Below are 144,179 nucleotides of genomic sequence, written 5' to 3'. Positions count from 1 at the left end.
GGAGACCAAAAACAGAGCTAAAAGAAAGCTGCTATTGCATAGGCGGTCAGAAACAACAGAGGAATAATGTGTTTCTTGTTATGGCTAATTGTGAATAACCTAATAAATCTGCACATATCTCAAAGAGTTATTTGCTGCTACATGCAATGTTCCAGATACCATTTTTATGTCTTCTCTCCAATATTACATTAAATCTACTACAGAGACTACACTGCAAAGGAAGCACTGCATTTTATAAACCAATATTTTTAATCTGCATATTAATTAAAGCTGAATAAGCATAGCAGCTTAAAAGTACATTTTCCTCAGTAATGTAGTGGTGTAGATGAATTCAGGAACATGAAATTGAAATACTTCAATTTATGCATCTCAAAATTGACTTTCAGCACAATACAAAGTACTCCTATATACTTGTATATTCCACGTCTGCACGTTTTCATTTGCAGGCAACAGCCTTGACTTCTTTTGTACACATGAGAAGGTGAAGTTAATCCTGGATGTAAACACTGCCGACATTGCGGACTGCTGTGTGTGCTCGGGCATTTGGGAATGGTGTATGTCTTTAAATGCTGTTTGCCTTCACAGTCAGCTGAGATTGTTTATCTCTATGGTGATGACTTGCTTGTGAGGCTTGTTTGCTAGGGAAATGCGTGGGAATATTATTCACCCAAGCCCTGCTGTAAACCGGCTGTTCCCTCATGCTGCATAGGAGTCATTACACAAACACACAGCACACACACACACACCTTCCTGTGTACACCAAACAAAAGGAAAACTGGAAAAACCGAACTCTAATGAGAAGAGCAGGTTGGATCTTGATTTGAGAGGCTCTAACGGCAGTTGTATTGCCAGCTGTAGGTCGGCTGCCTTTCAATTGTCTTTTTTTAAAGGACAGCGCTTCAAAGTAGGGACAAAGGCCAAGGCTGAAAAGCTTTACTGAATTGTAGCTAAAACAGAAGCCCTTGCTATTCATGTTTAACCATCCAGGACTCAAATAGCCTCCAAACAAACATACAATCTCCCACTCCATTCTAGAAATCCAGTGGCAGTGTAACACACTCTCATGGGAGTTACACTGGTACACAATGTTCCAAAGATTTTTTTTCCCCTCTCAGACTCTCTGGAGCGACGCCCGCCTATGTTCTAATCCTCATTCCTTCCATTCCTCCCAAACAGAGCAGCAACAAACAGCTCTTTTCTTTATACTTTGTGTTAAAGTTTTGCAGCGCACTTAGTGATCAGAAAAACAAGCAAAAAAGCATTCAAAAAAGTATTGTTTTTAGCGAGAAAAGATGAAACAGATGAAATGAAAGGCTGAGCTGTGGGCTGACGTGCGTTTCCAGGTATATGACTTTGACAAAGACAAGCCTGCTCTTGTGAGTTGGCTTTCAAATGCGCCACAGAGTAAATTTGCTTTAGGAGGAAGCAAACACAGTCAGCTGATAGAGAAGCTGGAGAGGGATAAAAAAAAAAAAAAAAAAACCCTAGAGGAAGAATAAAGCTGCACTGGAAGACATCCTTGTTGAAGACTTACATGCTGTGCATAACATCCTGTTTTAGACAGTTGGTGAAAGAGGAATGTAATGGCTTAAAAGCAGTCAGCACTAATGTGGTCCAAAGTTTATGAAGCTGTCGGTGCAGAAAAACAGCTGATTATGACAGAAGGGAAGAGATATCTGGAAACAGGAAGCAGACCTCACTTAACTAGACGTCCATTCATTTGTTCCTGAGAGCAGGAACGAGGGGGAGAAACGAAACTCAGCATATGAGTCAGATTTTCATTGGTTAAGATCTAAAACAGCAGAAAAAGCAGACCGCACAGCTGACAAAGTGGAAAGATAGGAGCGAAAATCATACATCTGTCCATTTCTTTGACTAGACAGGACGTCTGAATGCATAACTTGGACAGACTAACCATCACTAGCTAATCTTATATAAAGACAGGGAAGTCTGGACAATGTTCAATGCCACGAGCATCAGACTAATCCAACCAGATAACCTGACCACAAAACAGAGCACTGAAGATTTTAATTACTTGACGGAAGTTACAGTTCACATGGTCCCCACCTGACTCATCAAAAGCAGTGAGAAAGTGATGAATCACGAGAGTCTGTTAAAGGGACACTGAAAATGTCATTCATAACCATTGAAAAAAAGATTTTAGTTTCAGGTATGAAGACTGTGCACCAGTTAAAATCAACTGCTGTGAGACATAAAGCCATAAAACTTTGAAACCATGAAACCACTGTTGCAAAGAAAAGCTGCTTCAAGACAAGAAAAACACAAAAATGGAATTAACATGGTCTAGCTTACTCATTAGCTATGTTGACATCAAACTGTCAAGCGAATTGTGAAGTGAATGAAGTGCACTTTTTGTAGTGCCAAAAAAACTTACAGAAAATAAAAAATATATAAATTTGGTTTCTTAGTATGAACTGCTTTGAAGCAACTACAGTCATCTGTGTGGCGCTGTAGGCTACGTCACCCATAGATGTAATAAAAATGACAAAATACGTTGTGTTTTTCAACTGCTAAAAAGCCCCAATGATGAAAAAAAAAAACTTTAACAATTTATAACAAATAACTGGAGGAAAGTCTTCAGGAATTGTTTTCAGTTCGGCAAGTTGTAGTTTCTATTATGTCAGCTGGTATTAAACACGTTCTATGCTGTTTGAAACTGAGCTTATTCAGAAAATGTCTTTTTAATCCCATTATGTGCATGAACTTTTATTTAAAAAAGTCTTAAACCACATAAAAATACATCATGGAACACGGCTTAGTGACTCTTTGATGCAGCAAATAAAACAGAGCAAATAAACATGTTTTAGGGAGAGTTTGTGGCTGCTGTTTATGCGGTGTACTACCATGCTCATTCTTCTCAACATGCTAAAATTTAATGTTTTTCTTTAAAGGTATGTGCATGTACTTTTTTTAAATAATGAATGCTGATTGATGAGTAAGAAAGCACTGTCATTTCCATGATTTTATCAATGAAAACTCTAAACTTTGTGATCACTTGCTAACAAGTAGCAGCGTAGAGTCTGATATGTTGTTGACAGAGAAGAAAACTATTTAAAATGCAAATTTACAGTAATCAATGGGCCAGAATTAGTCTCATCAGGCAAGCCAATGAGTCCAGTGATGATTTAAACAAAGAATGAGCCAGAGGCGTTCCACGTGCTGCTCGTGAGCTTGATGGCTTCATGTATTGGAAATGTGACAACACCAACAAATTTAGCAAGAAGTCCTGCACCTTGAACAAACATAGTTGTCTCTAACCTCTAATATATCATCACAAAAACAACATGAAAAGAGCTTGCATGAATTTCAGAATTTCAATTTACAATAATAAACCCATGGGTTTCAACAGGGTCTTCGCACCATTCAGTGCTCGGATCCTACTTGACAGTGTAGTTAACAAAACCCAGCAAGGTGCTTCAAAAGGAGAAGCATTACATAGTCAGACTGCTGAATTTATGACCATTTTCATGCATGTTTTGTGTCAAATTTGTCTGCTGACATTTGTGAGACCTTTATTTTGAAAGATACCAGTCAGACCTGTTGTTATTGCTGCAAGCATTTCTGCTCACACTCCGTCTTCTATGATGAAACTCAAGCTAAACTTTTCACAGTGACTTTCCAAGTCCAAAGGGGCCTGTCTTTCATTTTAAAAAGATTGATTTAGGGTGGAATATCATTTTAACACAGCCGCTCTTATCACCAAAGGCAAACCTGAAACTTGTGTAGGAGTGTCGCTCTATAGAGCTGCAATATGAAACTGTGAGGCACTGTTTTGCTGAGAGCGTGGGCGAGCACAGTGAAAGAATGCGGGGAGAGACTGCCTCACATTTTCTAAACAGAGGCGTGTATTTCCCCCGTCCGCAGACTCCAGTGTCGGGACCTTTAATTAAATCAGATATGTGTGTGGGATGTAAAAGTTGGCCGGTGTTTCATTCAAAACACTGAAGGTGTTGAGTTGTTTTTTTAAGGTGAAGCAGGGAAATTTTTCTGTGGGGGCAGCTGTGTACAATCTTACAGAAAAGCTGTCAAAAAAACATGCTTTTCTGGATATGGCTTAAAACCATGACAAGGAAATGACTGTGACCTGTGAAAACATGGGACCACAGAGACTAAATGTGTTCAGGCAGGTAAACAAATCATCCTAAATCGGTTGCATTTACATGTTGGCAGCCCGAGGCACATGCCGTATGCTTGAGACACGGCTTGGATGCAGTCTCTGATATTTGATGGGCGTAATCTATACAGCCACAAAAATGAGGTTTAAAAAACAGCCAATGCCAGAGGGGGAGAATGTTCTTTGAGACAGGAATGGAGGTTCTTTCTGATTCCTGTGCTGGTTTAAATGCAGGGAAATGATTGCTTTTCCTTAATTTTGGTTCAAAATGTTATATATAATGGTACATTCAGGCTGTGTACTTGTGGCTTTCTAGATTTAAATCTGTTTCATGATGTTTGTTCAGGATTGCGTGCTTTTCTCTCTTCCTCTTATTCCACTAGAAAGTATCAAGTGAATTCTAAAGTTCTTCAACAAAAGATACAGTGGCAAACCAGAGAGCTTCAGACGAGGAGGATTGCAAGCTGAAACTCAGCCAGGGAAACACAACACTGCTCCTGCTCTCTTTATATAAGCTGTGGAGCCCCTTCAAGGCCCACTGAAGGACTCTTTGCATTCCTTTGCGCTAAGCTCTTGTTTTCCTGGGCTGGAAGAGGACGGGCTGGACTTTAGTGAACCCTGGAAATACTTTGGATCACTGAGCTAATGTGTTGTAGTTTATCTGCACTTAAGGCAGCCTGCATGTGACCACCTGGACTTGTCAGGTTCCAAGTCCAGGGTACAGAGACTTTGGGTTTGTCAGTAGATCTGCAAGACCAGGCTTTCTGCAGAAGAAAAGAGTGTGCAAGGACCTGCAATAAGTGCAGCAAGGTTTGAGTTGTGCACCATGTGCCAACTCACAGTCGAGTCAAATGAGGGAATGCAAAGCTGAAAAAGTAGATGGAACAAACTAATGCTAGCAGTGACAGCACGCTAACATGCTCTTTGCCCATGATGCAAATGTCTTTCCTCTGCTGACTTTTACATGCATTTAAATGTCACCATTGCATAGTCACTGACTTTGTGCGTTTTCTCTCCCTGGCGTTTGTGGTGCTTTGTCCTCTCTTGGCCTGTACCTTTCTGCAGGTATCTCTACCTTTAGAGCTGCATGTTTCTAATCAGCATTGACTGGCCTCCCCAGTGTTTATTGCTATATTGTATGTTTTATCTTACTGCTCATACATTATCTCTCTGCACTCCCCTCACTGAGGCAGATGGTCGCCCACGCTAAATCTGATCCTGCCAGGGGTTTCTTGATTTAAAAGGGGAATTTTTCCTCCTCACTGTTGCCAAGTACTTCTTCAGCTGGGAAATTCTTGGGTTTCTCCCTCTAAATTTTTAACCTTACTATGTCAAGTGCTGCGAGGTGACTTTTACTGTTATTTGGTGCTACATAAGTAACACTAAAAAGACAAAAGAACCAAGCCCCTCTTTCTCCAAAAAGTTAGACACGGACATTTCTTGTACATGTTAAAATGAAGCTGGATTACCACCCATGCATGACAGCACAACAGCTTCCTTCAGAGAGCACAGGATGATGATTGCAAACACCTGAGCAGAAAGCTAATGAACTCACAGGTGACTTTCTGCTCAGGTGTTTGGAGTCTTCCTGCAACCTCTGATGGGAAATACTGTGATCACACCCTAAAGGCTGTTGCAACCCAGCTCTATTTAAACATGCACAAGCACTGTCTGTGTGTTTAGAATTTCATCATGAAATAGCCATCCAAAAAAAGCTTTCAAACCTTTTGCCAGAAGAGAGCCTTGGATCTTTCTTCTTTTTAAATGTTTGTGCCCTCTACCTCTTTCTACCTGTTTGAATTTCCAAGCACTCCCACAGCTGATGTTTAGCAGGCTTGATGCCGTCTACACAGAAGCGTTTCAGGTGCATTTTTGAGTCATCTGTGCCAAGCCGGGATTATAATCCCTTGTGGAGACGCACATGTACAGCTGCAGACGCTATGAATGTGCAGTTGTTCTAAAGCCATTGTTAAGCCAATGTGTGCAAGTATGCAAGTTATAAAGTCTGTAATCTCCCTTCACGGACTCTCATGGACCCCTAAATGTGTGGGATCTAATTTAATTACACTACAAGGGCAACAGTTTGCATGCTTGGCAATAGTATGCATGCATGGATTATGTAGATGTGATCTACTGTGCATGTATGGAACCGAGTCTTCCAAGTGGACTACTGCAAACTACAAAAGTAGTATATTAGCAACAACCACGCATCCATAGCCTCTGCGGCTATCCATGTACATGTGCACTAGAGTATATTTATGGCTTTATACTTTCTGCAACCGCGAGTGCCCAGGGGTCCGCATGTGTTCTGTAAATTTCACCATCTGCTCGAATCTGAGAGAGTGCACAAGATAGTATCCATCATGGCACTTTCTAATCTGCTCTGTAGGACCATTCCATTGGCATCTACATATTCCACATTTGCATACTGTGCACAAGAATGTGCGCTACTTTTTGTCTAGTGGACTGACTGTACAGACAAATTTTGGACCAAGACTTGGACTGATGGCACAACATATGCCACTCAGACCCTATCAGATCTCAGATACCGGCAGATGTGGAGAGAAGAACAATGGCCTCATACACGTCTGACAGAACAATAAGCTTCAGTGTTAAACAATACACAATATAGTTGACACACAGACGCACAAACAAAGCACGACTGCTGCCAAGACGACGCTCGCTTTGTGCTGTGTTCACAGTCTTTGTGTTAGCATGCTAACAAGCTAACAAGCCCTTAACATAGGAAGAAATTGCAGCAAAGTTTCACACGATTATAGTGCAAATTTAAATTCAAAGTTCATATCAATCCATCTAGTACTTGCTACTTAAAACAACAAATATCAACTCCACAAAGCATCGTGTGTACATTTACTGAGGTCGTTGCGTTTTTTTTGTGTAAATAAAGACGGAGAATTTTGTCGGTTCTCACGATTCCTTCTCCTTGACCTCGTGTGGATGTCCTTCATCACGCGCTGCCATTGGCCTGACAACACTATCTCTATTATTAATCACTGTATGCAACACCAAGACTGTTTTCTCAGGAGTGCATCCTCCTTGTCTCACGCCTATCATGTTTCCAAAACGTGATGCGGTGTCAGTCAACACCTATTTCCCCAAGTCATACTGTTCAACCTGGATGCTTTAGTTGCAGGCTCACGGGGCTTGTTGACCTGCTCGATTACAACCACCAACACAGACAGAGATATTCAAAGTAGGGGATTTGGGGGATGCTTAATGTGTTCTGCATCTTACATTTTGCAAGATGGAAAAGGAATCGACCACAAAAAAAGCTTTCTGGAAGAGAATTGGATCATATTTTGTTACTTTTTAGAACTGATAAAGGTTAGGGGCCTTCACTGTTTGGTTAGTTTATGTTTTCAAAACAGAGCGCATTTGAGACATATGGTTTGAATGCTACAAACCCTCAGCCCATATTGCTGCAACCATAGAGTAACGTATGCTGATGTATGCCAATACTGTGACTGCTTCTAACAAAGACACATCAGATCACCTAGGAATTACTTTTTGAGCGTAATGCCATCCATCTGAAGTTATAATGAAGACTAATTATTCTTTTAGTACCCTTTGTTTTCCTTCAATTGCCCATTAGACGATGCATTTCAGCTGTGTCTGCCACTAATTTTGATTGCTTATCCAAAAATGAAGGCAGCATCAACAACTTTTCTGCAGGGGAGAAGGTTCCATTGGGGTCAGTGAAAGTGTGGTGTTAATTCAGAGAAACATAAAATGCTGCATGCAGCACATTCAAGATCAAACACACTCAGAACAGCAATTTGTTTCCACAGAGGACAGATAACCTATCACAGATTTATCAGAGGAATCTGCTCAGCGTCAGCAGCAATATAAGAACAAAATACAGCTTAGTAGTGGCATAAATTGAAAAATTATAAAACATTAGGGCTTTAATCACTTCTTTCTGTCATAAATTTTGAAACGAGGTGAGCTGAAAGGAGGAATGACATCATTTTCTACTAAGGAGGTCGGACATGCAGCACAAAGGCGAGCAGGTCTGTTTGCTCACATGCCGACATGAGTGGGAGGCTGTTGTTCATAGCCTATTCCTGACAACACGCACTTCTAAGTAAATATTCTGACAGTTTCCTGTGTGACTGTCATGTAGGAGTTTATTTTCTATGTGATAGCCTCTAGGCACATAATCCACAGTTCCAGTGGGAACATTAGCAACATTTTCAGCAAAATTGTTATGATGGTACTTTAGTTTGCATTACTAGCGGAAACCCTGGTGGCTTTGCTTTTCACAGCTTATTTTTGCTGTCAAACATAAAGGCAATAAAGCCAACAAGTAGTATTTGTGAAGTACTTGAACTCCTCTTTGAAAATGCATCTGTCGTGGTTATCGTGTTTGTCATAAAGCGATAGCTATATTTTGCCCTTCAGTGTCTCAGTTTTCATGCTTGTGAAGTGAAGATGGAGATGGGGTTAGTAAAAAGACATAAAAATAGGGTAAAACTGCGGCCGTAGTTTTGTCCAAAGGTAGGAAGCATCATAAATAAGTGCTGTTAAAGCTCGCCAACATGTTACATCTCCAAAATGTTGAAAAGTCATGATTAGGGGAATTTTTCATATAACAATTCCAATAGTTCTTTTAATCAAGCAGGTTAATATAACCTATAGTCAAGTGATACAGTGACAGGAGCCTTTAAGTTGCCATAGCAATAAAGTTGTGCATAAAGTTTGCATAAGGAGGAGGTCGGGGTGGATGGATCGGCTGATGAAACACTGGATTTCAACAGAGGACACGGCAACTTTTTTCTTTATTATACAGTCTATGGGCTACACCGTTTGCCGGTACCAGGATTGTCGTAGCTAACGTTAGCTCTGGTGCTAACAGCAACATTTTACATTGAGGTGATACCGTCAGCTTCAAGTGTTGTGGTGATAAGTAAACACTTTGCTGCGAAAATTTGCACACAACCAGGCTTTTATCCAAGCTGTCATTGAGAAGAAAACTTTCCGTCCAACAAGCTCAACGTGGTCTTGTCTTCCTTCACTGTTCACCAAACTTTCTTGTGCGCTGAAATCAGTGCGTCCTGTGCATCTTCTTCACGGCTGGCAAACAGACTTTAGGTTCATTACCACCACTTGTTGTGCACCAGTGTTACCGGTGTGCCAGAAATTAGGGAACTGAGAAAGGTGCAACGCGTTCTTTTTTCTGTAATTAATTAATCAAAATTAACGCATTAAAGTCCCAGCCCTAATAAATATTTTCTCTGGCGGAGAGCATTGATTTCATAAATGCAACACACTAGAGTTTTTGTATACATAGCATAAAGGTGAAAACAAAAAAACAAAAACAATAGATGCAGTGTTATTTTAAAAGTCAAAAGGGTTTTGTGGCTCCCAATGTTTTCTTTTCTGTGGGAAATGGATCCAAGTGGCCTTTTGAGTGTTTAAAGTTGCTGACCCCTGCACTAGAGGAACAGACATTTTGAGGATCCTAGTATTCATTTGTAGAGTGTGGATTTACATGGACTGCACATAATGGCTACCTGGTTTTTGAAGTATCCTGCTTTTGTGTTTTTGCACATAAACACGATATCCTGATTTCCTAAAACGGGATATGTCTTTATCCTGGTTTTGAGAAACCCACCTCTGCTTCAAAAGAAACTGGAATAATGTTACATGTGTGCATCTTATCCTCATTTACGACCACTGCTGACTACCTGAGCAGGTGTGGCACATAGCAGAACTCATACTGCAGTTTCCTGTAGTCTCATGAATAGCTCAACTATGTCGCATGCCAGATAAAAGGATTCCTTAGATTCTCTCTCCACTCCACTCTCCATTCCAAAGATCTTATCTCACCAGTCACCTCCACCTGTCCCTTCTCTTAAGTGGTTGTAGAGGTAAATTAGTTCAAAGCGGAGCCACCAGTTACAGGAATGTCAGATGAAATTGCTAGTTTGTGTTGTCAACATCAAAGATGCCTGCATAAACAGCACACAGTAATTAATAACTGGCATACAAGTATTTATCATGTATATGGCAACGTTTATGAGCAGATTTCTCTGTGTTCCATTTAAATACCAAATCCTGAATATGATTAAAACCAGGATAAGCCTCATAAATGGGATCCTGGTAAACAAGTAAACACGATCAACGAACAGTGAAAACTACAGCAGATCCGGACAGAAAATGGAAAATCAAATGCATACACCAGTTTAATCTGCGGTGGCTTTTCCATTGCTGCAACTTGTGACTGCTGTGAGAAAAGGGGACTTATTATTAGATGTGGTGTCATGCGGAAACACATTCCACTCATGGAATTAAATGTAACCTCATCCAGGCAACTCAATTTTCTTTTGATTTCCTAGTACCTCGGACCAGGAGATACAAACTCAGAGAACATCAAATAAGTGAATTAGCAGTGAGGGCATGTCAACTCCGTGCACAAACCAGAAGTTGTTGTTTTTTTTTTTTTTTTTTTAAAGCTAAACTAGTAAATAGCAATCCTCTAGTTAACAGGTTGGGGGAAAAAAACATCTGCATGTGCCTCAAAATACATGGAAATATGAAAATCAGTCTTGGCTCATTGTTGAAGCAGGCAAATACAGACGCACAAACAACAGCTCCTGCACAAACACAGTGATCAGATGACACAGTGAATAGCCCATGGCAAACATGCTCCATGCATATGTACACATTTCATGCTACAGTACACCAGATAGCACCTGCTAGTTCGGTGTTTTTACACGACTTTTCAGTGTTGTCAAACTGAGCACACAGCAAAATGAACTGGTCAGGTGTTGCCTTGCCTTTGAAAACACAGAAAGCAGCACACAGGTGCTGTTGTGTTGGTGACACAGCCATTCATATATGCAATTAGAGAGCTAAACATTAATTAACCAAGACAAACATGAGTATAAAGCAGCATGTCAGTGATCATATTAGTCAACTGCTACTGATCCATTCTAATTGCTTTACATTCACCCACGCAGTAATTACTCAGTTTGATCCCACGTTCACACTATTGATCAGATTCACAGTCTTGATAAGCTTCTGCTTCATTTACCAGAATACTTCATGATAGATTTGAGCCAACAATTTCCTTCTAAACCCACATATTTGGCTTCTGGGTAAGGCACACACGTGTATTTATCGCTTATGCACTAATGCAAATGTAAATGCACCTTAAGCCAGTTTGTTTACCTCGAAAGCTAATTTGGAGAATAAATGATAATTCAGAGTAAAAATAAATGGAACTCAGGTTGCTTTTTCTTCACGCCCACACACAATATGCTGCAGTTGAATCTATTAATCTCTCCCATTGACAGAATGGGGAAATGAGCAGCATACTTAATCATTAACTGTTTCTGTTCAGTTAAAATGTCACAGTAAAGTAGCAATAAAAACATCAAACTGTCCATGTTATTTTTGTAAAACTGCAGTCAGTGTTCACATAATCGGTTAAAATTATAACAGACTGATAATTTTTCAGCAACTTCAATCACACTGGTTCATTATTATTATTATTATTAGCATTTTTTGATTTGAGGCATTAAACTGAGATGTTAAAGAATAAAGCTGACTTTGCTTGACATACTTTTTTCTATATTGTTTTTTGTTCTGTTGCCAACAAATCCTATAAAAAGAACAAAGGCAACAGTGTGTTAGCCTGTTTCTCAGTGCTCTAACTTCCCCTGTGTGTGACCATCAACCCTACAGCCCTCGAGCCCATTGGTTCCTACTAAAAGGGGGAGATTTTAAAAGCTAACCTGTGGTATAGTTTCTCTCTCTTTTTTGCTTTTTTCGTTTGTAATTTCCTTGAACTGCTGTAGTTCCTAGCAAATGTGAGTCAAACAGATGTAAACAATCTATTTGTTGAGGACTATTTTCACTTGTGGATTAACACTATTCTAATGCTCTCAGCTGGCACTGAGTCAAAATGAACTACAATGTGTGTACATGGTAATGAATGACCATGTTAGCCAGGGCAGCAATGGGTCTCACTAAGTTTTAATATTTTTTGGACAACAATGAAAGTGAGTGTTTTAGATATTTTCAAGGGATTGCTTAATATTAAGAAAAATATCTCAAGCTTTATTCCTTTAAATTACTCAAAGGAACCTCACACAAGACTCATGACTGTTTATGGGCACATTTGATCTTTTGCTAAACCTCTTTTCTGGCAGAAAGGACCTTTGATTGAATGCTATCAGTGTAGGATTAAGACACTAACACACTGGATTAAACCGCTGGCAGACAGACGAAAATATCACAAATATGTGTAATTCTAAAAATCCATCAGATGAGCATTCACGGTAGAATTTGAGTGGATCATCTTTTCACGTCGTGTTTTCTAAAACACAATGAGCAACCTTTCTTTGTCTCCATGAAATGACAGACTAAGAACACAGGGATCAACACTTTACCAAACAGCTCTCTTTCTGGTAATGTGAAGGCGACAGGCCAGAGCTGGCAGGCCTTCTTTGTGTCTTTGGTTATCAGCTCTGCTCTTATTTTGTCTGTGCACTAATCCCTCATATCGTCATCTATGGGGGAGGATGAAAGACTGCAGCCATGACCCAAATTCACAGAAAGGCCTTGAGACAAAACAATAGCAAAGCTTATTGTAAAGCCCCTAATTATCGTTTTCATAGGTGTGTAGGTACACTAGATGGCATCTAGCAGAGAAACCACGTGCTGAAAACAGTCATTTAAATTTAATCGCCTGGTGAAACATTGATCAGAACCTGGACAGCACCTAAAATTCTGATACAGGGCGATTATTATTGTCTAATGATTATACATCAGCTGGACAAAGTTTGCACCAAGCCTGAAGAAAGAGAAATGTGCCATGGTCTAGAGCGGCAGGATAGAAGTGACCTGCTGAGGTGTCCCAAAGCAAAACAATTAGTTCAAAGTGGTTAAACTGTATGACATTACAGAACTCTCTGTTATAAGGAGAAGTGTACTGATGCCTTACGGGTGAGATAATAGTTTCATGGTAACACTACCAAACTGATCTCTGGGAAATCCACAATTTAGACTGATTCTCAGGTTGCATTTCTTTTAACAGACTAAACAGGGATTTATTGTAATTACTTCTGCTTTTGTTAGTTGTTCTTTCGCCACAAAACAACTGGGGGCATGAAAGGTGACCTCTATTCAATACACAAGCTTCTAAAGTTACATTTGTACTTTCAATGAAACTTCACTCATATCCTGAAGTACCTCACACCGAAGTCTTTATGCAGGATGGAGAGTACTTCTGTAATTATGTGAAAAACATTGAATAAAGCACATTGAAGCTTCAAAGGGAGCTGCTCAAATTGAGAGAAAGTGCCGCAAATGACTTGAGCAGACATCAGATGGGTCTAAAGATTTGAACTAAAATACATTTTGGTGGATTTAGACACACATGAGCCTACCAGACCTTTCATCAGCTCTGCTTGAGGGCAGCATAACATTCTCCGACTGAACAGTTGGTGGTCAGATCTTCAAGAGCAAGTTGTTTTGTGGCTATTTAGGTGTCAGATTTTGCTAAGAAGGAAGAATGTGTAGAGTCAGGAAAGATTTGTGATTGTGCTCCATCAATTTCTATGCCTTTTTTATATTTAAGAGAACTGGCAATGACACACAGTGCTAGTGTACTTTAGAGCAATGTCAAGTCTTGTGATCTTATAAAATCTTACAGTTGTCAAACTGGTAAATGCACAACTATTGTTGCAAAGCATGCGTGCAACAAGAATTATGTAGTTTATTGGTTCTGTGAAATATTTGTCCTCTCTCACTGGTGTCTTTCTTGATCTGTCATTTCATATTGGAAAGGTAGGATTAAATCATCTGCAATTTTGAAATCTATGAATGACTGACCTCAATATTAGTGTAGACAGCCAGAAGGGCTTGATTAAATGGACTGAGAAACCAATAAATGAGCAAAATCTGCATAGACCTGTGGAGCAAATGTAGACTTCAGTGAGAACAGCATTAGTGCAAAGTATTACACCTTGCACACAGGCGTCAGATTTCATGTTGAAATACACATAAAGCAGCTGTAATGTACCCCTACATGTAAAAGAGTCATATTTTTGCATTGCTGTCTGATTTTGGGGCTGCACAGTGGGGTAGTGGTTAGCATTTTCGCCTTGCAGCAAGAGTTTGCATGGAGTTTGCATGTTCTCCCTGTGCATGCGTGGGTTTTCTCCGGGTATTCCGGCTTCCTCCCACAGTCCAAAAATATGCTGAGGTTAATTGATCACACTAAATTGCCCGTAGGTGTGAATGCGAGTGTGATTGTTTGTCTGTATATGTAGCCCTGTGACAGACTGGTGACCTGTCCAGGGTGTCCCCTGCCTTCGCCCGAGTCAGCTGGGATAGGCTCCAGCACCCCCTGCGACCCTAGTGAGGATAAAGCGGTGTATAGAGAATGGATGGATGGGTGGATGTCTGATTTTTCAAAACTATACATCGAGTTCATCAGCCTGAAACTCTGGTTCTAACTGCTGTAGCCACAGACATATGCACAATACAATGCCAGCAGAAAGAAAGCATCAAAAGAATGCAGGAAAAAGGCATTTTTGACACCAAGTATTTGGTTCACAAAGAGGCTTGTAAGTATGAACCTCTTAAACGTAAATCAATATAAATGGACAAACTCCACAACTCTAAAAAAAACAAACTGCAGGTGTGATCTGAAATACGTTATTTTCCATTACCACTATCTCTCATGCGGGTTGACAGCTAGTTCATTAGAATTAGGTAAAACCCTGATAAACATCTACATTTTTTCTCTTTGATGAAAAGAGGTCATGCACTATGTGCTAAAAACAAGTGACACCCAACATGAGAATCCTTTCAACGTCAACATGTGACTGTGATTGGGTCAGGTTAACGAGATTAAGTTAATCTTTTAACAAAGTTTGTCTCACTTAAACGTGATGAATACAGCAGTTGGACGAACATTTTAATGGTCAGGCAACAGCCAAAGAAGATGGGCTTAAATTGAGTTTTTTCCCTGGCGTACAGCACAGACACCATCTGAATAATTCATATGTGATCAGTTGGAGTTGGTTTTTATATAGATTTGTTGGATTTTTCTGCTATAGTCTTGCATTTTCTTCAGAGATGTTCTGAACTGTATCATCTCACACACTGCAGCCACATACTCACAAAAATTAGCCTACATTAGCTTTTAGCATGCATGCAATAACAGGGTCTTATAGATCTGAAATGTATTACCAGTTTCAGTAATTGATGAATTACATTCCGCTGTTGTCACATTTTATATGGCTATGTTGAAAAATAAAGATAAAAAGGGAAAATTTGGATTTCATTTAAGTCGCGCTTAATAAATGGTAAATTGTATTTATAGTGTCTTTCTGCATTAGCAATACCCATAGCGCTTCAAAATGTGTTTTTCTTTTACCCATTTACACGCCATGACAGAGCTACCAAGCATGCTGCCATTGGGAGCAACTTCAGGTTCAGTGTCTTTCCCAATGACACTTCGATGTGCAGGGGCAGGCGATTGAAACGCTAACCTTGCGATTAAGGGACAATCCACTCTGCCGCCTGAACCACAGCTGCCACACTTCATTTTAGATGATCTGACCTTGAGGCTAAATGTGACGTCAGTAAGTAGTTTCTTTTCTTTGCTTTGAGTTTTTTGTTTTTATTAAGTTTTGGTTTCCTTCGCAGTGGTTCTAGGAAATCCCCGACAACCCCTCAGGGCACACCAATTCTCGTATGTGACTCTAGAAAGAAAAAAAAACCCACATAGCAATAAATTGCCGTTGGTAATTTCCACTGCTATCAGTCCAATAATGGTTGCCTCAGTAACTGCAAAAATTTTGAAATATCAACCAGGTCGGCAAAACTAGAAGATCCTTAAGGTTGGAGACTAATCAGAAGCCAAAAATGTCCACACAGTCCAGGAGTTGATTCAGAGACAGTGACAAATATTTCATCTATCATAGCAAAAATTGTGAAGCAAACATAGTAAATAATCTTCATGTTGCCCACTAATCCACCAAGAACGCACGCTTCCATGCACATGTTTGGCCACCACAGCCTCTTAACAGATGACAATGTGTTATGCTGCGGGAAAACTGACCAACTGTTTGGTCAGTGCCGTCTGTGTGGACAGCCATGCTGGGCCACTGGATTTGGATGATTCATGCTAAAGACCAACTATCACATTTTTAGAGTATGATTCAGCATGTTTGTCCCCTTTGCAGTACTGATAATTGCCTATGCAGTCAAATATTTGCGGTTCTGCTTGCATTGTAACTTTTGATCCCAGACACTGGAGATGCACGGCCGTGATTCATTTTCCGAGGGCAAGTGCTCATTTTCTGCTGACCGACTGCTCATCACAGCCTCAGCTGGGGGAAGGAGGGGGTGCAAAATCATCCTGCTGACAATGAAGTCATCTATTGAACTTCTCCTGTAGTCATCCTCCAGCTCAAACAAGGATTTTGAAACACTCATCTATTCAGCAAGTGCCATGGCATGTGATCGAAAAAAGCATGATTCCACGTTTGCCGTGGCGAAATGGTAATCGGTCATATGAATTACGGATGGCTGCTTGCTGAGCTTCTCCAAATGACCGCATAAACGGATGACTATCAGCATCACTGTTGGTTTTTTTTTAAAACACAATGCCATCCATTCATGTGAGTTCAATGGCTTTTGAACCACTGAACTCCACAGAATGTTGGAGGCTACAGACATCAGCAAACAGCCATCAAAGCTTGGCAAACACGCGGTTTCTGGACAAAAGGCACAAACTCCAGTGGTGGGGAGAGGGGCGACATGCTGTAACTGACACTGAACACCTGATGGTTTACCGAGACATAACATCACACCTTGGAACATTCGGGTTAAACAAGCCCAGACCTGTCGCAGTTTGACCCTGAAATACCACAAGTCAACGGAGAGAGACATCTTCTAGCCAGGTCCTGATGCTTCTGCAAACACAATGCAGGGGGGCTCCGGAGCGCACGCATGTTCTGTCACGGTTCATGTGGGTTCAGTGACTAAAAAAGGAAATGGATGACCTACTTCTCATATGTTTGTCACCCAGTTTTGTTGTTTCATAGTTCCCTAACAACTGTGTCATAAACACAAGAGGACCATATATGATAAACACTGGCACCCCTGCATTCATACATGTTTTAGATGTGCATTTACAGGAGAATTTCAAAATTTGAATGATTTTGAAACTAGATTAAAGTGGAAAATCACACGTAAAACTGCAATGACCTGGTCACGGTAAAAGTTGTGGTTAAAAACAGTTGATCAGGAATCATGTTTTAAAGAAACCACAGTTTGAAACTAAAGTGGGGAACTTTAACAGGTATATAGTTCAACTTTGAAACTGTTTGTGTTTTTTTTCTCTTTATGGTTGGTGCATTTGGCCTGAGATAGAGTAGCAGATCAGGATTTGTACTTAGACTTACTAGTTTTTCTTTACTGCGTGAATGTGTCTGAATCATATCAAAACTGTTAGACTGATTTAGACTTAAGTTAGTTTTGGTTTCATTTTCATTCTGACTTTATCATTTTCTACGGATGCACAGCTCCTGCTGGCCATCATAGTGCTGCCGCTGTGACTTCCCTACCAAGACTGGATTACCAACAAGACGAGACGGGCACTTGATCTGGAGCCAAGACAAGCTGCAGGTTCACTGCACGCCAGTATTTTGTTTTTTAGTAATTTGACTATTTGCAAATTTGTTGGCAAATTTGCATCACTAGAATACAGTGTCAGCGAAGATGGACCATGGAGTTTGACATCTCAATAAAACTGTGTTCCATAAAGAACCATAAGCAAAGGCAGCATTCCAGTATAATGTTGGGTGTGCTGACAGCAGGGTACAGTACACCGCACAAAAAAAGTGGGATCAGTACAGGTCAATTCTGATCTGTTGCCTCAGGGGCTCCTAACAGGTTGATCCAGCCATATTTCTTTATCTTATTAACACAGCTTATTCCTAAGAAATGAGGTTACTGCAGAAACCCAACTGTATTTCTGTTACTTCAGAACATAGTCACCCACTGGGTTGCTGAACTATGACGAACACATTGAAAAAACTCTTCTACTTAAGTCTTTTTCAGTCACATTTCACATGTTAAACATTTAAACACATTGCATTGTGCCAACTGAAGTGTATGCAAAGTAAAAGAAGGCGTTGTTTGCTCTGGAATAAGGAGAATACGGAAGAACAGAAACAAAAAAATGAAGGAGGAAAGCACTGGCATGTTAAGTCTTGATGATAAAGGCAAGCTGAACATGTGCCAGCTGAGGAGTGCCATGTAAACACGGCTCAGACTCCGTATTTATTCTTAGACCAAATGTCCTGCTATTTCCTTCCTGTTGGTAACAAGCTGGGAGTTTTGCTGGGAACATCCTGCCCCCCCTCACAGACAGAATGCAAGCCTTGATATTGAACTGCTCTTTCCTCTGTGAATTAAACAAAACATGGAAAGCCTCTGATGACTTCATGCGGGGTCATCGACCTGCTGTAGAGAACACCATGTTCTGAGAGAGAGAGCAGTTACAACAGCTTCTGCTTCAGCAAAGAAGTGGCACGTAGCTGGCGTCTCACGGCAGCCTGAGTGATATGACGAGTGTAAACATACTCAGACATATGAATATTCATTCATGAAGTCATATCACAGGAGAGGAAAACAACCCCCAGATGAAGTGGCATAGCAAATTTGACGTCTCCAACATTCTAAGCATAGTTTCTCTAGCTCTATAGTTTGAAACCCTTAGGCTAAAACATTGTTTCGTCAATGGTATTTTCACAGATAACACAAGAATCTGGCTAGAAACATCCTTTGTTTCAAAATTGTAGTGTTACACAATGGAAAATACGAGAATCTATGCAATCTGTGACATATCTGCAGAGTCTTTTGTAGAACTGAAGCAATTAGTTGGATAATTAGTCTTGTAATTGAGGAAACAAATTAGATTAGCAAAAGTGTGCAAGTGCTTGAATTTTTTTTAAACCTAAAACATGATCTGTAGAGCACTATGGTTCATCTCTTCCATTATCTTTTGCACCTTTTCCCCCATTTCTTTTCCCATTTTTTCATGTCTTCACTGTTACTCTTTTTTTTTTTTTTTTTGCTCTTATCCCACATATCGGTATTTTTTCTTACCTTTAGTGTGCAGTTTTGGTGTTTTTATTATTTCCTTTGCATCATTTGATGTTTGTTATGTGGATTTACTTACATTCAAATTCTGCATTACTATAATTAACTCAATCTTTCCACCTTTTCCCTTTTGTTTATCCTGTTTTGTAATACTGTCTTCATGAGTATCCTACTTGGTAAACTCAGCATTTAAAAGTTGCTACAGAAATAGTGTTATTTTGAATCCTGAACCTGCTCAGCTACTCATCTTGAAAACAAACACCCTGCTGTCTTCATGATTTGCATATCTTTCGATACTTGACCATGATAGAGCCAGCCTATCTATAATGTCAAAAATAGTGCTCACATGTCCATGTCAAGACCACAGATAAGCTACTTATGCAACAAAATATGGTGCAAAAGTGAAATAATCTGTGTTAGAATCAAACATCATTTTAGAGTTAAGCGATGACACCAAGAGTTTCCATCATAGCACACCATTAAACCAGAGAATTGGTGAATATAGTTAAGCAGACAGCCTGAACAAAGAAAAGATCTTCTGAGGTGAGCTGTGAGAAATGATAGCTGCCAGGCTTCACGTCACAAATGCCAACATGGACAAGTCATCTATTAATACTGCACTATGGTCAAGAGTAAAGTTTCAGAAGACGGGATGACTCCGCTCAGAAAGGAACATGACACATCATCCAGCGGATTGGATGGTCTGTGGTCAGTATCGTCTCACCAAGAGGAGCTGTTCAGGCTGAACCGCTGATGAATGGGAGCCAACTGACCTCTGATCTCCCAACTATTTTTAAACTTCTGGTAAAAGCTATTTTCCAACTCTGTATTCCATAACAACACACAACATTGTTCGACAACAGTGTGCTCATGAAAGCGCGGAAAATGCATGAAGAAACGCCACACAACAGTATGACCAATCACCAACAGAGAACACAAAGTCGGACAACCATGGACAAAATGCATTTACCCCAAAGATGATGATCACGTAAAAATTAAGACCGTGACAAAGACTAGTGAAAATTCCTCAAAATGTAACTAGCAGCTGGTTTATAATTCAACTGCTTTTAATAAAAGGTGTTTAAAGACACAATTCTTTTTAAAATCCCAGATCAGAATCTCGGTGATTTCCATATTTGAACATTTACAGACATGCGTAAGCATCAACCCATATTTTTTTTAGAGCAAGCAAAAACATTTACATACTTCCACCCAAAGCGTACAGCAGAATGTGCAGTTAGTGCACATTGGATCGTCAATCCAACCTCCCTAATGTGCCATCAATCAATAGGCTCAGCACATACCAAGTTTATCTGCTGAAATGCTGCTTTGGTGCTGCTGAAGGACATTACCAAGCCAAAAGACAAAACGAATGTTGTCTGCTTTGGTTTCCAAACAAGATTACACAGCAGAATGTGTTGACATCCATTTGCAACTATAAAAATGAGTTGGAAGGCTGGTGTGGAATTCAAACTAGCAGCCGCAGCAAAGAGCAACGTGTTTGTAATGGATTTTATTTTTTTTTATTTTTTTTGTTTGCATTTATTCTCATTGTTTAACTCCACAGAAGGGGTGTCAACATTTTATGAGATCAATGCATTTTTTTTCTTGCAGCCAAATATTTTAATATTTATAGCGTGTGTGACCATCACCAGCCCTCCCTGAAAGCTAAGCTGATAGTCTTTATTAGAATTCCCTATTATGAGCCAGGGAGGGCAGTGCTACACTAATGGATTTTATCAGAGAGGCTGTGTTTGCACATTTCTGCTTTTTTGCATGAACTATAATGGATACAGCTGCTGGCATTCAACAGGTGTTTCCAGGGAAAGAGAAATCGTGGTTGCTAATCGCAGCTTCCAAAGAACTGAGGAGTTGCTGTTGGCAGAGATAAAACAGGGTGGATGGGGCCTCAGTGACTCAAACTAAGAGGAAAAATATCAAAGCAGGAAGAAAAAAACCAAAACAAAAACCCAAACACCTGACAATTTAGGTCACAGTGTGGAAGCACCACAGCAGTGAAGGCTCATCACCGACCAGAGAGACAATATAGCACTAAACAGAGGATCTAGATGCTTATTTACACCAATGCCCAGAGACACATTGAAACATGTTTTGCTCAAAGGCGCTTCTGCAAGTGAGAGAGAAGAAAGACTTGAGCATACACCCTCAGGGTACTCTGCACAATTATATAAACATATTGAAATAGCAGAGCCCAGACTGTAAGCTAAGATTTAATTAGAGACTAGTTCTGAAGCTCAAAGTAAGACAAGTCTCTAATTCTTAGCCAGTGAAGCAGCTCTGGAAATTCTTGTGATGTTTGAATGCTGTGGCTCTTGTTTTTCTAGTGCAAGATGTGCAAACCCTTTTTAAGTTAGCAGATCTGTTTCCCCTTTTACAGTGTTACTGCAAACTGCGCACTCTTGGCCTATCTCTGCATCTCAGCCTCAGAATTCTCAGTATTTGCAGCGTCTAACAAGTAACTGCTGCTGAGCGCTGTAAAAGATTAACTTGTGCGTCAGCTGACTTCCCAGAAACTGTTGCTTTTTTTTAAACCAGTGGGCGGGGTGTTGCTATGGGGAAGTGAAGAGGCGTACAACCAATACCCTGTTCCTCAAAGCTCAGATTACCAAACTGTAAAAGGCCAGTTTATGTTGGCTGCTTCCGTAAAGAGAAACATTTGAGCAATGCAAAATGATGAAATGGGTTTAATTCTGAAACTTATCTCAACTGTTTTGTGAAGTTTTCTGTAGATTGTGTCAACTCAGACTTCCAAAGTCCACATCCCCCTGACCTACAGAGAACCACTAGTCCAAGGAATTTACCTTTAGAAATGCTTAATGCAGAGAAACTTAAATTGTTTGAGCATAGGTAAGACAATTTAGTGCTGAAAAATTCTTCTGGACTGGGCAGTACCTAGGAAATGATTGTAGCTGAATGTAATCAATACTCCACACAGTATCTGAAAGTGCATGTACAGACAGTAGTTTCAATACCACACCTCAAACTATCCCACGATAGGAATTTGTTCACAAGCTTTCGTTTTGCAACTTCTTCTACATGTCTTTGCTGGTGTAGAAGCTGCACTACTACACTCAAAGCAAACAACTGCAGCTGGAAATTGTGAAAGCAGCAGTAAATGGAAAAAAAAAAGCTGTCTAGTTTTCTTGAAAGAACAACGTTTGCTGCAGCTTCCTCAAAAGTGTTTGTTTGCTGCATTAGATAACTGACCACCAAGCCACTTGTGGGGCCAAACCGCAATAAGAACTTCGCAAACTCTTCCATGTAAATGCCCTGTTCAAAATTGTCCTATTTTCACTTTCACATACATTATTTAGGCCTGGGAACAAAGATCATTTTTCGGCATACAAATTTGACTTTAAGTCTGCAAATATAAAGCTCGGTGATGATTTGCCCTCCAACACTGTACTGCTAAATTTCTTTTGTTTACTTTCTCACATCTGAAGTTTCTATATGAGCACTTCAGCTATTACACCATTCTACTGTTTTTGCATGTTATCAGCCACTGATGAATGACCTAAAAACACTTCAGACACACGTATATAACATTACAGCAAATAAAAAACATTTTTCAGCATTAATACTCTAGGCAGAAGAGGAAATGGTGAGTGTAAAAATAACATAAATAATACAGTGCTCTTAAAACCTGATTTCCAACAAGAAGGTTGTTACAAGATTGTGCACTTTGCACATTCACCCCCAAGACACTGCAGTGGTGTCTGTTTTCTGCATCTCCAATCCACTTGTGGATGGCGCAAACTGCTCTACAAAATTGCCTCAGCCTCAAATCCCCGCTGTGTACGGGCTGTTCTTCACACTGAACTGTATGGAGGTAACCAGGGTGGTGGCTAACACCCCTAGCCGCAGGAGACAACTAGGAGAGCTCTGCTGTGGATCATCACCATGGAGAGGCTCGACTCCATTTCCTCCTAAGACCTCGATGAGTGTTTGTTCTGTAACCCAAGACAACGGGAGGATCTGAACAAACAAGGGCGAAGCCACACATCACCAAGGATTCCCCTACTCAAGGCTCGATGTAGTCTTCAAAGATTTAAGGTTTCAGATGACAGCGAGTGCAAAAATATTATTGTATTCAAAGATAAATATACAAACAGCAAGACAGCAGAACAAAGTGGAACTACAATTGAGCGCAATCCTGAGAAATTTCTGGACTACAAACTTGTCAAAAATGTGTGTGGGTTAAAGACAAAACACCAAAACAAACAAAATCACATCACAGCTATCAAACATTCAAATATCCAATCAAATATATCATGGTGATCAGTCACCAGTTTCTGGGTAGCTTGTAGCCCCGAAAGAAAACCATGTTATGCAATTCTGAGGATGTTATGAACTGGTTTTACCCTAGTTTCTCAGTCCTAGCTAGTGCATTCAGCTGTTTTGCACCAGCTCTGTGCAGATATAAGCAAGCAACCACTGCAATTTGCAAAACTGCGGATGCAGCTGAGTGCTCAGTGCGATGAAGGTGCTGCCACAGCCTCATCAGATTTCTAGGAAACAGCAGTCATTGCTCTGCCTTTGGGTTGTGGTGTGAATAAACATCAAAGCCTAACAAGTGTGGAGGTGTTAAACTTAGTTTAGTGCACAGCTACATTTCAACCTAACAGAATGAGTGAAGATGTAACTCATCTTCTGTTTTTGCAAAATTCCCTCAACACAAAGACAGTATCAAAAGGTCAAACCACTTGAATTAGATTTCACTTTTTATTATTCTATACAGATTTGTAGCTTACACGCGGATGTTTACTGTTAATTATGATCTGCTTTCTCTGAGGGAAAAAAAATTAATCTTCCCCAGTGACTGTCGCCTCTGGTGCAGCTAATCTGCATCTTCATCTTGCCAACTCACAGTCTCTGTCATTTCTTGTTCAAAAATAAAAACTCAAAATGTCCAGGATCTTGTGCACTCAAAAGTCCAGTATGTGGTTGCATGTGGTTGGTCTTGAACTCTGGTGCTGATCCAAACATTTTCATAACAAGGAAGCGCAGCTGCACTCATGCAAATCCACCCTTTCTGCCCCTCACTTGAATGAGATGTCCATACAAAGAATCCAGGAGTTCTAAATGGGCTGAATGGAAATGGGCTTCATGGCTGCACGATCAAAAAAAATAATAAAATAAAAGCAGCTTTCCCTTCCTGGTTTGGCCTGGGGCTTTCTAACAAACCATTCTCACCAAGGAATTGTGATACAATTTTAAACCAAATAGTAAACATAATTAGAAGAAAAATATAGCACAAATCAAGTCAACTGACTCCCCATAACCATTTCAATTTGCATAGAAACATATTTTACATTTATTAGAAAAATAAATTTCTTTGTAAATTAAATAAAACCTAATTGTTTAAACATTGAATGATGGTGAAGTCCAATCCTTCATAGCAAAATGACTTATTTTGCAGGTGCAGGCGGAAGGGGGCCCAACAAACAGACGAAAGGAACTACTTGTGTGACCATCTTATCTGTAGTTTAGTCTTTCATTTCCATCTTCTTTAGTCCAAACCCAAGCAGAGAAAGTTGGTAAAAAAAACAAGCCTCTTGAGTGTCCAACAAATTCACCTGATCAGCAGGGCCAGTGTTGCCCCAATACCAGCAAATCCAGCAAAGGCCATGAGTGTGTTTCTGACCGTCAACTCAGGGTCTGCTACTCGAAAAAACTCCACAAAACCGTCCTGGGGAAGCAAAAAAAATAAATAGAAAAACACATTAGAATCTGAGGGTGACACAGGGGCAAAGATGGACACACAAGCTTTTGTTGCACAATGAGAGCAGTTATGCAACCAACATTTTTGCTACTTCCTGTCTTTCAGACATTAGTCAGAACTTACCCATGAGTTGTTTTTGACCAGCCAGTCTCGCTGTTCAGAAAGCAGGTATGTGGAAATCTCCTGGCTGACCAGGTCCACGCAGTTCTCCCTGCCCCTCTCCTTTAAGTACTGACAAACCACCGCCCCGAAGGCCACCAGGCTCGTAATACGACCCCAGTTGGTTGTCCTGTCTGCAAACAGGCTCTTAGCTACTGCACTGACAAACGACACATCATCCCCTCTGTCATCCAGCGACAGTTTGTTGATCATACCTATAAAATAAAAGTGATGGTCAGAAGTGCATCTTGTTTATACATTTGAGTTAGTATTTTTGTACAGCCATCAGCTCCATTTACGACTTACTTTCAATGAAATGAGTTACAAGTGGATGTCTGATGAGTTACATTGAACTAAGGCCTACATATCACTTCCTTGTAAATCTTGTGTGAGTAAAATGGCTCCTACTGGTCAAAACAGCACTTCCAAACATGGAATCTGTAGTGAGGAGTTAACAGTGTTAAATGCTGCCTGCAGCTAACGCAGGCTAATGCTAAGGCCTGCCTTTGTGAAAAATCCCCACATACTGGTGGCTACCTACCATTGTATGAGTATCTGTGTTTGTCCAAAACGTCATCCACCACTCTTTTCATTGTTGATAATGCTTTGCTTTCATTCCACCGGGGCTTTGAAAGTCCAGTAAAGTCTCTTAAGAAACGGCGAATGAGTTGCCTCGTGTCATTCTCCAGCAACTCGTCCCCTGTTGGACAACTGGAGACGTCGGTTTCACTGTCCGACTGGAGCTCTGGGGTGCACGGTAAAGAGCCGTCCTCCATACTGTCGCTGTCTTGTCGAAGGCTTTTTGGCGCATACCCGTTCACTCCCAGGTTCTTCGGCCGTTTTGGGGTATCACTGGAGCCAAGATTCCCGTTTTGAGGATCTATAGAGGAGGCCACGGAAATCTGCGGGGAGGAATCTCCGGATCCATAGTGCATCGGTCCCTCCACGACTCCATTTTGCGGAAAGATTAAGCAGTTCATCAGCGTCGTCCTCTTCGTAGGAATCATATTCATTTTCGATTCTTAGCTTTAAAATTACTCAGTTGCTTCCAATAAAGTAATCTAATTAAGGTTTTGTGCTAGCTTGTGTAAGACAAAAAGCTAGCTTGTTCTTTTACGTTTACCTATACTACATGTTTGACAAACGGCGAAACGGACGTGAAGTGTTCCTCGGTGCCAGGGCTGCGCATTTTGAGCTGCCAGTGACGTCAATGCCGGTGACGTGCGCATTTTCCCCAGGCGCACTGTTCCCGTTTCAAACCATGGACAAACCGTTTTGTTTATATTTGTTTTATTGAGATTAGTTTTAAAATACAAAAATAAGAAAAGACAGAACGACTCAAAGTCATTATGACTTTAAAGCTGAAAATATTAATAAAGTCAAACATTTTCACTGATATATATATTTTTATGGGCTGCTGCTGTATTTTTCCATGACATAAAAAATGAAAAGACCGAGGAAACTTTCTTTGAAACGTTCCCAACATTAACCACAATAGTAACAACTATTAATAGAAGAAAATAATAACAAATACAAAGGTGGGACCTACAGACTAAATAAACAGATCTTCCCCGTCAGAAATATTATATTTAAGGTGGAGCTTTGTTATACAAGAGTTACAGTGCAAAAATTAAAATTCTGTGATATTTTTATGCTTTGATAGATGGCTACAAATTCTGATCTTACTCTAATAAAGAAAAAGCAACCCTTCATGTAGACTGCTGTAAATAACCAAAAATGGACATATCAGACATTTACAGCTCTCTGTCTATACACATAATCTTTATGTTGTCACATGAGCCTACATCAGCACTTCTTCATAATTTAGGAACATCAGGGCTCTTTCCATAGCAGCTTGTTTCCTCTCTAAACAATTAAATTAATAGTTTAGGCTGGAAAAAGTCAACACTTTGTTCCCAAGTGTGACGTTACAAATGAATGACTGTGCCTCCCCCTAGTGGCCAGTAGGAGCTTTTACTCACTTTTAGCAAATTCCTGTGTTTACCAGCACGATTCTTGGTTTTATGTTTTGACTTGAGAACTTTTCTTCTCAAGGTTCAACACGTACATCTGTCGTGCAGGGACAGAGACTCGACGTGAATAAAAAACAGCAAGGAAGTCTTATTAATGTAAAAGTTTATTTCAAATACTGACAAAAATCCTCTCACCGACTCCCACACAACTGAAACATTCCAAGTACCCCTGTACTTTCTGAAGTCTTAAAATCATTCCTGTGTTCTCCAGTAATCCTCTATATCATGTAAACCCCTTTTTTTCTTGGAAGCAAGGGTGCCTCTGATTTCCCTGCAGTTATCTTGGGCCAGAATGAAATATACTAATTATGCAATAAGAGAACACAAGAAAAAAAACATTTACTTGCAAAACAAGAAAACAGATAAGGTAAAAGCAGCACAAAAGTACTTCAGAGCACACTGCCTGTCATTTCTTTATACATTCTGGCACGTATTAATCATAGCTAAACGAGACACCCTGTGAGTTGGGTTTGAAGCATACCCTGCTTTTTCTTCTCGTTGAACTGCTCCGTGCAAAGCCAAATATCAAGTAGCATTCAAGAACCCCTGTCCAATGTTGTTTCATATTCACCCATATCTTTTGCAGTTTTTTTAAAGCTGGAAAATGTAGGCTTTTAAACACAACATAATGCAGAAAAAAAAAAAAAGTCTGTCCTCGTCAATCAAAGTGACATAAAGCATTTCAGACTTTTTAAAGTTACGGCCAGACCAACAGTTGGATCAAATCTAACAATGCACTTAATAAATGTAGTTTTGAAATTTACATTGCAATCTGAAACCAAACTGACTTTGCCACGGGAGTTATAGTACTGAGATACTTAAGGACAACAGAGCTGGACTGGTAGAACCAAGAGGACAGGTGTTCTTTACAGGGTATCATCTCTTAGATTTGTCTTTGAATCAGCAGCATTTACACATATTTTCATATGATACAGATTCACATAGCCTCTGCAATACACTAAGATATAGCAGAAGTAGTAATAAACTGAAAGGAGAGAGGAACCACTGAATCAGAAATAGCTCAGGCTTTGAAAGAGTGAAAAGCAGGTGGGAAACAACAAAAATCATTTCCTGCTGAAGTCTATTTACAATAGTTGGAACAAAGAAAAGCAGTGCATTCATACAACACCATAACAAGCACATACGTACAGATCAGTTCTTTCACCCACTGCAAATTTGACACATTTTAAAGTCTCAATGAAAAACAAGTGAGGTTGAGAATGTAATGGTGCATGCACCCTATCACCTAGCCTATGTGGTGGAGTGTGCGTATGTGAAGGTTCCCTGAAGTAGTAATAAACACTGATTCTCAGTGAATGCCGGCATCCAATTCAGATTCTTGAATGTGCGAAGGGGCACACATTCAAAGTCTGGAGATTTGGTGATTGCGCCTGTTTCAGAAGTTGAACCACAGTAACAGGTGGGACTGGAGTGTAGAGCACAAGCTCACACTTTGCCCCCTCATCATGTTATAAAATCTCTCTCTGCTTTGCCAAGTGTTGGAGTGAGTGCTCCTGCAGACATGCAGTGTCCCACTTTAAGCCCGAGATGATGCTTGTTGGAGTTCTGCTTATCAGTCTGTGAGCTGTTTACCCTCTGACACCCCTGAGAACAAAGATCAGTCTGTGTAGTGTGTCAGTTTGGGATGTTTATTGAAGCGCTGGTAGTAAGAGTAGGTCTATACTCCAGCTGAGGTTGTAGGGAAGTAAAACAGTAGGATTCTTTTACTACGGTTAGTGTTTCTTGATGGAAATTGCTGTGAAAGAATGCAAGTTGTCAAGGGAACCACTACGTCTGACTGTGATATATTCTGAAAGTGTTAACACATGGAGAGAACAATCTCCTGCACAAAATTAGAAATCAGTGTCAGAATAAGTCATTCTTTTGGTCGGTCCCAAATGTCTACAAAAACTTTATCTGCACATGTGCCGTTGCGGGACAGAACTATGAAGGCTATGACTGTGGTAACTTTTGTCTTTTCAATGTTGTAGTTGTATTCAATTAACTTACAGCGGTGTCTGGATCAGTGTGTCAAAGAAATTAGTAGGAAGTAAGATATCTGTATGATCATTGCACTCTATAATATAAATCATCAACCAGATCAGCTCAGGCTATAGTTTGAAATTTAAGTCAGATGATTAGATGCTAACAGTCACATTGAAAAGACAAGTGTATCCACAGTCTCTGGACCTGATAGCTGCAGTGTGGAGTTTGGCTCAGTTGTTAAAGCAAAGATGTTTTCAAGCCAGAAATCCCAGGATGTAATCCCAAGTGAGTTGATTTAGCACTACCATTTCTCTCAGGCATGCTAGCTGGTCTGGTCCTCAAAGCGCCAAGCTTATCACGAATTACGTGCTTGTTTGACTATTATTTACAGAAGCATATACTCTATGCGGGGTGCTTCTATCCCCCCACAAATATTTTAGGCTCATAGTAAACACATGTCTTGATGCAACTCAATAGCAACCAAACTAAGGCTGAGCTCAGAGACTGGCAGGGTTCCCAGCCTTTAAAAATAATACAAGGATATACTCAGCTGATTCTTGCCCTGGGCCGCGAACAGGGGCGCATGTACATGGATTGTCAGGACAGCAAAAAGCAAAGGAAGGAACCGTGACTGTGGACATTGTAGGACTTTGAGTGTATGTTTTGATACTTTTCATCATTAAGCAGATGCTCCCCTCCTGCTAAAAAAACATTAAATTTCTTTCTTATTTGTTATATGTTACAATCATGCAGCATATTTAGAGAGAACAGGAGCAAAGGTAGTATGAAATTAAAGCAACATTAGCAAAGGAGAAAGAAAAAGTTTGTCTTTTAAATCATCATTTGGCTGAGCTGCAGCAGTTAACATCAGGTTATGCGTGATAAAAAAAAGATGCAAGGAACCCTCTATTCATTTCCCAACAGGGTGTCACTGAATTGTAAGCATCTCTTGAACTAGGCAGCTGCCCTTGACAGATTTGGTATGCAAGCAATTATTCACATACGTTTTCCTCATACCCTCACGCTGAAGCCAGCCACCGGCATAGAAAGGGAACATGAAGATCCAAGAACACGCTGCGATCATGGTTCCTAACTCCCTTACACACATTATTTTGGTGTCATTCAGGATGCAAAAAAACAAAAAAACATACTACTGTATACAGAATACAAAGTGCATTAACTCACCCCATCCAACCCCTGCCCGATGACACACACCTACTGTAATGCATCTTGGAACACTGAAAACCAAGATATAAGGGAGGCGGCAGAGCAGAGTGTGCAGAGGGGGCAGAGCTGTGCGTGGTAGGAAGGCAAAGAAGGTTGCGACCTTTAGGGCCACCTAAACCTCCATCCCTCCCACCCCGCCCCGCCCACATACAAGCAAATGGAGTTTCAACTTATACAACTCTGCCCGATATGTTAAAGCCAGTGGTGCCTGGGGATGAAAAGGGAAAAAAGGGGAGGGGGGGGTGGACATATTTGGGACACAAGTGAGGTGGTGAAGGGACGTTTGCCGGGAGTCCCAGGGGGGTAGAGGGTGCTTCTGGGACGATGAAGGCTAGCCAGCTAGCTTGCTGGTCACCAAGGAGGACTTCCTCTGGGGCAGATCCTGCGGCGTGGGGATGTGGTCGCCCGTCACCAGGTTCTTGTCGGGTCCTGCCACAGGAAGCGGCTTGTTTTTCATCTTGGCCTTGGCCATGTTGTAGTCCCCCGAGTCGAAGTACTTTTGCTGTGCGAGAACAGACATAAGAATTGCTTCAAGCATTAGAGACATGCTACATATGCTCCTAAATTAAGCAAAGAAAACAAGCCGTGGCTTTCATCAATGACATCATCTGTCGTAAAACAAATGATTGCTCACTGAACCTCTTGCTCTTGTGGTGACAAGCCCTACGTAGAACTTTCCCAATGCTATCCCAGTGGAAGAGATGGAGGACAAAATCCCTATTCCATGTGTGCTACAACCAAACGAGGCTTTAGCAGTCTGAGTTAAGCCTATTGCATATTTTCTAATGCAAGGCCCCACTAACCCACACACCTCCATACCTGTGCAACTGTGTAATAGCAGCCAGTAAATATCTCTCAAATTGTAAAACATCATGGTCCACAGCTGCAATGACTGTATGCAGCTCCATACAAAACACACCATAAAGGAGAAAATAAGATGACAAGCAGACACGGGAAGAAAATGGCAGAGTTGCTACAGCATGACGACATATTACTGTAAAACAGACGTGCAGCTTTTCCTGCTCTTTTTGTCTTGTGCAGTCTTCTCACTAGACAAAAAGAGCTTGCAGGTGCTTGCATTATGTTTAACAGGAATCACTCATTGTAGACAAATGACAATTTCTGCACCAACACAGGAGCACAACTCATACCAATATGCACTATAGTTGTTGTAGACAGTGCTCACACATCAGTAAAGGAGATGGTGTGTGGGTTGCCACAGGGACTATGCTTCACTGTTCAGTCATATCATATTTCTATGTTTCAATATTAAAGTCCTTTTCCTATGAAGTTACCTACCTTATCATCATTCTGTGATGGTGTTGATTATCTTATCATAAAGTACCGCAATTTCTGTTTTGGCTTTTCCCTCAGCCTGCCTTGACTACTCCTACTCCTAGCCAGTGATTTCCCACGTTTCCCAGAATGACTTTCAACAAGCTCCAGAGGTGGAAGTTCTCTCTAGCATATACAGTACGTGTAGGTGGAGGGAGCAACAGTTTTTTTCTGGTTGAGAAAAGTTAGAGGGGAGAGAGAGTTGCCTTGGGGTGCTCTGCCCTGCTGTTCAAAATACAAATTAAAAGCACTCCGTCAAAGAGGCTGTATTTCACATGCTACTGATGTAGCCGATTCTAGTCTACTGGGGTTCGGTTGGTGGAGAAATTATTTTTCTCTCTGCTTCAGTAGATTTAGCCTGGTAGCATTGATGGATGGACAACAAAAATTCTTGCAATGAATGCAATGTTGTCTGTAGTTGCTTTGTTTTTCCAAGTTCATTTTTTTAGATTCTGTGACAATGATGCATTGGAGCTGGAATGACCACAGTACAAACATCAACAAGGCCACATAGCTGCAAAACTTTCTCAGTTTTGTGTTCAGTTGTTTTTCAGAGACATCTTATGCCGTGATCAAATCTCTAACCAAATTATGAGGCACAATCCAGTGTCAGATGGTGCCGTGGGTAAAATATGATAACCTACCCCTTTCGTTAGTCTCTTCATCAAGAAGTCTGAGCCACCAGGTTTCTGGCCGAGGCCGGGGTACTTGGCCTTCAACTTGGCCTCCTCTGCCTTCACTGGATTTGCATTCTTTTCCTGGGAGTCCTGGGGAAACACAACAAATAGACATAAAGGCTGCTGTTTTGCAGAAGTCAGGGTCCCCCTCAGAGAGTCAGCTGCAGCTTTAGACAAATTTTAGAACAAATGGAACAGCTGGTTGAATGACAGGCACTTGTTATGGTCACCCAGCTATTCCAAAAATTCTGCTGCTTCTACAAAAACACCACAGTTTAAGTAGTAAAATCTATTGTGGAGCAAAGGGACATGCCACTGAAAAATTCACACTTAAATTACTTCTGCTGTGAAGTAGGCTAAAAGTCATAACAGTGACTACTGAGAACCAAATACACTTCATGGCAGCATGAGTCAGAGCATGAATGTTCTCTTGTTACAGTCACTCATATCAAAACCATGCCTTGGGACGAAACCACAGAACAACAACTTCTGGTACAAACATGAACTTGAAGAAGAAGCCCGAAGGATATTTCAGAAGTTGACATTGACAAATAAAAATGAAAGCACTGAAAGATGGGTCTTTGAAAAAATGAAATTTGATGCACGCAGGTCTATACAGGTCTTTTTAGCAAATCTGCTTATATTAAATCAGAACCATAACCTGATGTGGTAGATGGTTATCTGTCTGAGAAGTCTGTAAAGCCAAGAAAAATTGCACATTATAGACCAACAATTCCATTTTGAATCTCCCCCTTGAGCAGGACAAGCAATCGCATTGTTGTAAATTGTTAAATCACAGGTTATTATATGCTAATATTTTTTAGTTACAATGAAACAAACAGCACGTTTTGGCTCTGATAAATAACAACATCAAATTGAATCTTGTCATTCCTTTTCTTCTGGTAATGTGAATTCCCTTGTTTGTTTATTTGCTTTTTTAAATTGGTGAAAGAAACTAAAACTTCACAGTGCTTTCCAATATCTAAACCTCAAGAGGTGGCAACTTGTTAAGACAAAGCATGTATCTGTGCTGTTGCCAATGAATAAAACTGGCCAAACTGGTCAGATACCCGTCATTCAAGTCAATGAGGCCACTCATTTGGGCCACCACCTTGTGTACACAGTGTGAATCAAGTGTTTTAAGTGCACATTAAAACTATTTCAGGAAACAGTAGTCGCTAACTGCTGCAAGACTACAGCGGACAAACTCCAAAAGCCATTTATGCACTCCTTGCGCATACACCTGGAGCGAGCAGCACACAGTGGAGACCTACTTCCACTATGCAGACAAGATAGGGCACTCAGCCTGTAAAGCTTGCTAGGGCAGGGATAAAATGTGACTAAGGACACAGAAGCCGATGAACAGATTCCCTCAGGAGGAGGGGGGACGTGTGGCACAGAGTGTGCTGATTCACTTTGGCCCATGAAGAGAAATTTATGAGCTACTATATTCGGTCCCAATGCAGGGAAACTGCAATATTCAACAACAAATTCTTTGCGCGCTCGCTGTTACAGTTATGTATAACTATCATGCGCAGAACTGGAAAATTTCCCTCAGGCACTTTCAAAGTTTGATTCAAAAGTTTTTCAACACTATTTGACTTCATAGATATGCTATTTCCTTGTTCCAGTACCTCACTGAAGCTGTATTTCACTTGCTGTGAGTGAAATTGTCAAATCCTAACTCAGAATTGTCCAAATAAACAGAAAAGTTTGGATTCATCATTTTATACACAATCTTTCTAAGTTTGAAAAAAAAAATTAAAAATAAAGTTTGGTGTAAGATGAGCTACAACTTTGAGGCAAAGTTGGAGGCACTGTTACAAAATTACCAAGTTCTCACAGAATTTCTGTGACATTGATTGGTGTTTGGCTGCAAGTATGTCAACAGTAATAAAATGCCTTGTTTGTCAAAGCAATGTGCACACAGCTTCAAGTCACTGTGACTTTATGGCTAGAGGTGGAGTGCATGGTTTCTGTGCATGCAGGATTCTGCTGAGACACAAACAGATTCGTTAACAAAGTCTAGTTTTATATTACCAACCTGCACCAATCAGGTTCCTGTAACTGGGCAGTGTATCAAAGTTTATCATTATGTTTCTAATAACACCAATTTATTTTTAATTTTTTTTACAAAACATTAAAAATTCAGATATCTGAATTATCAAAACAATCCAGCCAGACGTTTCTGAATTCTTACTTTAAGACGAGCAAGCATAAAAAAAATGGTTTGCATTTAAGCCTTTACAATGTGATGAATATGCAGTTTTGTCAAGATAACAGATACTTTCGTTAATATTAACATCTAATAATCAAACTAGTGTACTTTACCAGTGGAACAAGCTATAAAGCTTCAACACCAACAAAAAAAAACAAACAAAAAATACACACTGGTTGGACAACGTGACTTAATTGATATCAGCACATTTTGATGAAGTCTTGATGTAAGTGTTGAACAGTGTACACACCACTGCTGTCTGTAGCACATCATGGAAATGCGGAAAAACACACTGCAGTTGGTTGTCACTGTCAGGACGATACCATCAGGAATCTCTCACCAATGTGGCATTCAGGAGAAAGGCAGTAGATTTGTTTTAGATCAAGCATCTGTACTCAAAGTGCACTGAGTGAAATCACAAGTTATATCTGTACAAGGAGACTGCAGACCCTCTGTGGCACGTTTCGAGACCCCCCAGTACAGACCAATGAGGCCCGAGCTGCTGTGGACTCGCCAGCCAATGACACAAGGCAAGGGACAAAACAAAGTGACACACAGGCAAGGTGCTCTGCATGTTATGACAGCTCCAACTAAAACCATTTTCATCCCGCCGAACAGACTATCACAGCCATACGTATATTCCAGGAGTTCCTCTCTGCCTCGGTGCAGCGATGAGCATATTGCAAACACTTCACTTGAGCTAGCTGATGCTAGCCACTTCTAGCTAGCATGCTCGGTGGCTAGCTACCAACATCAAGACAACAGTCTGCAACCCACCTGTTTTTCGTCCTCGTAGTCCACTTGGGCGTCCGAGTCCAGGTTTTCTGAAGACATTGTGTGAGCGTGGTTGACAAACAGGTGTCCTGTTTGCAAGACAACTTAAAGAGATGTTTACAGGAGCTATCGTTTGATGTACCTGTACTGAATCTAATCCTGCTTTTCTGAACACGACTGCTCCCCAACAAAAATGGCGTAACGAGATGTGACATCACTGTGGGGGTGGTGGGGGGTGAGGATGGGCTGGTCCCACTTGTATTTGACACATACAGTAACCTATAGGAGAACAGTAGTACTCCACATAGAGCCAATGGGATAGCAGTAACTGCGACGCTTTATATGATTGACAGCCAATCGACCAATGGGTTTACAGTATTGAGACTCGGTGAGATGCGGGGGCCGCACTGCATCAACACAAATCACCTGAACAACACAGAAGATATATAATCGATGGAACATGTTGGTATTTGATTTTATACGTTCTGTGCCACTTTTATGAATGGATAAATTAAATTGGAGAATAGGTATATTTGTTATTAATCATGACTATTATTTATCTGTTTTTGGCTTTTTCCTGTCAACCCGCTCTGTGATTGGCTTCCTCCTGGTGATCCTGTTTCTGCCGGCAATCAGTTAGCGGGAACCGTTTTAGCTAACACCCAAAAAACAGTTTTCAGAATTTTAAATACGTTTGTACCGTATTGTTTTGGTAAAATATTCTTTTGTTTTCCCATGTAAGTACAAGATCGTTATCAGCAGGCTAGGCTAGAGATAGCTCAATCTTAGTGCTGCGCTGCATAAGCGAACAGGATAATTCACTAGCTAAAATATCAACTAGCTAGGTTTAGTTAACAGTCATGTAAACGTACTGAATTCGCTAATGCAATCAAACAGGTTGCTTTGACTAATTTCACTTAACTTTTCTCTGTTCTTTGCAGCTTTTTATGTTGTTTGTTTCACCAAAGCGATGGCATGTGCACAGCAAGTGAGAACATCTCAGGTAAAATTACACTAACCTGAGTGGCTCATGTCAAATAAATAGAAAGTACCGTTAGCTGCTTAGCTACAACGCAAATGTACATTAGCAGCTTTACACGCCGTATTTTTATTGTATGTACTGTTTTTGCTGTGTTAGGTTTTACCCCTAATTGTACCAGTAGTTGTTGTATCTTGGTTGAGTACTCATGCACTATAATTTTTGTGTTTCCTTTTTACACGACTGAAAACAACAATACTTTGATTTAGTAGCTTTAATACTCTGCAGATTCAGAACTGAAATACAAGGTATATGATATTTATAAGGTATATTCATCATAATCTACAGTTAGCATAAGCTTTAGCTATGCTACACTGCACTATGCATGTTTCAAAAGTAGTTATTGACTCCCAAGTTGCATCATTGAGTATGCAAAATTTCTTAACACCAGCACCAACTTAAAAAAAAAAAAATCAGATACTAAGATTACTCATATAAATCTCCCACACAGATGTAGCAAAATGATAATCCCCACCTTTAACAAAGGTCGTAAACATCGGAAGGTCCATAATGAACATGTTACATCTGTTTTTGTCATGTTAAACTTGTATTACAGATAATACTACATCTGCAATTGAATGTCGTGTATTTTCACTAAAATTAGCCAAATGCAGCTGTTGGCTTTCTGACTTTGTGTAAAGTTGGTGGTACTGAGTGGTTAATATCTTTCACTCATGCAGGATGCTCAGCTGTGTCCTAATCAGGTTGTCTCAGAGCAGCAATCCTTGGTTGTTATAAAGAAGCTTCTGGCTATTGCAGTGTCTGGCATCACATACCTTAGGGGTATTTTCCCAGGGAGAGCCTACGGGACCAGAAATGTGGAAGGTTAGATGACACCAATGTATTTGTCTCCACATCTCAGTAGCTGTCAAGTTCCATGTGTAATATTTACAAAGACGATTCTTATTTACATCAGCAAATATTCAGAATGCTGTAAGGAAGGCTGGAGGATCATTGGTTTAGGTTAAATAGATATGCTTGCCTCTTGTCGTATTTCATTTAAACTCTGATGAGAACACTGTAATGTTGAAATATTGTCTTTTTTGCCCAATGAAAGGCTGTGCATTTAACACTGTGCTCCAGCCCCCTCTTTTGCATTCTGAAGATTGTTACTCATCTTTGTTTTCTCTCACAGATCAGCAAGTGATGGTCCTTAAAGAGGAGCGCAGCTGTCCTGGTGTCATTCAGATTCTTCAGTGGTAAATAACGGCAGCTTGATGATCACTAACCAGAGCTGTTAATCAGGGTCACCACAGTAACAAATTAGATATTCATTTTTTGCAAATTAAACTGAGCTGACTGATGTTAACGGCGTCAATATTTTTTTTTGTCCAAGTACACTATCGGTCAAATCCAGTTTTTTCAGTTTTTTGTTGAAATTCAAGTAGTTCAAGTCCAATGAATAGCTTGAAATGATACAAAGGTAAGTGGTGAACTGTCAGAGGTTTACAAAAAAAAATGTACATTTCAGAATGATACAAAAAGGCCTTTCAGAATACTGGGACATTTTGATGCAAAGAGCAAACCTCAACAAAAGCCAATATTTAAATTGTGCTTATTTTGTTGTTGTGGTTCATTACTGTATAATTGTAGCTCTTAGTAAAGGCCAAATGGAAGGTGGTACACTAAGCTATCACCAGGTTTAAATGAAGGAAGGGACAATGGAAACATGATCAAGAAATGTTAATTTAATTGTATGCAAATGCATTTATTGTCACTTCCATCCTAAAAATATGTCTGCAGTTTCCATTTATTTACTTGTGTCATTTTCTGTGCTTCAAAGCTGCGTAGTTTATCACAACACTCTTGGACAGTACACACAGACTAAAAATGTGAAAGCATTTGGCTTTACATGTGATCATGACTCTGGACACGCTAACCCAAGTACTGTAATTTCCCTATGTGGAAGCACGTTGGAGGATGCTGCTGATTGTTTTAAAAATTCTTCCAGGATGCAGGGATGTTTCGATGCCATTCAGAAGAAATATGTAAGTCACATACCACTTTTTTCACACAGCCAGAAGATATGTAATGTACACCTACTTTTAGGCAAGATAAATTAACATAAACAGCAGAGTATGACTTGATTCACATGTTTTCATTATGTCTCATACTAACATGGTCAAAATGATTGTTATCCCCCTCCACCCCCCCACCAGCTGAGGACAGTTATTATGTCTGTAAGTATTTAGCTGATCTTTGACTTCTTGTGTGTCGTCCTTAGTATTGAATGTTTGAACTGAGATAAATACATCAGGGTGAGGAGTCTGCTTGGAGGAGTGACCGCAGCAAAGAGATAAGCAAGCAAATACTGACAACTGCAACCGCACTCACTCCTTTAAAGTTCCAAACAGATGCTTCACACCTTTCTCTATAAGGCTTGCCTTAAAAAAAATCTATGAATACTCATGTAGCTGATGCTTGTCCATTTGTCCATTTTTTTCTTTAGATTTATACTGACCGAGAGAACCCTCAGGTAATGTTCAGGTTGTCTTGTTGACATGCTAAGATATTCTACAGATGTCTTGCTGTGGATGACTATTCCATGTCTCACATACAACACGTGTCTCATCTTCTCTGTTAGAAAGTGACTGAGTTTTACCAGTTTAGGATCCAGTACACTGAAAAAGGCGCGCAAATGGATTTTGAAAGGTGGGATAGTCTCATGCTTGACAGCTGGCTCACACTCACATATGAGGAAGCAACTTGATATTCTGTCTAATTGTTGTTCAGTCGGGGCTTGAATCAATTAACGCCTTTAACTCATGCTGTTCACAAGTGGCGACAAAGTTGGAATAAAGATGTCTGATTACATCAGTTATTACTGCATGTATTACATATGTAAGCAGGACTGGCCGGATGGTTTGCGTTCATTTCTCATCCTGCTTTGCTTCTTTATCAGCAACAACAACAACAACAACAACGAGGTGTCATCAATGCCGTGTGGAAGCACTAAGAAGGCCTGCATCCTGCTGGTGAGGAAGCTCTACACTCTGATGCAGAACTTGAATCCACTGCCAGATGTTGTCTCTCTCAACATGAGGCTGGCGTACTATGATGATGGTAAGACACACACAGTGGAATTAAAAGTTCCCTCAGCACCGCATAAATATGTCACATTGTTGAAAGCTTGGAACATTTTACCTCCTTATTTTTTTGAACTGCGCTGCTTACAACTCTTACATGCTACAATATTGGTCTCTGTTGGCATTTGTGCACCATTTTAGACATAGCTGATTTCTTTGTTTTGAAGGAGATTTAAAAAGTAGTATCAAAGTATAAAAGTGTAAGAGAATGATACATGCAAGCACAGAGGGTAAGCAAACTCATTTTTTATATCCTAATGTGTTTTTTTTTGTACATTGTGTTTTCCTCAAAATCTGTCCAAGTTTTCTTCCACTTTGTGTGTGATCTGTCTGCCAGTAACATTTATCACACTACCAGAGGCCTTTCCTGTTCAGTTTTTGTTTGCCTTTGTTTCACTGCGTATTTTCCAGTCACTCCTCATGACTACCAGCCTCCAGGCTTTAGAGAGGCTGACGGCGACACCATGGAGTTTGAGCAGGAACCCGTCAAACTGACCATGGGTGAGGTCGTCACCCCTTTCCACGGTATGAGGCTGGACATGGTCACAGAGAAAAGGAGACTGGAGCAGGTGAATGAGAAAGAGGCATCGAAAAGGGGAATAGTATTAGTCATTGGAGAACAAGTTAAGATTTTTGTCTCCAGTACCAGTTTCACTGTCTTGAACTTGTAGCTTAAGATAATCTACATGAAGTAGAAATGAAAATATAAACACAGTAGTGCAATTCTTGGATGTTGGTTTAATTATTTTTACAGTCAAAATTTTAGCACTAAATGTTTTCTGTTATAGTGTCTCAATTACACGATTACATTAATTAAATTGTTGTCTATAATTAATAACACTGGGGGGTCTCAGCTTTTTGTATATTATCAGGTGACGTAGTATTTTCTGTTATTTTTGTGGGGTTTTAATCATTTAAGCAAAATTTTTTAGGTTAATATCTAACACCTGTCAGAATCCTTTTTACTGCAAAACACTTTAGCATGAAAAACAGTGACCTGACTTGACAAGTCTCATAATTCGTAAAGTTTGCTGCAATCAGCACTTTTCGGGAGCAAATTCACGGCAATGCGCGTCGCTTCACGTCTGCAGGTGGAGGAGAGTATTCATGTGACCAAGAAGTGGGTTCAGGAGATAAACGAGGACGACAGCCTGATGCAGGTCAGCACACGAACAGCTCAGACACGAAGCTTTTTTTAACACATGGCAGGGCAAAGGGCTCCTTAGGTCATTCATGATCTGATGACTCAAAAACATACATACATCTGTTTTTATTGATGCTGTTATTGATGTGAGCTTAGAAGATGTAATACTTTTTAACCCACAAATGATATATATTTTATGAATTTTGTTTCGATTACTTTTTGCTCTTTTAGGTCAGGGTAGCATTTGTAAATAAAAAGCGTAGTGTAGATAGCTGCGAGGCCCTGAACACTGTCAGGATTATCATATAAATTGGGAAATGCTTAAATGTTGTGAAAGCGAGTGAGGCTACAGGTCAGATGTCAGTGTGTGTTATCAGCAGCTGTTTGCTGTTGTGGTCAGCATGCTGACATTTTCAGATCATGGTGTTCAGATAACATGCTTTATCCTTTAGAGTCATGTGATTGGAGATGTGAAGAAGCCTGACAGCGAGAGCGCCGACCTGGACAACACTGGTAAATAATACATAGCAACTTCTCTGGGGCTCAGTCAGTCTTTGCTTGTGTAGTGAGGTGTTTTCGTAATGTGGGACATACTGAATATACTGACTTTTCACACTGAATGTAGCAGTGTACAAATTGGTGTCAGTGGGAGTCTAAAAAGTAGTTGTTTTTCATATTAATTGTGCTTGAAGTTGTGATTTTCATGATGTTTAAGTTACTACACTGCAATAACAGTGGTATTCTCTCTGACGAAGCCTGTAGATTTACTGTTAAATTTATAGATATTCTCATAATACAGACTCTAAATTCTAATATTGACTCAAATAATGTCTAAACAATATGAAACTCACGGAGCGCATGTATTTTTCTTAATTTCAAGAGATCCAGATGAGCTGCAGTGAGAAGCTCCATACCTGTGAGTCAGTCATGGAGGTATGTGTGACACTGACTCCATCGAACTCGACACATACCGTAATGAGCATGTGGCGCATAAAATGGTTTCAAAACACAAAGGCTACACTTGCACATTAAAATGCACGAATCCTACATACTTATGTATACATCACTGTTCACCATCAAGTGGAAATAGGCAGTGAGGAGTCAAAAACAGATAAGAACCCTGACAATTGAATTTCCCTTCAGGGATGAATAAAGGGATTCTGATTCTGAAAAAAATGTAAAAACAAAAGAATAGCAAGTGCTAATCAGTAGCAAGTAAACATGCCTCAGTAATAAACAGTGCTGTAGACGGTACAATAAGCTATAACCTCTTTAGTTTTAAATATAAACCAATTATTGCCTGTTTTGCATCTGGGCGCATACTGAATTTAAAAAGGAACTTCGGTTTTTTTCAACCTGGGGTCTGTTTTCATATGTCATTTCATACAAGTGAGTGATGGAGAAATGAATTTTCGACATAGCTTCAGTATTTAGCCAGGCAGGCAGCTTAGCAGCTCAGCTAGCAGCTCAGCTAGCGAAAAGTATGGGGCAACTTGCCCCCCCGCGTCAAAGTCCGCTCTAACGTGCTTTTGCCCCACACTGACCGGCTCAGATAGTCTCAACAGGTGTTTTGACGCGAACTATCGCGCGATTTCGGAATGAGATTTGCTTTCTAGCGTCCTGAGCTTTGGATACGGACGACAACAAAAAGCGATAGCCAGGTAATGTGGAGGTTTTCGTTCACTTCTCATCTCTAGTATGTTGTGGGACACTCATTTAGACTATCCGAGCTGGTTAGTGTGGGGGAAAAAGCACGTTAGGGCGGACTTTGACGCGGGGGGGCAAGTTGCCCCATACTTTTCGCTAGCTGAGCTGCTAAGCTGCCTGCCTGGCTAAATACTGGAGCTATGTCGAAAATTCATTTCTCCATCACTCACTTGTAAGAAATGACAAATGAAAACAGACCCTAGGTTGAAAAAAAAACAAAGTTCCCCTTTAAGGTTTCTGTTTTTTTATATTGAAACCTCTATGGGGAGCGGAGCTGTATTTGAAATCTTTTGGTAGCCGGTTTAACTATCGGTGCTATGATCCCTCAGCACAAGGCGTCATCGGTGGTCGTAATTGAGAATTCAAAGAGATGAAGGGCCTCTCAGCAGTTCAGAGGTGCAGAATGGCTGTAGGCTCTGTGTAAACATGAGGCAAAAGGCCACTTTGAGTGCACTTAATGGTTGCTGGCATTACGGACCATCTGTCCCCCTGTCAGATGGACACTCTGGTGAAGAGGACGTCCAACATGGAGGTGGGCTTCAAGAGGACCAGGAGTGGACGGATCATCAAGTCAACCACGGTCAGTCAGCCATTTAAAACACAACTGCAGTTATCCAAATTCTACCTATAAAGCTTTTAAGACTTGAGTCTTAAATGTGAGAAGTGTTCTTGTTTTCTTTATAGCAGAAATTTTATTATTTGAATTAGCGAGTTATCTTAGATATGAGCACAGTCAGACTATTTTAGCTCATTGATGATGTTAATTCAAGGATACACATATTTGAGTGAGAAATCACTGTGACTGAGTTAGAGAGAATGGATAGATTAGTGGTATTTTTACTTAAAAGACTGTTTAGTTGTTTTAGGAGTGTATATTTGATGAAGAAACTGTTACATATTTAAGCAAGTTTAAGGTTTTTAAAGTAGTGTGTGTGGCAGGAGACAAGGATGACTGAGAAGAGCAACAAATCGACAGCTATGAAGGAAAACATGGTAAACTCTTTACAGCATTTTCTAACTCTGACCTGATCCTAATTTAATGATCTAAATATTTAAACAACTTAACATATGTATGTGATACTATTATATTTATATAATTCTAAAGTTGTAACAGGCAGCTACTGTGTGCTTGTGGCCTCTTTATGAACAGTACAGTGTTTCTTTGTGCAGCTAGCATGCCTGAAAAATGCATTGATAATTTTGAGGTCTAAACAGTGTCCAGCTGTTTAAAGATTAACTGTGGGTGGAAAAATGTGCGCACACAGCCCACAACCTGACTTGGAGAAAAAGGCACCAGTTGATTTAGATGATGAAACAGCTGCGCTTCTGCATAAGAAAGATGTCTTTAGGACGAATTTTGAAGTGGAAAATGCGTAGGAACCCTGTTTGTTTCACAGATGAGTCAGCACCGACCACTTTGGTCTCTCCGAGTGGGATGTTGCCTGTCAGTAGACACATGAAATACTGTGGTTTACTGAATGTCAACTGCATGTTTCTTCTGCCGCTTTCAGGTTTCTCAATATGACATTCCCAGCAGCCAGGAAACGCCATCCTCCTCTGCACCTAAGAAGAAACGCAAATTCAGCGAGCCCAAAGAACGCTACTGACCTCACATCCCACTGCGAACACAGCAGCAGCGCCTTTCTATCGATTTACATTGGTGTTTTTGAAATTTCACTTTTGATCACAGGTTACACCGTTTCTCGTTTCTTTGAAGCGAAACTCACATCTGTTTGAAGATGTTTTAACTGCATCTTGCGTTTGGCCTAACTGTAGTTGTGTTTATTTTACAGTTAGATGAATGTCACACATCTCAAAGAAAAGCTGCATGTTGTAAAATGTTGGAACACTAATTTGCAAAAACGTGTTACTTTTCAGTGGTTATCCTTGTTTTACTGTTAATATTCTCAGTTACTTGTGCATAAAGCTGGACTGCAAGCTTCAATAAATAAAAAATGCATGCAAAGTCGCATCTCTGTTTTCAGTAATGTGTTAATGGAAAGGAATCTTGTATAAAAGTGAATTGAGAAAGTAGACAACAAAATAGTGGAGGATTTGGAGTCCTTTTGTTCATTTTTGAAAACAGGTGATAATTGTGGATTTTTACATACAATTGTTTTTTTTATGATATGTCTGTGTTTATATATTTGTGTGATGTTCAGATCATAAAAATAGCACCATTTTCATTATGAACCTGTAGTCTGCAGTGAAGTGAATTGATTGATAAGCGCAGAAATGCAGCTCCGGCGGCCATGCTGTACAGTCTCAGTATGTGCTTTCATCAGCAGTAAGACTAAGAAAGAAATGCAGTCATCCGCTGCACTTTCACATTCCTGCCTAAATGGTCTCAGGAAAAACGAAATCAAACTTTGTCTTCCTTTAGAAAAACAAACCTCCATCTTTGAATAGACCCTGAAATGCCAACATTTGCATGCGAGGTGCCTTAAATGAAGCTGTTAAGTGAAAGTGGATTATATCTGTACACAGTGACCTTTGGGCCCAGATAAGGGCCCATCAGCAGCCTCCCGCCCGGCAAGCTGTGTGTTTTTAATCTCCTATTGTTTTTCCCAGAGAGAGGGACGTTTGCTGATAGACTGCCTTAACCCACTGCAGATCAATACTGCAGGAAGCCTTTGTGATGCATATCCAAGCAGCCCCCCTCCACCCCCTCACCCCATGTCTGCAGCAGGCCGGGGGGGGGGGGGGGGGGGGGTGAAAGAGAGACTCCATCAAATCAGCCCTCACTTCCTAAGACCGGCATTGTCTTTTGTCATCACATTTATTTCATAGTCTCTGTGTTTTTATGGCCATTTCTGATAACAGAGAAGCATAAAGCAGAATGAACTGGGAAGTCCATGGTGGACAATACCCACTCACTGATGCATTGGCGCTCTTTATGAACTGTGAAATGAATCAGGGTTACCTAACCTCGCAGCCTGACTCCAGTGGCATTTTTCAACACTTTTTATTATTTTAACAGCAGGGGGTTCTCTGGGTATTGATAAGTGATGAAATGCAATGACGGTAAAGACTCCTTTGCAGGTTTAGTCATGTATTGTAGATAGCCAATATCTCAGTTTACATTACAACAACGCTGTATCTCAAAAATGAAATGATAAATAGTGCCCAAAGGGCAAAACGGGCCCAATGGCTTGGAAAATAAAACAGAAAAGTACGCTGAAAAAGACACATATTGAGAAATTGTCTTGTGTAGCACCCAAAGGAGTTTAACTCTTGGAGATGAGACACTTGAAGGCTCAGAGAGTCGAATATGGACCACTTTCAATCACATTTTAGTTGAAAATTGAAAAATGACATAAGAGCATGTTTTAAGAGTAGACCAGTGTTCTTGTCAAGCACGTTCCAAATATCTGAGAATAGGGGGGGGGGGTAAGAAATCTAAATTGCAATTTTACTTCGCCTCCACCTTCAATCCTTCACTCCGATCCTGGGACTCTACATCATTTCTGTACACACACGTCTCCCAGAAATGAATTCTGAAATTAAATTCAGGGACACACGTCCAGCGGCCAGTGTTAACAGATCAATCAGCTGGTCAAACAGCAGGAGGGGCCCACTGGACGCCTCTGCAGACCAATCACAAATCTAGGTTCGGCCTGTCTAAGTCGATAGCTCAGGTCCAGGGTCGCCTGTGCACGGTCAAGGCAAGGCACACCGACAGACTGATGGACAGACAGCCGCAGTCCATCCCAGGGCTCCATATAGATTAAAGGCAGCTTCTGTGAGCCTATAGTCGTGGTGCAGTGATTGTGCCTGCAGGGCCTATAGGCCCCAAGGGGGGGCTGGGCTTTACAGCAGGAGGGGGAGGAGCAAGGGATGGAGTGGACATCCAGCCCAGGGACCGTGACCCCTTTGACCTTGCCAGAAGGGCAGCAAATGTTTCCGAGCTGATTAGCGCTTCCCCAACAGAGTACCCCGCTCACTGTTAACCCGTTGGAATTAGGTAGTGGTCAGAGGTGTTGGAGGAAATCGAGGGAATATGGCATTCAAGTATTTTTGTACTGTTTTGTAATATTTGTACTTTAACTTTTAAAAAAAATCCCTTTAGGTTAAAGTAAGCATTAACTTTAATTAATTAAATGTATAAGAAGATCGAACATTCTTTTAGTTTTTTTTAAACATAAAAATAGCAATGCAATCTTCTGTCAAAAGTAATACTTTGGCACTCTTTTTAAGTTCAGTTTGGAGGTGCTTTTCCTTTAGAATTTTCCCTTTGTTCTCCATTACACTTCATTTCAGTGGGAAATATTGTCCTTTTTATTCCAGCACATTTATTTGAAAACTACAGTTGTGTTTAAACAAAACATGTCAACCGATTTCAGCAAAAAAATCCTGATAAGGATTGAATATACATCAGTGACATTATAGTTTTATTACACTCTGAAATGTCCATTCTGCATAATGAATGGATTTAGGTTGGATAGAGGTGTACATTTGGCTGATCAAAGGCAGGAATAGTTGTATGTCATTTTTTGAATAAAAACTCTATTCAAGCTGCTTTAAAAAGGATGATAAAATGAGATAGAAAAGAAACCCAGGGTGAATTAAAACATACACACATGCAATTTAGGATGTAAAATGAGCGAAAAGGAAGATAAAAAAGAAGTAAAAAATTAACAAAACCCATTAACCAGGGGACCAAGAATGCAATGCAGTGGCAGCGAATTGTATGACTGCGTGAAATTTTAATAAAACACAACCATAAAAAATTTGTAAACCTTGATCGAAATGATCTCAGAGTTGGACCAAATTTCTGAAACAATTTCATGCTTTTTTTATCTCATCAGTATCATAAGGAATTTAAGTAAAGTTTTGAATGCAGGATTGATACCAGGAGAAGATAATTATCACAATGAGAATCTAAAGCTGTCTAAGATCTCAATAATTCTTCCCTCTTGTGTTGTCACATCCAGATAAGTAGATAACCAACAATCTAAGCTGTTAACAGTGAACTAGTCTAAAAGCAGCCCTGCGACAGACTGGCGACCTGTCCAGGGTGTCCCCTGCCTTCGCCCGAGTCAGCTGGGATAGGCTCCAGCACCCCCGCGACCCTCGTGAGGATAAAGCGGTGTATAGAGGATGGATGGATGGATAGTCTAAAAGCAGCAATAAAATATGCTGAACCACCACAAGGGGGCGATAAGTAGCCATGGATTGCGCTGCAAGAATGAGGCCCCACAGATAACTCCTGGTGCCTTATGTCATGACAGAAAAGCATCTCCTTTCTCATGCATGCCTTAAACAGCTCGTACAGTTGGCCTCCACACTGTACACTATTTAAAAAGCATGCATTCCTACTGAACAGCCAACACAAGGCTATTCAACTTGTCTTTTGAGAGATACTGCAGTGGAGTCAACAGTATTGATCCGAATAAGGAATGATAAAAGGAGGGGAGGCTGAGAGCAGGTGGTAGTGGGCCAGCAGATTCAGGGATTTAGTCGCACACCGTGGATGTATGGTCAGCGCTGCAGAGCGGCAAAGGGGACCAATACCTACTCGAAACAGATGCTCAAAGCAATGGGATGTGCCCCCATTGTGATCAGAGTGGACAGCTGAATTGTTTACCACCAAAGGGCCCTTTTCTTCGGCGGCAGGCCTGCGCACAATGGGGCCCCCACCGCACTGACACAGTGAGGATTTCTGCAGGGGGAAGCAGGGGAGGGTGGTGGTGTGGGTGAGTGGTGCGTGTGCTTCGAGTAATAGGGGGTTTGTAGGGTGAGCCAGTGTCCGTACCCCCTTTTTTTTTTCTTTCTCTGTGCTCAGATGGACCTCTCTGCGTCCCCCCCTCCCTCCATCTCCTCCTCAAAGCCCCCCTAAAGCTACCACAGGGCAGGGGTTTAAATGTCACGCTTGGCCATCAGAGCGCCCAGCCCCCGGCTCGTGTCTCTTGGGGGAAGCACGCCAAGAGACAGGGTGAGGGAGAGAGGAAAGCTGAGGGGAGGGAGACACTTGCCCTTGCCCCATTGTCCATTACGATAGGCATGAGCTGCTAACTGACTCCAAATCAAGTGTATCCTCTCACCACGCGCCCTCAACTTGTCCTGCTCTTGCTCAAACACAAAGGCCCTCTGTGTTTTTATTTTTTCACCCATCCATAGGTGAATAGCGGCTTTGGTCATGGTATGTTTGAGAGAGCAGCTTAGAGGAGGCTGCCGAGTCTAAATTCAGCTGGCCACCGGGCCGAATGATAAACACAGTTTGTCATCCTGAGACGCTCAAGACCACGTCCACATTGCACTCCGGTGAGCTCTTACATGACAAAAATCAATGCTAACTTTTCGCGTTCAGTCACATAAGAGGGACTTGGAAACGTTAAAGTGAGTGGATGGGGGAAGACGGTGGCTGGATGAGGTGTGGGGTGACAAAGTGTCAAGCTGAAATACAAGTACAGGACGAAATATACGAGCTGCTGGCCAACTTTATCCCAGCTCAAGGTCTTGGCCCATACTTTACCCACCCACAAGATTGAGTGTTTTATGTATCTATTTTTTCTAAATAGTGGCACACTTGACCTTGAGGCAAGATGTGTGTGCTTGCAGCTTGGCCCGGGAATCATCCCTCCTGTCAGGGATGGGAGGGAGTGACCTTGAACCGCCGAGGTGCAGGCGTAGCTGAGTGCACAAACTCATTTAACTCCTGGGTTTGTTATCGACATGCTGTAATCGTTAACATTATGGATGATGAATAACCACTGACTGCCTTATACCTGCGCAATATGTCGCCGTGCCATGCGGGCTTGGGCCAGCAAGGGGCCCACAATGGCAGTGCTGACGGTCAGGTGACTGGAGGACCACATCACTTAGACTTGTTTTTCCACCCAGTCATAGCAACAACTCATCAAGAGTGCCAGCAAAGCACACTCTGGTGCTTACGGACATAGATCACTTCCGTGCCTTACACCTTTCTTTCTCTTTTTTTTGCACACATACCTCTATGTGCACTCAAGAACACTTAACCTCTAGCATCAGCTGTTTAGACATCTGCAGTGTTTTTTTTCTCTCTCTCCCTGTACTGCTCGTTTAAAATGAGAGCTTTTATTGTAGTTTCTGAAAAACACAGAAAATGGACAAATACATTGCTGTGGTCAGTGCCAGTGCTGGAGGCATGATTTTAAAATGTTAAAAGCATTAAAGCAGGTGAATTGATGGTGAAGTCCTTTGTGAGAAGGACAGAAAAAAGGCACAACTGTGCTGGGACATTTTTGAGGTTACTGAGAACTCTGTCGTGAATTTGATTATCTTATCAGTTTCTCGCTTGTTTTAGTTGTTTCTTTGTGAGCTGGAGTGATAATATTATGGTCCCTTTTGACCAAATATTTCCAGGAAGTAAACTGAAAAACTACATCTGTGAAACAAAAAGTGCCCTCGTACATTCTTGTTTGCGTTTCTATTTCACCTGATAAACTTAGCTTTAATTTAGGCAAATTAGTCTTGAAATTAGCAGGAATTAAGTATTTTAACTGATATTGCACCTCCACTACTGTCTAATAGGCAGTTATGATTTTTTAAAAAAAAATCATACTTTGAATTTAATTTTTTTTTAAAATTCCAGCTGTATGAGCTTGTATTAAGGTGTAAAAACAAATAGTGCAAATACTCAATTTTCAAATTAGTATCTTTAACCCTAGTTAAAGATTAAAGGGAACGTGGCAAATAATTATGTATATCATGATGAATTCTCCTGGGATATGATATTGATACTGTCTCTCTCTTTGAGATAATTTAATCAAAAACTTTTCTGCAGTTCAGCCTTCAGCTACTTTGTTAGAGACTGAAAACGAGACCCGAGTTCAGCGTCAAATCTTAAATGCACCAGACATGTTTAAATACATGCATGAATACTTAACTTTGAATAAGAATTTCTTTCTGATGTATTTCTCTGACAAAACTGAAAAACACAAAACTTTTGAATATGCAAATACTAGTATATTTTGTTTCCGGAAAAAAACATAGTGCAGGGCAGAAGATTTTTCATTCATTTTCAGGATATACATGCACTTTAGGTTTCACATTTCCACATCAAAGTACTTCCATAAAACCCCTGTTGATACATAAACTCAATGTAAGGAAAACTTTTAGCAAAAGAATATAAAAACTTTGCTCATACATCATTCTGTGCATGTGAAGGTCAAACAAAGTGAAGTTACAACAAGAAAAACTGATTTTTGAATCCATGAAGTTTCAAGGACTGTTCTGTAACACTCATTTTTTGTGATTTTAAAAAGCAACAAAAGTTAAAGCAGCTTCATCGGTTGCAAATTACTAATATTTCAACACTAAAATACGGTATATTAGCATTGCATGTGTGTGGTTTTATCAGATTTCACTCACTGTGTGGTCTCCTTTGTGACACAATCAAAGAATCTAATGATTATTATTACTATATATTATTGCATTTTAACTGTAATTGTGACGTGCTAAATCTGTTGACCTCCCCTTTTTTTTACCCCGTCCACCTTTAACTAGTGAAACAATAGGAAAACAGTAAGCCTGACACCTGTTTCATTAAATATCCAGCATTGTTCTGACGGTAATGGTGTTTTCCTTGAAGAACACATTATTGCAGAAGCTGATTTAGGCCCCTTAATTTATGAGTTTAAGCCACTGTGGTTCTTAAATTTCTCAGGTTACTACCTTTAAGTCAACACTTTTTAAAAATATCAGTTGTCTAGAAAACATTGAAACTGAAATCTATTTATCAGGCTCTAATAAATTCAATTTTTGCAGGGTACATGTGATATTGCGATGTCTCGCAAAATGTGTATGATGGAATCACTTGGTAAAACAGAGCATCGACAAAATCATTTCATGCCGTCATATTAAATGATTAATGTAATTCCCAGTTTTAATAATTACTACAAGTTTGCTTTGATACATTCAGAATACTACCTCTAAACAGAACAGACAGCCACACAGAATACCAAAACATTTCATAATCAACTTGACCAAAATTAAATAAAAAAGTCCTGCATGATGCAAGACCTCAGGCAAATAAATAAAACGGCACCAAAAATCTCAGAAAGCGCATTTGTCAAACTCGACCTACAGCGAAATACTAAACGCAAAAGCAGTTCACTGCAGTCTGGAAGCCTTTCACAAGTTACTCAGAAGTTTGTTTGTTTTTTTTTCCGTGGCACTGAATGTACATTTCATATACAATAACTCAGATTCCACACCAGGTCCACAGTTTGACCACATACACAATGTGCCGGAGGGGAGAAGAAAAAGTTTGGTAGTTTTTCCTCGCTGTCTCTCTGACGGCCTTGGGAGTTTGACTTCTGCCCTGCCAGTGTTTTCCTCCTCTCCAGGCTTTGAGAGCTTTTCATCTCGCCAAGGTGCAAGGGCAGCCACTTCTCTCCCCTCCCAGCCCCTTCCTCCTCCCATCCACCATGTGCATACACATGCGGATTTCCAATTCAGCTATAGCATGAGATTAGCAGCTCTACCACCCCAAGGCTGGCTTAAGACAGGAGGGCAGGCATCCAGCAGCGTTGGTGGGATGCATGCGGGGGAGAAGATCCCCCAAGACTTGTTTGAGGCCACTGTGGATTCTGTGGATGAATCCTCAAAACACACATGTGGTTGCTTAGGATGAGCTGTGCTGTTAAGTGTCAATTTGTTGTCAGCTTGATGGCCTCACATACAGCCAGCTCTGTGGGGCTTCAGATAAAGACATTAGAAGTGTTATGTTGGAGAAAACTGTTTAATCTGAGGAGGTTTCTTCACCACATAAAATAGAACAAGTGCAGACTTTCAGTTTTTAATTGCTAAGACGGTGAATTGATCAATGATGGGGTCTTTTTGTTTGAAGTCAGGGTTGATGAAGTTGAATCTCTTGAGCCCAAGACATTACACCCACTCCATTATTGTACACTACATGCTATAAATTGTTTTTTTATGCATAATAGTACAATAGTTTTAATTATTTTCTTCTTCTAGTCATTCTGAATGAACTGGAGCAGACCATAAATGGCAAAAAAACATGGTATCTATTTTATTTGCTATTTGATATTCTTTTCGGGGATGTCTGCGTACACTCTGGGGCAGCAGAGGTGAATCCAATTTGAATCAGTGGTGCTCACAGCAGTGAAAAATGACATTTAAAAAATTCATCAGCAGCATCTTTTTCCAGAATCAGAGTCCTCGGTACTGTGGATAATCCACAAAACGTTCTGTCAACAGTTTAATAAAGGACCATTTCCTCAGTTTCAGTGGCAATTAGAACACCGTTTTTGAATAAACAGTAAGTTATAATATTAATATATATTTGGAACAGAACAACACAAAACCTCCTGTACCTACTGTATTGTGCTCCTGAAAATTGCAGAAAGGAAAATCTTACAGCAAATAACACTGAATCCTAAAGCCACACAGCAACTGGTTAGGCTTTAGCTGAACTTACAGCCCGGTCTCACGGGGATTCGTGAAACTGTCACGTCAGTTTTTGTTTCGGTTTCGTGCGCACCGAACTTAAGCATATGTATCTACTCACTTTGAGCACAGAAACAGGCATATTTATTTGAAACTGATACTCTGCGCCTATACATTATTCTGAAAGCCTCTTGACAGAGCTCAACAGGCTTACATGCAGACCGGCATTAGGACATGAAGGCCATTTGGCCACAAACCTTCAACAAACCCACCAGACAAATCAAGCATCCAGTGGCAATAGCGCCCGTTACTACTGATCCGTAACATGTGGCCCAACTACAACTAAATTGTGGCTGAATTATTGATACAGTGGCGTTGGCCGCTTTGCAAGTGGGGGCATGAAAGGGAGCCAACATGGGAATGGTCTGCTAATTTTATATGGGAGCCTCAGGGCACATTCCTCCCAGTGAAGACCAAACATATTGACATATGTGTGTAGGGGGAGAGACTGTATATAATATCAGCCTGGTGCTGAAGGAGAAAAATGGACAATGTGACTGTCCATATAGACTCAACCCCAGTCTACATGTGTTATGTTTTCGATTTCTCTGTAAATATGGCTGTAAAATTTAAGAATTTGAGGGCTGAGGTGATGTATTCATGGAGAAGTTGGCAGGTTGGAGTAAAAATGTATGCAATATCCTTTATTCTTTGGCTCTCTTGCTTTTTAGATCACTCCACTGAAGTCATTACAGCTAAGCTGTCTGTTTCACATTCATTTGTCAGTGTAATATCAATACTGAGCAGAGAAATGGTGAGATGAATTGTGATGTATGGGATCAAGTCGTTTAGAAGGGTAGACCAGGGGGGTGTGAGACTGTTTGTAGCTAAGCCAAGGTTGTTGACCGTCAGTGAGCTGGCCGGCTAATTTCTCCAGAAGTGTCCAAAAGCCTTTGTGTCCTCAGTGCACTTTTATTTCCACCTCTCTTGGAATTGTGATGACCGTGCCTCGGGGCGACAGAGACACCTTGAGGAGTGCCCACCTTTAAATCCGCTGCTCCATGACTTCAACCATGACCCCTCGCTGGAGGGATCCCTCAGGCGAGATTTAAACGAGCTCCCCCAGGTCCACTGCGGCTCCTCTGTTCATCGTCACGTTTTTAAAGACATGAATTGGCTCTCTCTGAGGGTTAATTGTAAAATGTATTTAAATAAGAAAAAGACAAGATTTGGATAAAATGGTATAAAAACATACATATGTGGTTAAATGTGCCGTGACATGTGTGTAAACAGTGAGCCAGAGAAGAAAAGGGTAGAATTTGAAGTGGCTGTGACAGAAAGAGAGAAGGAATGCTGAGGGCCCTGCAGTCTCGTTTTCTTTCTTTCTTTCTTTCTTTCTTTCTTTCTTTCTTTCTTTCTTTCTTTCTTTCTACTTCATTCATTCTTTTCTTTCTTTCGTCATTCATTAATTTCATTCCCATAAAACAGAAGGGATTCCCAGTGCTCAAAACACAATAACACTTTAACTGTATTTACATGTCATCAAACTCCAGGCATTTTTCTTTTGATTTGATCACATTTTTTTCCTTTTTCTTTCCCGTTAAATACTATCACTTACATTTTTCACAATTCTGTCTCTCTCCCTCTCTTTCGCTATTATGGAGGACGAATGGCGAGAAAAGCATACAATATACAGGCTATTGATCTACGCCCATCACTGCAGAAAAAAAGTCAGTACAGGGGGTGGGGGAATGGAGGGGGACTGGACACAGCGATCGATAACCTACTCTATCAGCCGTTTCCATGACAACCGGTCGAGCAAGGACAGAGGGCTGCCATGCATTTTGCACCTGTCTATTTCATATACCTATTGTGATAATGAAAGTGTCAGGGAAACGAATGCAAAGGTGACGTGGGGCTCCAGCCCACATCAACTTCCACAATTAAAGAAATTACATAAAGGTTAATAGCTCGCTGGAAACCAGTGATGAAAAATGGGAGCGAGGGCAGGAGGTGCTGGGGGGATTTTGGTGACCTCCTCCTCTTCGTGATGTGGGATGGAGGACGCTGGGAGGCAAACTAGGGTGCAAATCCGGGTGTCTGGATTATTTTCCGGGAAAAAAAAATGCACAGATGACAGTTTGAAATCAGCAGTTGTTTCCTGATATTGGAGATTGGGCCTCTTTTGTGCTTTGACCCCAATTTGGAGGTCGGGCAAGCATGATCAATGTGCTAGCCATTAGCCATTAGCTCACAACGAGCAACTGCAAGAGCAGAGAAATATAACGGGGTAGATACAGAAGAGGAGTGAAGGCAGGCAGGAGGGTGGGAGCGGTGCTGTTGTTCGAGGTTAGCTTTCTCCAGATCAAAACCCAGCAGGCCGAGCCAGACAGACTGTCAGGAGAACTTGACACCCAGATGATCAGTGAATCTCCGTCTGTCTGACTACGGTGGGCATTGAACCTCCGACCCCTCTGAACCGAAGGCTCATAGGCTCCAGAGCCATGGCGCTGAGACGGGTTGGCCCCTAAGTGAAGGGGATGGATATCATGATCTGGGGCCTGTGTTGATCATGTGCCGTATTGATCGCCAATCGAAACTACTGCTGAAAACGCAGGATTGAGACCAAGAGAGCAAAAGAACGAGTGGGAGGGGAGGCAATCAGCTGCGGCTTCTCGCTATGGTCAGCGCCCCTGTATCGGGCTGCTGTGGTTGCCGACATTGCAGCAGAGGAGGAAATGGCGGTTTCTGAGAGTGTTGTACGCAACACATCCAGCTCTTGCGCGTTTCTTTGGGGGTCGCCCCTCTTTACTAGTGCATTCTGATGTATTCTCATCGAGGCGGCAGTCATGAGTGACAAACCGCAATGGATTCGCTTTGAATGACAGCGCATTGAAACACAAGCACGAACACAGCATGTCGGCGAGTGGCAAGCTGCACCACTGTGGACGACACAGCGGTTGTCCTCCAGCACCAGAGGCATTCTGTGTTTTGTGAGCTGTGACAGTGAGCTATTGACAGGCACGTGGCTCTACAATGTTGTTCAGGGGCCATTGGCCACTGCGCTGACCTTTGACACCTCATCCATGCAGCAGCCTTTATTGTTAGGGGAGGAGGAGGAAGAAGTAGGAGCAGGAGGAAGAGGGAGCACAGAGGGGGGGAGATAGATGACCCATGGGCTCCTCGCGTTTGGATTCTCCTTCCCCCACAGCCTCACCCCTCCCATCCCAACACCATCCATTCCTCCCCCTTCCCTTACCCCCTCTTCCTCCACACACTCACACACACTCTCCACCTTATGCCGATCAATGACAGTTTCATGTGGCTTCTCTGGGCCTGCAGTGACGTGTGTCCTATTGATTTATTGACATTACTCCAGGCAAGCGAACCCAGAAGCCCCCTCTCTCAGTAGGCAGCCAGGCTCCAGCCCAGCAGAGGCGTACCTCCCCCTGTGCCGGGTGGGCCCATGCCAAGTCATCCAACTGTACCAGTCTCTGGAAGCAGCAGCGCATTAGCTGCACACAACCGAACAGCGTTTTCGTGCAGATGCGTGTGTGCGTATGTCACTGAGAATGCTTTTAAGCGTCACCCCCTCTCTCTGCCCATAGAGTTACAGCCTGTTCCCCCTCTTCTCCCCGGCACTCCATGAGACATGTAATGGGGACAATGAGTGAGACACCCTGGCACTCACAAACGCATTTACTGTCGCCTCCGATTTCCAGAGGCGACTATTCCACTTTTATGGTTAAAAGGTTCTATTCTTTCGGCCGTGTCAATGTCATGCCTATGTGGCCATGGCTCATCCTTGTGGCTATTGCTCTCATTTGCCCCTCTTCCTCTTTATTTAACTGGAGGTGTGGGGGGGGCTCAGACTAGCCCATCCTTTTACACTGTGCCCTCATGCCCCCCCCCCTCCCCCTCCACCCCTCCACCCTCCAGCTCTCCTGTGTCCAGTGAAAGACCAGTGGATTCAAGGAAGGGAGGGGAAGAGGGCAGCTGGACACTCCCTGTGGCCTGGCTAGCCACTGATGCAGGGGTTGTAGAGGGAGGTGCGGGGGGGTGATTCAACGCCATTAAGATACGGCTGTAGCGATGGCAGCTGGCCCTAAAAAAGAGAAGGAGGAGGTGGGGGGTCAGGGGAGGCTCAGAGATCAGTGACCTGGCCATAGTGTCCAGCTGGGGGGTTGTTTCACAGCCCACCTCCGGCCACGTGCTGGATGACCATCTGGGGATCTGGCAAACCCCACAGCAGAGGTAGAATCATCTTCTTAGTTGCAGGGATGCACAACAACAAAAGTCAAGAAATCTGTCAGCCTAATCTGGAGCGAGGTGGGAGGGGGCACTGCAGCTGCCTGTTGTTGTTTGGCATCGGGTGTGCACATCTACTGTTCAGCTACAGTGCAGCATCCAAGCGGGTTTGTCTGATTTAATTTAATGCAGATGAAGTCACTCTTTCCTTGTAGTTTTGTTGCTGATGACCATTCTCAGTATATATATATATTTTTCACTCTTTTGTCAAAAGACTTCAGAAAATATTGAAAAAGTTCCCAGACCCCAACAAGACTTCCTCAAATAATTTTTTTTCCCGCATGAGCAACCCAGATACCAACGATTTTACCCTGATTTAAAGCAGCAAAACATCACATTTTAGAAACTACAACCACAGTACGTTTGGCAATTGATTAATCGTGGCTGTGCTGCATTTGATGCTGCATTCATGAGTCTGCATAGTAAAATTTTGTAAATAAAATGACTGCAGTGTAGATATCTGCTGGAGTGAACTACTGAAGCGGGACTTTAAAGATGTTTTTAGATAGAATTCCTCCTCTGAAGTGCAGAAGAGCGCAGGGGGGTCACTCAGCAGTCCAGATGGACCACCAGATTCTCTTTTAGCTCAGCCGTTCAGTTTGATGACTGTGATCGGAGCGCAGATTAGGACTGGTTTGTTGTCAGTTCTAACCTCACCCCTCCTACTCTTCCTCCACCCCTTCTTTCTTCCTCTTCCACCCTCTGTCCTCCCCCATTCTTTCATCATCCTCTCCTTCTCCCAAAGCCTTCTGTCTTAAACAGTTTAAGGTGATCGAATTTTGCCCATCCTCCCAATGTGGTCGGAGGGGATCAAAGGTTGCTGACCCCAGCCTGATTGTAAAGGCTGTATGAGGAACCTCCATAATAAACAGAGGTCCTGCTAAACAGATCTGACCTTCCTCGATGCTTCTATGAGCTTAAAAAAAAATCAAATTTTTTTAATTTTTGGGGATCCCGTAATCCCCTTAACATTTATCATCGTTCTGCTAATGAAAGTGATCTTTACGTTCATGTCTGATAGGTTTCTAATTAGATTCACATAGACCCATGTGGAAATGATCCAAAGGATGAGCCAAGGGAGGATTGGAGTGGTGGAGTTATTGCTCTCAGAAACACCGGAGTGTTCCAATGTGCTGAAAGAAATTCATAAATGTGGTGGAGGAGTGGGGTGGGCTGCAATTGTGCACCAGTGTAATCTTTGGTCAGCACTTCTTCATGGCCGATACCGTGATAGGAAAGAAATCCTCTTCTGAAATTTGATTAATTGCTGTCTCTCCGCCTCTCAATCCAAACATTGGTGGAAATGGAAGCCAGTTGACAGGACAGATACATCAGCCTCGAGAGCTGCAAGCCCCTGGCAAGCAGAGGCATTTCTTATCCTGTAACAGGATATCCACATACAGCGAGGTGTGGAAAAGTGAGAACTGCATCGTCTTCATTTGGCCATAACAAGGGAGAGGGGGAGGAGGAGTGTAAAGAGAGGAGGGGGGGAGAGTCAGCCAGCCAGCCAGGCAGGCAGCTCTCTAGGTTGGGCTGAGGCGTATCGATTGATTTCCCAATAGCCTCTGGTCCATGAGCAGCGAACCCTGGCCCCGGTTGCTAGGTGACCACACCATCCAAGATGGAGAGCGGGGTGATGAAGGGTGACAGCAGCTCTGAGGGTCAGCGGGGCCACTGGTCATTCGGCAGCCCCTTTGGGACGCTCCGGACATGCAGATAATGCAATGAAACTGGACCTCAGTTCGCAGCGAGGGATGAGCAAAGGAGAAACACAGAAAGACAATATCAGAGAGGAGTGTCTGATCCGCCATATTTGTTCTGCTCGGCTGTGATCAATGCACAGTCGCCGAATTGCGTCGCAGCTATAAGCGTGTTTATGACATACGTAACGGCAGAATAAAATTGGAAAGCAGCTGTTAGATCGGTTTTATTTGAGGTTCAGGTTTCACGCCACGGAATCTTCCACAAAAAATAGATTCCCTGAAAAATATTTACGGCCCCCATGCGATTTCAGAAGAGCTGTTGACCCTATATGAAAATATTGATTTGACAAACAACGGGGCTATTCAGAAAGTCATTGTGCAAAACATATTGTCTAAATTTGAAGACAGAGGATATTGTCTTTTCAGAATCACAGTAAAAACACACCAGTGTTCTCATTACGGCACCAAAGCAATTTACTGAAATGTACAGTTTACTAGATCGCAGAGGAGGCCGAGAAATTTATTGTCATACTTCTGTCAACATAAATATGCAGCACTGAGTTCCTTGGGTCCAAACTAAGGAGTGAAATTGTTTATTTATGCATTGTCACTGTAAACTTAACTGCAACCTATGAAATAAAGTGCTTCTTCTTTTTTTTGAACAGATTGATTACAGGCATGCAAGTGGAATATTTTACAGCTTATATAGTGTTTTAAATAATCAATCACAGAAACCCTTCAATCTAAAAGCAGAATAAATCCTCGGCGAATGCAGGCGTCGCAACAAACGGCGAACAGGACAAAAGAAAAATACTGTAAACATGAACTGGCCATAATCTATATCACATATTCCACAATGATACATGATACCGTAGCGCTTTTCTACATATCGATTGTTCCAGTGTGCAAGTGAAAAATGATACGGAGGGCAAAAGAGAAGAAGAAGAAGAAGCAGGAGGAGGAGGAGGAGGAGGAGGAAAGAAGAAGAAGAAGAAGAAGAAGGGAGGGGGGTGGATATAAACTGGGAGACAAATGTAAAAGGATCTACATCACACTGTAAGCTCTTGCACTGAGCAAGAAGTTACCAGAAGGCAAAAACGCAGCACAGAGGGGGTGGGAGGCTTGTGTATGTGTTGGTGTGTGTGTGCCGGGGTGAGGGTCATGGGGAGAAACCCATTCAGTCGGCCCTGAAAGGCCACCTTGCATTCTGGCTGTTGCCTGTGTTGTTCCTGTATGAAGGATTTCCCTTCATCCTGTGCCATGCCTCTCATGTCCTCCTCAGAAGGAGCCTGAGCGTTTTCATGTCTGTTGGAGTTCCATATCCTGAGGAGGGAGGACTTATGTGTCTGTGTGTGCGCTTGTGTATTTTCCTCCCTCCTATCTATTAATAATATTGGGGAGAGAAACAGGGAGATAGAAGTGGATGTTTGCTTTGGTACAAGGCAAGATGTTTCTCTGTTTGCAGCCCTAAGCTGTGCGAGTATTCAGCTCTTAAATATTCCCTTCCCTTGTGATTTCAAACTATCTTGTGCCCTAAAGGGCTGCATGGACCTCCCTGGCCAAATATCCACATACCTTTAACAGCAACTGGCAAGTGAAATTTTTAAATGGGAGGATTTAGGGCTTGGGTGGCTGGAGAAAGAGAGGAAGAGGAGAAACAGAAAGCTAGAGAGGGGGAAACAGGCAGAAGCGTGGACTGAATCGAGTACCAGGCATTAAGGCAAAGGTCATTTATTACAGGAGATCATTATCTTTGACCATAGAGATTTAGAAATTGCAAAAACTGAGAAGCTTGACAAGTTGGCTGAGTATTTTAAATCCTCTGTGACACTTGTGTGTCATTTGGTCTCACATTAGAGAGGCAAATCAGTTTGATCGGATTGATCAAGTTATCTTCAGCTGTGGACTGTTTCTGAAATGTAGCGTTACTTCTGATTTTCTAATCAGGGGAAAGTCGTCCACGCCTTCATGTCTTGTTGTCAGGATACTTAATTTTAGTAATAATCAGTTTTCTTATTCTTTTTCAAAATGGTTAAATATAATATATTAGCGTTTCCTCTATGACTTCCACTGCAATACAGAATTGATTTTAAAACATTATTAATCTGCTTTTTCGGTGCGATTCCCTCCTGAAAGTCCTCTGACATGCTTTGATATTACTCCCCAAAATTACCAATATGACTGTTTCTTTCCTATTGGCAGAACAACATTCATCTGAACCATGTAAAACCCTGAAAATGAATCACATGTACAACTGTTTTCCTGATCCGCCGTCATCGAAATTCACTTGGACAACCTCGTGCTTGAAATTTAAGATTTAGAATTTGGCATCTAAGCTCCGACCCCATCGCTTCCCTGCAGAATATGATTTGCACAGAGATATTGGGGCGTGATGAGTAAATATCTGACCCTTAGTCTGGGTGGGGCTGAATGAGCAAGCGGCAATGCTGTGGTGCAGAGCAGCACCGACAGAACAGAGGGAGAGATGGGAAATTTTGCAGCCTTAGTAGATTACCCAAATGGCCAGGATGCATTTGTTGTGGAGAGAAATGTATATTATGTGTGTGTGTAGACGATTTGCTCTATTTAGGGTTAATTTGGGTATAAAAATCAATTGATAAAAGTTGGCAAATGACGGTTATATGATACTGTGAGTGACGGTTAGAAGGTAAAAGGGTTTAAACGGCGGCCTCCGTACAGTTTTTTGATGCAACCTCCCTCCCCTAAGGTTGATCTGCATTATAGCAACATCACTCAAGCTCACATTTGCACATACCCATAATCTGCTAGGCGACGGGAGGCCCTTGTCTGGTTAACAAGGTCTTTTTAAGCATTTGAACGGCTAATGCTTTTGTTTTTCCTTTGAGCGCAGTCTCGCTGCAAAGAAAACGCAATTGACCGTTTGCTGACGCGGCTTCCAGACTGAGGAAAGGCCTCCCTCTTAATATTACAAATCGAAGCCCTTAAGTTCCGCTTCAGAGGCATGTGAACATTTGAAATCCCTGTCATCTGCACTTGAGTCCCCTTCAGCATACCCCAGTGTTTGTGATGCATCTATGCTGCCTGTTGGTGCACAAGAAGAGTTTTGACTTAATGTAGGTCAACTTTTTCAGTGGTTAAATGTGCTTTCCAAATGAAGTGACGGGGGTAAATTACCACCAAGGGCCTCTGCATCCAAGACAGTCCTCCAGTTGTGCATTTGTGTGTGTGTACTCCCCTGTGTGTGTGTGTTTAGCAGCACAGAAGCGAGGGGGAGGTGGATGGAGATCGTATCAATCGCCAAGCCAGGCCATTGAATGTATTGATTAGTTACCTTTCTTATTAACATGCTGATTAAAGAGAGAAGGGAGAGAGAGAGCGAGGGAGAGGGAGTGAAAGAGAGGCGGACGAGGCTGCACACACACACACGCTCCTCGCCTCACCTCGGATGGACCGAGAGGAAGCAGCAGCCGACTGCCGGGAAAGAGAAAGAGGATGCAGAGTGGATTTAACAGCCAAAGCAGGGAAGGAAAAGCAGGGGAATAATTGGGAAGAGGAGGAGAGAGAGGGGAAGTGAGGAGCGGATGCGAGAGAAGAGGAGGAGGAGGATGAGGTGGTGGTGATGGTCGTGGTGGTGGTGGTGGTGGTGGGGGGAGCTGGATGCAAAGGGGGGGCCGACCTGACTGGAAAACCAAGGATGGAAAAGAGAGAGAAACCCTGCTGCCTTTGATCCCCCACCGAGTTACACTGACTGGCTGACTGGCTGGAGAGACAGACACACACTTTTCAGCTGTGAGACACACACATTTACACCCACACACACTCGCGAGCTCACACACACCTCGCCTGAACACACACGCACACACTGAGACTGACAGGCCTGGGCGAAAGCATGCATTATCGTAGCAGAAAATAGCCCAACGCTTGTCTGATCAATATGTAGATGCTTTTTAAGACGGTGTTTTTATCAGTGATGTTAAGCAGCATGCGGTGAGGGATTTCTTAAGATGCACGCCAAGGTCTTCTGAGAAAGGTGCTCTTTAATTCCGGGAGGGACCAGAAGGTGCGGAGGGCAAGATGGAGGGATGCAGGGAGAGAGGGAGGGGAGGGAAAACAGAGGATGCACACTTGTTTATTTGTATGTTTGCTTGGAAGCATTTGAGTGGGTGTGTCTGCGTGTTTGTCAGTGTTTTTCTTTTTTTCTTTTTTTTTGCATGGGAGACAAGGTGGGTTTTGCGTGTTTAGCAAGGCAGCGGGATCTGATCAACATTTTTGCTGTGTACTGTAATTCGATAGCAGCTACAGTAGCGCCTGCTGTGCTTGATGTGGGTGTGAAGGTGCTCGCAGCCTGCAGTGATAAGACTTCAAGGCCCCGGAGTGCACGTGTGTGTCGTGGCCTTGTGGCGTGTTGTGTGATCTGTGTGTGTCTCTTTCTGAAAATGTCTCACTCTTTCTTAAATGTGGAAAAAATGACAAGAAAGCAAACTGATTGAGATTGTGGGCTGCAGCTTTAAAGAGATGAAAATGTGCTGTTAGCTGTTTATTTACGTGCTCAGCTGCTTGCTAAAATAATCATTTGAAATGAATTCATAGTGAGCTTTTTTCTAGTGCCCAATTTTCTGCATTATTATGTAGATATTACAAATTGTGTAGAAATGGACATCATGTAGCTTGTTGGCTTCCCACTTAGCAATTTTCAAAATAAGATCAACTGCATTAAATTACTCTGCTTTGAAAAATAATAAATATTAGTTTCATGGATTTTAATAAAGTAATATAAAATTTTAACAAAGCATACTCATCATGAGATTAGGAAAATAAAAGCATGATTTCTGCAGGTGTATCAGACTAAACTTGCAAGAACAAGTGCATTTAAAAAAAAAAAAAAAAAACTTCTCCACCTATAAAAACCACACAACTTACTTCTCCAGCTGTAATGGAAGACCACTAATTCTGCAACTTTTGAAAACTTGTAATGAGCCCTGACTCACAGTGAGACAGAGAGGCAGAGAAAAGAAAGAAACTCAGACAAGTTGCAACTTATCGACCTTTGCACCCCCTTGAGCTCCATTTTGCATAAATTAAACACTCCTGCCTTCTCGCCCGGCGCGGTTCGGGCCACCAGATAATTTCATTTGCATAAAGAATGCGGAGCCAATTACAGAGGGAGATATTTACATTTTATATGAAAAATAGTTGTAGGGCAAATAGGAGCCTGTTTAAAATGCATGGATCGATATGGGCTGATGCGCGCTCATGCCGGACGCGCGCTCACACACATATCCAAACACACGCGCACGTAATCCCTTCAGTTTCTAAATGAAGTAGCTTGTAAGAAGCTTTTTATTTAAAAAATAACAAAATAAAATAAAAAGATACATCCCCGCTGTAATGTTTAAAACAACCTGATATCATTTCATCTAAAGATTTAAAAAGAAACCAGCGTTGCAATTAATCCTTAAATCACACATCTCTAAATATTTCAAATTATTTCCCCTCATGTCATGTTTGATTTCTGCAAGTAAACTAGTTTTTTAAATGTTATTTCTCTCCCTTTCCCCCCCTTCTCCAGTATTCTGTGGCGCATTATTGGCTCGAGCCGAATCCAGTGAATTAAACGAGTGCATTTGCATTAATCCAGATATGATCGATAATAACATTATTCACGCCCGCGAAGTCAAGTTCCACATCAGGGCGTACACGATCATTACTGCAGCTAAACCTGCAAATAACAGAAGAAAAATAATGTGATTACCATTCATTCTCTTGCTCGAAGTTTCCAACAGCAGCTCCAATACAGGCTCGTTTACATTTTCGACCTGGTGGTGGCAGGTGCAATACTGAGAGTAAAAAAAAAGAGATTATTTAATTCAATTTATTTTATTTTATAAACGAAAAACCTCTGTTTTGAATGGCAGGCTTCTATAACCACTCTTGCATGCACAGTGTGGGAATGATCTGCTATTTCTGGAATTATTGTTATTTATTATATTGCAAAATGAAGCTCCTGCTAATTTATCTCTCTGCATTATAAAGTGTGAAGTGGTGTGTTTCTGCTCAGGTAGCAGTGTGTGTGTTTGCAGGAGGCCACACGCTGTTCATGCAGATCAACTGCAGGCCTGCATGAGCACAGATTTGCCTGCAGGTTATTTGTCTTAAGCCCCTTTAAAAAAAAAAGAAAAAGAATTGCATGAAAAAGAGCCCAGAAAGATAATTTTGCATCATGTTAATCATTGCATTTTTTTATGTTGCATTACACATCAAATCAGACTCCTGAAAGACCCTTTTAGCCTCCTAATCATCCATATTTATGTTGCAGCGACTCAGTGCTGCAGGTTATTATGCGCCTTATCTGATCCTAAACGTGTTCCCAGTCAATAGAATGTAATCTTTTACATCAATGCTAATTTCTATTATTATTATTATTATTATTATTATTGTGCTCTCTTTTTTCACTTTTTCCCTCCCAAAGCTAATCCAGGCAAATTAATTCAGTTATCGATTATTCACATTGTGATCTGTGTAACGTCAGGTCTCGTGGTAATAATTGATTTTTATCGATTTGTTAGGGATGGGAGGGAAATAAAAAAAGAAAAAGGGAGATGACAACAAGGAAAAAAGGAAGAGAAAAACAGTGCAATGTCACAGTGACAGTATCATTATGGCAGAGTGTGAAAGTTTGAATTTCAAATTAAAATACTGTAAATGGGACCGAACTGCGTTTGATTGTAATGGAAAATATTCCATTGTGTTTTATTTTTTTCTAACCTAAATGTATGTCATTTATTGATTCCTTTTTATATACAATCCTGTATATAAAACAGTTATTATTAAACAGTCTCTGTAGTTTCTGTCTTAAATGAAATTTGAAAGTCAGTCTCAGCATCAGTGACACACACACACACACACACACACACACACACACACACACACACACACACACACACACACACACACACACACACACACACACCTTTCTTTAAAAAGAACAAAACTAATTAATACATTTTGCAGCAATGAAATCTGAATTTAATACTGAGCCACTTTAAACACTGTTTCCTTCATTTTTAAATAAAACATTATTACCTCTTACACTGTTTTATTGACACAGGCACTGAAAAGGTGTTGAGAAGCAATGAAGGACTTCTAAGGAAATAAGCTACATTTGCAGCAAAAATACAGATTTTAATTTCAATCTTCACTGAAAGTTTTGCTTTCCTGCTGTAAAATTTTCCATCAAACGCTGAAAACTAAAATATTGAAATTATATTTGAAAAAAATGGAAATTTCTCAAAGGCAAACTTTGACTCTGTGAGCAACAGGATTTTATATGTATGTACCACTGCAGGCAAATAAAGTTAAATCTAAATAATAATAATTTAAAAAAATCTGAATTTATTTTATTAAAAAGCATTTGGAGCAGGAAATACTAATTACTGTGCGATACATTATAAGTGTTTTTCTCGATGAGCAAGAAAGTTGTGCGTGTGTTTTGAACAGTCGTAAGTGGAGGAAGCCCTTTTTGACTGTTTTGTGTCACACAGAAAACTCCTACATCACTGTCAAACACTCCTGAAATTACGGTTAAAATTGTTTGGGTTGGATTACCACGCAGACACGTTTACAGCAACTATTCGACATAAGGATGCGCAACTGTGGTGCATTTGAACGCAGCAAACAGAGACTATTCGCTACAACAGGTCATGCTGCGGCGCAAAAAATGAAAAAGAAGTTAAAGTAAGAGACCGTCTGCGAATATGGAGAGGAAAAACACACCACCAGCACAATAATAAATATACAACATATATCTGTTAATATGCATCCCTGCTGATCTTTGTTTCCGGTTTGCGTATTTGTGAGGTTTTCCTTTTTTTTGGAGATGAAAACTTTGTAACAGCGTCAAGTTTAGTTTTCCTTTGAAAATGAGGGATGGAAGCATTGACTGCCCAAAATGTACAGTAAAATGTGTTATTATATATGACAATAAATAACTTGAAAATGTAAGTACTGGTGTTGTGTGATCATTGTGCACTGCAGGCTGCTGTGTGTAAACAGGATGTGTAGGTAGAACTGCTGGAGTGGACGCACACTGAGAGACAGAAAAGGTTTATAATATCATATTTATATTTAGCATATATATATATAATATATATATATATATATATATATATATATATATATATAAATATACTGTTTCTTATTATTATTGTTATTATTTTTGAGATTTTTGACAAGCTGTAAATAAATGTATTTCATGTCTGTAGGCTCTTTGCAGTTCAATTTTCTTCTTTAGGCGAAAACTCTCAATATAAGCCAATAAAATTAAAAGATGCTGCTTTTTGCTCCTTTAATCCTTCTGATCAGCTCCCTGATGGACCGCTGCATAAAATCGTCATTTAGTTCTTTTTTATTTGTTTTTTTTTCGCTGCTGCAAACAGTGAGTCAATATCTCATTCAAACTGCAACCCCACGCTCCATCCATTATCATTTACCAATAAGTGATCACGTTGCTCGGTGATTAAACAGCGGATTTGGGGGCGAGTGTAAAACACAGGATGAAAAATGTTACTGTATTTCCCTCTTTTATCCTGTTGCTGCTGCTGCTCGGTGTTTTCCTTAGGCCTTCCTGTCCTGTATTCCCTGCACGTTCATGGCTGCAGAAAACACCTTCTTCTCCTGCTTATTTTTTTTTCTTTAATAAATCTGAATTTATGAATCTTGACAAGTCACAGGGTGGAAACTCATCTGCTCAGGAGGAGCAATTTCTCTCTCTGCAATCTTAATCGATGCAACACCAGAAAGCTAAAAGCCATTCCTGTCTATCTTGTGGCTGATTCTGTTTATTTCCTGCACATGCATGGTCATTTAAGGTCACACCCATGTCCCCTGACCCCTGACCCTCCTGCTATTGGCTGCTTGTCTTATTGGCGAACCAGTATTTGATGCAGCCATACATGTCCCTCAGGATGAAAGCATCAGCTAAATGGTCAAAAATCTACACACGCTCAGTATTGGCTTTAGATTAAAAGCTTATTCTACACCCACCATATCTGAAGTCACTTTGGATAAGAGCTGCTGTTAAATGACTAAAACGTGAGTATTCCCCAGTATATTTATTGCCTGTATTGGTAATGGAGGAATTCAAGCTTCCACTGTTTCCCCTCATTGCAAGTCCCTCTGAGAGCATCAGCTAAATGGCTGAAATGTAAATGTTTTGGCTGTAATGTTGCTGATCCTGCTGCTGCACTCAGTGTGAGGAAAGTGACTCTGAGAGCATCAGCGAGATGCTTAAAATGGAAATGGCCTTATTACTGGCGATCAAAAGATTTGAGGCTTGAATTCATCAGTTAATGAAATATATTTTTCATCCTAACTCGCCATTACGCACGAACAGGGGGCTTTTTCCGTGATTATTGTAATGGTTCTGTGTGGCTGAATGCCCCAGCGTTGACAAACCCCACACTCTGAGCATCCCATCGGAGTGTCGGTTTCCTTCCAGGCCCGCAGTGTAAGAAAAAAAAAAAAAGAAGTTGGGGCGCTTGCAGCTCGGGTGTCAGGCTGCCTTCTCGGATTTTCCAGCCACAGAAGGTGAACTTTCACCCCGACCTCCGAAAGGACCTTTTATTTTCGCTCTGTAGCCGTTGACCATTTTTACCTCCAGCAACTCGCCATCCAAACATGCATCCCTCCGTGCTGGCTGCGCGCGGGCGGATCGATAGGGCAGCATCTGCTCCGGGGGGTCCCACACCGCGCACTTCGCTGTTCCCAAACGCTGCTCATCTCTGAAATTAAACTAGACAGAGATAGATTAGTATGCGCTCTGCCTCCCTGCTCTGTCTGTCTCTGGTTCTCTCGGAGGCCGGCGTGCACGCAACACGCACGCAGAGGCCTGGAAATGCAGACTAGATGTATTATTTATTCATATGCGCATACAGCGACAGCATATAGATACACAACCAGTTTATACACAGGCATGCAGCTTGAGTGCAAGCGCGGGCCTGAATGCACGCACACGCAGCCAGAAAATATATATGAATGCCACTTCACGTAGAACCAAGTATGTATATTGCGGACATGTGCGTAAATTTACGCAAAGTGGCATTAAGGGGACACTTTGGCACTTGGCACACATGCACTCGCTCGGGCCTGCAGTGCTCAGTGGTGGTGCAGCATCAGCAGCAGGTCGTGGGTCTTCTGCAAAAAAAAAAAAAAAAAAGGAGGGTCGCATTGATCTTGTTGAGGGACTTTCCAGACTGAAGTGTTGGCGGTGTGAGTGAATGGAGCCGCGCGCTGAGTGCTGATTAAGAGCTGAGCAAAACATGAGCGTCACTTGACAGCTCTTATCCTGAAAGGTGGGATTTACATTTGTCTGAAACCAACAGGAGGCATTAAAGGAAGAAGGAGGAGAAGAAAGACATCTGCAAAATCCTTCTGACTATTTGGTGCTAAAAAAGAAGGAAAAAACGCAGGCTCTGGTATGGCGTGAAGATGGCGCACAGCAGAGAGTAAATTAGATTTTTTTTTCTTTTTTTCTTTACTGAAGTCAATAAGTTACTGAGGCGATTCACATAATTGCATATTCACCCTTTACTCAGTTTTTTCAAATACCATCCCAGAGCTTTCTAATTCAACCCAGACACTGATATTACGAAATTAGAAATATAAGAAAATCCTAAAATATATATATAAAAATAACAGAACAACTTGTGTGCCATATGGCTGCGTCCCATTCCATCTACATGATACAGATAATGTATCTCAGTGACAACAGCAGCAATAGCATCAACGTGTTACATAAAAAGGACAAAATGACATTAGCCGCAGCCTGTAAAATCTATTGATCAGACACGATAAACAGCCGAGCGTAGCACAATGACCGGGATGTGCGCACATAATTCATAAGGTGTGCAGGCGATCGGCTGAGAAAAGGCTTTAACCTGTGGGGTTATGAGAAAAGGGAGCATCCCTTCCACCTTCCACCCACACCTCCCACCCTCTCCCTCTCTCCCTCCCACCACCATCACCACCCACCCACCCCACCCCGGAGAGAAAGGGTTAATTGGAGTAGGAATTTCATCGCACATCTGTCAGATTTTTAAGGCCGTGACGCCACTGAAAGCAGAGTCAATGTGAGCAAAAAAAAAGGGGGGGGGGGGGGGGGGGAGGAGGAGGAGGAGGAGAAGGAGAAAGAGTTGGGTGAGATCGATGAAGTGCAGGCAGAGGGAAGGGGAGGAGGAGGAGGAGGAAAATCTCACGAGATAATGAAAGAAAAGAGGAAAGCTGCTAGTGGAGAGCAACACACTACGCCAAAAAACGAGGCTAGACCCGGAGATTTTTGGAGTGCAAAAACAAAGACTGAAGAGAGAGAGAGAGAGAGAGAGAGAGAGAGAGAGAGGGGGAAAAAACAAGGGAAAACGAAGAGCACGAGAGAGAGGATCGTCTGTAACCGCAGATGTTTTTTTCCTTTTTTTTGTTTTTTTTTGCACTCTGGTTTCGGTGAATGTAGCACCCCCGGGGCGCAGCGGACCAATTGTGTGAATCTGCAGGGCTGGTCGGCGACACAATCGGAGAGATGCACAGGACGGACAACAGCCGCGAACGCGCTCTGAGAAGTGGATCATAAAGGTAAGAGTTTTTTTTTTCCCCCGGATCTCCCGTGAAAGCTGCTCCTGCTGCTGATGCTGTGTCCGGATCGCCGTCGTGTTTGGTAGTTAGTAACGCATCGTGCATGTGGAGCCAAATAGGCGAACGCACCGGTAATTCGCGGGCGTCTCGCATGCGCGCTGCTTCTGTATTCACAACTTTGCATAAGAACCACAAAAATCCCAGTTATTACCAGCGTGAAGTGATTTAAACATTGATCTCGGTTGTTTTCTCGTGTGCTCCGCGGGATGTGCGTTGGCAAAATCGCCCGAGTGCTTCTTTCATTGTTGTTGGTTTTGGATGCCTGAGTGTGAATTATTGTTAAAGAATGAGCCACCACACGTTATTCGCTGTTTCCTGTCTCTGTGCGGATGAAAGTTTAAACCCAAAGGGAATAACAAGCGCTTGTCTTGTCTCACGCAGGCACAAAAGCGAGGCTCCTGCCGAAGACACAGCTGAGCACCAAAGAGACAAGCCAGAGTGCTGATGCACAAGTGCGAGTAAAACCCACAATTAAAGCTCCCTGATGCCGTTGCAACTGGTTTTCTGGGAGTTTGAGGGAGTTTGAAGACAGTACTTAACGTTAATCAGATATTAATTAGACACCCCATAAGCCGGAAATCAATTAATTCACAATCAATAAATCCATAGTCTGGTGTAACAGAGACCTTCCAGACTGTTAGCCCGGCTGTTGAACACAATAACAAGAAGAAGAGCAACAACACACAGGGGCAAGAAATACTCATTTATTCGCTGAAATTGAAGATGGATGGGAGTCTAGGGGGAGATGTCCTCCCACAGCATTCTGATCTGGCCCACAGCCAGGACGGCAGGGCATGCTGCAACTCACGGGACTTTCAGCTGCTTTCCCCAGGCCTTCCTCGGGGGCTCCTCCATGTCTCTGGAACCTGAGCCCCGTCCCCCAGGTTCGACCACTCCATGTCGGCACTGGGCTACAGTGGGCGAACTCCCCGTCCAGCTTCTGGCAGCACCTACACCACCCTGACCCCCTGCAGCCCTTCGAGCGACAAGTTCCACCACCCCACATCAACCATCACCCCTGCCTCCGGTCAGCAACGTCATTGGCAGCTTCACCCTCATAGCGTGAGGACCGAGGCCTCAGCACCAACTTCTACAACCCATATGGGAAGGAACTGGCCATGTCCCAAAAGCCTGTCGCCCCCCTCCACAGGTTCAGGCTTGGGCTCCACCATGCACGGCTATGGCAGTCTGGGCAACAGCCCCAATGGCAATGGCAGTCAAGATGCTCCACGGAGGCTACGACGTCCATGGGGGGAGCCTCTTCTGCAGGACAAACGGATTTCGGCCGCGGAAATGTCACCACCAGGCCTTGGAGGAGGCGATGTGTCAGTGGGGCATCAACTGAATAAAATGGAGGCTCACCAGCACGCCCCGAGCCACCACCCACACATCTACAGCCAGCATTACCAGCCCCACATCACCCGAGCCAGCAGGCCGCAAGATGGGCGAGCACTTGCCTCCTCATCGTCTGCCTCGTCCTCGCCTGGCGAGGGCAATGCTGCCGGGCTCACAAGTCAGCGGAGGCGGCACCGGGTGAGGAGATCAACACCAGGGACGTGGCCCAGAGGATCATCACCGAGCTGAAGAGGTACAGCATCCCTCAGGCCATCTTTGCTGAAGAGGGTTCTGTGCAGGTCACAGGGCACACTGTCTGACCTCCTGAGGAACCCCAAGCCCTGGGGCAAGCTCAAGTCCGGCCGCGAGACCTTTAAGAGGATGTCGCGCTGGCTCCAGGAGCCCGCGTTTCAAAAGAATGGGCCTCGCTCCGGCGTGGAGGGTAAGATCGTGGCTTTGCTCTCTCTTTGCCTCACACATGTACACATATACACACTCGCACGAATACCACAAAAACAGACACGTTCTCTTCTCCTTGTTTTCCCCAACACACCTCCTTTCTCCCGTGTCCTTCCAAAAATATTCTCCCTCCAGCAATCAGTATGCAGCTCCAGGTTGGATGCAATGAGGAAAAGCAAAAGCATCACACTGGATGTTTCCCTTCTTCTAACACGCATCTGTGGAACTTTACCACCGTTGGTGCTATTGCTCCACCAGCCTGGGGCAATAATCAGAACGTGCAGCACCATTGAGGACGTCTTGCAGCAGAGTAACAGGGCCCAAGTATGTCGCTGTTCCTTTGTTTACCTTTGCTTTCCAACAAGGCTCCTATTGATTTTAATACAGTAGCCCTCACAATAAACACAAAGCCACCAGACATTTGCCCTCCTCTTAGACGAGACCATGATAGATCAGCGTGAGCAGCGGTTGGCAATTTAATCGCTTTTGAGCCCACAAAATAATTTGTGCAGATATGCCATTCTGGAGCGATTGATTAATTTGAGCAGTGATTTATATCTGCTCAGCGCCTGACTGAAGTTGACTTGGCAAGGTAGCTGATGCAAATTAGACTTGAGCGTTTGCCAGACGTCTTTTATCAACGTCGTCACTGAGGCAATTACTGCGAGGCTAAATACAAATGTTGCTCAGCTTGGAGGGAGCACGTTGCAGGTTGGTGAGATTCCTCATATCTAGGAAAGATGAGATTTATCTGGAGCTGGAACTGCTGAATCGATTAGTCGATTGCGAAATTTTTCATGAGATTTTGTCATTAAGCAACACTAAGATGAACATTAGATTCTTCCAGCTTCTGAAAATGTGAGAATTTGATACATTTTGTTGTGTTTCATTGAGCTGTCAGTGTATTTTTAGGGAGAGAGACAAAACTAGCAATTTGAAAACATAACCATGAGGCTAAGAAAGTGCTTTTTGCATTTTTCCCCCACATATTTTCTGACATTTTATAAACTTTACCTACACAATTAACTTTGACAAATATTAAAAAGAAATGAATCAATAGCACGAAAAAAAAAAAACTCATCTTGCAGGCCTAGTGGATGTTTATACAGATTTTTAGCAGGGCAGAGATTTTCTGTCTTTTTGTTTTTTTGAAAGGCACATTGTAATCTGCTGGCTTGACATTTAATATTCTTTGGGGATGGTGGACCTGAAAGACACGACAGCACGCGGTACAGTGCCGTGTTACAGTGTTGTCCCTCCACAGGGACCAAGGGCCCATCTGATACACGGAGCACAGAAAGAGATCCAAGTGAACACAGTAATGTGAGATGAGCATAGACGAGTGTGTGTGGATGTGACAGTGGTCTGCTCACTGCGGGGGTCTGTGAGCTGTACATGTGTGTGAGCCTGCCCAGTTGATCACTGCTTTTCGCTCTCTGTCAGCAGCTCGACTGATTAAGCCCGGCAACACAATGGGGTTCATAGGTAATGATTGTGCACTCTTGCAATCCCTTCACAATTATTGATCTTTGATTGTTCAACTCGGAGAGCACATGTGTACATCCTCCATTCAGCAAAACGTTTACAGAATCACAAGCAAACCTCTTATCTAAAGATGACTTTTCTTGGGGGTTTGCTCTGTAATTTGACTGCAGTGTTGTTTTGATTAATCCAATCCTGCGACGTGTGAATGGTTTGTATGCAAAACACTTTTTCCTGTGCAGTCGTCACCACGATTAAACAGCCCTTTGTTCCTTGGAGGAGATGCCTAATCATCAATCATTTTTTCTTTATTCGGCAGCATCCTTGTTTCTTCATCTTTACAAACACAACGTTATTTTTAACGAGTCAGTGCGCCAAGTCCGAGCACCGATCAATCAGACTCATAAAAAATAAAGTCCCTACACAGAGAAGTGTGCTAATGTTTGACAATGCTGCTCTCTCTCTCTGCTCCCACACACTCTGAAATTGCATATTTAGTTCTTGGCAAAGCCACAATTTGGACAGCTCTGCACTTTTCTACATAACCTACTTTCCGAAGGGGGTTGTTGTGTTTTTTCCCCCCCTGGCCAACCCCTTTTGTTTAATTACAAGCCTCTATTGATTTCCATGGGAAGAGCAGCACGCTTTGGCCCACACACACCTCGGCCGCATCGGTAAATCGAGACTGGAATTAGAATGCGCGGTGCCCTGTGCTCCCCAGTCTGAAGATAGCTCAAGTGCTCTCTGGCTTCACGCCTCAAGTTTAAGATGATCCTCCTTAATGCAGCATCGCTTAAATACATAGAAGACCCTTTAGTGTCAGCTAGAAGCGCCGTGTTATTTCCATAACTATGTCTTTTCTGTGGAGGGCTATGCAGAGCTCTCACCGAAGCTCGACGCAGAGTAATTATGGAGTGTAGTTGCTGCCATTTTGTCTTTGCAAATAATGTCTTTCTGCAGAGACATTTTGCTAACATGGAGGAGGTGATCCTTGGATTTATCTGCAGTATCTTGTTTGTGTGTGAGAGTGTGAGTGTGTGTGTGTGTATGCTCTATGGATTACTGCACTGTATATGAGATGCATCTCCAGACCAACCTCAGGCTGTGGAGGAGGCAATCAGGATTTAGTCGAAGAAGAAGGCAGGATAAGACCACACAGCCGTGCTTTGACACTTAAAGTCGAGGAGGGGGGGATCAGAGACTATAACTTTAAAGATGATGGCCGAAGCCCTTGACTAAAGGTCTAAATGAATAAGAAAGGTCAATGCGGTTTACGTGTCGACTCCAGTGCCTGCACCACCCCACAGTAATGAAAGCCACAAGCCTTGTCCACCTCTCACTGCGTACAGTTCACATTCGGCTCGCGAGGCTCAAGGTCAAAGCGATTCCATTTGCATATGAGGAACCGCAAGCAGGCCGACGCAGCCTTAGAGTCGTGCAGCATCAAGCTAAATGGGATTGTTGTTTTTATTATTGTGTGTGTGTTTTTTTTTTTTATCTGACTCTTGCAACTCCCCCACACCCCCCTACTCCGGCGCTGAAGGGGTTAACCAGCCTCTGTGGGTCGAGGAGTCTGAGCTGCACAGATTTAATCAATAATTTCTATCAGCCCTGGCCCAAGAAATCAGCAGGGGGTGGGCTGGGGCTGGGTGGTGGTGGTGGTGGTGGTGGGGGGGGGGGGGGTGCTTTGAGGGAGGGAGGGAGAGCGAGGGGTGGGGTGGGGGGGGGGGGTTCTGGCTGGGAGGGTGGGGTGGGAGGGTGTAGGTTGAGACGCCGGGGGGTAGGGAAAGGGCTTTCGATCACGTTTCAGCAACACGAGACAGGGGCATACATCATGATTAGGGGCTGTTCCCACGATCATAAGAAGCCTATAGGGGAATATTTATGTCTCCAGGAGTAGCCCCGGTGCTGGGGATTTATAGCATGGTAATTGTGAGCCTTTTACACATGATTACAGCATAAGGAAGCATTTACTTAATGGTCGGCGTTATGATCGTCAGTAAGGGAGCGAGCTGAGGATGGGATGGAGGCGAGGAGGAGGAGGAGACCGTGAGGACACCGCGACTCCTCCAACAAGCCATAAATCCACGCTACGAGCGAGCTAGCCAGCACTATCATGTCATTCCTTTCATTACTACATGAGCTGAGAGTGCACCACTGTATATACCTTCTATCGCCACAGCCCACCTCCCAGCCCCCAACACAGAAATATTGATGGTAGGGATGGTGTAACACCCGTGAAAAATGTAGCATTTGGAGCTAAAAAAAAAAAAGATTTCACTTGTGGTGATATTGACATGCCGCTGACATCTCGGCCTGTTCAGATTTTAATGAGACGTGGTTCGATAACTCTCAGAAATGCAAACGAGCTCTGGATGCCTAAAAGCTAACAGGCCCAGTAATCTCAAGTTGACAAGAGTGCATCCCCGAGTCAAAACATTTCCTTCAGATAATGATTTTAGAGGAGAATGTTCACGGGGAATTCACGGGGAGATTTATTCATGTCCAGTTGAGTACTTAAGTTTCAGAAACTCAGCTGGATGTCAGAGCAATCAAAGCAAAGCGATGCCGAGTACATGCACGCGCAGCTCTTGGACCTGGTTCTGATGCTGTTGTTGCCATTGGCGGTGGAAAAAGACGACAGTAAGGTCACACTTATTTCTCGAGAACTCTGCTAATGAGAGAAATTTGCCGCCGTGAGTTTGAGGAGTGAAGAAGCCGGTCATACAGTAAACATCAACAGCCGCCCTGTTGTGTGAGATGTTTCTCAATGGGAAGCTGTAAGCCAATCAATTGAACGTGTCAGTGCTGTTGTGAGAGCAAAAGGCAGCATCTGTGCTTTCTATAATGTATGTTTGTGAGCTGGTGTGAGGTGGATTGTGTCTGAGCACGTTAAGGTTTGAAATATAGGATTTCAAGGTTATTGCCACCTGATATCTCCATCTAATCAAGTCATTTTTGTCAATAATGGAGCAACGCAGTCTATTTTTTTTCTGTTTTCTTAACACGAGTGGATAAAACTGCCAGATGCAAGATTATTTCAGCCAGTCTCCACTAGAGAAGTGTCATTTCTCTTCCTTTCAAAACCAGTCAACATAAAATTGCAAGAATAAGTTGAAAACAGGTTGGAATAGTCTGTCTATAATAATCTTTCTTGCTCAAGGAGCCATGCCAGCATTTTATTCTGAAGGTCTGCAAAATGTCATCAACATGTCAGGCTGCAATTTAACTCCATACTAATTAAAGAATAGCTTAAATTCAAATAATCAGGTTAATATGTGCAATAACACACAAAAATCACAGTATTAAACTAAAACAAGAAAACACACAAAGAGTCCAGTGCAGGCACTAATCATCCACGTGTGTGTATTTGTGTGTGTGTGTGTGTGTGTGTGTGTGTGTGTGTGTGTGTGTGTGTGTGTGTGTGTGTGTGTTGGTGTGCATGCCCCGCTGTGTTGTGTGCACATACACCAGTGCTTACACTTAGAAACGCATTTGATACCATCAGCAAAACAGTCTCCCAACAACCGCAGTGCTGATTGAAACCTCTTAAAGTGTGCATTTAGGTAATTGCACGACTCCCCCAAATATGTTTTAGTCCACTTAAGGCTTCTAAACACCCTGGGCAATGCCGACTCTGCTTGTTTCACTCACCCCTGACGTAACCCGCCTTTAATAGAAATAAATTAGTTCCCCCTAAAGTGATTATTACTCACTCACTGCCGCCACATGTAAATGACTTTTATGAGAAACTAATGATGTTGAAGTGTCCACTAAGGGAAAGGGAAAGAGAGGAAGTGGAGGGAGATGGATAGAGAGGAAGAGAGGGGCGGCGGTGGGGAGGGCGGGAGAGGAGGGGAGGAGAAGTTGGCTCGGTACACAAAGGCAGAGGTTGGTGTTGTGTTTCCTGTAAATACAGAATTACAGCGTGTTAGAGGTGAAAGGTTCAGCGATGGATATGCAGAGGAACATGCAGCCTGAATTCAAAATGCTCGTCTGATTCTCAAAATGGATCTGAGCTCAACCCACACACATCAGGCTATTTTTCTTCCTCACTGAGCAAAATCCAGTTCTTTTTGTGGTGTGTAGGGTAATTTTATTTTATTCCTTTTTTTTAAATTTCAGACTTTTTCATGAGCAAATATTGATTATATAATTGGCGGGCTTGCCGCGGCTACAGTGGTGTTTAACCCAGACCTTGTTTTTTTTTTTTTTTGAAATTTGTGGTTGGTGTTCACAAGACTGATGTATAAAAAAAATAGAAAAGGATGAAAAACAAATTACCAGAAGGCTTCATCACCTCTGTGAACACTTCACCAGTTTGAAAATGGACCGCTTTGACACTGAGCTAAGAAATAATGAATGTTTCTATCCTCTGAGGGCAACACATTACAGAGATATATGAATTTTAACTAAGGTCTGACTAAAATGTAGCATCTTCTATGGTCAAATGAAAAAAAAAACATTATTCTTTCTTTTGTACGGTTAATATGTCTCACTAATTTGCACATGAATGTGCAAATTAGTGCTTAATGTTTCCGGAATGTGTCTATTATTTTCTCTTTTTTCTCTTAATGCAGTTTACAGGTAAAATAGACATAAATGAGCTAAAGTCAGTGTGTACTGTAACTGATTTAACAGCAAATAAGTTACTGTAGTACTGTAAAAAGGCAAAAAGTCCACTGTAGCGCAAGAAAGAGAATAAAAAAGGCTAAAGATTGCACCTGAAAAGGACGAGTACTGGAATAATTTTGCAAACAAAAACAACAACTTTGCTGTGCATCTGCTTATGTTTTTGAATGTGATTATTTTTTGGAAGACATAGAAACTGTAAGTGAATGACGACACCATATTTTGTAATTTGTCTTCAGGCCAGATCTATGTAAAAATATAGACGGTCTTCCAAAAAGTAATTAAAGAGAATAATGAAAACCATGATGAAAAACGTCAGAGCTTTGGCCTGGATGGAGTTTTTTTCTCTCCAAGCAGCCTACAGCAGCTCACTGGAAATAAGATGTGATAGGTTGAACATCTTGATTCCTTTACTGCACAATGAAACAAGTTGCTGATTCATCTCTTTTAACTAATCAAAGTTGCTTAGCTAATCTGTTTTCTTTCAACAAATCCACTTTCCCTCAGCTTATCCATTTGTCCTAGTTAGCCAGCCAGTCTGTTATCTACTCTGTTTTCCCCCTTTCCTTTTTAAAATTTTTTTATCTTTTATCCATCTGCCTGCAGCTTGCAAGCGTAAGGAGCAGGAGCAGAGCAAACTGGAGCGCAACCAGGGCCCGAAGCGCACTCGGCTGGTGTTCACGGACCTGCAGCGACGTACGCTCATGGCCATCTTCAGGGAGAACCACCGCCCGACCAAAGAGCTGCAGGTCACCATCTCCCAGCAGCTGGGCCTGGAGCTCTCCACAGTCAGCAACTTCTTCATGAACGCCCGCCGACGCAACCTCAACAAGTGGGCAGATGAGGGCCGTCCGTCCTCCACCGGTTCCTCGGGCTCCAGTGTTTCCTCCTCCGCAGTGTCCTGCAGCACGGCGTGATGACGGACCCGCCGAGGAGGTGCGGAGGGGAGGGCGCTGAGGGAGCAAGGGGGCACATAGACTGGTCTAGGCAGAGATCAGCCGTCATAAATGTCCTCCTCGTTATCAGAAGGAGCGACAGAGCCAGCTAATATAGATGATTTTATGAAGATGAAGCATTTTCCCAAACCAAAGTTGATTGCTCCCCTGAAATGGAAGGGGAGCGATGCCTAGAGTGATATGATTGCAGGGTGTGAGGCCCTGCTTGTATAGTCAAGGGTGCAAAGAGTATTTGACTCAAAGAAGAGTCACACCCTTACATAGACACCATCTCATTGCATTATTTTGATTATGTAGATTAGAGATAATGAGGGTATTACAAATCAGGAGGAAGCATATTTTGGTGTACCTTCAAATTTATTCTCATCTCTGCAAACGTGAAGAATCAAGAGGTGCCGTTTGCTCACATCCAGAGAGCTCCATTGTGTAACTTCTTAATCAAAAGTGTTCGCCATCATCCAAAGACATTAATCCTCCCCCAATGTTCTTATAGTCCTATTTTTTCCTCAAGAATCAAGGTGAAAGAGGAAGAAAAGACTTTTTTTTAATTTTCACTTTTTTCTGAAGAACCTAATTCCTCTTTCTTAGCATGTGTTTCCATGGCAATGGTTCCCAGGGACTGTATGGCGTTGTTCCAAGTTCGGAGCCTGGAATTATCAGGATGGTTCTGTAGCGTCCATGACTCCCAGCTCTCAATCAGTTACCATCAACAGGAGCCATTCCTGTATTTTTTGTCAAGAAGGTTCCGCCTTGAATGAATCAGAGTTTTCAAGGGGGAACCACAGTGCATCTCGCTGTATGCCAGGACAGAATCAATAAACACAAATAGGACGCAAAAACAGACTTGTTGGTGCAACCGTCTAGCTTTAAGACTCTCACTGAGCTTCCAAGTGGAAGCTCCTCAGCCATTTTTGACTCAAAATCAAGCCAAAAAAGAGAAAAGTGACAAACATCCTTTGAACACAAAGGCATCATGGAGAAGAGGTACACCTGACACAATGTATAGTGACATTGTAGTATTTTTTTCCACTCATTTCCAAATAACTGTAACACACCTCTGCTCCATTACGAAATCTTTTTTTACAGATGTCTAGAAAATGGAGAATGTGATTCTTTCCGCCCTTTTTGTACAGATTTCAAGCACATCGCTCTATTTATAGAAACACGTTGGAAGTGTGGGGCAGTTTGTTTCAGCCCTGCTGACGTACAAGGTCATTTTTTTGGTCCACAAAGGAAAGGCTTTAACATGCCTCCTTATAGCCAATAGATAAATCAAACCAAGAACCTTTCAAATGCAATTACTGATCTGATCAACGTATTTATTACTGCATTTGTGTATTTATTGTTTTCCCTTTTTCTTTTCTCTCTATTTATTTGGTTATTTATTTATGCTATCTATATACTGTAAGTATTTATTTAACAATGCTCTGTATGTCTGTGTGAAACTGAAGACTTTTTCTGATGGGCACTTTTAGCTGTAGAATCCCATCGTAATACCAAAGATTAACATTGCCTCCCTGAATGTACGGCCTGAATCCCTAAACCCAGTACCCCGATCCCAAACCCAATCCAGCCCAACCTACCCAGTGATGTTACGTATCTCTCTATCTTTAAGGCCTGGCCTTTTTTTTTGTTTTGTTTTCTTTGTTTTTTTGTAGAATAATGGGGAAATTCTTTACACTTGCAAATGTCTCTGCTGTCAGCTCTTAACGCCAAGGCCAAAGCTTGTTTGAATGTTGTGATAATATTTATAATGAATAATACTATGAATAATAACAATAATAATAATGACAAAGATGATGTGGCATCCCATAGGCTCACAAGTTGCTTGTAAAGTTGTGTTTAGACCAATGCCATGTGGCGGAGTGTGTTAAGTGTTTGGGACCCACTTGAAGTGCTATTCAAAGTTGAGTCCTTCAGGGTCACATGCAAACATGCGTACTGTGTGTCTGCTTGGGGAAATGCATGGTTGTGACACCTCTATCTCCCTCACCTAACGCCCTCCCCAGTGCAGTGCAGACACTCCTGTCTATGTTCAACTCAGTGTGATCTCACCATCCTCCATATGCCAAACCCTTCTGCCAGTTGTCTCAGTTCCAAGGCTTCACTCCCAGTCTTCTGAGGTTCTTAATATGTTTCCCCATCTTCTGAGGATATTGGACTTCTGTTCCCAGGGTTCTGAAGGTCTTGGAGTTTGTTCTTGGTCTCATAGGGTTTTTGTACCATTCCTCATCTTCAGGGGATCTTAGGTTCATGTACCTATGGTTCTGAAAGTCTTAGAGATCATTTCTAGCCTTGTAAGGTCTAAGGGTTTGTCCCTGAATTTGAGGGGTACTTCCGGTTGGTTTCTCATCTGTAGAGATCTCTAATTTGATTGTAATGCCTCAGGTTTGTGGCCTATGTCCACGGCCTTTCAAGAGTCTAAGAGTTCGTTCCTCATCTCGTTTGTTCCAGGTCCTCAACGGTTCCCCCAGCAATTTGCACAGCACAAGTGATTTGATTTTCCAGCGTTTTGTGTGCTGGATGCCTAAATCAGGAGAAAGTCACCTAAGATCTCATTCTCTGACCCCTGAGTAAATGCTGCCAAAGAGTGGCAAGGCTAGCTTGGCAGTTTTCCACCCTCACTCTCTCTCTGTCTCATTTTCTCTCTCTTTCTCTGTCTTTAACGTTGGAAGGGCCGGATTGCCGGGGCCCCTTTCACAGCGTGCACTTGAAAGACGGGCGGTCATGAAAGAGGCCATCGACTTTTTCGCGGACTTCAAAGGGGAGGCTTTTTTCAAACCGTCTCCTCTCTGGGTATCTGGTCTGGGGTCCGCTCTTGGCCAGACCTGTGGGCTTTAGGGGGCATTCAAAGGGGGCGGGGGGAGATCAGAGAGGAGGCTGAATCATCCAGAATGAGGAAGGTGATAGTGGTGTGCGAGGGGGGTTGTTTGAGGAACAGGAGGTGTTAGAGTAGTGGGGCATGGAGCTGAATTAAACTTTAATGAGCAACAATTGTAAGCATGCTGAGAGCGAAGGGTGCGGTGGTGGGGATGTGTGGTTGAGTCTGTACAAGGGTGAAAAAAATATAAAAATGAAAGAGCTTGAAGACTCATCTGCTGACCCCTGCTCACCGCTGCCATTGTATCAAAGTTGAGGTGACACCTTTCAGGTTTCTCTTTGTCTCTCTGACTGGGAGCCTAAAATGGAGACGGAGCTTTTTGTATTGAGCCACCTTCTGCTCCATGTCAAGCAGGGAAGCTCTTCTTTTTCTGTACAGAGGGGAGGAGGGAGGAAGGAGTGAATCCAGTTGGCTGCTGCAGGTGATCCGCATTGCCATTTTAGCCTGCGGCACCCCCTAGTGACTTTTCTAGAAACTTGACCCAGAGACAAGCCTGGCAGCCGAGGCCATTGCAGAGCAATTCTGAGGAGCACGTAAATAATAAAATAGCATAACTGAAAGATAATATATACTTTCAGAATAAAAAAATAGAAAAAAGGCAAAAAAAACCTAACTTTTTTTGATGATGTTTAAACCAAAAGAAACAACCAAAGATTAATGGGTAACTGCTGAATCAGTATGTATCATAGGTAGTTTTAGCAGTTTCCTATCAGAGCTACCGTAGCACTCAGAGGATTCAAAAAGCACCAGTGGGGTTCCGTGTGCTAATTATTTATGTTGCATAAAACAGTATTATGTTGAGCTGGAACTGAGAAACTGACATGAGGCAGTGTCTTCAGATGGAAGTCTTTCGACTTTGTAAACTCCAGTGTCCCCCTGTCTGTCCCCACCTTTTCCCGTGTGTGTACATGAAGACTTTACCCATCTACCTCAACTGTGTGAGATGTTGTGTGGCAAAGATATTCCTTAACCAAAGAATCCATCCTGTCAGGGTGTCTGTCTATCTATCTATCCTGTCTGTCCATCCGTCTCTTCTTCATGCCTTTTACTCCAAACCAAATGTGCTGGAATCAATCTGTAACAGGAGTCGAACGAGGCCTCCCGTCCAGCCAAAGCTGAAGTCCAGTATGCTAGAGTGTCCCACTGATCCATGTTCTGTATATAAATAAAATCATTTTCAAGACCAAAAAGAAGGAGGTGACAATCCAAGCAAGGAGGATCTTGCTGTAATCAACGTTGCCTATTCCTTGTTTTCTGAAAACTAGAATCATGCGACTTGCTGTAATAGAAAAGCCCAAGAATCAAGCATTCATCCCAAAATAAAAAAGGTCAAAGGAGACAGAAGCTATTTTTCCACATTTGTAAGCCACCCCTTCCCACCCGTTTTTTCCAAAATGTTTAGTGTAGTTGAAATACTGTTCGATCCCACTGTTGTAAGTAGGAATTAATGAAATCCATACAAAAAGCTTTAAACGGGGAAGAGCTGAGGGAAGTATTTGACTGAGTCTGGGTTTCCTCAGCTTGGACTCGGCCCACCATGCTTTATCGTGCCATTCTTGTCCATGTGTTAGACTTACTAATGAATGTGGCTAACCAACCAAAGGCTTTAAAAAAGATACACAACACTTTAAACGTCAATCATGGTGGGACATTTTGTATCAACAACTAAAGAAAAATCCCTTTGAATACCTCATGTGAAAATTGTTTGTTGTGATGTTGCACTAAAAAAATAAAAATGACTCATTTGTAACCCAACGCTATACTCTGTCGACTTTCTTCTGACCTTGTTGGAAGGTGTTTGCTGGGACGCTCTCTGGGTTTTTAAGGCAAATACAGACATAAATATTTTTTGAAAATGCTGTTATCCAATACTGTATGCGGTGGTGGATCTTCCATGGGGCCACCCCGTGTGCGCCCCCAAAATTTTCGTTAGAAATTTCATTGATCTTCCGATTTCCGACGCTCCTGAACGCAACTTAGTTGTCCGACTGCACATGAATGCACCAATAACGTTAGTTTGATCTTTTGATTGTATTTTGTTTGGATTTGAAGAAGCTTTGAAGATGTTTCCTGATGCCAGAGGAGAAGACGAGCAGCTTTGTACCTTTGCAGTAAGAAGACTGTGGCCGTTTCTCAGTATGTAACTGTCCTTACTTGCGTTCTCATGTACTTGTGAATATGTTAGAAAAACGCGGGCAAAAATCCTTGATTATGTGGGCTAAAATCCTTGATTATGCGAATAAATATGCAGGGTTTTTATGCCATTTTATGCGGGGAAATTGCGGAAAGTTGCAAAGTATGCGAATAGTTGTGAAATATGCAAAAAGATGCAAAATATGTAAGAACTGGGGAAAAAAAGGTTTTTCTTCTCCTACATCCTGTTACGAGGCTACCACTGAATGAAAAAGAGCAAGATAGACGCATCAGTTCATTGATCATTTCAGAGCCAGTTTTTTCTTTTCAATTATGAGTATTTAAAGTGATATTATTAAAATATAATTGCAATGAAACAGCAGCAACATAAGAAACGACCAAATATACAAAGGAAGTGCAGCTATTTTAATATAACAAAAATGATCTATCAGTTAGAACATGATGAAAGTGCAGCTAAAGTTAAGTTAGCGAAACTACGGATAAGCAATGTTTCCTTTTACTTCCAGAAAAATAAAAGCCTCATATTTGCTTTTTATAAAAAAAAAAAAAAAAATCATTAAAAGCAACACTGCTCTTACCTTACTCACTAAACTCAGTGTCATGAAGGACTTGAGTAGTTGACGTTTCCTGCTGCAACCTTCTCTTTTTCAGCTTTCTTCGACGTCCAAACACTCCTGACCCAGTTTTTGTTGACATTTTTGACCCTTTTTCCGAGCTTTGACCAATCCGAGAACATGAAGTACATCATTGGTGTTGACGACATAGTCAATGGAGGGAAAACCAGCCTCACCAACCGCCTGATAAAGAACCTGCCCAACTGCTGCGTGGTCCATCAGGATGACTTCTTCTAGCCCCAAGATCAGATTGAAGTTGGTGAAGATGGCTTTAAGCAGTACGATGTCATCAATGGTCTGGACATGGACGCCATGATGAGTATGATCTACGCGTGGCTGGAGAACTCGAGGAAGTTTGAGAAGTCTCATGGCGTTAATAACACCCTGGACACAGAGATTGTCAAAAAGTCCGACCACAAAGAGGAGGAGGAGACTCACATCCTCATTGTGGAGGGCTTCCTGCTTTACACCTACAGGCCTTTGATGAACGTTATAAACCACCGTTACTTTATGTCCATCCTATATGAAGAATGGCCTGTTCGATGGCCACGTCTGGGCCATGTATCTGCAACACAAGAACATCTGCTCACTGTGAAAGATTGAGAGCAGCTTTTTGCGATTTCTATGCAGAACATAATGATGTGTGCTGAGCTGTGCACTATTAAATAACTTAAGAATGTGGAATATTGCTACTGTTTATTATTGTTCTCAGGTTTATTGTTAAATGTATAGAGTGTTGCTTATTGTATTGATTTAAGAATATGGAGTATTGTTACTGTTTATTATTGTTCTCAGGTTTACTATTAAATGTATAGAGTGCTACTTACTGTATTTTATTTTATTTTAAAATTGACATTACTGCACAGCACATTTCAGATTATTTCACCACAGATCAAGGATACAGATTGTTGTTGTTCACTGTGTATTGGGTAGAACTCATTTGATTTAGACTGATTAGTATACAGAACCCTATGATGTTTCTGGTTTACAGCTGAGAAGTAGTTGCTAAAAGTACAGAATATTATTTCTTATTTTAGGTGTAATAATTGTCAGTAAACATTCTAAGAAGTGGAAATTGACAGGGTTGTATATAGTGCTGTTCTTGCACAATATTTGTCACTTAATTGGCCTCAGGATACTGTCATTGAGCTTACCAGTTTTACATGACACGCAGATGCTGCAGCTAATGATGCTGTAATTGACATAAACAAAGAAACAAGTCCATCATAATTTGAATGTTGACAGTCTAAAATGAAAAGGTCATATACAGCTTTCCTAGTGGGTTAAAGAGCCAAAAAAAACATGAAAAATACTTTGTAAAAGCAAGAGGTCAGTTGCTTTTTCATTTTTTCATACAACTTTTCGGTGGCCCCCCTAAAATATCTGTTGTACCCCCCTGTGCCCCCCCACTAAAATGAATCTGGATCTGCCCCTGACTGTATGGTCTTCAACTGTAGTCTTAAACTGGATTTTATTCGTCCAAGAAAAATGCATGAAATTGGCTTCATCAATTAAAATCTTCCTTAAAAACTGGATATAAGTAGCTTTAATTCATTGCATCACACACACACACACACACACACACACACACATACACACATATATATATATATATATATATATATATATATATATAGCATATGCTTCTTTTAACACACTGAGACATTTAAATCTTAGATCTAGTTTAATTTTCTCATTAATGCAGATGTTTTAGATAAACTTGATTTTACATGGTAGTGGATATCTTACACATTTGAAAAAAATAACAAATATGTGAAGATTTTCATGTTGAACCATCCTTGTCTAAGCAATAAGTGTTTCTAATGATGGACCACGACTGGAAGCGGCCACATTTAACCAATAAAAATTAATCAAATGCTTCACCAGTTTTATTCTTTCCTGGATATGAAGCCAGCTTTGCAAACAATAGCTCTACATTTCGGGAAACACTTTCATTCACTTTTGTGCAGAGAGTCAAGTAAGAATATCAATGCCACGCTCATATCTGTATGCTATGGTAAATCTACAGCAAAGCAGTTGATCAGCTTTCCAAAGGTAACCTCTAAAGGTCCCTGCACCAAGTCAAAAAATGGTCCAGCACTTAACTTGGAATAAAATCATGACTTCTTGTTTTTACACTTCATTGGACAGGCAGATTTTTTCTTTACCCTTGGGCTGACGTCCCTGCTTCTGCTCTCAGTTCTAAGCTTAACCAGCTAGCTGCTGACTGTATAGTTCCATCTCCTCCCCTCAACTCTGCACGTACCAAGCGAATGCTGAACTATTCCTTAAAAGATCTCTATGGACTCTGTGGAAAAGTTGTTGGATAAGAGAAAATAAAAACATACTAAAAATATTTTTCTTCTTACACAAGACGATGCTGCTTGCCTACAGGCAGCTAGTACAAAGTTTGCTATCACATCAGCATGTTCACAGGATATTTACCAGAGACACTAGTATTGATTTTAGCCTTCCTTCTGTCGTAACATGTAAAAGCTAAATTGACCAACAAGCCAATTTCCCAAAGAGTCAATGGGATCCTTTCAGACAGTTTTTATGGCAGGTTTAACAGACAAACCTAAAACTAGTAAAATCAGATTCTCACTTTCATTGCAGCTTCTTTGTACTTAAATGTTGACATAGGACTGATTGGTAAACAGACAAATCCAAACTTGCCATGTATCCCTAATCCTCAGCAAAGAGTGCATCTGTCTCTTTAGTAAAGACACACACAATCTGACACAAACACGAACACAGTCTTACAAGACAAACAAAGTCTAAGATTACATAGAGAGAAAAATCTAATTTCACCTCGTGATATGAGTTTATAGAGAGGCACCAGCAGTGCTGCTTTAAAATTTCGTATTTAAAAATTTAGAATAAAAATGAACGTAAAGGATTTTGCATTATTAATTTTGCAACAAACTCAGTTCACATCTCATCTGCAGCTACATTATTGGATAGCAACCATACAGAGCGATGCCACACTGGTCGTTCTTGTTGCGTGCCATTCGGATGAAGCCCTTATCCCCGAATTTAGCTCCCCAGCTGGTTTAGAAAAACGAAAAAGAACAAAAAGAAAAAACATGACTGTAGGCATAGCAGAAGATTTATGGAGAAATTAATCATCAGTAAATGTAGCTGCCATGTATTAAAAACATTACCAAGAAAATCATCGATGTGTTTAAAGCAGAACAATCACAAAAATTGTACTTTTTTTCCCCTTAGTTTCAATAATGCTAATCACCTCTTATTAGTATATTTCGATGCATTGATATGAATAGAGGGGAATATTTATGGAAAAATCTATTTCTCTTCTAGAATGGTTACAAAAATTATGTTTTTCATGCATTATGTGATAACTAATGAAACTTCTCCATTACAGGCAAATCATTTTGTGAGACCAGACCAACTGTCTGGATTACTGGTAGCTAGAGAAGTTTGTGGAATTTTAAGTTAACCGCTGCACTCATGTCAGCAAAATTCCAAAAGTCTGAACAGCACGTAACAACTGCTTTTTGCTTATTGATAAATGTACTTTTCTGCACAGTTCAGACCTTCCTGTTTCACTTCTTGTTTGTCCTCCTGATTAGCCAGAGTGTGTGATAGAGGAAGAATAGCCTGTCTATTCTTCCTCATCACGTATTATATACACACACATCTGTGGGCCGGATGGGGTTTAAGGGAAGTTGGAGCAGTGAAAATGTCTCACCTGTTCTTTATCAGCCAGTAGTCGTTTCCGTTCAGAGTGCCGTAGCCCACAGCCAACACCCCGTGGTTCACGTCCTGGGAGCAGGATGGGTCATCATACACTCCTGAAATAAAATATAAAATACAAATTCATCTCATTATACTCATGTTGTTGTTGTTTTTTAATTGCACTTTATTCAAACATATGAGGAGGAATGAAAATTTGAGGTTATCTAATAAACACATGTAAAAAGAAAAACTCACCCAACCCCTTCAAGTTTTTAAAATTATTTTTGTACCTTTCTGTTTTGATTAGAAAAATGATAAAGATAGTCCGTGTAGCTGATGATGTGTGACTTTACCGCTCCTGTAGAAAGTAAATCTGGGCCGTGTGGCATCAATCGCGACTGAAATGGGTCCGATGGTGGCGATCGCCTCCTTCAGTGCCCCCTCGTCCCCTTCAGGCAGAAAGCTGTACCGGGAGCAGTTGGCGGCACGGTACTTGGGGTCGTAGCGGCACTGTTGTTGCTGAAGTTACAGGACAAAATGGGGTTGAAGGATCTGTTAGAGAAAACAATTTCTAAAAGTTTTTTGTGCTGCAATATGACAAAGTTGCCCTCAGGCAGACCTGAACTAGGCAAAAACAAAGTTAAAAATTAACTTGATTAGGTATAATCTTGTAATTAAAGTAAAGAATTAATATATTTTTTTCTGCACTCACAAAATGAAATTATTGTATTGTAACTGAAATAAATAAAAAATAATCATCAAAAATATTTTCAAATAATAAACTCCCTGAGTTTGTTGTAGTACTTCCTAGTGTATTGAAGGGGAAATTATGAGCAGCTACCACTGGGAATTTTGTGGGCATCTTAGCAAATATCTGGCACTTTTGGGTGATATTGTAACTGATTTCAGAATATGAGCTGACATAATTTATATGGGACTAGATGTTTCTCAAAAAAAACTTTGTCAAACAGACTCCCTTAACATTATGCTAGTTTGGATGATGTCCAAGTCTGAAAAATATCAACTCCTTTAGTCTCTTCAGAATTTTCCTGGAAGCTGAATGTCAGTGTCACATGACAGAAGAGACGATTTCACATCCCCAATAGAGTCTTTATTCATTTTTGGCTGAATTAAAACCACAATATCTTTGCGAAGGCTGGAACAGAAATGCCCTCCTCCTCCACACAAACAACAACGAACCAGATGAAGCCTGGAGGACAAACACGTTGTCCGCTCCGATTAATTTATTGTTGCTCCAAAGAGACATTAACAGCAGACCACAAACAAGTGAGAAGAGTGTTGCTGTCTCCAGCCTGAAGGGTCGGACTTAACTTGGTGCTGCTGTTCATACACCCACATTGTTGTCTCACACAGGAATCGCTTCAATGTAAACCCATGTTTGCATTGGATGCCCAAGATCTGTTCATCAAAAACGAGCACTGTAGTAGAATATGTAAACTTGGAAAGCAGCAAGCCAGAAAGAACAAAAATAATACTCTGTCCTCAATCAAGTGTGTGGAGAAAGCACAAAGATGAACAACATTACAGACAAGTTTTTCAAACCAAACAACATTAAAGCAGCATTTTTTAATCTAATGTTGCAGTTGCAACTTACTAGTCCATAGGTGCGAATGTGAGTGTGCTTGGTTGTCTGTAACTATGCATAGCCCTGTGATAGACAAGCAACCTGTCCAGGATGTACTCGCCTTAAGTTGGCTGGGATGGACTTCAGCTGCACCCTTATAGAGGACTAAGCCGTGTTAAGATGATGGATGGAAACTTGAACCTGTGATTTCGTCTCCATTTTAACAAAAAATATTACCCATCTAGTGCAAACCCTGACATTTCTAAATACAAAGTTAGAAGGAAAGGAATATAAGCAAAACAGAATGCAGAATCAGTGAGCAGTCCTAAAACAAGTCCACACTCAAACTCACATTGTGGGTCACAGGAGAAACTAAAAGGGCACTCAGAGACCATATTCTCCACCAGGGCCACTGCCCTATCTCTGCCTTTTAAAAAACGTTTTCTTTGTTAAGAAAGTCATTCGGATCTGCACCAAAATTTAATAGGCTTTCTCCTTGGCTACAGTCCATTTTTCTACTAAGTGTCACAAAATTTCATTTTATTTTCGGAATGAATAGTGTGTAACGTAGCCAAGAAGTAATGTCCATGAAAACTGAGGGAAGAATGGGCGTCATTCATGAACGCATTCGTAGAAAAGCGTTCGTAAGAACGGCTTTAAGAACTCCCAAGAGAAAAGTACGTTGGATTCACGAAGCGTTCTTGACAAGCCAAATCTGTTCTTAGGAGGGAGATGCGCTGGATTCAAGAACAGTCTCTACGAACACCCTCCCCTCTCATTAACATGACATTTACATTGTATTGACTTGTAAATGTAAAAGGTACACTCTCTAAACTTCCTTATAAGGCAGCAGCAAGAGCGTGTTTGAGACACGTGAGCACTGGAGTGCAGGTGAAACTCCGCCCACCAGAGTGATGGTCATTTCTGCAGATGACAGAGCTTCAAACAGCCAATAAAGTCTGACCTGAGACAGCTAAACTTTTATACTCAGAAAGGGTGTGTGTCGTAATAAAACACCCTCTGCCTCTGCTGCAGTGACAGGTAAAACTGCCCAGGCCATGTCCGCCTTGTCTCCCCGGTCAGCGCGCGCGTGCACACCGGGGCGTGTGCACGTGGCAGCGGTCCGCGTGGTGGATATTACGTGCGCACGTTGCAATAGTTATTGCGCGTGCACGTCGTAGTGGTCATTGCGCTTGTACCTCCAAACACGTTAATGTGACCAAGTGCAGCTTCAGATCGAAAATCTGATTTTGAGTTTAACTGGCACTGAACTATAAAACCATTGATCACTAAAATACACTTGAATAAATCTAGTTTTAAATTAAATAATTTGTGGTAATATTTGAATCATTTTAAGAAAGAAATTCAAATTTTTGGATCAGTTTTGACTGTAACAAAATTCTAAAAGAACAGATTTTTTCTGTGTAAGAGTCCTCCTGAGTGTTCTTAGAATTTGTTCTTACTTTTAAGAACAGGTCAGTTAAGAACACGTTCGTGAATGCCAAAAATCTTCTTAAAAAGGCTCTAAGAACAGATTTGTTCTTAAGAACGCTTCATGAACGAGGCCCAATGTTACCACAATGTTCACTTATTAGTGATATCCTTGGAACCTTCAGAACAAAAAAAATCCCATAAGAACAGTGCAAATTGTACCAATTTTATTTACTGATGAAGATCTTGTTCTACAAGGAAAAGCTGCAGAACAGTTACTTAATTATTCAGACTTCTTTCCATAAAGCTCTGCCTGTCCATAACCCCAACAACCCCTGTGCCATAGTTAAGCAGAAGCTGTAGCATTTAGTTTTTATGGGTACACTGCATCACAGATAGTGATAGTGTGCATAACAAAATGCTACATATGTTACATTTGCCCATTTATACCCCCATGCTTTTTCTCAACAACAGTTTGAGATTATTTGACCTCATCTGGTCAGTTGACTTTGGCCATTTGTTTAGAAAGCCCACATCAGCTCCTACACTGCTCCCTTAAATACCTCCTCACACCTGTTGTGAATCTTCTTACACACCTGAGGATGCTTGCTTAGTCAAAGCGGGAGGATTTCACTTTTGACTGTGAAACTGAGCTGTGTAAATTCTGGTTTCTTTTACTTTTTTGTATATTTCAAAGTGCTGCAATCCCAGTTTTGTCAAGAAACATAATGCACTTGGTTTAGGATGCAGATGCAAAAAGGTGTGCCGTACGACTGGCTGTTCCTGGTGTTGAAATACTCACACGTCCTGTGTAGGGGTATGAAGCGTCAGAGTCGATGCCCTGGTTGTCAATGACGTATTGGAAGGCTTTGTGCATTATGCCTCCGTTACAGCCGTGGTTGCCATATTTGCCGGAGCAGTCCACCAGATTTTGAGGACTGAGGTCCACCAACTTCCCTGTTGTCTTGGCCAACTGACCCTCCAGGGCCCCTGCAGCACTGAAGGCCCAGCAGGAGCCACAGGCACCCTAGATTACACAAAATCCAAAACAAACATATGCGTCATATTCTCAGTATTCTTTAAAATATCCATGTTGTTAGCTTTAAAGTCAGGCGAAGCACGTTTTCATTTTATCATACATATTGCAGTCTGACATTAAAGGTGTTCTTTATACTGCTATTGTTGTTAGACTTTTGACAATCCTTTCTTTCTCCATGCATTTTTAGAAGTAGGTAAAGCTGTACTAGAAACAACTGCTTTTTTTTCTGTATTACTACACTCATAATTAACCAATGCCACACTATTATTATGTCAAGCAAATACTGTGTGAACTATTCCAGTCCAACAGAGTTCCCACAGCCGCAGTATATCAAAATGGAAATTGTCCATTTGTCTCGTGTATCATTTTATACACATTTCCATGTTTGGCAGCACAACACGAGATTGTAAAGATGGAGCCAGCAGGGTCCAGCACAGTTTAAGAGGTTAAAGAACTGCACTGACTGTTTGAGAAAATGTTTTGTTTGTCAATTACGTTTAACATGTTGCACAGAATAGAAGGAATGCCAAAATCAATACTTGTATGTCTCTAGTTGAATGATACTCATCTGCACAACACAAGTTTGTAATAAGTTGGGTCTGAATTTCTCTCTTTCTCAGTAAACAATCTACAGATGGAGATTTTTCACTTCTTTTGCCAGGCAAATCTATTTAAGGAAAAATGCAAATTTACTTTCAAGGACAAGCTCTTACAACTCGGGTCTCACTAAGAAACTTGTTAATGACGTAATTTCCAAAAGTCGGATTTTAAAATGAGAACATTTATAACTAACTGTTGTGAGATGGCGAGTTAGCTTTTGAGGTTTGAATGCATTTGACACTGATGTCGCCAGTCCTCTGTGGAAAAGGGGATGTAATAGAAACATTATTGTGGTGACAACATCCTGTGAAAAACATGAACTGATTCAAAGAATAAGGAACAGGACGAAAGGTTGAAATGAAAGAACAATGACAGTGTTGACTCCACTACGACACGAGATGTTTCTGCTTCCACCACTAACACTAATTAATCCAGAGAAGGTTCGTATGTCGAGTTAACCGAAAGACTGACAGAACCCCAGCGAGTTTGTGCTCTTTTCTTTTACCTGCATCTTGACGCTTGTGACACAGCCCCTCTCTCTCCAGTCCATGCTGTCTGGAACGTCGACTCCTGACGCTCCTTTGAAGAGAGATGGCGCCCTCTGGATGTCAGTGGGAGGAGTGAGTGTGGCAAACGACTGCAAGATCTCCTCTTGTGTCTATAAGGAAGGAGGTAACAAGTATTAAAAAGATCAGCAACTGAGATCCATTTCAAGGGCCAGAAATTTACTAAGAATGCTATTAAAATAAAGCTATATTTATGTTGCTTTTTTTTGTAGAAAAGAAAGACGTGTGAAGTCAGACATTTCACTTTTAGTAATGAATGCTTCGATGTTGCTTTCTTGTGTTGTTTTTGCTCTTGCAATTCAATTTCTTGCTCTTAAATATTAAAAATACCTCGAATGACATTGTTTATTCTATTCTGAAAAGTGCTAAATGAATAATTCCCTTGAATAATTCCCATCATCCTAAACACATTTAACTTTGCAAACACGTCACATTTTTCAGTTAAGGCTTCACTGTTCAATGTTTTTATGGTATCAAAGGATCATGCGTCCATGTATTGTGTAATGAACCAACAGAGAAGTATCACCAACGGCTCCACCCAGCTCTACAGAACACTTTACCATCTTTCAGCTCAGTGTTTTGATTTTATGACTTCGATGTTTCGTGAAGTTTTGCGCCTCTCAAATGCAGCAATCACTTTGAGCCATTTATAGTGAAAAAACTATACAGTCCTACTGCTGATAGAAAATAAGAATGAATATTGTAATTTGATTCATTAAACAGTCATAAAAACAACCCCTAAGGAATGGAAGTATTGAACCAAGCCTTCGAGTTTACTTCAAGAACGCCATATGTTCTCCAGTGAACACGAAATAAAATTTAAATAAATGAATGAAGATTTGAATGTAATTTTAATGTACTTCTATCCAGGAATAAGTGTGTCATAATTATGAGGACTTTACTCGTGATGCTCCTCCTTTTAATGCGAAAAGGGGTAAAGAGCAATTGAAAAGATAACAGTCGCATTCAGTTTTATTATCGAAGATGTTCCATGAGATTATAAGTATATAAATAACTCCTACATCGGAATTTTATGAGCATTTCAATGCCCCAGATAAGATCTTTGGTACACAGAGTAAGGAAAATGAAGCCAACCAGGCAAACCAGTTTCATTATTATTATCATTTTTTAACAGTTTCACCTTCTGGTCTCTGAACTGTGCTAGCTAAGTCACAGCTCAGTTTGCTTCCACTTGAGTTCTTGATTTAAAAAAATCTCCAAAACAGACTGAGATGAGGCAGGTTAAAGGACACAGACCAGACACCACTTGGTTATCATTCCGGTATGTGCTTTAGTCATTCATTAATCTAGAGCCAGAATGAACTGTGGGAAGCTGACTACAAGTGTGGATAAAACACTCTAGTGAGCTTGATCGCTGGTCAAACTGAGAGCAGAAATCATCTCATTACTTTAGTTAAGCCTCAAAGGCCAGAGCCGAGAAACAACTGCTTCCCAGAAAATGTAAGTTGGAAGAGCCAAAGGGTGAGAAGATAAAACCCTGCGCTCAGCAGCAACATTGGCTCATTTACATTTTGCATGAGGTTAATTTGAAGTCATGGTAATTTATTTTCTCATTATATTATTTAGTTACAATGTTAACACATTCGTTACATCTAACAGGGTCTCCAGCTTCTCTCAACACCAAGTCTGTTGGTTCCTACTGAAGACAGACATTTTAAAAAAATGGGTCACAATTTCGCATTTTCTACTTTTTTTTAAAGAAGTGCTGAAATGTCACAAAGTAGCCTGGCACTGTTGTTTTCAAAGAATGTTACTTAAACAGAAGGAAAGAGCACATTTGTTAGGGGCTTCTTAAAGCCTCAAAACAAAGAACCTTTGGTGGCTTGGACCTTGTGCTTTCAGAGTAAAATACAAATATTAATAAAATAATAAAATAAAAATATTAAGGATTGTATGACCTATTCTTCTAGAGGTTAAATATCTGTGTGAAAGTGCAGAAAATTAATGTGTGCAGGTGGGCTGACAGGAGAGAGACACACTCCCAGGATTTTGGGCAGGAAGAGTTACACTCCTATGATAGATAAATAGAAGATGTTGTGCTTCTATCTCGTGGCAGAAAAACAGACTAACTATTCCGAACAGATAGAACTTACAAGTAGCAAAACAATGCGATACAAATTTATGAATATTGTCATCCCTGCTGTTAGGAGTGCTCCTTTCCTATAACCCGGCGTTGTGTGAGATTCTGTGCACTTCCTGAATAAAGAGACACTGACTTCAAGGTCCTCATTTTAAGAGTGCGATTCTTTTTCACACACAAAAGGCCAACTCTTAAGGTTTCAATTCAACAAGCAACTCCAAATCTAACCTCACTGACCCTGAAGCTAGTGGCAGACAACTAAAACAGAACCTTTAGGAGGCCTTGAGGGTTTAGTTGCCTACTACCTTGCCAGTAACAAATCACATGTAAAAACATCCGCAGCCACACTTATAAAAATTAGCTGTTCAGCTTCTAAATTCAGTCGAATTCTACTCCATCTAGTCTGTATTCAGCTAAGCTAAGCTCTCAATATCATCAAGCCTATGGTCAATAATAGATAAAAATGATAATCATAAATCAATAAAAGAGTCTCACCAGGTCTCCCATGTGGTTCATGGCCAATTCGTAGGTATGAAGCCCCATCGAGGCCTCAAGGTTGTGCTGGCTAATAAGCATCAGGTTCTTCTCCCACAAATCCCTGCGTTGGTCATCCTCCGCCTCAACACAAATACAGAGAGAAAAGTGCAAAAGGTCAATTTAAGTTATACCTTACAGAAATAGAAAATCCTTCCATATATATATATATATATATTTTTTTCTTAATTACATACATCATTTTTGTACTTCTTGTCGTGCGTCTTCTTCCACAGCTCCCAGTGGAGGTCCAGTCTGCTGTCAAACGTGGCTGCTGCCCCGACAAACAGGGAGATGAGCAGCAGGCTCCCCAACATCAGGCCTGCAAACACACAGAGACCCGGGCCACATGAGAAGACAGGATGTCATCTAAACTTTCACGAGACGGATGCTGGCAAAACAATCTGCGTGGTAGAGATCGCTTGGAGTCATAAACAGACAAATGGTTTTCACTTCAGAGAAACCACACACAAAAGCAACTTCTGTGAGACTGTGACATTAGATACGGCAAAATATTTTCAGAGCTGCATTGAATGTTGGCAGAAGAATCAGCAAAAGAAACAAAAACAAAGAAAGCAAAGATTAGTTTCTGAAAATATGAGCACAATTCAATTTATTGTTTGTTCACAAAAGACCTTGACACTGATTTCATGATTGTCAGAATTCAACATACTATCCGATGGGTTTGCTTATAGTCATCTCTGGATATATTCAACTGGATGTTTGCATTCTCACAAAAATGTTTATTGGATCCAGAATTAGCCACAAAGTTTTAAAGTTTTAAAACTATTAGCCATATTAACTGTGGATAACTAATTATGTATAATTAGGCAATCGTGTAGTTCAGTGTACAGGTCAGTTAGGTTAGCTGCCTTACAGCTAACAACTTAGCTAACTAGCTAATCCAGATAAATGCTTTAAAATTGCTACTCTGTTTCAGAGGTTTACCTTTCACTTGACTTCTGTTCACTTTTTAGGAATAACCTACAAAGCTGTGTCCAAGTTACTTGACAGAATCCAACGTTAAAACTCATAATTCTGGATAGTCAGGAGTATTACTAATGGATTCTCAGTGCTAGGCTATTCAGGTTTGGTTAGTTTGGTTATTACCTTTTCATGAGTCAGCAGAGAGGTGCCAAAGAATAAATACGGTAACAAATAAGAAGACAGAACAATAAAATACAGTCATAAGCGCTTTGAGTGCCTAGAAAAGCGCTATATAAATCTAATCCATTATTATTATTATTATTATATAGTCCCAGGCTGTTGTACAGTGCAGAAATCTACTGTACAGCACTCAGAGAGTTGACTTCATGAGGAACAAAACATTTTTTTAACTGCTGATGTAAGACAAGGAAGTGGTTTTCATAAATGGGCTGCAGGTGTTACCCCTGCAAGTCAGTTTAACAACAGATGAGCAGGAATAACAACACGTAGTCCTATTTCACTTCAGTTTTTAAAAGCACGAGGTTAAAATGTGGGACATGTGTAATTGTCTTTAGCAGGGTAATAAACAGGTGGGATTTTACACCAGGATGCAAGTATTTTACTTTTATGTTCACTTCTCTGTTTACACATACGGACATGTTAAAGAAATAGCTGGCATCACACTGAAAGGAGTAAAAAGTAAAACACATACCAGCACAAAATGAAAACAACCAGTAGGGCACAAAACTCAAGAATAGAGGGCACAGTTTCGCCCAGAACATCTTGTGCATTTTTTTTTTACTTTAGAGAGGACAATAAATATATACCTACTAAACTGCATGCACCGAGCTGTATAAACTGAAAAGTTTCTCAGGAAAGTGAATATGAAAAGTACTTGCATGTGTCTAGACATTTGGTTTTCAGCTGCAGGACAGAAGTTGAGATGAACTCCAATGGGAGATGCTGAGTTTTAAAAAGTTACTATTTCATACAAATATAGGTTTTTCCCACCATGAGTATATTAACTTTAGCAAAGACACAAGCGAGTCAAGCTGATTTGTTACCCTCATGTGATTTTCACAACATTTTGCAACAGTAGGAACGACAGTGTTATCAGATCCTAGCATGCGTTTTCTGTTGCCGTTGTTGACAAAACCCTGATAAAATGAGTTTTACAGTAATACAATGTTACATTTTAACAGGCAGCCCCGAGGATACAGCCCAGTACTTTATTTTCATCCCATGCCCTCAATCTAGTTTAACAGGCACATATATTTATCTGTTCAGAAATTATGCTACCAATATCTGTTGAATATTTATTAGATTAATTATTTGTTTTTAAAAAGATAATAACAATATTGAAAAAGTTGATTGTTATATTTATGACCCTTTAAATACCAAATATTAATTGTTTTTGCTTGAAAAACTACTTCAAAATTATCAAAATTTTGGAGGTATAATTTTCTTACAACTGACCGGTCAATTACCAGATGAAGCATAACAAGCTGAAAATGTGCTGTTTTTATTTAGCATTTATTTAGCAACAAAACAGTTTTTTTTTTTGTTTTTTTTTAGGAACAGTCAGGTCAGGTGCTCTGACTGAGGTGGTCCAAATATTCTGACAATGCACAACAGACTATTAAAAACTGTTGTTTCGACATATCTCACGAGCAACATAAGTATCACTTCCTCAAATTTTAAGCTGATTATTGGACATCAATCCCTAAATGACACAACTGTCACAAGACCAGAAGTGAAACTAATGAACAAACAAGAAGTACAGTGCATATCACCAGGCATCAACAACAGACAGACTTTGGTGCCAGAATTGACAGAACCAGCATTTATTTATGGAAGAAAGCAGCAGCCATGAAAGTCAGGTTAGTTAGGTTTCAGTTTCCATGTTCAGGATTCAGGTCTGCCATGGAAACACCTCACCTACTAGCGGATGATGAAGAAAGAAGTGCTGATTTTGTCCCTCTAACTGATGCACTATTTTATATGGCATTAGGTTATTCATAGTGAAGCATCAGCATGTCATCAGCAGCATGTTACTGTTGAAGCTGCTGCAGGTTGAGTTAAACTACAGTTTTCTGTGCAGGGAAAGCAGGTAAATCTGAGCACTTAAAACGATTAAAGGGAGAAGAAAACACAAAATTCTGACACAAAGCAGTTTGTGGACTTTTTCTCCAAGCCTTGATCTTTGGTAACATGTTGGGTTACTTGGACATTTACTGAAATGAAACCATGTAAAAAGTTTCAAGGGAAAATTATGTATTCAGTGGAGCGATCAGTGACTCTGAAATATGAGCTTTACCACACCCTGTTTTTGGAATACAGAAGCCAAAAAAAAAAAGCGTCAGTCTTTAACAAGGTGCTGTATTTTTCTAGCTTGTTATATAACCTATTGTTGGAAATTTTTTTAACTTAAACATAAATAAAGAAGGTAAATAAACAAAGAGATCAAGTACAAAGTAGAAAATTTCCTTCTGATTTGTAGTGCAGTGGAGGTATAAAGCAGCATAAAAAGCTCAAGAACAGTACTCAAGCAAATGTACTTAGTTACTTTCTAACACTGCTAAATTCATACTCTCAATCTTAAACGTTAGTGAAGGACTTCTCATCAGAATTTGAAACTGTAGACTTTCAGTGACTTTCAGTAGTGAGAGTTGGATTTCTAGCCAAGTAATGTTGAACTTGATCCAAAGACAAACACCTCAACTGGTTGTCTGGTCTATCTAATTACCAATTTCATAAATATTAATAAGAATATCATCTATATCATGCTATCGATAAAGGCTTTTAACAGGAATACTACACAAATCCCACAGCTTAACTACACTGCACAACCCTTTAAATTATTCTAATATTTTGAGGCTACATTGACAGTGTATTTCATGAATTTGATCGACCCTAAGTCATTGTTAACCAACATAGTCGTACTTCACCTTAGTAAAACAACGTTATAATAACATTACAGAGATTCTTTGGGGTGCGGATCAACACACCTGCGACCTGAAACAAAGGCAGCTCTTCGAACAACACAGAAACGAAAGTAAAAGCAAACTCACGATTAATTTATGTATCGACTCGTCTTACATGAGTTGATTTTGGTGTAAATGTGTTGATGAAAAGCGTTTTACTTGCCTTGATCAGTCATCGCGCCTTCCGCGTTCAACCTGGTCTGGCTAATGCTTTCCTGGTTTGGTATTTATGAAGAAAGTGTCACATGGTCTGTCGGACTTCTTCCTCTTAGGAAACAGAAAGCTGCATCACGTTCGTGCGTGTGGTAATTACCTCAAAAAGTGAAGAAAGAAAGAAAGAAAGAAAGAAAGAAAGAAAGAAAGAAAGAAAGAAAGCAAGCTGTTTATGTGTATTTTTAATAACATTAAAGCCTAGTAACTGGACTACTTGTAACATGATAATATAACACAGACAAGTTATCTTATTTTGCTTTTTTTAAAAACACACAACAACACAAAAATGTGATGGAAATGTTTTACACATGTCCCACTAATAGCCTCTAGAGGCAAGGATTTGAATTACATATCACAATGCAGGTGGAAACTGAGAAAAAAAAATCACTGACAGGAGCATTTACCATTCAGGACTGCACTCTTCATGGCAGCCAGTGAGAATATGAGACTATCTTTGTGTGGCATATGAGGCATCTCCTGACTTGCCCGGAGGCTGTGAGAAAAAGAAAATGGAAAACACTGCTCTTCTTCTCTGGGGAAAATGAATATAATGGCAATCTTCTCATTAGATTTTGGTATTTATTGCGCAGAACTCGGCATTTTGGTTTGATGGCGGTGGAATAGGAAAGGTCAAGGAGGTCACGAAAATGGGGAGCACTGCTCAAATGTTGGAAATCCAGTCTGTTGCTTTGTGGTTGTGGACTGAAGTGTAGGTCAAGAGGAATATTTGACCCGGTAGGAGTTCTAGTTGAAAGGTGAGGAGGTCACTTTGTGTACTTGCAGTCTATTGTTGAATGACTGATCGCAGAATAAAAGACTTCAACATTGAAGTTGTACTTTTTTTAAGCCATACTACTTGCTTTGTAAAGATTTGTGTAGTACGAAGTACACATACTACTGTATATTCTGTGCTGTATGACAGGTATAAACTTAATAGGATAGATAGATAGATAGATAGATAGATAGATAGATAGATAGATAGATAGATAGATAGATAGATAGATAGATAGATGATACAGTAGAACATTTGCAGTTGCCCACTGACTTCAAATTTACGAAGTACATAAATAAACCCTGCGGCGAAATTTTGTCAACAAACGATGCAACTTAGCAATGTCTCTCTGGTATTTTATTCAAGCATTGGCAGATGTCCTTATAAGCATGCAAAGGTCAGAGATCTCCACAGCAAACAGCAATATATTAAGACACTTTTTGTACTTGTTCTGGGGAGGAGGACCGTCCCACGTTATTAAGGTGGAGCATACTTAAACAATTTCCAGTCTAAATCTGACCTCTGTAATCAAACTCGGAATAGCAGGAATGTAAGGAAGTAAATGTGATTTTAAGGTCTAAATGCTGATCAGAGAATAGTCTCAGAATTAAGTTTAGTAGGTTTAGGTAAAACAACAACAACAAAAAACTGCATGGTCAGTAGTGTATGGACACAAGACCTCTGCTTTGTCCTGTGGTTTGTGACACTGAAAAGTTGGCAGCAGATCTCTTTGGGTCCTTTGGGTTGTAGGGTGAGATTTTTGTGGATTGAGCTTGGTCTGGCGCAGACTTGAACAGATTGAGATACGGGGTGTTTTGAGGTTTGGGTCAAAGTTTTGAGCACTAGGCTGGGTTTCTTGAATCATTCGTAAGCTTTTGTAGATGTGAGGGTGTGGTTGGTTCTAGGTAGGTGGTATATATGAAAAAACATCCACATGAATGCATTTTAACGAGATGTATTTTTTTGAAATAGTAGCTCATCTTTAGTCAGAGGCATAGCTGCATGTCTCTGCTTTTATGCTGAATTCTCTATCGTAAACTCAGCAATATAGTTATTGGTTCAGGTTTTAAATTTACTGGACCTGTCAATCTCTATCAATGTTTGCATTTAACACCTGACAAGAGAGTTATTAAACATCTTTCCCAAAATGAAGAATTATGCCATCAAGTGTAGTTATTTAAAATGACAGGGTAGTTGAAATGTGCAGATTTTTACTTTATTTTTATTGTGTCAACAAAAAGGCTGCCTGATTGTTAATGTGTTTTTTTAATCAGTAAACAATTACAAAGCCTGTGTGTCGCAACAATTATTAAAAAGGACAGAGACTTAACTGATTGAAATAAGGCATTTGATAAACTGGAGTTTCTTACCAGAATGTAAAAAGCTAACTAAGTTTTAGTGCTGCTGAGCTTAAAACTTTCATTTTTTTAGTATGTATTGGCAATATTTCAAACTTAATTATTTACTGAGTCAAATGCAGCCCTTTATCGTTTTGACAGGATGTAAATTTTTACCTTTTAGTAACCAGTGTGTGTGTGTGTGTGTGTGTGTCTTGCATTGAGGTGTGAAGATACATCATCAGTTATCAGGTGGTCAGATACTACATATATCAGATTGTAGAGATGCAGTTCAGAATAAGTGGAAATGACTTTATTTTTTTGTCTGCATTTATTCTCATTGTTTAACTCCACCGAAAGGGTGTCAACATTTTATGAGATTAATGTATATTTTAGTCTGGCAGCCAACTATTTTAATATTTAGTGCATGTGTGTGACCATCACCAGCCCTCCCTGAAAGCTAAGCTGATATTCTTTATTAGATTTCCCTATTATGAGCCAGGGAGGGCAGTGCTACACCTCAGTGATGTGCAGGGGAAACAAAGGCAGGGCAGGACGAAACAGAATGAACAGGGATAGGATCTAACAAGCGGTGCTATTACAACTGAAGAGTGTCAGGTGTTGTGTGATTCCCGACTACTAATTACCCATCAATAAAACAAAAAAATCTAAACAAAACAAACAAACAAAAAAATTTAAAAAATAAATAAATAAACAAACAGTATTGAACACCATAGTTGTGGATGTATTGATAGTATAGAATAGAATAGGCCAGAAGAGGATACTAGTGAAAGAGAGAATGAGTTTAGTGTAGAGACTCTGGAGAGAGTCTCGACACATTCTGCCGGGTCCCATCATTTGTCTACCATGGGACTCGACAGGAGCTGGTGAGATCTGATCAAACATGCAAGTGTGAAGGACCCTGAAGCCCAGAACAGCTACCACGGCAAGGCAGGGCCAAGCCAACATCGTGCCCCTTCCCTCCGGGCCACAGGAGCCAAACAGCAGCACCCCCAGAGAGCCAACGGGGCCACCGTGAATCACGCGGACCCCGAGAACAAGAGGGAGCAGCTACCGACACCCCCAGCGCGCCAAGACCGACCCAGGCGGCCCGGGGCACGAGGACCCACCCACCACCCAAGCCCTAACCCAATAGGGTAATAAAAACTTCATGTGACGTGTCAACTTCAAAATGAAATGTTTATTCAATTTCATAGAAAACATCAGTTTACAGTTGAATCATTCGAAAAGTGCTGAACACAACAACAGCAGTCCACATGATCAAGAGAAAAAATAAAGATTCATAAGAACTGACTCTTCATCAACAGGAAGGGAGAAGCTCCTATTGCCCAGCAATGCTTCCTATCTGGTAGTTTTCATACAAAATATCACTAAAACTAGGGGCTGAAACTGTCATCAACCACAGGCCAAATATTATAAAATGTGTTCTGTGGGTTTATAAATTTAACTTGGCGCTCTGGCACAAAACTAACCCATGTTCCGGGTTAGGAGTTCTCCACCAACACAATGCCCTGAAGGTACTGAGAGTGGACATGTTTATTCGTGGATCAGTGGAGGTCTGCTGCTTTGGAGATAAACTGCAAAGACTTGAGGGGTTCAAAGTGCTTCATATAACTCAAGATAACCAAATGTCCTCAATGTCGGAATCCAAGATTATGCAACATTTAACCCCTTTTCCTCACTGGAATTCCAAAATGTCAAACCAGTCCAATTTGAATTTCTTTAAGTGTTTAACAATCAAGATATAAATTTGCTGTTTGAAAAGTCTGTGTAAACAAAGCGATATACGGTATTTTTTTGTAGTGGTCACTGACATGTTGAAATGAACTCAACGAACATTTCCAAGTGTATTTCTTATGTGTGTAGTAGTCTAAGCAAAGCCCCTTCATCCTTCATCCACACCTGTGCCTTCACATGATTGGGTAGCTAGCAAGGTTGGCGATGCCGCAGAGGTTGCCACGGTTACGTGCCATCAGGATATAGCCTTTGTTGCCCCACCTTTCACTCCAGCTGTCACAGGAAAGACGAAAGACACAGACGGAAACATAGAGGTATGAGAAGTGTTGAGCATCACCAGGAGCCAACAAACAACTGTCATTTCATTTTGGTGGCCCTATGAGCCACCTGATGCCATTCAGACAGGTGATGTGCCCCACCTGTTCTTGACAATCCAGTACTTCTTCCCCTTGGGGGTTACTCCGTAGCCCACGGCCAGCACGGCATGATTGACGTCGTCTTTGTCACAGTTTTGGTCGTAGTAAACACCTGGGCACACGACAGATGGAAGGCAAAGAAGCAAATGATGAGGCCAAAGGGCATCAGCGTACCAAACTGTGCTGGTCATTCGGTGTTTGTGTTGAAAATCATTTGTTATCAAGCTAAAAACTGCCTGAGATAATGTTGATGTTCACTGTTATATTTGTGTTTTGTTAGGGTATAGTTTTTCATATCTTTAATAATGTTTTTGGTGAGTTCTATTTCTATTTTATTGGCGACACCATTGTCAAATGTCTAGTATAAAAAACAAACACAGAGAAATCCTACATGGCAACAAAAATGTTCAGCATGTATTAGTTTTCTAAATTGTTGAATGCAAAGTTGAGAATTTAACATTTTAGAATTAGTCGCTATAAAATACTGCATATGTGAGCTATTTTGGCTGGAAATCTTGGCAAGGGGACGGAAAATGTGTAAGACAATAACATTGTCTAAAGAATAATTTGAATTTGGCTTCCTGCATTGAGAAGGTTGCAGCTCAGCAGCCTACCACGAGGAGACATAACTTCGACTATAATGATATTTCTTTATTTTATTAATATTATCCTATTTTTTTAAATTAAAACAACATTTTTGTCTTCATTTTTATCTTCTACTGGATGAAATGACACACATCACAACCGGGACACCTCATCAGTCCACTGACCTCGCTTGTAGTACTGGAAGGAGGTCTGCATGGCATCGATGCCCACAGAAACTGGACCCACTTTAAAGAGCGCGACAGCCAGCGCGTGCTCGTTGCCCTTTGGGATCTCCATATAGCCTTTGCACTGGGCTGCCATGCCTGTCGAATTGTAGCGGCACGGCTGGTCCTGCAGAGAAGACAAATGAGGAGCAAATGCTGAAAATATTTGTTTCTGAGCTCAAAATGTAAGAACTCTGAAATGCTAAAGTTTATCAGTAAACTACGCACAAAATAGTCGTGACTAGAGATCTGAATGTTTAGGATGTTTTATGCAAAAGGAGACCAATCAGTAAGGCACCACACACTGTGTTTCACTGTCACATGTTCATTTTTCATAACATGACTGATCCCTTTATTCACACATAGGGGAGACTTCTGCTTTTAATCATTACCCCAGCAGATGTACTTCCTTCTCGCATTTAAAAGAGACTGAAGTGGAAACTACGTTTGCTTTGTGGTAGAGTTTCTCGCTCATCATCATTTCTGCTGAATCACATCCAGTAACTCAGCCAAATACTTGCTGCGTCTTTCGTGTCAGAATGGAATTACTGGTATTGTTTTTTTCCCTTTTTGTGTGTTTGTTGCAACACGTGAATAAGCTAAGAGTGACACTTTGGCAGCAAAACAAGGAAATGCCAACCACCATGGTTTCACTCTGTGTCTGTAGCAAGTGATTGCTGAAAGCGGTCACAATGTTGTTTCTTTCCTCTTGGACTGGAATGACTGCTCATCCTAAAATTAACGAACCCACGAACCTGTCATTGTTGTGTTCAAGGATCAAAACAAATGAAATATACTGTGTTAATGAGTGAGCTTTAGAGAGGAGCTGGTAGGCAGATTTCTATGAAGTGTGACTCTCATGTTTTTCGTTGTCATTTCACAAGTTTCAAAACTCTATAGATGTGCAATATAATTATAGGAGTTCCTATATAGTTTTAATGTTAGAAGTACATGTAGACATATGGTTACTGTATGCCATGGCAATCATTTGCAAATATGTTTTTATCTGACACGTATAAATCAAGTTGTCCCCAGGCTGCATCCCAGCCTGAGTCTGGGATCTTTCTGCATGGAGTTTGAATGTTCTCTCTGTGCATGTGTGGGTTTTCACCAGGTGCTCTGGCTTCCTCTCACAGTCCAAAAATATGCTGAGGTTATTCTAAATTGTACATAGGTGTGAATGTGAGCGTGCTTGTTTGTTTCTCTGTGTATCTCTGTGATCGGCTGGCGACCTTTCCAGGGTGTCACCTTGCGTTTGTCCTAAATCAGCTGAGACCCTAATGAGGATTAAGTGGTGTATAGATGATGGATGGATGGATGTATATATCAAGTTAACAACAAACACTATTTGAACATGTTTTTGCCCCTGTTAAAACAGAACTGCCTTTTTGGATGAACAACCTGAGGACATTAAGGTTTATCATGCAAGACCTTAGGTCATATTGAGACTAGTTCCAATTGTGGCTTATGATCACAGAGCAGGACAATGCATATGTTAAACACATGAACGGAAAGAAAAATGAAGCCTCAGCTCCTGTGGACAGTTTACCACAGTCTTGTGATGCATCATACTTTCTTACCAAAGACTGAAAGTTTGACAGGGCAAGATGTGACCCATAGATGGGAAAGTTAAGGTTTAATAAGGTATTCTCAGTTAGCTAAGCTCGAAGGCAGGATTCTTACCTCTCCGACGTAGGGGTAGCTCTCCTCAGAGTCAATGCCTCCATTTTCCTGCACATACCTAAAGGCATTGGTCATGTACCCTCCTCCGCAGCCATCGTTCTCTTTGACACAGTCCACCAGGTTCTGAGGACTGAGATCCACGAGTTGACCCGTTGTCTTGGCCAACTGGCCCTCGAGGGCCCCGGCAGAACTGAAGGCCCAACAGGAGCCACAGGTTCCCTGTCAGGAGTGAATGAAAGTGAGGAGAGCGATACAGTAATGCATAACTATAACTGTGTTTTTGCTGATAACAGTAAGAAGAAGCCAGCAAGACAAAAATAAAGTGTAGAAATGTATGAAAGTATTACAGGCTTGAACAGTGACCTTTGACTTGAGATGTTATAAAATGAGAATAAGTTTAAGTATACAGCTGTGCTGGTTAACAACTGTTTGTCCAGTGCACTGTTTCCTCCAAGCAATCTAAAGAGAGCATCTTTGGGTTTAGATTATTATAGCAGAGATTTTATACACCAAACAAAAATCAATTGATCCAAAAATAATTACACAATCAATCAATAGAGAAAATAGCACATTTACACCTTATTCATCAGGTTAATGAAACCAAACCAAACAGACTAAGAGAACTCGAAGTCAGAGGAATTGGGCATGCCTTCTCCTAAGTGTCCACTGAGGGGCAGGCTTTGACAACTTTAAGAACTAAAGACATTCCATAAAAGACTGCCGCTGAATTTGGTTTGCAAATGTTTTGGAAGCTGTAGAGGAGGAGTGCTTGTGATAAATATCCTATATGACAGACACTGATGCTGCACTTTTTCCTGCTATAATATAGGTGAACATACTTGTTGAAATTAAAGTAATAAATGAATTTCAATTATCTGAGGTGAAAGACACCGTCTGCACATTGCCCTGACATCAACGGCATCCTGAACACGAACATCACTGCTGGATCTCACTCATGTTTCCGTGTCTAAATGGGAACAAATCCCTGCAGCAGGTACTTGAGGAAAGCCGTCCTTGAGGAACGGATGCTGTAATGGCACCAGACTAATGCCCCTGAATTGAGAATGAGATGTTCAACAAGCTCAAATGAACATAGCATTCAGGAGTCTACATGCTTTAGGCAGTGTCTAGCAATGGATTCCCTATTTTATCCTATTCATTATGAAAAAGTATTTTTGAAATCCAGATGTTTGGATCCCGACTGCAGGACATGGCTGCTGCTGTGTTGAAGCTTCCTCAGTTGCTCTAAAAAATACATTTTTTGATCAATTGTTGAATTGAATAAGTTTAGTTGTACATATTCTCTCGAAATAATAACTAGCAAAGATAGACAGAAAAAAAGATCAACTTTCATGTTAACCCTAAGAAAACAGTAAATAATGTCCATATCAAAATTCAGAATTTTAAAACTTTCAGTTCTCTCTTTTGTAACATCTGACCATAAAATGACACAATTCTTATTGTATTTAAATCAGAAAAAGGGACAGATGTTCAAAAAAAGATTCATCATTTTAAAATGTTATCTTACAGATTTTACCTGCTTTGTTATCTTACAGATAATATTTAGTAAAAAAAAAAAAAAAACACACATTTAATATGTTGATAAAAAACATAGCAAGATGAGAAAGCTTTAGTCAATATCCAAATCAAAAAAGAAAAAACAACAAAATACAAAATACTTTTTTTTTGTTTTTTGACATTGTGTGGCCAGAAAATGACATGATTTTTATCATATGTAAATTCACTAAAAATATTATAATTTTGCAGATATTCACAGATATTTCCATAGTGTTGTTTTTTAAATGTATTTCTATGACACTCTAGATGCCACTTCTGCTCCTCCTCCTCCTCTTCTTCCTCCTCCTCAAAAAAACAAAAACCGCTCTGACATTCTGTTGCTCTGAGTTGGCCCAATTAAAAACTTTGTAAATGTGTAATCGCCTCTTTTCACTGGGGGATGTTCTGAATGCGTCTTTGAGTTTTGTTATAACTGAAATTTGCCTCAAACAAACAAAACATCAAAACGCTGTTCAGTGATCATAAAAGCGAGTACAGATGAAGCGGCAGACTTGTTAGTATGCAGAGAGAGTAGCCGCTCCGTTGCATAATTCATGAAAGTCAGGAAGCAGAGGAGCAGCTCAATAAATCCTGTTTACAGCTGCAGATTTAAATTCACCCACCAGGGGGTGACGACGTCATCCACAACAAGCCTGACTTAATACACTGACGCAACCAGATCCGCTCTTAATCTGGCAGTGAATGTATGTTTTAGCATTATGTGCTTATGTTTGCCTAACCCATAAAGCATATGCAACAGTCATCTATTATTCAGGAGCTTTTCTGTTTACAGACAGCAAAACATCCTATAGGACAATTTGATAAAAACAAATCTTTAAATCAGTCATATTGAAAACCAGCAATTCTTCATCAATTCTTCATATTTGCATTTTTGGTGCAGGATATAAAACAAAAAAGTCCCTTTGGTCTGTATGGGTGATCATGCAGCACCAGCAAATTATTTACTGCCGTCTGCTCAGGTTAAAAGCAGCTACAGTGGTGAGACACACACTGAACTGAAAACAAAGTTAAACAACACATTAACTGGGCTGAGCGCTCAGTGCTTCTCCATCAGCTCTGATGATCATTGGATAACATGACATGGCTCTGCTGCTAATGTGCCTGTTAGCAGAAAGCACAGATGTATGCGTTTTTCAAATCTATGTACTTCACATTCTGCACAACTCTTGTTTACATAAATAAGGTCAGTATGTCCAAGCCTCTTATAATTACTAATTAGATGCAATAATCAAAACCATCCTTTGTTTTCAAAGTCCATTAGCAGCGAGAACGGCCTGTTTCCTTCCTCCGGGGTGTTACATGATCACACACTAACTGCAATTGTTTTCTTCTTTTAAGACTTCTGGAGTAAAAATAAGACTGTAACTTGGGAAATATTCACCACAAACTCTGAAGCTCATGCAGCCTTTCTGAGGTGACATGATGCTGATCTCTGGAGAAAACCACCCACTCATGTTTTAGAATATCTTTGAATATTTTCATTCTAAACGGAGGTTAATATAGAGGTTTTTCACTATCAGGTGTACGTTTAAGACCCATTTTTCAACTCATCCCTTGATGGATTCTTAAGACCAGAGTTAGGAGAATATGAATGTATTGAATTTCCCCTTTGGTCTTTAACAAAATACCAACAATTCATCTCTGTGCATCTCAGTTACATATTTAGAATGATCTTCCATTAAAATCATCCCTTCCAGCAATAAAATTGAACTGAACTCTTCACCGCTGTCTCTTTGAGCTGATCTATGAAATCTCTGCCTCTTTCTCCATTTCTGCTATGCTACACATTGGCAAGTTGTAATATTGGAATAATTCAGTCACACGTTAGCATGGTAAAACCGGAAACTAATTTGGAAGAAGAATAATGACACTGAAAGCCCAACTTGGCAAACTGATGAGGCTGGTTCCTTAGCTGTGTTGCATATAAAACCCTTCATCCCTGTTTTTGAGATTGATACGCTGCAGTTTAATGTAGAAAATGCTCTGTCATGGTGTTCACTGCTTATTTTGCTCATGATATGTCCTCCAGCATATTAAAAAAAACACTGTTTGGACGGACTAACAGAGTAAGTAAAAAAACAAAAAGAACGGTGATATATTCATATTTTTATGGAATACTAAAAATGCCTTCTTATTTCATTTCCATAGTTTCCTTACAAGTGATTATGGTTTCATTCTTGTTTCTACCTTCAACAGTCACACTTCCACACAGAGATCAATGGGGCTTTGTGCTTCCCTCTAAACATTTTTCCTGAAAACAGCCTTGGGAACTTTTCTCAGTTTTCCTCAAATTTTCAAAAAAACACCACATGCCAAAAGTCCGAGAGGATTTCTAACTGAAGATTACTATCTCCATGTGCCTTGAGAACTATGGTAGGAATGTGACAGGTAAAAAAACAAAAAAAAAACAACTATGTGCTTTAATTGACATTCTTCAGAAGCAGCAGATCACAGATCTAATAACACTGGTGTCAGCTGTCAAATAAGTGTGTTTACCTTTTCAACAAGGCATCAGTAAATTCCCCATTACATAACAATCATCCATCCATCCATCCATTCTCTATACACCGCTTTATCCTCACTGGGGTCGCGGGGGTGCTGGAGCCTAACTCAGCTGACTCGGGTGAAGGCAGGGGACACCCTGGACAGGTCACCAGTCTGTCACAGGGCTACATATACAGACAAACAATCATACTTGCATTCACACCTACGGACAATTTAGAGTAATCAATTAACTTCAGCATATTTTTAGACTGTGGGAGGAAGCCGGAGTGCCCAGAGAAAACCCACACATGCACAGGGAGACCATGCAAACTCCATGCAGAAAGATCCCAGGCTCAGGCTGGAATTTGAACCGGGGATCTTCTTGCTGCAAGGCGAGACATTTACCAGCAGTCAGCTCGATCCTCGCTATCTACCTGAAGACCAAAGTGGCTGGGGTCAATCACAGACCACAAGGTTTTTTTTAGTGTAGTAGATCGCTGTGATGCTATGCAGCAAACAGACAGGTTTGAAAGGCAGGTTATTTTTTTTAAAGTCGCCATAAAGACACCAGTTAGTCAATAATTGTTTTTAAACATTTTTTGATAGTCCTTGAACTACCCATCTGTGTGTAATGTGCTGCTCTGTCAGAAAAATAACCAGAATTAAGCCTAAAATAGTGCTATTCATCAAAATCCCTTTATTTCATGTGTCACTTAAAAATCTGCTTGCTGTAAAAAACAGAAGATTCTGTGATCCTGGCAGGATGTGATATTGACTCAGCTGTGACTAACCAGTCATATGACAAAAAAATGAAGGTATTTTTTGCTGAACTGGGCTAAACTGCAGGTTACGTTTACACAAAGCAGATAGGAGACCAACATGGAAAGACATTACAACTGCAAGGAGTTTAATATCTATTGTATGCATGTTTTTCTGCACAACATTGGCAACATTCTGGGCACTTGAAAAAATGCTGTACTTCTTGATTCAAGATAGACAAACTGAAGACAAATATACCACATGACCCAGACTCATTTAAAGCAGTAGGTGCAGAGGCGATAGAAATGTGCAAGAGAGGAGATAATCTGCACAAGCTGCTACAAAGAGAAACATTGTGGATCTTCAAGCCACTATGAGTACAGGCCAAGACTCTGTTCTATATCTGTAAATATGTTCTTTGTGATGGGATGATTCCACATCAAAACCAACTTCAGAGATTTTTTTCTTCACCCCAACATAGGTGTTTTCTATGTGGTTGTTTTTCTGTGTGACAGTATGTGAATATCTGATTGTTTGTGGTGGATTTGTTGATCATAAAGATGTTGATGCCATATTAGAATTAACCTGTTTTCACACCCACTTGCTCTGCTGCACCTGTGACAAATTTTTGCAATTGCTTGGCAGCTGGTACTAGCCTGAGCTGCCTCTTGTTTTTATCTGCCTTGAAGACGACTGGGAGTTGAAATGTGTGGGCCCAAAGACCTTTTATATTTTGCACAGTGCTATGCTGGGTATTATCTGGTTATGACTTATTGATCACAAAGCAAGACTAAGTCCGTCTCTCTTTGTGAGACACTGACTATTCTGGTTTTGATTGTTTGAATTATGAAATAGCACTTTTAGTCCGCCCACTGTCTTGTCTATGTTAAAGATCAGGTTTGGCTCCTGTGCCAACATGTGACTTTGGAACTTGATCGCGTGGAATGCTGTTGTTGTACAAGATCTTTCATGACTTGAGTCTTTATGATTTATTGTGTTCACCATCACATTTCCTTGAACTTGAACTAAAGAGAGTCTAATCTATGATTTGTGCACAAGTTTCTTTTGGTAATCCCCCATTTCTTCTCAATTTAAATCAGCAAGAACAGGCTGTGAACTCAACACCGATATACCATCTTGATACATGAACCTCTCAGTGTTATCATTCATGTAGAAACATGTTTCAGTCCACTTTGGCAAATGTAACCCTCACATCTATTTCTGAGGGAAATATTTGGCCCTTTTCATCCTGAATACTTGACTATGTCCACTAGGTGCAACTTTTGGCTAAAAACACTTCCTGCTAAGTGATCCACAACAGCAGTAAAGTGCGGTGAAGAGGATGAGAATTCAGAGTAATGATTCTCTTTAGGGTCATCAATTCGAGAAATTTCTTCAAAATGACATAAAAATATTGGTTACAGTTTCTCTAAAATGTAAACTATAGTGATTTATGTGTGACAGATTGTGTTTTTGTAGCCAAAGGCTCCAAAAGGCAAAGAAATCCATATATTTTAAACTCTCAAAATAGTCTAATTGCATTCAAAAACTTTTGTCTACTGACCTGGTCCTTCACTGGGGTCACCATGCCCTTCTTGCGGTAGTCAATGGATTTGGGAAGCTTGGACACGTCGTCATCCAGAGCCATGCTGAAGTTGCGGTCAGGGTTCAAGGGAGTCCTCAGACCGGTCATCTTCTCGACCACTTCCTCTGACGTCTGCGTTAATAAAGACAGTTACATTTTTCTTGTCCCTATTTTTAGGGAAGTTCCTGCGGCTTTGCTGAAAGTGTACAATAGTAGTTTCTAGATCAAAATCGTTACTGGAAACAAAGGCTTCAAAAGTCAAGGGTCACAGATTGGACCATTCTGACAACAGATGGGATGAATCTTTCTTTTTTTACAACAACTGAGTGATATATATTTATATATACACATTTTTAAAAAAGACATTTCAGGACAGGAACAAGAGAGGAGAGAGGTACGCAGGGTTTATTTTTAGATTTAAGACGAGAACAAGTAAAAGAAGATATGGGAGCAGGAGGATTTGATTCAGCGGGGTGACAAAGGATGAAAAGTTATTCATGAAGAGACGGGTTTAACGTCGTTTACTCCAAAGTGAAATGTCACCTTTCAGAGAACACATGTCAAAAAGGAGGCACAAAAATGCACACAAGAAACTGAAAGATTTACAAAACAGTACCATAAAAGAAGGAGTAGATCAAAGAGGGACATGAAGAGCGCGAGAGAAATTAAAATAAGAGATCTCTGCACTGCTTGGATGAGGATTGTGGGTTATACAATATTTAGCAGTGACTTAAAAAAAGGAAATCTTCCATTTTTATTATGAGAATTCCCCAGGGTTTTCATTACTACTCACTCTAAAAGCAGAACGGATCATTAATGGAAGAAATACAGGCCATCTGTTAATTTCTTTTATTTAATTTAAGTGCTCTCAGTCAGACTGGAAATGGAAAGACATCCTTCATTTCCGCCCACCTGTTCCTACATAAACATGAAATTGGCCATTTATCCAGAATTCAGATGCGTATAAATGCTCCTGTCACTAATAAATGAGCCCGAGCCCTGACATGCTGCACTTCATGAAGCCTGCTTTCCACTCATTTTTTGATCTACAGCTTGTTATGACTGACATTCAATGCAAAAACAACCATCAGTCATGCACTGTCGCTGACTTTTGAGCTGATTTAAGGACACCAAACCCATTTAGCTTCACCTCACAGCGCTGAAGCACACATGAGTGAAGCAGAAGAAGGAGATGACAAAAGACTACAGCAGCTAAAAGCCAAAACTACTGTGGGAAATATAGATCTCTGACAATAATGAGCAAGTTTTCAGTGAGTTTTACATTTGCTTTTGCTGGATCCAGCTTCTTTAAAGTGAGGATTTCATGAATTTCTGTGTCATACATGATAATAAACTGAATCTCTTCAGGTGTTAAACTGTTGGAGAGACACAACAAAACATTTAAAGACATCACCTAAGGCCAGATTAAACTATAAAAGGCATATTTTAAATGATAAATCAATGAATTGAGAAAATAATCAGCACAATAATTGGAAAATAAAAGAATTGTTAGTTGTTTAATTGAGAAAACTTGAACGTGCGATACAAAATCAGCTCATGTGGCACGTAAATGATGCAGAAGTCATACAGCTCCCTCAGAGCATCATAACCAGCTGAGCTAAACCTGTGATGTCATGTCACATTTGAGGTCATACCACTTTACCTGACGTGTGTTCAAAATGAGGAAACATTGCAAAAACTGAAGCTGAGATCAAAGAACATAATATTGTTTGTCTGTTTGGTCACAGCGTCAAAAAAATTGATCACGGTGCTGTGATGTGGAAAGAGACGCGTCAGACTCCATCTCGAATCATAACTTGTGGTTTTTCGGGACCAGAAATAGACTCCTGTTAACAGAACTGTCAGCTGTGGAACACGAAGCATCACAGAGCACACAAGGGAGAGGAGGGAAAGAAAATGCTGACATGCTCGTCTCTCTTTCCTTAACAAAGAGGCTCATGTCTTCCACTGCGTTGCACTTACATGGGATAAAGACATTATACCTGCCTGCGATTTGACATAAATATAAGCTGGATTGGGGGGTTATTAGTGGGATTTCATTCCATTTTGAGCGTGAAGGGACTCACCATGTCTCCCAGGTGGTTGATGCCCAGCTCGTAAGAGTGGATCCCCAGCACTGCCTCCTGGTTGTGGGCTTCGATCATGCGCATGTTCTTCTCCCAGATGGCCTTGCGGATGCCCTCTTCATCCTACAGCAAACAAAATCAAGGAATAAAGTTCAGTTTTCAACTCAAAAAATGAAAACTGAACTAATCTTTTTCACCTTGAATCCAAAAACGGTGTAACAGTATCCTCCTTAGTGTTCTACCGGCACATTTTTAATGAATTATATGAACTCTAAATCATCTTGGGTGTTTTGAAAATGTAAAATTAGCTGATTTAAGTTAACTGGACTTGAAAAAAGAAGTAAAATAGATGTAAGATAATACCTTGAATACAGCAAGGGCTCAGTCACACTTCCAGATTTGCTTCCAATATCATTATTACAGCTTAAAGACGTATTAATTTGATTTAAAAAAAAACTTAAAGCTACAGGGATTCAAGCCATTCTGTACTGTAACATGCTATGCTTTTGTAGTTGGGGCTGAATTACTAAAAAACACCAAGCTTCATGTGGTGTTTTCTTCATTGCTTTCATTGTTATAACTAGGAATTATTCTAAGCAAACTGAAAAAAAAAAAGTATCTTAGAAGAAAATATGTATTTTAACCACTTAGATTGAGGGTTCTGTCCCTTTTTGGGTTGAGGTAACTGAGTCAAGAACATTTAATTTCTCCTGACCAGAATGGGCTTCATAAGTATGAAATAAATAATAATTCTATTAATTTTGTTTGTCTTCTGGCTCCTCTCCTTTGATTACACCTGATAACTCAAAGAAACTAATATGGGTAAACATGGCAAGTATTCATTCTAATTAGCCAATAAAGAAAAGCCTTGTCTGTGTTACTGCCCCATTTCATTAATTAGGCCAATTAAACCAGTGCACATTCACACAACAATCTTCCCTCACACAGCTTTCACAGATGTGTGTTAAAATATGATTTTATCCATTATTCACCACTGTGTGCCAGCTTTGTGAGAAGAAATCTGTTTGAAAGAGTGACTTTAATTTAGTATATACCAACTATTGATGTCAAGCTTTATTGCTTAAAGGCACATTACGGGAACAAAACACAGCGAAATGCTTGGTTGGCCACCTAGAAAAACACAAGCTCTACTTAGCATTCGTGGCTTTAACAATCATTAGCATAACTGTAATCATTTCTATCTTGATATCCATTCCGGTAATGGAAAATGCAAATGCTGCATGGAGATTTTTGATTCTATTACAGTGATGTCAGTTCCAGGAGGGCTGAATCAGAGGAGCTGCTGGATGAATACTGATTAAAATCACCGTGAGAGAGAGGGAGAGATGTGTTTTCTGCTGACTACACAGGAATATAAATACACGCTGTGATCATACGAACATGCACACGTTACAATAAATACATGCATGTACACACAGGTACACATGAAAACAACAGAAAGCACACACATGCTGTCCAGCTCTGCTCATTAACTAAGGCATTTGCACACATGCAGTTTACTCACAGGCAGTTTAGCTACAAACACACACACACACACTCCACAGCTGTGATGATCTGACCTCTTGCCAGAGGTGACGAGCAGAGGGATAGCAGATGCTCAGTAAGCATTCAGGAAGGAAATTTGTGCTCAGCCCTGGTTTAACACTAACTAAACTACATTTCCTTGCTTTTTTGAGGCCAGTAATGAAAAGAGTTAACCCCAGGGAAACCACAGGATTAGAAATCTTAGCACTATAAAACCTGAAGAAGTTCCCTTGGTGAATGGAGTGTCCCCTGTTAGAAATTCCCTACATCTGCTATACTGACGAAGAAATTTATTAGCTGATGAAACAATGATTTATAAAGCGTATGTTTGCCAGATTCAATCTTTTAAACCTCCTAAATTAAACAAACAGACACAGTCGGAGGATCTGAAGCTTTACGGAAATGAACTTTTTCTGAATTACCGGCAAAAGATCAGATAGATGGAGTAACAGTAAATTCTCATTGTGCGTGTCCTGCTTTACTTTTGCTTCTCTGTTCTCTCACTCCATCTGTCTTGTTTCCACTCTGGGCCAAAACAAGGAAGTAGAGCAACCGGTCACAGCCTCATATTTCTTGTTTTTCTAAGCAGCATTGTTCCCCTCAAAAGTTCCAGTCGTTCCATTTCTGATTACAGAAAACCTCTGTGTTCAGGATTTACATTATAATGAAGGATGCCACAGTTAATTGCGCTGTTTTGCTTCCTACTCGTATATGCACTGTCGATTGTTGTTTTGGTTTTTCAACTGTACTGTCAGGTGGATCTTAGAAGCGGAAAGTAGAAATAGTTTCTTCTTCCTCGAACTCTAAAAACAGAAGCATGGCCATTATCATCAGAAAGAGTCATGTTTTAAAAATAGAGCTGCTTTGAACTCATAAATGGTTCAGCACATCTGATACCAGTGTATATATTTCAAAGTATGACTACTCCCTTCTTTTTCAGTGGATTTTTTGTCACTATAGTTTTACTGATGGGGATTTAAGCATATTATCATACCTCAGTTAGACCAGATCACACAAATAAAGGGAAGCAGACAGATTACTGGCACTGCGACAGATGATGGTTAAGTAATATCTGACACATTCATCACCACTTCCGTAATGCATTTGCTTACCAGCATACTGTAACATTACAGTTTCCCACGAAGACCAGTCTCTGATGAGCAATTATGCCACACATTTAGTAGTAGTAACATTTAAACACAGTATTATCATATTCAACTTGTATTCTTATTATATTTTAGGAATATTGATATTTTCCTGTTGGCTGTTGCCTTACATATTAACCCTGTCCTCTGTAAATTCTAGCAATAATTTGTGTGTTTTTTTTAAACAATGCCAACTGGATGGTACAAAATGTTAATGAACATTTTTACTGACAAAGGATTTGCATTCCTACAATATCCACTTGTAGCACCTAAAGCATGATTTTTCACTTGTTTATGGCTGTTTAGGAATGACTGAATGATAAGACATAATGTACCGCCACATTTCTTTCCTAATCTTGTCCAAAATGCTTTTTTCCCCCCTATTCCATACGATCCTTTTCATACCTTTGTTGACCCTCCATCCATCCTCACCTCCTCTGTTTGATGCTACCTTCACTAAAAAAATTTTGATCAGAAATCCAGTTTGACTTGCAAAATGTAAAAGAAGGGGAATTAGAGAACTGAATCTTCTAATGTAGCTCCACCTAACTGTTGCACCAACTCAGCCATAGAAGGAACTAAGCAAGGATGAACATTTTTGCTTTTGTTGCCAATGCAGTGCACGAATATACAACTGGTCCAGTTGGTGTTATTAATTAAGGGAACCAGCTCATATGCTGATGATGTAATATTACTGGATGAGCTACACTTAGACAAACTAAATATTTGCACCAAATATTCCACAATACTGCACATTTCACCATTAGCTCTTCACTATATTATGAACATTTTCAATAGCTCAGTGCAGTTCACCATGGATGCAAATTAGAATTCTGACTCTGAATGTTGGAAACCATACAGAACCTTAAAGTCAGCCAAATTAAGATTTGGTATCCGCACCAAGTTACTTCAGACCTCCTAAAGAACATTTCCTCTCTCTGTTTAATGAGCTCTCACCAGACTGGTGGCAGCGGAAACAGGCCAGCTGAGAGAAGGACTAGACTAACCCTGAACTGACTGGCCGTTAAATTGAGTCAGATGGAGGCAGACAGTGAGTCAAAGACGTCGACATGAGCAACTCACCGAAGCAGAGAGAGAAACAAGGAGGAAAGATGAAACACAAAAAGACTGAAAACAGAGAACAGACAAAAGAACAAATGCACAGAGCTTGTCAATACATTCGTGCATAGAAACGCAGCCAAGGGAGCGAAATCAGACAGTTTCTAAATAGATCCTCTCATGAAAGAATACGAGTTGGCTTTCAAAAAGGGAAATTGTTCAGTAAACTCAGCTAAGGTATGCCTTTAGTGGAGACAACTGAGGATCACACTATAATGAAAATTTGACATCCTGTCCCATTAATGTCACTCTGATCGTTCCCCCTGTCACTCTGCTGCTCCCCGTTTTCTTTGTCCTGACTGCTGATTGAAATTCTGCAAAACATGGAGGTAGATTCTCTGGAAATTTGCTACTCTGCAGTTCTGAGCAATATGTACACAAGTCAGAATTGTTTATCAGGATATCAGAGCAGTTTTTAAAGGACAGTTTTGTTTGTACAAAGCCCATCTTGGCCTCAGATGTCAACTGCAGTCTGTTAGCAAACCATTAGGCTTCACCGCAAAAGCACACAGGTTCGCCGCAGTATGCACCTTATAAATGACGACATGTTTCTGAACAGTCCGCAATCACCTTTTTTCCCCAAAACAGCATCCTTGCTACATATATTCAAAGTGAGTTTTAAGATGTGGAAGTTCTGTGGTCCCAGACATAAGTATAGTATATGCACCAATAGGCAGGTTCCCAGAATCCAACATGCTAAAAGGTTACTTTATTATTTATAATCAAACCTAATGTGTTTTCATATGATGGCATGATGTCTTTAGCCAAACGCTTGAATTAACCACCCATTGCTCAAAACTGTTTTGTTGTTTGTTTCTCAGTCACCCTTCTTAGCTGTAGAAGTCCCTATCTCTCATGCCAGCAGTGCAAAATCTGTTTTTTGAACCTGAACAATGTGTTAAACAATCTACGTGCAGTTATAGTTTTTCTTTAATTCGTGCATCTCACTAATTACATTTATTTTTTTTTTATAGCTATTTCTGTGGTTCATTCTTCACTCTTACCACAAATCTAAAAAGGGTCTACAAACAGCAATGTGCTCTTCCTCTGCTACACTTTACAGGACAAACTAACAGTCACTAACCAGGCCATTGTATTCTCTCCTGTGTATCGTCTTCCACTCTTCCCACTGGGCGTCCAGAGTAGCTTCATCCAGATGGCCCAGAGCTGTGGCAGCCAGCAGCAACACGCACACACACGACAACATCCTAGTAGAAAAAACACATAGTTTATATGCACAAAATCCTGACTGAAATTTGTACAAATATTTGCCTTTTATCAAGAGCTGGACATTGGCTGGAATTTTTTTAGCAAGTACTAATAAATAAAAGTCTACCTAGATGGCATTTAAAAAATCCACACTATTGTGTAGTTGTGTGCAGCTATCAAAGACAAATTTGTCCTATTACTAGTGTTTTATTACATTACTTTTATGTGTTTATACAGCGGCCTTCAATTACAGATGTTCACAGGAAGTGTTATAGTTAACTTTTTCATCAATAAATATGTACAACTGTTTACAACTAGTGTGCCATAAACCATATATTTGTGGTTTGTAGTCACACGATTGTTTCGCTTTCTGCGTTTCCATCACACCACAGATCAAGAAAATGCCAGTTTATTATTCTAAGGAAGCCCTCCAGCAGCTGATTTTGGAGGGACAACCTTCCCAGCATCCTTCGGTTCCTCAAAACAGGTAAGTGCTGGTCTGGGGTCTGTTTCCAGTCTGCGAAAAAATTTTCAGAAAAAGGCTGCACTCTGATGAGTTTTTGCTTCTCATGCAATGAGTATGAGTAAATTTGAAGTTAATGGATACCATCTCACAGTCACTTCACACTGAACATATGAGTAGGAGTCATAAGATGGAGAAGAAAACTTTAGTGAAGCGTGGTGGAAAAAGTTTCCTCGCTCTGTCATCGGGGACTCAAACACTTTCTCTGTGCATTTTTAAGTTGAGCCTTTAAAAAATTCACAGCAGTCTGCACTTTTTCCTGCACCTTCGCTGCTCTCTACTTTCCCACCATCTGCCGTTCATCAGTTTGTCCTCGTTGTTTTCTTTGTTTTTGTTTTTTACTTTGTGCTTCTAATCTGCATTTGTGTGCATCGTTTCCAGTAAAGACCACTGACCTTGGAGGTTTACTCAACTAAAAGCAGAAGCCAATCGGCTTCCGTCAGCTTTGAGAATACGAGAAGTTTGCTACTTTACATTGTCAGCTTCCTACACACATTGATTATACCCCGCATGGCTTCACCTTGAGGTGAGTTCGATGGAAGTGGTGTGTTTTAAACAGCAAAGTTTCATGAGATATGCAAATAATGTACAGTATGTATATGATGCTGTCGCTGTATGAGTCTCAGAAGAAAATTCTCCTGGGAGTTCTTCTATGTTTGAGAAATTAATTCTTGCTTTAGAGCATAAAGCATTAATATTTATGTAAGCCCCCCCCCCCCCCCCCCCCCTCCCCCCGCCAATATCTCCTGTTGCATTTTTCCACAGATGTGTCACATTAACTCTGCACAGCTCAAAATGTCTCTCAGTTAAGGCTGAAACTCTAACTTCCAAATATCACTCTACTGAGGTGCAGCACAAAAATCAGTCTCTAATCCTAATCCTATTAAGACTAATTACTTTTTTAGCTGGAAAAATACTTTTGAATATATCTGAGCCTGAATTAAAAAGGAAAGAGAGTCAAACTCCAAGAGTTTACTGTGAAATCACTATCTATAATAAAGTGTGTTTTCTGTCATTATACTTCACTTTAGCCTAGTTATATAAGTTGCTTTACTTTTGTAGAAAACATTACAAGACAACTGTTTGTTGCGGATGGTTTTGACTAACTCAGAAAAAAATTGCTTTCTGTTCAAGAAACGATACCAACAAAACAGAAAGTAAAACTCTGCACCAGGAAGTCAGCAGCAAACAAACTTACCTTATTTCCAAAAGTCAAAGAGTTTGGTGAAGTCCTCTGAGTCTGACACCGTCTTCTTCTGCTGTTGAAGTAGGTCAGTGTGTGAGTTTTTATTGCCTGGATTTTAAGGAAGTACAATGGGACCTCCAGATCCTGGGGAGGAGTTTTATTTTTTCCATACAGGGAAATTACATCTGGTTTCACTAGAATAGCTGTCAGGTGTCAAGTTACAGAGGCATGTCTGAAAACTTCTCAGAGGCTGGTGAACTGCTGCAGTCTCGGTCACTGCTGAAAAATGGAAAAGGTTCTTGGATTTTTAATAAAAATAACTTGCACCTTGGACCTTATCTCTGACATTGCTTGTAATATTTACCAGACCACTGAAAAATCAGACCATGCACAATATACAAGGAAAAAGCTGTTATGAAAGAGGAAAAGCATCGGACCTTTATAGTAATTCAGAAGCATAGCAGTTTGCTTTCAAGTCTGTGAAATGATATTCAAGAATATTTACTGCACTGTATTGTATTGTATGTAGATGAATGGATGGACCTTGAGCCCTGCAGCAGGAAGGCCATGATTAATGATTGAATGGCATCTGTTGGTTACCAAAAATAATAACATACTGCCAGTCAGTGGTGAGGTGAATCATGAGTCTTAGGCCTGTAGGGGCTTTTCCCCATTTGTTTTCAACATTAAAAACACAAAAAGACGATTGAAAAACACTATTGAAATACTACTAACAGCATTCCAAACCAACAGAGCAGCATTTGTGTGTAGATAAAAGGGCAAAATGCATAGAAAATGCTACATTTTACAAAAAATTACCATGTAGTGTGGACAATTCTCAAAGAAATGGGATCATTACTCTAGTAGGGTTTAAGTTGATCACAAGCAACAACTTATTAAAAATAAATTCCCCACAGCAGTCAAAATACACTAATAATTCTGTGTTTATGCAGAAAAAATAGATGCACTCATGCAGTAATAAGGCCATGATTAACGACTGACTGAAGTCTTTTAGATGCCAAAAGTACGAATGTGACAATTAAAGGAAAAAATAATGCAACAAAACGGCACGATCCAAGCATCCAAAGCAATGATGGTTGCTCAGGAGTACGGGCCAGCATCAGTGTAAGGCCGTGCTTTTACATACACAATCGTTTTTCCACAACAGAGTTTGTCCCTCTTGCAAAAACACAGTTGAAACACCATCAAAACATGGTGTAAACAAGTATAATTGATTACAGGCAAAAGGCCAAAATGCAACAAGTATAATTGATTATAACCAAAAAGCCAAAATGCATAGAAAAAGCTATGTTTGAAAAAAAATAAGCCCATTAATGTGCAGACAAAGAACAATTGGGTCACTGCTTTAACGGGACGCGCTTGATCACGAGCAACAGCTTATTGAAACCAAGTTCTCACGGCAGAACCAAAATAGATCTTTACCATATTTATATTTGACGACATTTTGTCTGGTTTTTGGTGATGGGTACTTCCTCATCCTGTTAGTCATGTGTGTATATATGAACATGTCGTGTGACTCCTATAGTCATACAGAAGTCTAGCACATGTAGTCACTGCTCTAAATATAAGAGCGTCCCGTGTACCTCATATGTCCAATGATACATGGCTGTGTTGTAGCAGGTTAATCATACATGCAATGATGTCTCCACAAACAGTACCTTGAGTTTGAATGGAAAAGTTTCAGTAATACTACAGCTAACACCATCTCTGCGATCACTACAACTAATGATAATGTTACCTACGCCTAATGCAACATAATACGCAATATATGTTATTATTCATGCTTCTGTTATGTTTGATTGCACTTTTCTTATTAGTGTGCCATCATATCATTAATATTGAATGATTTAAGTGAGATATATATAATGTTTCTGTAGTAATATCATGTTTTCAAGATGTGACCATGGATGAATTTGTGGCACACTGTAACAAACATGAATTATACCAACATTTTTGCCCTGGGCTGCATAGTGGGTTGGTCGTTAGCACCGTTACCTCACAACTAGAAGATCCCCAGTTCGCATCCTGGCCTCGGCCTGGGATCTTTCTGTGTGGACTTTGCATGTTGTCCCTGTGCACATGTGGGTTTTCACCAGGTTCTCCATCTCCCTCCTACAGTCCAAAGAGATGCAGAGGTTAATTGGTGATTCTAACTTGTCTGCTGGTGTGAATGTGAGTGTACTTGGTTATTTGTCTTTGTGTGTGGCCTATGATAGACTGGCGACTTGTCTAGGGCGTCCCCCGTCTTCACCTTGAGTCAGCTGGGATAGACTACTATCCCCCCTGTGACCTTACAGAGGATTAAGCTTTGTACAGATGATGGATGGATGGATTTTTGCCTTGCAAGCAGTGAAGCTTCTGTATTTGCTGCTGTAACGATTCCTCATGTCCATATTTACTGCCTTATGCAATTCCAATGTAAGTGAATCGATGCAGGTCATTGCTCTGCGCAAAATGTTAGTCCAGCAAAATATGAGGTTTCAGCAGTTTTTGTAAGTCCAAAGAAGTGGGTGTCTAACAGCATTACAGTCTACTGCAGCTCAGTGTGCAAATAGACTGAAACAAAAAGAAGGAAATAGGACTCATACTGTAACTGCATTATCCAGTAATGCCTTAAGCTTCCAGAAAACAAAAATGTAAAATGTATCTTGTTACACTTGTGTTTTATGTAGTTTGATGCATTTTACTGGTATCATACTGATTTATTACTGTTAGGGATCTTTCTTTTTAATGTCTTTAATCTTATTATCACTGTTAGTGTTTTTTCATTATGTTTTATTCTCTTCTATTGATGTAAAGCTTTTTAAGTTGCACTTTCTGCATGAGCTGTAAGACAAAAATAAAGATACTATTATTACAGTCGGCCTTCCTGGAGCGCTCCTCTCTTTATTTGGTTTTCATCTTTTAGTCCTTGTTTTCGATCTGTTCCCCCTGAAATGTAGTTCTAACGATGCAGCTTCGTTGAAGGCATGTACTTTATTTGTTTAGCACCATAAAAAGCCAAATAGCAGCTCTAACCGCTTTACAATTCAGCAGCAAAAACAACACTACGCCACTACAGGTTTACTATAAACCCCACAGACAGAAAGAAAGAAGGGAGAAAAGGAATGTTACTACATATGACATTATTTTTTAGATAGATACAAGAAACAGAACCTGAATTAAATTTTGAGCTGTCATTTAAAAGCATCCACTGACTCAGCAAGTCAAATATTTAAAAGGCAATGTGTTCCACATTTTAGGGGCGTAATAGCTAAAAGTAGCATCCCCAGCGGTGTTTGTAGCAACCTGGGAGTTGCTAAATGAGCAGCTGTGGAGAATCTTCAGATTCGCAGAGGATCACAGAAAGAGAGGATGTCTGTGGTATAAAAGGGGACAGGACTATTAAGTGTTGTATTAACTAAAAGAAGAGCCAGGGAGCCAGTGTATGTTAAAAAACAGGAAATGTATGATCTCTCATTCTAGGTTTTTGGTTGTGTTTTGGAAAATCCTGTAGTTCTGCAGTGGCTGGTGTTAGTAGGTCAGTGTATAGAGTGTTACAGTAGTCAAGATGGCCGAGAGCAAGTACATTTATGCACATTTGCCTTAGTGCATGCATGATAAAAGAAAGTTTTGGTCACAGAATGAAATGAGATGCAAAATTAAGGTCAGAATCTAGAAGGATACTGAGATTTCCTACTTGTGGTCATGTCTGCAAGGTCAGATGTCCCTATTTAGAAAGAACACAATCCCTCTTCTTTTTCACGCCAACTAAGAAGATTGCAGACTTATCTTCATTTAGCTTTAGAAGGGTCTTGCTCATCCACTCATTAACTGACAGACATGCAGTCAGTTAGACTGGGCAGAGTATTTGGGTCATCTGGCCTCATGGACACATACATCTGTGTGTGGAAACTCACACCATGCTGACAAACTATGGATCCCACTGAGTGTGTGGATTGAGAACAGTACAGCTCCCAGGGCACTGCCTTTGGCCACAGGACAGTCACTGTTAACTGTTTCACATATGTGTTTCCTGATTCTGACATAGAATTTTGTTCCAGTGCTGTAAGATTTAAACCAGTATAAAACTACACCAGAGAGAACAGCTCACTACTCCAGATAAGTAAGTAAAAGATTGTAGTCAAGAGTGTTGAAGGCATCTCTGTGGTCAAGGAGAAAAAGGAAAAGATATATTTCTGCTATCAGCATTTAAACCTGCAGTAGGTTGCATTTTCCTTAGCGTCACTGGGAGCACCATACAAACCTTTCAGCATATTGTATTTTAAGCGGTCTGGGAAACTAGACCTCTGCACCTTCTCTTGGTATTTTCAGGCTTTAGAGAATCTAGCTCAAGATGTGACCAGCTCATGAACAGGATGTGGACTTTGGACAGCGGGGTTCAAATCCCAGGTGAAAGTATCAGTTAATATTGAGTTTTACTTTGACTAAATTTGCCTGTTTGAAGCTTGCACTCAAGTGGTGGAAAAAGCCTTCACAAGAGAGGGATACGGTACAATTTTTTTTTTACAATTGCCCTTTTCAGATATCTGTCTACAGAAGCTTTAATCAGATATCATTTAAAACTTTGACAGGAGGTGTCACTGTTGCTGTCCAATGTTTTGCACAGAAGCCAAACAGAAAATCTGCAAGAATGTCATTCTCAGAGGGCATTTATGTTTATGGAAAGGAAGATTAGATGTGAAGGAGGGGTCTGAATTAGGTCTTTTCTGAAAGGTTACATGATTAGGAAAATGCCAGAATACAGATACAATGAAGAGTAAAGACAGTGTATCAAAAAAAATCTTAAACAAGTCGGTATTGTGAATCATTTCGAAGACAGTTCTGCATAGTTCATCCTCAGAGAATGGATCAAAGCTAGTCCTGATCTTATCTTTGGTGATCAAATCTTTCCTAAATGGTTTAAATGTTTGCTCAAACTCGGAGCAAATGAAATGATTTGAGAAAACAGTAATAAACTTCATACAGCAATAAACTCTACTCACAGTAAAATGCCATCAGTGGCCCAACAACATGATTTGATGAGAGTGTCCTACAGATGGAACATCTATCTCTCTCCTCAAGGACAATCTCGGCTGCAGTTCTAAGAGCTGTGTTGTGTTAAGATCTCTGGTGTGTTAAGTGCAATGCTGGTGAGCAGTGCCAGGCATCGGCTTTAATCGCTGACAGCTCACTGATCAATGTTGTTCTATAAAAGGTCTGTGCGCTTCATTTCACCAGGTTGGAGAGTGCATCTTAAGCTCCTTTAAGACTCCTCACCTTCTTGGGCCACTTTAGATAATGAGAAGCATGAACGTTGGTGTCCTGATTGATCCACCATCCGGCACCCAACCCCCATCTCTGCATCTATCAGGCAGCGGGTCATGACCTGTGTGTAAATGTACTGTATGTGTGTGTGTTGAAAGATTTATTATCCAATATCCTTTACTAAGGTGGTTAGCAAGCGGTGAGGATGGCTCTATTTTTGTCCCGAGCGTTAAAACAATCTATTAATACCTCTACACGGGGCTGATGTTCAGAATGCATTTCGACAATCCAAACGCTTGGACTCTGATGTGAGCACTGGGAGGCATTATGTTGTTGTTGGGATTGATTTTCTGCTCTAATCTGTCTCTTTGTTGTGTACAATGAAAAGCGATGTGAAGTCCAGCTTGACAGCACATTCCTATCTTCTTGCTTCCTCCTTCTGTTGGGCCACATTTGTTTCCCAACTCAGCTCATACTGTCAAAACCCAATGCAAAAGTGGAAACAGCTCGGCTCCCAGAATCCCCTACCCCCTCCTCCCGTCATATGATCAACCCACTGACTCACACCATCACGGGACACCGGCTTCTTGCCATTACAAAACCACGCAGGCTCAGTAATAGCGTGAAGTAATCTTACATCACAGCGGTGAGGCAGAGCGAAAACCCAATGACATCCCATTTTCTATATGCATCCATACGACTCCCTCAGGGCACAGATTATGTAACCCGAATGTTGTTCCCCGCTGAAATTAATTGTGTATCAGCACTAGAAAATATCAGGCCTCATTTAGACTCTTGTCCCTTGCCAATCTACTGAGAGAGCCCGAGAGGCTTTAAATCCTCATCTGAACTGTATGCACTTTTCACTGACCAGTTCAGAGATTAGTGCAGCAGACACCAGAGGTTTTAAAGGCTTGTTTTGATTCCAGCAGATTAGACTATGTTGTCTTTTTTTATTCCAAGCTCAGATTGTTTGGAAGGAAAAAAGCATTAAATGTATTCACGGTGGTCGTCTGAGCCACGCTGATTTCTCCTCTCTTTATGTTAAGAACGGGTTTGGATGTTTCACATTGAAAAAGCGAACTGAAAAGAAATCTGCCACGCTCTGAAGCTGTCATGAGCTGCTGCTGTATAGATTTGTCAGTTCTAGAATTTCTAATGTGTTCCTACTATACGTACAAGTAGGTCAATATGCAAGTGTGTTTTTCTTCTACTTTTTTAATGCAAACCAAAAATACACGAGTCTTCCTGAAAAACGAAGCTATAAAGACAGTTTTGAAGGCACAGTTTGACACTTTTGAAGAACTGTGACTGCTAAATATGAAACTAAAGCCACTGACGTGATGAGAAAAGGCAGGATAGTGTGAGACATAACCCCCCTACAAAACACCAACAGCTTTTATTACACTTCAGCTGGCAGGCATGTTTTTTCCCCTTTGGACAGACCCAGCTGGCTGCTTCCTCCTTTTCCAGCCTTGATGCTAAATTTGCCGCCTGCTGGTTGCATCTTCACAATGAATTGAGAGTGGCATCGAAGTTTTCATGCAAGTACAGCAAAGCCGTCAATTTTTCAGAATATTTTACTATTTCTCTAAAAATGTCCACTTATTTTAGGCATAAACTTCAGCAATGGAACAGATGCCCTCCAATGCGTGAGTCTCTCTCTGTTTCTTTGTGAGTTTGTAGTGATCATCTCTATTTCTGTTTGTTATATTCGATGCTGGCTTGATTGTTGTATTTATGTAAATGAGGGCTTTAATGTCATCAGGAGCAGAGAGGGGTCAGACTCGTCTGATTTCGCTGATGAAGATAACGAGGAGTACACTGATGTTGATGATGTTTTGTTTTCCAAGAGTTGCACTGCAAACTTCACGTGTCTCATTATGCAAATAAATGTAACCCAAATTACATTCAGCACAATTCATGCAATATATTGTACATTCATAAAATATTTTAAAAAGCTAACAATGGCTGCTAAAAGTAACATTTGTGACAGTGGTATCAAAGTGGTACCTTCTGATTGTTGCTGGTGTCCATACTAAGTATCCTAGTATCAGAATTTACAGCAATATTCAAATTATCAAAAGATTGTTGTATCTTCTAGACTAAAACGGTAAAAAAAAGAGAACAAAGGGGATAATAAATTAATGCTTTACTAAATTCAATTCAGATTTGATTCCTTTTTTTCGTCGTCCTATGTCTGACAGTTGATTTGTTCCATTACAGCATCTGCAAAATAATTAATTTATGATCTTTTATGCCTCCTGTACCCTGCAAAAATAACAAAGAAACACAACTGAACTGCATCCGTGAGGACACTAAAAGAAGTGACGAACAGACAGCCTCCAGAGATCATCACCTCAATGTGACAGCAAAGTCACGAAACTGAACACTCGCAGTAAAAAGAGGCAGCCGTGGGAGGACTGTGTGCATTTTACAACGAGTGAGCCATTTGTTGTAATAAAGCAGCTATGAGCCACCAGGGCTTTGTGATAATATCTTACAACTGTTAACGATCCAATATTTGTTGTGACCTTCATTTTCATTTGTACATTTCGGTATGAGCTTACTGGGTAATAAAAATGTTTTTATTGTCTTTTATAGCTTTTATTACTTGCATCCCTGGTTATTTCTTCCAGGGTATTACTCCGTTTGTCACTTCAGAATGTTCTCGATGGATATTGGCTACATTTAAAAATACAAAGAGTTCAACTCCTTTCCCCAGCTGTGATGAGGTCCAGTGATGAATAGCTCTTAAAGAAGGAGGAGTCTGATTCCTAAACCAAGAGATGCGGAGGCAGACATGACCGTATGGGAGCAACTCGGATTACAAAAAAAAAAAAGATATATGAAACATAATTTTGACCTAAGATGCTCTTCAGCAGCAGCCAACTGATTACAATATTCTAATCTGATTATTTCCCGTCAGAACTGTTTGTTCTGTTCTCTTATCAGTTCATGAGTTCACCAGACATTAGAAAGTATTTTAAATTCTTGTTTTCATCCAGACAGATTAGATCAAAATTGGAACTCTTTGATTCCAAGCAGAGACTGTATACCGAAAAGATCAGTCAATATCTATTCTGGTGGAAAACAAGTTATTTTTTAATGCTGCATTACTTTGTTCGTGTTTGTTACAGTGCATTAAGTGACTCATTTCAAAATGCTATATTTGGAAAAATGTGATCTGATCTTTGTAATAATACTCAGACAATCTGAGGTCAATGCTGCCATCAGATGAATCAAGGTGCAATGTAAAGTCAAAAATGAACAAGAAACATTGTCCCTCACATAAAAAATATATGTGTATTTATTTCATTACTAAGGTTAAAAGCTTTCAAGGAACTAGAGAGAAATGTAAAATGAGGATGCACTAACCAGCTATGTTCAGCAAGTTGATTAAAGGCAAATGAATCATCCTTATGGAGATGCAGGGGTCACCTTTAGCCACACAGGGACTGTGTGACAACAAATAGTCCCAGCAAGAACTGACAGACAATAGAGAAGTATGCACATCACACATCTCTGAATCACTGATACATCCCATAAGGTTTGTTTTCTGACCATTTTTTGGATTACAGTTAGGAGATTCGGTGAAGTTATTCAGATAACTGTTGGAAGAGTGACTGCAACTGAAGGGTTATTGTTTAAATTTACTGTTTCTGCAACACTGGAAGACACTGCTTATGTCATTTCAAAGGCTAAACCAAAATCTGGCTAAATTTACACCCAATTCTGCAGTCCTCAAGAGCTTTTTGGAGTTGTTTTTGGCCACATTTACTTTATGTTTGGATTTCACATTCTCTCATTAGCTCCATTCCCTGCAGCAGGAGTGCCAGGCTGTTGTTTTCATGAAACAAGCACAGATTAAGCCAGTGTGCAGCAACCTGTCCAGCAACAAATGACAGTCGGGGGATTTGCTAGTGCAGAAATCAAGAATGTGCATTCTGAAGATCTATATGTCTGATATTCACACAATATATGGAATTCATTTCCATGGCATGCATGCAGCTTACTGCTAAGAAGCCCACGATTAATTTTCTTGCATTTTCTAGAGGTAGGTAAAAACTGTGATATGGGTGACGACTGATATGCGTTGAAAATGTCAGTAGAAAGCAGCGAGTGAATCAACAAGGGACAGCCTGGGAATCTGACATTTTCTTTAAAAAAATGTCTGCCCCCTGGTGGCCAAAAATGAAATTATGCAGCTTTAGCGTTATAGTGCAGTATACAACAGAAGTGAGTACACTGCCGCACAATATTGTCAAAGAATTAAAAATTGTATCAACTACATAGTAATTCCTTAACTCATAAGCTAAATAATGGGGTATTTGCACTTCTGTCAAACTTTAAAAAAAAAACTTTTCAGATTTATTATATTAAAAATTCAGAAAGTAGAAAAACAGTGCAACAAAAAAAAGGTACACCTCTTCATTACTGAGATTCAAGTCTTTCAGGTTTTTTTGGTACTTTTTATATCCACCTTTATTTTTGACGACAGACTCAATTCCCTTCAGAACGGATGATGCCAGTGTTTCTCATATTTAAATTTTTCACGGATCTTTTTTTTTTCAGCTGCTCTTTGCTGGAGGGGTTGTGTTGCTCTGTCTATCCGTTATCTGTACACCGCTTAATATGTCATGTCATTTTTCAGTGAAGCGACATATTTTTCATCTTTAGAAGATAAGGCAACAGCATTTTCTTCTTTAAAAAAACTTGTGTGATTTTGGCTGCTGTTATTACGCTGGAATATTCCTCTTCTGCAAACAGAGTGGAAGTCATCTGGCCTGTCAGTATTGTGGTATATCCACAGGTAGTCCAAGTGGCATCTATAAATGTAATTTCCCCAACATCTTTTGCCCTCATGCAGCCCCATATCTTTACACTCCCAACTTTGTGTTTCACTGTCAGTACTATGTATTCACACCAAACATCCTGGATTCCATCTGTGTCTGTCAAATTTATCTCGGTGTGATCTGACCAAACACCGTGCCCCCATTACTTACCAGGCTTCTTTGCATGTTTCTGATTGAATTTAATCTTGACATTTTGTGTTAACCTGAGTTCTTTTACATGGACGGCATCCACAGATTTTGAGGTTATGCAGCGTCCCTTGTATTGTCTGAGCTGTCACACAAACGCAGCTTTCCAATGATAACCACTACACCAAGTCTAAAGCGCTTGCCAGTCACTGTCTCAGAGCTATTATTTAAGTAGCACACTATTGGTGGTGTCATTTCAGGAGGACGGCCACTGTAGCTCTGATATGAGGTTCTTTTGTTCATTCTAGTGCCACACACAGGCTCAAAGGATGTGACGAGTAGGAAGTTCATGCAAGTAATTACTCGAAAAAAATTACTGAAGCTGAATTAACAAATCAACAATGTAGTGTGGGAGTTAGTATTGTCAGCGATGTGAGCAGTCAAAGTGAATGTCAGGTGTGCTGTAGCAGTGTCAAAGGTACTAGCAGATGAGAGGGTAAATGGTAGGTAGATGGAAGTGCACATGCCAGCTTTTATAGCCTGGAAGGCCAAGGTGAGCTGCATTAGCTGATTACTCTCACATGCCAGTCAATTACCCACTGAGGTAGACTCAGACTGCCTAAGGTGGGATGAGCATCACACTACACCTTCTGACAACTTAAACAACTGTGATTGGACTGATTTTTTTTTTTTTTTGCTTTATCCCCTTCTGTCTTTGTGAAGTCTTACATTGTGTTTTTTCATTTCCTTTGGCAATCTTTCTCATGTGGAGTCAAGATGCAGAGATTCAGGTAGATGCAATATAGGTCTAAAACTGACAAAGTTCTGGTGTTCACTGGCCCATTTTAACCATGTTTATGCAATTATGCTAATTAGAAAACACAGGTGTACCCAGGATTTCTGTGATCCAAGAACAGCATTCAAAGAACATTAATCTCAAGAAAAACAGAAAAATTACTGGTCTGATATGGGTGATGCCAGCATTTGTGGCTGAAATGGGGAAGAGATCAGAATGACAAATGGCAAAATAAAAATAGATATTCACCTATGGAGATATAAAACTACCTCACAGCCCAACAAATAATTCATCATCTGTCATTTTGCATGGAAGTTTATTCCTGACCTTGGAAACAGTTCAAGGTCCACTTACTAGCATTTATTAGGGCTTCCATCCACCTCCCCTGGTCATCATCAGGAGGCTCTGAGCAATTTACTGCATTTTGATAATCTACAGCGTGTGTGTTGGGAAAGGAAATCGTTTGATATTACCATCTGTCACAAGCTGGCTCATAGCCAGTGAAAAAGAGGAGAGAGTAGACAGGTCTAGGAAGCCAATTCTGCATTTAATTGCAAAAGGAACATAAGGACAACTAAGAGTGAGCATGAGTTGGCGGTGGGAGAGCGCACAAGCAAGTAACAGCTCATTTCACTTTACAGACTGCGATGGTTAAAGTTTAAGATGCATTATTATAACAAAGTTGTATGCCCCAGTTGTATGCATGCCACATGAAAAAGAACACACTTTGTGAGTGCAGCTGTAGTTCGTATAAAATCAAAAGAAAAATTTTGTGATTTGGAATGCAGTCCTTGATGCATACCAAGAACACCTCTCTTAGCAGTAACTCTCCCTAATGCCAGCAACCTCCCCCAGCAGGATAATGTGCTCTGCTGCACTGCAAAAGCTGTTCCTGAACAATTCAAGGAACACAACAACAAACCCAAGCCCCAGTTTCTTAAATTCCCAGTTCCCAATTCCCAACCTGACTAAGCATCCATAACATGTACCAGAATATTCCCAATCCTTGAAGGCCCCACTCCGCAACCAGTTCGACCCAAATAATCCACTAATATCCCAGGTTAGGTACCACCAAACGACCCTATAGGTCCCGTGTCTATGCCCTAACAGGCCGGAGCTCCTTTGGTGGCACAAGAAGGACCTACACAATATTGGGCAAGTGGTTTGAATGTTGTGGCTTATCTGTGTGTAACCGTGCACTCAGAAATGAAGCAAGACGATAAGTACTGAATCCAACTGTGGCATCTGCACGGTATTTGTTTGTGTGTGTGAGTGTTTGCATGCCCTGGAGCATCACCCCACTCTGGACCTTTCCGTTCCGTTTCTTTGTCACGTGCCCATGAAAAAAATTATCAACGAATCCCATCGGAAACTGGCAGCAAAACAAAGTCATTCATGATTCCTGCCATCTAATCTCTTTATATGGCCTGGTTGCTGTGCGTCTGTGCCTTCTGTTGATGCACACATGTGCTGCGATGTTTAAGGGATTAGTGTTTATTCTAAGCAGAGAAAACCCCCCATATCACGCACAGTGAAATGAAAACCCATTTCACAAACACAAGCTGCCAGCACACATTCATAATTTTTCCAACGGTTGATCTGTCACGTGCTGATGCATCTCCAAGTTTGCTCTTTAGGGATTAGTAGCCGACATGAGATTTTAAAGTGCAGCAGCATCTTATGCTTGGGTCCTTTAATTCATATTTTTAGATTGGGGTTACGTGGAAATTGCTGACACGCAAAAATTAAACAAGCTCAAGCCCTGTAGCTTAAGTGACACTCTCTTTATAGTAGTGCCAATATTTTAACCCTACAGAAGACTGGAGCACTCGGCATTAGTTGGACTCTCATTAGTGGAGGCAACAGCTGAGGCCTCAACATGGAATTAAGAGCTAGAAGGTCTATCTGTGCTTGTACGCTTTGGTCTGTGGAATAGCATTAGTGTGACCTTAGAAACCAGTTGATAGTTTATCGCAGCTTCCATTCATAAAGACAGAGATTTGCATCAGCGGGTTTAGGTAGGTTTAAGTGATGGAAGGTTCGAGGCATCAAAGAAGAGCCATTATGGAAAATGCTTCATAGAAAAACAATAAAAGGGGATTAAAAAATTTACAGTGGATGTTTACTAGATGCAAGTTTTGAATGCAGATTATACCAACATGTGATGATGCAGTGATTAAAAATATGTTGCATTTGGTACTTGTCTCAGTTGTTTGTCTGCGTCATTGCACTGGCTACCCGTAGTTTAGATTTTTTAAGCTATTTTATGCATTTTTCGAGCCGTCAATGGATTGACACCTTGGCACATTTCCAAATTTATCAGCACTTGCTCTAACTCGAGGCCTCTCAGATCCCCAGATCAGCTGCTGGTAACTGTTCCACAATACAGGCTGGTGGTGAGCTGCTCTAATGGGCTTTGAAATAGTCGCTACGTTCCTTCTCCATTAACATTTTCAAAATAATCTCACAATGTTTTTAATAGCTCTTGCTATTTCTTAATGGTCCTAGGTTTTAGTATTTAATTCTCTTTTACCAATTGATTGCTATGCAGCACTTTAGTCAACTCTGGTTGTTCTTGCTATGTAAGTATACATGATTTGATGTGATCTGATCATTACAGCAACCATCTATCATAAAGATGCTTCCATTATCAAAATCACTGCAGTTTGCATTACTTCCTCCTCATCAGCTTTGCTTAAGAGACTCCATTAGCCTTATTTGCATGTCATCACAAAAACTTGATATATAAAGTATATGGTTATAAAAACAGGCCCAGTCTGTGTTTGGCAACCAGCTGTAACTGGCAGCCACTACAAAAAGGATGAGCACTTGAAGAGCCCCAGCTCTACCCCCACAACCTGAAAGGACTTCCTGTTGGCTCACTGTGCTGAGGTGCATGCTGGGCAGAAGCCAGTCTTGCTTTGCTGATGCACACATTTAATTAAAATATCATATCAGCCAGTCAGCACTGTGGTGGAGAGTTTTGCTACACTTTAATAGGCACATGGGTCAAACTACCGAAGAAGTTCAATGTTATTGGTTCCAGTGGAGAGTTTAGATCTCTACTGCTGCTGTAGCATTTCTAGAGAAAAAATGGGAGAGAAGCCAGTGTGCTGGTTTTACTTTTTGGCACTACAATAGTCATATTTAAAGCATCTCTCTGGTCATTGATTTAACCCCTAAAAACTCATCACTATGCATCAAAATCTTATAGCTAGACATTTTCTCAGTGAAAATATCCCCTTTACGCCTTTAAAAGACTAAGATAAAACTCTACACTGTGGCCTCCTTTAGAATGTGCAGATTAGTCCCGGCCTACTTCACCACCCAACCCTCTGCAACTTGCTGTAGCTCAAGCACACCAGCTCACCTACAACTCTGCTGAGACTTTTCTACACGATACAATGGCAAACTGTCACATGGGAAAAATTCATCCACTCAAGACTGAACCAGAAGCCGATTCTGAAAAATGATGATTGGGGAAGCGCCACCCTGCAAGTTGATGGCATTGGTTCCTTACGTTTGTTACATATTAAATCCTGTATGTCCAATTCTGTGATTCTGAGACGATCAGATTGCACTTTAAAGGTGGAAAAACTCCATCATGTTTTGAATGCCATGAGTTTGCTCATTTCTGTATCTCCCAGCACATCAAAACACCTTAGGGGCATTTCAATGAAGTCTGTGGTGGCTAAATAAAAACAGGGCTCCTCATAACCAAAACTGAAAACCAAAGACAACAACAACCTTCGGCTGAATAATTAGAATCTACCTGCAATTTATAACTTTAGCAAAATTCCTGATTAGGTCTTTAAACACTATTGTTGTATGCTTGAATTTTCTCCATTGTTGATCTTGCATTCCCCAGTTTGCACTAACAAATCAAACAGAAATGACACTGAAAGTTAAACAAGTCCTCTGTTTTCCCCACGTATACACACAAAAACTCACAAACAGACAGGAACACAGAGGAGGGCAATCAGAGGAAACGGACCCTGCAAATTATTCTCCTCACACGCATATGGGCACCATGGAGGCCAGCTGTTTTTTTGTGTCGAGCTAACCGGCCTCATGCTGTTGAGAATCTGGTCACGTTCCTGTGTAATCATGCAGAACCTGCTCTCAACAAATTACACTAATTTAAAAGACTGGGGGTGAAAGGAAAAAAATGTTTATAGGTGCATTTTAATGTCGAAGAACTAATAGACAGTTTACAGCATCATGATGCCCTGAAGTGAGTATACTGTATGTCCTGCAGGCCAAAGGTAAGGTTTCATGATTCCACTCCTAATTACCTCCAGGTCACATTGTTCATTTGAGGCAGTGTTGACCCTTCCCAGGAAGATTCTAATTTAATTAAACCCTAGAGTACAGAGTACCATGGTCTTCCCAAAACACAGATGGATGTATCTTCATGTCGATTTCCAGTTTACCTTGGGGCAACTCGGTCTTTCAGTGGAATTTTGGACAGCGCTCTTGGAATTATTCTTTCACTGTTTCATTGTTAGTAGGTTATATCAAATTTATCCTGACAAGACCTAATTTAACAACCCTACATGCTGACTGTTGTAAAACTTAACAACCTATTGCACCTTTCTGTGTATGAACTGCAGTCGTCCGTCAACAGCAGCCTTCTGCCTGGCAGATGCTCCATCTTCTGCTACAGGGAAATGAGGAAGCGCAAGGCTGCCCTGCTCTAATCAGAGACGCAGAGGCGAACGGATGAGGATTAATTAAAATGGAAAGTGAGGTTGAGCCCCAGTCCAGTATCGCCTACTGGGAACCAAAATTGAGAACTCAAGGCATCCTGAAAATCTGCTTACGGTCTGAAAAAACAATCTCAGTGTTGCGAGGTAAATCCCTGATTGCATATACTTTTCCAACAGCTACTGAGTGGATACCTTATCCAAATATTTGATACAGTTGTTGTCTCTGCAACAAAAAAATAGATTAAAAAATGGCATCAACATCTCAAAGGCACTTCACACTGTTAACCAGGCAGTTGGACCGACACCCTCTGAAAAGTCAGGACTTTCTTACCCCAAGACATTAAGCTAAGCTAATCAGTCTTTTTCTTTGTTTGTCTTCCTCAATATGCAATTGTTTCATTTCATTACCTTCATGTTTCTCCATCCCATAGTTCTTTGTCCTTTCAGCTCTCTCTCTTCTGCAGATACTGAATATCTGGCCCCACCAACTTGCTCAGTGTTCAGTGTTTCTGATATGTTTATCTTTTTGTCTCTACTCGCTTCCTTTACCCCAACTGGTGTAGGCAGATGGCCATCTACCCTCAAACTGGTTTTGCTGTTTTTATTTTCTCTTGTTAAACAGGAGGGTACTGTTGCCAAGTGCTTGCTCAAGGGAAATGTATGGGTTTTTCTCTACAGCATTGTAAAGTCTTGACCTTACAATGTAAACCTTCAGTCAAAACATAATAGAAAATGCAGTATAGCTATGTAGGAATATCCTTTTTGGAAGGCAGGCTATAAGACATTAAAACACCCCCATCTGCATATGTACAATGTAGTGAATAGTAACCTATAAATCAATTTATGTTGAAGTAAAAGCAGCTAACAAGGTTGAGCTTATTTCTTGTTCTGTTTATTATAGCAGTTTCTTGGAGGTCTCTTTATTACACCAGAGATGATAAACACATCAGATTCAATGCAGCGCAGCACATCTTGCTGTCAGTCACCTCAATTTGTTTTCTCCAGGTTCATCCATGTAGTGCAGACAATGGAAAATGAATCCAGAATAAGTTATCTGTCAATCTGTGTGTGGACCAGAATTAAAGAATGTGGAAAACAACATATTTTTTTCTTTCTCTGGGCCAAATGAATAAAAATACAAATGTGAAAGCACAAGTCCATACCCTCGTGATTGGTTCAGTAATTACCTCCGCCAAGGAGATTATGTGACACCCGGTGTTTTTGTGTCTGTCTGTCTGTCTGTTGGCAAGATAACTCAAAAATGCCTGGGCAGATTCACATGAAATTTGGAGGGGATGTAGACTATGGTAAGAGGAAGAGCTGATTTAATTTTGGTGGCAATCCGGAAAGGATCCTGGATTCTGGATCACTTTGAATGTTTTAGTATGTTTTAGTATGTGGTCCAAAATATGACAAAAACATCATAAGTTAGTATGTTGTCCAACAAATTGGAGCAAGGTGTCCAGATAACTCAACTGGTTAAGAAGGTGATTCGTAAACAGAACTGTGTCAGAGACGCAGGTTTGATTGCAGCTCATGCTCCTTTACTGCATGGGTTTCCTGTTTTCCTCTTTATCATTGGCGGAGGTCTGCACTCTCTAAGTGCTTTTCTAGTTTACTATATTTTCTATCCTTATTGCCTTACTAGCACTGTGTCTGTAATTTAAAGCTGCTTGAACATTCATCCTGATTGTCTGTGATATAAATTTACAATCTCATTGTATTCTGTAAACATAGGATCTTCTGTTTCATGGCAATCTGTGGCTCTTCTCCATTTTTACCCCATTTTCTTTCAGGGAGACGTATTTTCTCTATCTGATTCAACTATATAAGGAGGGAAGGTGTTGTGTGCGCTACAGATTGAAAAGCCTCCGAAGGCAAAATTGCAATCGATAAACTACAGCTATAAAATAAATAAAAATGGCTTGACTTCTTGACACAACAGTACTTGAAGTGCAAAATGTTTGCTTGCGTTGGAAATTACAGCCCAATTAAAAATGAAAAACACTAAGAATTACTGTGAATTCTCATGGGGCAATTGAACAGAGGCTCATTTCTGACAATCAAGCAAATAATTTTGAGAACATAACACTCCGTAGTGTTCCTCATAGATTTTCTGAACAATGGTCTCTAAGTGCACTGTGATGTCTTTATTTGTTGCCACTTTAGCAGTGCCTGACTAATCAACTACTGGCTAAGTAATGGCACATGACTGGAGCTGAATTGGGCCATGGAAATATCTCTCAGCCACAGACTGCAACGTGATGTCACCCATCTGTCACTCAATGCGGCCACACCCTTAATTCTGCACAAATTTAAGCCTTAATACAATGTTAACAGGTAAGTTATTTAAAAACACCAAAATAGCAATAGAGACCACAGCTGTTTTCGTAGCAGGGTGTAAAGATGTTGATCTCTACTGTAAAGTTGGGTATTTCAACACGGGGGTTTATGTGGAGCAACTCATTTTTGGAACCGGCCTCCAATGGCCTGTTTAGGATCTTCCTCAGAAGTTGCTGTTTGCTTATACCAGAATGGTAAAGGATGGATGGACCAAAGGTTTAACATCGCAGTATCGTTGTGTGAAACTGTCCCCATCTGTATGTGAAGTTATTTAATACTCAGAATTGTATAATAGTCCACTTTTTTAATCCATCAGGAAATGCACAACAGTTTCTAGCATCAAAGTCAAATACCACTCTCATCTGCCTTACTAAAAGGCTCTAAGTGGGTCTGTTTGTCAAGTGCGCACTTTGTGCAACACTTGCTGTTCAAACACTCATTCAAGTCTGCAATGTGGACAAATCTACAGAGAGTCTATGGAGAGGCTGCTTTTGAAAGTAGCTGTCTTTGAAAACAAGTGACAGTGGTCAGCCCGAGTGTACCACAGACCAAGGAGCCAGTTGGTAAATTCACAGACCACAGATTTTCAAATTCAAGTCCACACACCAGATTTGAAAACACATTTGTGGTTTGCAGGCATGCTAACAACAATATGCTACATTCACCTTTGCTGCTTCAAGAGGACAGTAATTTACATGTCTGGCAAGAGGTTAGTTGTTGGGACGACTGGTTAGGACTCATCTCACGTGGGTAAAGATCCCTTCATCAGCCCGGCCCCCAGCTTGATTCCTATCCAGTCAGACATCTGCTGCTCTCTTCTGCCACATTTCCTTTCTACCACTAATGCAGTTATCAAATAGATGCATAATGCCAAAAAAAACTTAAACGCAAAATAAAAGATGTTGAAGTTGAGAGGTCAGAAACAAAATTAAATAATAGGCTCTTTAAAGTGTTTAAACTTAGGAAACACAGTTTTCTTGTGATATTTTTGAACATTCCACTGCTGTCTTGAGAATATATAGTACTTCAAACCCAACTTAAAAGTCAAAAGTGACCCATATTCAATGGAATATGGGTCACTTTCGATCCATGTTGTGCATCAAAGGGTTAAGAAAGTTAATTTATGATCATTTCTGTCCATTGCTGCACAAAGCTTCACTTTCAAATGTCTACTCTTGGTCTCTGCTTGTCTTTAATAGGTGTTCTCGTCTGTTCCTGCTGCTCATGAATGGTACTCTGACTGGCACACATGCTAAAATCCAGAGGGAAGGTCTCTTTGGATGGGTGACTTTGCATTTTAGGCTGGGATGCATTCACTGTGAAAATGTTTCTGCACCTGTTTGCAACAGCTGAATGCTTGGATAGTTCGGCAACGGCCTTTGAGGGATGTTTGCTCCCATTTGACTGAAAAACCAGTGCAGCTGCGGCAAACACCCAACGAAACACAGTGTTACCAAAAGGCCTTGAATTAACAAGGAGCACTTTGAATGTGTTTAACACCCTTGCTTTCAGCTTTTTCCTTAAATTTACCTGGAGAGGACACACAAAAGTGCATCTATTCATCTGTTCAGTGGAGACCAACAACAATGTTTCATAACAGCGCAGTTCACCAGAGTTTATCTTCAAAAAACACATTTTACAGACAGGGTTGACTCAGACTTTGCACTTATAGCTGAGCCATTGATTCCTGAAAGAATAAAAAGCATGCCTCTTGGTCAGAGTTAAGTTGTAAATTCCTGAGACACCAAAGAACTTCTTTCTGACGGCCGAAGAGTCAATTACACCGAGCGAAAAACAGAAGAGGTAGAGCCGTCTGGTTTGAAAGGAATTTGATCGACCTCGACAACATTCAGCAGAGTTAGTTAGAGAAACAAAGAGGAACAATGTGTTTTCATCACAGTTAGGTTTGTAGTTAGGTAGGTTATTTTAAGATCATCTATATATAACCTGCCATGTGCTTGTACTGTATCACTCTGAATACAATAACTTGAAAAACGAACACACTACTCCTGCCGCTTTTCACATGCATTTTTGAGGGTTACATTATAAACCTTTGTGGAGACACTTTCTGACAGTGTGTGCCATTAACCTTGAATTTTATACACTTTCTCAATGTAGTATCTGCCCATATTGGCAGGATTCCAGTGTGTAGCCATTCAGAACAGCTTTAAACACTTGCTGTTAGAGTTGGTTGGAGAACACTGTGTACCAACTAGTCCTCGCACTAAGTACAATTGTGTGTGTGCAACGTGAGGTCCATGTTAAGCAGGTGAGTTTTCAGCCTGCATTCAGGAGCAACTCTGTTGTTTTGCCCGGAAAGGAAAGGTCAGTCCGCTGGGGGAAGCTAAACAAGGCGGTGATGAGGAGGAGTCGCTTTGTTCTGGACAAGCCGTTTTATAGTATTGTCATGCAGAACTACACGTATAAACAACAATCAATCTACTGACTTTTCTGTTTCAAGCAAAGGAAGTCTGTCTGCATATACGATGATCCTGGTTTTAAAAGACAATTCCCTTGCACGATGTCTGAACTGAGTTGAACTGAACTTTGAAGCATGATGGATATTCACTGGGGCCATTAATGTTTTAATACACGTCTTTTTTCATTAATAATCACAGACGGCATGTGCGCGTGAGTGTGTTTGTCCGTAAGTGTTACAGCTATGTCTATGGCAGAGAAAGGAGGGGGTTTTCCACGCCTCTACTACAGGCTTGGAGCATACTCATCTTTATAGTATCCAGCTGTTGTTCAATCCAGAGATTTGGCTGACCCATGCATATCTACCCATCTCTCCCTCCAAGCTGCGATAGTAATGTACTGTCCTGGAAACATGCCAGCCCTCACTCAGTGTGGCGGATAAAAAAAAAAAAAATCACAAATCCCCTCAGAGCTGACAGCTTGGGGATTTTGCCACCCATATTATTATTATTTGCACATCTCCAGCACCATGGATGGGTTCTAACACAGTTACTTTTGTTGACTAAAAGCTGCTTTTAAAATGAGTCAACCTGTTGGGAGTGCAGGTGAATTTTTAGTAAAAGCACTATTTTATTATGCTTCTGTACTCACAGGGAATAAAGAAGTGTGCTCTTACTACAGTCCATCCTTTATGTACATTTGTGAAGTAAAAGCAGAAACAGCAAATAAGGGAGACATCATGAGTAATGGAAAATGGTTTACGAGATCTCTGGCCATCATTTCTGTTGGTGGCGATAACACTATCTCACCCAGTAACACTGTAATCAGCAAAGTAATTGCTGAGATCTGGGAACATGGAAACACTGATATAGAGGCATGGCAGGACAATGACACAGGATGCAAAACATTTTTATATACTTTTCAATTGATGTAAATTTAAATTTTACCTACTGATAAGCATCTGTATGAAATTTCAACCACGTGCGCAAATTTTTT

General features: G+C 40.7%; 6 protein-coding genes and 1 pseudogene across 17 annotated transcripts; 3 read left to right on the top strand and 4 right to left on the bottom strand.

Annotated features, from left to right (window-relative positions):
• Positions 1–24,014: 24,014 nt before the first annotated feature.
• mcl1b (MCL1 apoptosis regulator, BCL2 family member b) lies at positions 24,015–26,379 on the bottom strand. Its single transcript, XM_022211810.2, has 3 exons — positions 25,729–26,379; positions 25,152–25,402; positions 24,015–24,995 (listed from the first exon to the last, which is right to left on the bottom strand). Exons 1-3 carry the CDS (start codon positions 26,198–26,200, stop codon positions 24,879–24,881), a joined length of 840 nt encoding a protein of 279 aa, XP_022067502.2. The 5' UTR covers positions 26,201–26,379; the 3' UTR covers positions 24,015–24,878.
• Positions 26,380–27,306: 927 nt separating this feature from the next.
• ensab (endosulfine alpha b) lies at positions 27,307–35,647 on the bottom strand. The gene is made up of 3 exons (XM_022211811.2): positions 35,441–35,647; positions 32,413–32,535; positions 27,307–30,935 (listed from the first exon to the last, which is right to left on the bottom strand). The coding sequence occupies exons 1-3, from the start codon at positions 35,495–35,497 to the stop codon at positions 30,765–30,767; spliced, it is 351 nt and encodes a 116-aa protein (XP_022067503.1). The 5' UTR covers positions 35,498–35,647; the 3' UTR covers positions 27,307–30,764.
• Positions 35,648–35,792: 145 nt separating this feature from the next.
• Positions 35,793–44,606, top strand: hormad1 (HORMA domain containing 1). 12 transcript variants are annotated; one of them, XM_051957305.1, is made up of 16 exons: positions 35,793–35,903; positions 36,379–36,440; positions 37,157–37,301; positions 37,612–37,675; positions 38,386–38,464; positions 38,636–38,656; positions 38,926–38,952; positions 39,061–39,128; positions 39,379–39,539; positions 39,974–40,131; positions 40,654–40,722; positions 41,159–41,219; positions 41,587–41,639; positions 42,910–42,993; positions 43,353–43,406; positions 43,925–44,606. In XM_051957305.1, the coding sequence occupies exons 1-16, from the start codon at positions 35,891–35,893 to the stop codon at positions 44,018–44,020; spliced, it is 1,215 nt and encodes a 404-aa protein (XP_051813265.1). In that variant the 5' UTR covers positions 35,793–35,890; the 3' UTR covers positions 44,021–44,606. The 12 variants fall into 12 exon arrangements, with proteins under 12 accessions (XP_051813265.1, XP_051813273.1, XP_051813267.1 ...); XM_051957307.1 differs by having other exon boundaries at positions 35,818–35,899; XM_051957303.1 differs by lacking the exon at positions 35,793–35,903 and adding an exon at positions 35,944–35,964.
• A 26,431-nt stretch (positions 44,607–71,037) lies between these two features.
• On the top strand, positions 71,038–83,980 carry onecutl (one cut domain, family member, like). Its single transcript, XM_051957163.1, is given in 13 exon segments — positions 71,038–71,295; positions 71,297–71,361; positions 71,364–71,477; positions 71,480–71,500; positions 71,503–71,540; positions 71,542–71,607; positions 71,609–71,701; positions 71,703–71,762; positions 71,765–71,974; positions 71,976–72,007; positions 72,009–72,099; positions 72,101–72,257; positions 78,995–83,980. Coding segments are annotated over 13 exon segments (1,350 nt in total). The 5' UTR covers positions 71,038–71,203; the 3' UTR covers positions 79,306–83,980.
• An 847-nt stretch (positions 83,981–84,827) lies between these two features.
• On the top strand, positions 84,828–86,567 carry LOC127536526 (nicotinamide riboside kinase 2-like; annotated as a pseudogene).
• Positions 86,568–86,658: 91 nt separating this feature from the next.
• On the bottom strand, positions 86,659–100,738 carry ctss2.1 (cathepsin S, ortholog2, tandem duplicate 1). The gene is made up of 8 exons (XM_022213159.2): positions 100,623–100,738; positions 96,746–96,870; positions 96,510–96,632; positions 93,853–94,005; positions 92,511–92,735; positions 89,046–89,211; positions 88,706–88,808; positions 86,659–88,041 (listed from the first exon to the last, which is right to left on the bottom strand). Exons 1-8 carry the CDS (start codon positions 100,633–100,635, stop codon positions 87,942–87,944), a joined length of 1,008 nt encoding a protein of 335 aa, XP_022068851.2. The 5' UTR covers positions 100,636–100,738; the 3' UTR covers positions 86,659–87,941.
• A 3,224-nt stretch (positions 100,739–103,962) lies between these two features.
• ctsk (cathepsin K) lies at positions 103,963–122,818 on the bottom strand. The gene is made up of 8 exons (XM_022213161.2): positions 122,680–122,818; positions 120,834–120,957; positions 115,941–116,063; positions 113,833–113,985; positions 107,448–107,666; positions 105,726–105,891; positions 104,959–105,067; positions 103,963–104,812 (listed from the first exon to the last, which is right to left on the bottom strand). The coding sequence occupies exons 2-8, from the start codon at positions 120,954–120,956 to the stop codon at positions 104,713–104,715; spliced, it is 993 nt and encodes a 330-aa protein (XP_022068853.1). The 5' UTR covers position 120,957; positions 122,680–122,818; the 3' UTR covers positions 103,963–104,712.
• Between the last annotated feature and the right edge of the window lie 21,361 nt (positions 122,819–144,179).

The sequence above is a fragment of the Acanthochromis polyacanthus genome, chromosome 12 (assembly GCF_021347895.1).
Source record: "Acanthochromis polyacanthus isolate Apoly-LR-REF ecotype Palm Island chromosome 12, KAUST_Apoly_ChrSc, whole genome shotgun sequence".
Taxonomy (NCBI): Eukaryota; Metazoa; Chordata; class Actinopteri; family Pomacentridae; genus Acanthochromis; species Acanthochromis polyacanthus.
This window is presented reverse-complemented; position numbering and strand designations above follow the sequence as displayed.

Coding starts and splice junctions, on each gene's coding strand:
- ctss2.1 (XM_022213159.2), bottom strand. Junction 96,633..96,745: donor ACAAGAAGTACAAAAATGAT/GTATGTAATTAA, acceptor ATTTGTGTTGAG/GCGGAGGATGACCAACGCAG. Junction 94,006..96,509: donor TGAACCACATGGGAGACCTG/GTGAGACTCTTT, acceptor CCTTCCTTATAG/ACACAAGAGGAGATCTTGCA.
- mcl1b (XM_022211810.2), bottom strand. CDS start 26,200: ATGAATATGATTCCTACGAAGAGGACGACGCTGATGAACTGCTTAATC. Junction 25,403..25,728: donor ACACAGATACTCATACAATG/GTAGGTAGCCAC, acceptor TTTATTTTATAG/GTATGATCAACAAACTGTCG. Junction 24,996..25,151: donor TGGTCAAAAACAACTCATGG/GTAAGTTCTGAC, acceptor TTGCTTCCCCAG/GACGGTTTTGTGGAGTTTTT.
- ctsk (XM_022213161.2), bottom strand. CDS start 120,956: ATGTTGTCGTGTGTGTGCGTGTTGCTGCTGGCTGCCACAGCTCTGGGC. Junction 116,064..120,833: donor GGAGAGAATACAATGGCCTG/GTTAGTGACTGT, acceptor TGTTTGCTGTAG/GATGAAGAGGGCATCCGCAA. Junction 105,068..105,725: donor CTTCCAGTACTACAAGCGAG/GTCAGTGGACTG, acceptor TCGTGTGCCCAG/GTGTTTACTACGACCAAAAC.
- ensab (XM_022211811.2), bottom strand. CDS start 35,497: ATGTCTTCAGAAAACCTGGACTCGGACGCCCAAGTGGACTACGAGGAC. Junction 32,536..35,440: donor ACTACGAGGACGAAAAACAG/GTGGGTTGCAGA, acceptor GTGTTTCCCCAG/GACTCCCAGGAAAAGAATGC. Junction 30,936..32,412: donor TGAAGAGACTAACGAAAGGG/GTAGGTTATCAT, acceptor GTTCTCGCACAG/CAAAAGTACTTCGACTCGGG.
- hormad1 (XM_051957305.1), top strand. Junction 39,129..39,378: donor GCGCAAATGGATTTTGAAAG/GTGGGATAGTCT, acceptor CTTCTTTATCAG/CAACAACAACAACAACAACA. Junction 43,407..43,924: donor CAGCTATGAAGGAAAACATG/GTAAACTCTTTA, acceptor TGCCGCTTTCAG/GTTTCTCAATATGACATTCC.